Source organism: Dermacentor andersoni, chromosome 7, assembly GCF_023375885.2.
Source record: "Dermacentor andersoni chromosome 7, qqDerAnde1_hic_scaffold, whole genome shotgun sequence".
NCBI classification, from domain to species: Eukaryota; Metazoa; Arthropoda; class Arachnida; order Ixodida; family Ixodidae; genus Dermacentor; species Dermacentor andersoni.
The window spans coordinates 149,258,566-149,363,714 of record NC_092820.1 but is presented as its reverse complement, the minus strand read 5'-3'; the positions used below and the strand labels follow the sequence as shown (position 1 = coordinate 149,363,714).

Genomic DNA, 105,149 nt, shown 5'->3' with positions numbered 1-105,149 from the left:
AGTGTCATTTGGTGATGTGGTTGGCCCACATAATTGTCACTATGCACTATTAAGACATTAGAAATTTCTGTTTCATGGCAATATGCCAGGCAAAATATATGGATTGTACATGTCAACTTAAGCGGGTATCAGCACCAGATTTGCCAGATATGACTACGTTTTGCCATACTAGCAAATTTTTGGTGCTCTTGTGGATGGCTATTTGTTGGCCAACGTTTCGAACCAACCTCAGATAATGTAGAGGACACTTCTGCGAAAGACTTTATTCTATTTCCCACAACCTCCAAAGAGGCCTTCATGGTTCATATTCCTTGTCCTTTAATTGTATCCAGATTTTAACTTGCAGCCGAGTTACCCGTGATGACGAATGGGCCATGGCTCTCGAATTTCGCCCGTAACTATATATGCTGGTACGATAAGATTCTGGTAATTTGATTTTGCATTCACAGTCGTGTTTTGAACTATAAACAATATCATGCACACTTTGCATTTCTACCTTTGGCTTTGCTAAAGTGTGTCATCAATGAAAAGTATTTCAGATTCATATTGTATAATGTGAATTGGAGTCCCTTTGGTTACAGCTTGGCTATCTTTGGAACTTGGCAGTTACATTTTCTGTGTTGAGACCTAGCAACCCTAGTACTAATAAACACTAGTGCACTTGTACAACCATGTAGACATCTTGAAATAGGCCACAGGCGTTTTTATTTCAAATAAAAACTTTCTGCCACGATCACAGTGGCAATAAATGGCTAACTAAGCATCTGGCACCACTTGGCCTTTTCAAGGCTGTATGCTGGAAGTTCTTGCAAGGAACGAGACCTTCTGAGCCATGTGTGAGGGTGAAGCACAGTCCAACCACGTTTATGATGGTGCGAAGTGGCGGCGGCCTGCTGCAGCTTTCTAGGAACCAGATCGTCGTCTTCGTGTAGTGTTCGCATCGGCTGTGGTGCAGGCAGGGTGCTCTAGTTGTGTCTTGCATCACCCAACAGGTGAACATTCAGTGGGCCTTCATCTGGGCTCCCTTGTTCGAGCTGGGATGCTAGTGCGCTTGTATAACCACGTAGGCATTTTGAAAGAGGCCACAGGCGTTTTTATTTCAAATAACACTTATTGCCAGAATGACAGTCCATCTGCAGGTCTCGAAAGTCACCAGGAACATTCACGTCACAGAAGATCGAGATTGTTGGTGCAATGTGCATGAACACAGTCTCTACAGTACACATTAACCGAGCATCTGGCACCACACGGCCATTTCAAGGCTGCATGCAGGAAGTTCTTGCAAGGAGCCAGACCTTCTGAAGCATGCATGATGCCGAAGCACAGTCCAACCACGTTTATGATGGCCGTGAAGCAGCGGCAGCCTGCTGCAGCTTTCTTAGCACCAGATCCTCGTAGTCGTCGTCGTCGTGCAGCGTTCGCATCGGCTGTGGTGGTGGTGCAGGTGGCGTGCTCTCGCCGCCGCTTGCATCGCCCAACAGGCGAACAGTCAGTGGGCCTTCATCTGGGCTCCCTTGTTCGAGCTGGGATGCCAGGCGCTGCAGTCCGTAAAGAACAGGAAGACAGTTAAGTGGTGAGCATTGGGCCCCCTAGAGCTTTCCAGTGCACTGTGGCTTGGAGCGAGTGGCAAAGCATGATCTCCATGACCATTGGTGCAGTTAACTCTGCTGACAATTTACAATGCCATGTGCAGGCACAACATACACACTGCGAGGATGACAAATATCTAAGAAGAAAAATAACTTAAGAAAAACTTAAGAAGAAAAATATGGGATTTGTATGTGCCAAAACCACGATCTGATTATGAGGCATGCCATAGTAAGGAACTCTGGAATAACTTGGACCACCTGGGGTTCTTTTTTGTGCACCGACATTAAGTACACAGGTGTTTTTCTCATTTCACCCCCATCAAAATGTGGACAAATTGATTTGACCCCTCACACACACAATCTCGACACTAAGTTTAATCATGGCAAACACAAGTGATTCCGAACACAAGAAATAGCTCTTGTGCAGTTGCTGCTATTCAATGAGGAAGGCAGCAAATGGTAGTGCATCAATGACACATGTAAGTAGTTTTACACTTGCATCTGGAAGGAGTAGGAAGTGGCTCACTTACGGCTGCGGATGGTTGCTCGAATTCGACAAGAGCCGATCCATTGCGAAACACCAAGCAGCAAATAGTTCCATACTGGGAAAGCCGCTGTCGCAGGCTTGTCTCGGTGAAGCCCCTAAACCCAGGTTGCTGCTTCCAACGAACCTGCAGTAGTTGTGAGCACAGTTAGTTCCAGACAACTGGTATTACTGTCTCAAGCCCAAGTGCTGATCTCAATGAATCTGTACTGATTAGTGTGTAAAGGTTGTCCACAAAGTCTATGCACAATTACTGAACATTGGGCATCCAGACTTCTAAAGGGCAATTTAAGATTGCAGATTGGACTAGTTGGTTTGGATTCATGGTTCGTAAAAAAACACAGCACTAAGACAAGGGACGAAGAAACAAGGGCACGACATGTGCACTGTCTTGTACGAGTCCGTTATCTTAATGCTGAGTTTTGTTTGTAACTGCGATTCTAAAGGGCTTTTAACCACGCCTTGCTAAATACAGTTAGAAAAGGGGTCTACAACTTACCTTTACCCTTGTCAAATCGGCCTGCTGTTGCTCCCTTTGCTGCGTCTGTTGCTTTTCCATTTGGCGTTGCAGCAGCTCCCGTTCTTCAGCCAGCTGCCGAGATCCCTCGCGACGTAGCCTCTCCACTTCTTTCTTGAGTCGTTGCTGGGCTGTTAACGCTGCCGCCGCTTCCTGCCCTGGCCCTTCGCGGGCCTCCAGCTCTTCCTTGAGCTTGCGACGCTTGGCATCCAGCCCCTGGTGCCGGATCTTGGCCGCTTCGCGAGCCTTGAGCACAGCATCGTATGCACTCTGCAAGCAAGTTGATCATGTAGAATATCGTGGCCCTGCTCTTTAGCCTTGACTTAGGTTCGGCGGCTTAGGTTTGCAACACTGTGACTTCGAGTCATGCTTCTTGCACACATATGTAGCTGTTGAACGGAGATCCTAGCATGCGTGGTTCTTCGTAGCATGTAAAGGTGATCTTACAAATACAGTTGTATTCTAATGTTACAGCCTAACCCTATAGGGCGTCCGGCATTCCGGTTGCATCAGAGCTCTACAACTGCTTTACAGCATGCAATGGAAGAGGCTTTGTGTGATTCGATTCAATGCAAGTTATCTACCAGATACTTCTGGACGGCTACCTTGGCTAAAAGCTGTATAAACAGCTTGACGGGGAACCAGGTAGCCGCTACAAGGCAGGTACAGCAAAACAAAGGTAATGTGACGCCGTCTGCATCTTCATAACGACGACTAAACGGTGCATTAACAGTCTGGCAGACGTACGTGTACGGTAACTCTGGCATGGCCTAGGCCTTGGGACAATAATGAAATCGTGAACTGTTATGTCTACGTAAAGATGGTATAATGTTGAAATAAGGGTAAAGCTAGCAAATGAACCGGTACTTACCCGCGCCGCCGGATCGGTGAGCACCTCCAAGGCACGGGACAACTGCTGAAAGAGTTCGGCTAAAGTGGCGCCGTCGACGCTGCCGCATTTTATATTCCGCCTTACCTGCTCGTGGGTTGTCGGGATTCTTGTCCGGGTGGCATGTCAGTGCCTTCTTTCGGTACGCACTCTTGATCTGCGAGACGCAAAAATCAGACCATGAATACACTAGTCGAGATGCACTAACGCTTATGTGCTAAAGTTCGGGGGGGGGGGGGGAACTGACGTTGCATAACACATGCAAAGAGGCACCAAAGACACACTTTGATGAGCTGATGTTCGCTGTGCACTGTGTGAAGGAAACATCAAACAAGGAGGCGCAAATCATTCATATTTAAAACAGCGCCAAAAAACACGGACAAGGGAGGACACAGGACGAGCGCTCCCTCCCTTGTCCGTGTTTTTTGGCGCTGTTCTAAATATGAATGATTCGTACCAACTAGCTCGCACCCAAACCTATCTGAGAGGCGCAAATGTATGAGCAACTGGCGTTTACGCACAACCTTGATCGTATCTTCTCATGGACGGTCACTATTGCTTAAAAAGAAAGTGTAGGAGAACTAGTGAGCCAAGTCTAACTTACCTCTTTCTCGTCAGCACCGACTGCGATCTGCAAGAGTTCGTAGAGGTTTGTTTGCATCAGAGAATCCATGGTAGCGGTCCAGCCTCAGCTACACCTCCGTTGAGAGCTTAACGGCTACTCGCACCGCCCGATGTCCACAAGTTCTGTGAACTGCTGTAATGGCTAACTCTTTAAGGGGGTAAAAAACTATTTCGTAATCGGGCGCACAGAAACTCATAAAAGGTCTCATCCACGCAACGCAAGGCTAGCAAAGCGCTGCCATGGAGCTGCAGATGCTTCGTAGACCGGTGACTTTGACTTGAATTGGCCGGAAAACTTACTCGAGCCTTGACTTGGCTTGCTTTGACTTGCGTGTGACTTATGGCAACATTTGGCACGAGAGCAAGCGAGAGTGTGCGTGGTCATCGCGTGGTCATCGTCTCATTGTGTGGTCGATCCGCTTGGTCCCGATATCGCATCAAATATCATATTTACGTTTCAAAACTTCATCTGAATTGCTGGGCGCATAAAGATACAAACACACTGGAACGACTACAGCCACCAAACGTGGTTATATCCGCTATTGCTGCATGTAGCTCGCAGATAAAGCGTTGCGCTATCTGAACTCGTTTCCCGAGGTTATATTTCATGTGTTCTGGGCGAAAATCAATGTGGTTACTGCCAGTGTTGCCTAGACCTGTACACTTAACCCCTTTGCTAAATAACAGCTGACGGCTGCAGTCAGAACATTTGGTATCGTTCAATGAAGGAGCACCTATTGGAGCACCTTTAAAACGAAAAGTAAACACTGGTGGAAGCACGTCCAGTGCTACCCTCCCTACATCGTGCTGTGCACTGTGGTACTAACTGTGGTATGGCAAAACTGGCCATGTAGAAACATTTTATTGCGATAGAAATTATTTGGACACTCTAGGCATATTTGCGCCGTTGGCGTCGCCGTGATGTTCCGCATAAAGTACAACTGCGACAATACCGTGGCCGCGCACCGCATGCTGTAGGTGCGAGTGAAAACGCGCGAGGGTGAGCTGAGGATGGTGGCTTGATCTTGCGCGTGCATTGTTCGAAGCGCACAAGGAACCGAGAGGCGTTCTGCTCCGGCGGCAGCCGTGCGGGCCCTATCTTGAAAGCGATCTGCGATGAACACAGAGTCTAGGAGCACTGGGGGCTGATAGCTTCGATCGTGTGGACTATGTTCTCGCCGCTTAGTTCACGTTGAAGCGAGTGGCAGCACGAAGGTCAATTCGCTCGCTGCTGCTGCCGCCTGTTCCTCATGCCAGCATTTTGACAGCGATGAGCGAGATGTATTTGCCTGCCTGTGCACGTGTGATGCCATGGTTGTTAATATATTTATTAAGCGAATGCCTAAGAGTCTATATAACCCTTGTAACCACTATCCTAACTGCATATAGATGTTTACTAATTTGCTATCACAGTTGATGCTTCGCCGTTCGGGTGAGACTGCAACTTCTTTTGTAGAGGTGCGAGACATATCAAATGCTAAAAATTAATAGTCCTTGCTATTCAGTTCGAGAATGCACTATTCCAACTTGTTGGACATTCGGTTCTGTACGAACATAAGGTGTATCCACTTATTGTAGTCTTCATGGAGGTAGACAGATGCAAGTGGCGACAGTTCCAAACACATGGGGCAGCTAAATCCTGCTCAATAATTGCCACAATAAGGATGCCTCGCCTTTAGGCAGCTTACTTATTTTTATTACGGCAATTATTTGGATAATTTTAACCTATTTGCATCGCTTTAAAATGATGTGCGGCGCCATAGAATCACACTTTGTTCCTTCAACAAATACGGCATTCTGCATCTATCTGGTGACAAGTACATGTCACGTTTCATTACTGTTATTGTGATGGTGTGCATCGAGATGTGATTACCTTTCAGTTGCTTCTCATCTACAAGCTGCTAAGTTGACCTGGCAACTAGTTCTCAATGTTTTAACATGTATCAAACTATTCAAATAAGCCTTCTATAAATGAGATATCGCACAACTTTTATACTACGCTTTTCTTATATGTGAGGAAACATTCTGTGTCCAATTGATATTCAGCAGTACTTTTTCTTAAAGATTCTTGGTCAATTCGATTTTAAAAATTTACTACTTGAACACGTCTAAATTTTTGTACTTCTGTTAAGTATGAATGCCTGGTAGCTCCTGGTCACCTTACATCTGGATGAGCTGTAAATACAGGGAAAGAAAACCTGAAGCCATAGTGCCAAGGAACATCTACAGGTAGAAACTAAGATCAATGCAGACAAGATAGCAAACCGCCTACACATGAGAGCTAATTAGTATCCTACTCTTCGCAAATACAGGCCCAGAGAGCACCGCAATAGTGCATTGGAGGCTTGGCTTATTCCCTAGTTTTGGTAAGTTACCGCAAGCAAAATACGAGACTTGCGGAAAGGGACAACACAAAACAGTTCACTGCTTCGTGTTCCTTTCTTCAAGTCTCGTGTTTTGTTTTCAGTAACTTCTAAAAATCATGAATTACAAAGTGGCCTGCATCCACACACTGCTATGTTATTCCCTGCCTTCATACTGCATCAATGGGTATGGTGTCCAAACGGAGACCTTTAGGATAAACGAACATGAGATGTCGTTCATCAAAAGTCATAATGAATCAACAAGGGTCACAAGTAAAGGGTGTTCCCATTATTTTATTTCCGTAAAATGAGCAAATTCAATGACGACCTGGTTACACTTTCTCTACTGCAACCTTAGCAAAATATAAGACACACTCACAGCAATCTCACAAGTGCAGTGACTTAAGAACCGAACTCAATTTCAGAAGATCACTATTTCGTAAGCAGCTTCATCGCATCTTCATTGTATGAAGACTTATATCATACAGTCGGCCAAAAGTGTGGCTTTAACAGCGTGATTTATTTCTCAAAATGTGTGTCCCAAAGCTACATGAGAGCCAACAGACTATTCTGTGGAGTGCTCCAGCTTTATTTTGAGTGCTCGGGGTATTCACCTAAATCTCAGCACACAGTTATTCTTATACATTTGGACCCCACAGGAATGCAGCCATCGCATAAAGAAACAGTGCAATGGCAAATTTTATTCGCTGTTGCACTATTATCAAAATTAGTGTCAACGAAAGTTTGTTTTCCTCCAATTCACTCTCTGAACCCAGGGGATGTCCTCGCACTGGCTTTTCAGTTCTTTATGCAGAAAGTGATTAAATAATTGGCAAATGCCACTCAGGATGTTGAACGAACAAGCACCACAAGCACAAAAAGCCCTCACTGCTTCTCATGCTACAAGAATGGCTGTAACGTGTTAGCTATGGCACGTCCTTCACTGCCACCAATTTGCTCTGCCGTTTCCGGTGCTGACTCCGCTAGATCATGTGACCTCTGACATCACACCTCTCCTCCCCATCACTGGCAACTCTTCATTCTTGACATGCCAAATACTGAACTGGTTGCGTGAGCACATTAATTGCGAAGAATTAAACCAGTTGTGCCGATTGTAAGAAAGCCAGATGGCAACCCTACCTAGAATGGACTACACAAGAGTTAATGTCAACGGTTTTGACAGCACTTCATTTTTGGCTGGCCGTACATTTTAGCAGTTTATGAAATTCATGAGCACACAAGGATACTACTGTCACTCATAGCACAAGCCCACCCCAATTTTCTATGTGTATTCCACCTTAGTGTCACCGGGAATGTAAAGAAATTATCAGGTCACAGGCATTAGGAAAGGCAAGTTGGGCAATATTACGCTACAGTTGCTTTGTTCATGTTTCAGAGAAGCAAGACAGCTGGCACTGCTTGATGTTGACTGCAGCAGTTTTGCTCTTTTTTTTTTAGGTTTGTTGAAACATTTCTCTACATCATTACTGAGGCAGAATCTGTTTCAATACAGTAAGCAGATGATAACAAGCTGGAGCGTTAACCTTGAGATGCAGTCACAACATTATACTGATAACCCAAGTGAGCTGCACATTTAGGCATGATATATCAAAGAGACGCTTATGCTCAAATGTACACAACGTGTCCCATATAGCTGACTACATGTAATCAATTGCACATCTTCATAATTTTGCAATTGACAAAATTTTATGCTTTTTAGACTTTATGCTAGAAGTATGTTGATAATAATTCATTACGATAGTCGATTAAAACTAGCTTCATCACACCCAACAAAACCAGACATTTAGTGATACAATATCAAAGAGCTGCTTATGCAGACACTCAGCATTGTACATAATGTTCTACATGTAGTTGATTACATGCAATCGCAAATTGTCGCAATTTTGTAATGGGCGGATTTGATACTTTCTCCAAGCAGCATTCTGACAATAATTCTATCACATGGTACTCGTCTTGATAGTCGATCGGTAGTTACATTGAAAGCAACGCTATTCTGAACACATGGCAGCACACAATGCTGACAAAAAAGGGACATGTCTTTTGCTACATCTCATGGTACAGCCGCGGAGGAGAAGTGCTACAGGTGAGCATATGTGGATGTGCTGGCAACAAACATTCAGCACTACTTCCAATAAGTTTTGAAAGTGCAATACAGAGAACAAAACTGAATTCAACCACACCATTCCCGTGCAACGTCATGACAAAATTTGAGATGCAGAACATAAAATCAGTGTGTGCATCTATGTACCCTTCACAGTGCTGTACCATGTCCTTAGAAGGAAACCTTGAAAAATGACCACTGGGAACTTTTGAAAGTAACACAGCTAAACATTTGAGCATTAACGATAATGCAAGAAAGCACCTCAGTCACACCTGTGCAATTCTCACAAGGACGGTGACATTAACTAATTTATTAATTATGGAGCTTTACGTGCCAAAACCATGATCTGATTATGAGGCACGCCATAGTAAGGGACTCCAGATTAAATAAAATTGAAGTAAGATTAAATTAAAATTAAATTTTATAAACTGTGACAAGCAACATAAACGTCATGAAGACCTGCATGTTTCTGCAGCTGCTCCATTACTATTTGTGAGGCTATAATTGTAATTGATTACGATTCCATTAGCAGGTACATGCTACAGTAAGTGATTTCAACTTTTGTTGAACTAAAGTAATTCTATTAGCATAATGTAGTGTGTGAAAACTCATTTCAAGGGCGTAATCAAATGTTCACATTTAGCAAAGAAAAAAAAAAGTTCTTGCGACAATGACAGAAGAACGAAAAACGCAAAGTGAACCAGCACCTAGGTTACTTCAAAAGTTTTCACCACATTCTTGTCCAGCAATTGTGGTCAATACTGCAATACGTGGTGTAACAATGGGCTCTCCTCTTTTCGTTGTAAGGAGAGTCGACATCCAGAGCGTATAAATATAAGCCTAGATAGAGTATAACACGGTAGCTTCGGTGTGACACAAGATGAATACGTAAAGAAGATCACAGCAGAAAGTGCTACATTCAGCTGTTTGTGTGGAACAGTTAAAGGCAGTGTCTTGCGTTTCTGCTCTGGACGTATTCATCCATGTTGTGCTGAAGCTAGAACGTCAAGCGATATGCACCAACTCGCCGAAGTCCATGCATCAATGAACATTGTGGGCACACTACTTCTGTGGAAATTTGCTGCTCTTTACGCCTCAGGTGGCACAAGAATTTCAGAATGTGCCCAGCAAAGCGACATGCACTTGGCAAAACGCAATAACACATTCTCAAACAATCACAGAATGTAAGCTACAAGTCGTTTAAGAAATATAATCCCATATAAACAGCCAGAAATATAATCCCATACCTCAGCTAAGCAACAGATATTAATATATATATATATATATATACATATATATCGTTGACTTTCCCAACACCATGGGTCCAAGCCGGTGGTCACGTAGGGACAAAACTCGCATCCCACAACAAAACCAGATGTAAGATGTGCCGCCATGCAGATGTCGAGGTTCATCTCTGCTAGCTGTCTTAGCTCCTACACACATGGCGCAGACCTCAATAGGGCTGCAATGTTCTTGGTGCGACCACCGGACTTGTGAAGGGTAGTAAATAGCGAGCAAGTAGTTTTACATAAAAACTCTCCAGGTGCGGCGCGTAAGTTATAATACGCCAATCATACCCTTCCTCAGCTACTCCCAAAAGTTAACTCATGATTGCATATCAACAACAGGATGTATCGCTCCGCAGAACGGCTAACAGGATCAATGCCTCTTCTCGCTGGAGACTTTCGCTTTCAGTGTGTGGAGGCAACCACGTCTGCGGTTGAACACGGGGGGCCACTCCTGAACAAGGCATACGTTCCCTAATGAGCCTCGTTCACGGCCGGTATCGTTGGTACTGCTGCTGCAGGTTTTCGACTTCCTTTTGCACGGTGTCATCCTGCACGAAATTCAAGTTCACTTTCGGTCAATCGAAAGGTGTTTAAGACTTGACACTCCCAGAGTGACATTTGTCATCATGCACCACGCAATGGCAATGTACACACTATGAAAGAGTCAACAGGGGGGCGCAGGTCATTCTCGAAAGCCACGGTCAAGATTTCCTCCCAGCCTAACTACAATAGCTTCTGCCATAATCAAACAAGTCATTTTGCAAACCTAAACAAGTAGACACGCTGCGTGCTCACCATGGTATCCATTGTAGCTGTATACGCTTTTCCTTTTCCGAGAAGTATTGGTACTGATATTGTCATCAATGGTACTGTATATTAGTATTACATATAGCTTTGTTTTATTTTACTACTCTCTTAACTGTACTACTACTACTGCACCACTCTGATTTTTGTTCTGGAATATTATTTTTTTTTCCAGAGAACTGCAGGTATTGATGTTAGACGACAAATTAGTTATTATACTAAAATGAAGGAACTTTGCCAATGTACTTACCGTAATTCTATAGTACGTAATATATTCCTTGCTTCTACTACCTCCTTACCCTACAGGCCTCGTGGGAGGCATTGCATATTCTTAGATAGATAAATAAATAAATATATAAATGGGTCATCACATAGAGTGAGCAAGGAAAAAAAAAACAGAAAGGCAACATACAGGAAACATCCGTTAACTTGAACAACCTAATTACTTTTACGTATTATTTATCAGTGCTTGTAATAAATTCCTGTGTAATTGTCATAAATAATGAAGCAGGTGATAAAGCATGACCTCACTCATCATGAAACTAATCATTAAACTGTATCGATGGCAGACTTAATGGCAGCAGCCAGCACACTAATGCTGAAGGCTCTAAGGTGCATCGATTTGGCTTGTGAGGAAACAATGCAGAAAAATGTGACTAATTAATAATGAGAAAATGAGACATCCAACCAATCGTAGCAATTGCTACAAAGGAAACCCTTTGTAGACCTTCAGAGACCCTAAATATGATCTCTGAACTCGGCTACTTGCCATGCATTGTTGTAGGCATCATGCAGTACAATCTTGAAGATCACGTGTCAGGCCACCAACACTTGAACCCACCAATAACAACATACAAGTGCAAAAAAAAAAAAAAAAAGATGTAACTGGGTTGCACGAAAAAAGCACGGAGACAAATGGAAACAAGTACAGTTGTACCCACTTCTATCATTACTGCTTCAAACAATACCTCGTGTGTGTTCCAAGGTAAAATAAACCGTTGACTACAATGACCCCATGCCACATTGCTGGCTATAGCAATTAAACCCGTATCCCCCCCACCCCTCCGATGTTGGCACTTTTAACTGTTTTCCGGAGGGGTGGAGGGGAGACGAGCGAGAGGTGTGCGAGGCTGGGGAAATTTTGTGTTATTTTGCGCCTATCAGCTCCCAGATGCCCAGCAGCAAGATTTAATTATTATAACCAATGCCGCAGCATGAGAGCATCCCAGCGAGTGGATTATTTTACCACAGAAAGCAAACAAAAGTTCGCGGTCCAGGGCCTGCTCATTGTTATATCTGGCAAAGAAAGACGTACACTGACCGAATAAAACTTTAAAAGGAAAGACATTTTGGCTTCACACGGAAGCCAAAACGTCTTGCTTTGAAAGTTTTGTTTGGTTGGTGTACATCTTTCTTTTTCATGTTTCATCCCGACCAGATGGGTTTCTATTGAACTCTCGATTACATTGTTAGATTTGATATGTTGTTAAAACTGGTATTGTTATAAGTGGGTTGGACTTTACAGTGATTCAGTGGTGGCTGTGAGATGTATGAAAATTCTCTCAGCTGTCTAACTGAAACAACGGCCTTACAAGTGCACCACGTTGACTCTATTCAGATGCGCTAGGGTGGACTCACCGAATGCTTTCTTTTGTATGTGGCTAGACAAATGGCATTCTTAGTGTGCAAAAATAAAAATGTGCAAATGGTGAAAATATGTTCATCGTATGCAGACTTGGCAAGGTATGTGCTTACTGTGAGCCTATTTTCACAACTAGCGCTTTCCAATAACGGCCACAACCAGTTTTCGGGGATTTCGAGTCGCATCCGTGCCATAGAGAGAAATGGATGAAACTTCTGGAGTCTCTCAGAAAAATTGGGAGAGTTGGCAGGTATGCTTACGCCGGGATCCACGCAAGGAAGTGCTGCAGCACGGTCAATCCATGCCATGGCAGGTCCATAATGCCCTTCGCAGATGTACGTCTGCAAGATAACAGCAATGACACTTAAAAAAAAAAAAAATTTTTTTCTTAACAGAACATTTTGCAGACACAAATGCAACAGGTTTTTCGATTGTTTCAATTCACCTCCACAACAGTGTTGGTATCAAACATAAACCAAACAGATTAACAAACACAGTGCAACTAAATTCTTGGGTTTTACGTGCCAAAACCACGATCTCATTATAGGGCATGCCGTAGTGGAGGCACTCTGGATTACTTTTCCACCACCAGGGTTTTTTTAACAAGTGTTTTTGCCATTACATTCCCACTGGAAGGCAGCCAGGATCGAAGTCATGACCTTGAGCTTAGCAGCTCAATGCTACAGCCACCGAGCTACCACGGCTGATAAACAAGTGCGGTTAAACAATTATATGCAGATTAAGACGCAAGACATTGGGCATCAAATTTCGCTTGCAGCACATATTTTGCAATCTCGTATCTTCCCGTGATCTGTGCGCTACTTGGCTCGCACCAATGCCGAGTGATACCGGTCTCACCAGGTGCAGGAAAAACCCAAGAATGTGCGACAAACATTTAACAGGGTATTTGCCGTTAACTATCAACAAGAAAGGCTAACAGAACAGAGTTAGCGAGTGTTTGCGATGCCAAAGCACGAAAGTAGTGACCAGAAAAATTTCGCTAGTGTCGTGACGGGCCCATGATGCTTTCTTCTGTCACATTCTGTGGCCACTCGTTAGGCTTTTTTGTCTCTAAGACGAATAAAACAGTTTCTGCAGGCAACACTGCAGCAGCTGTGCACGCAGCGTGGTCACGCAAGTCTTGCTCCACGCGTTTTGCAATGCAGTTGTGTTTCACTTGTAAGGTGTTTCTAACGAATGACTACTTTGTATGTCAGAACTACAACTTGTGGACGTAAGGCATCGTGAAATCACGCAGTATTTGGGTAATGCTACGCTGCCTGAGTGCGACGCACTATGTTTTAGTTGTGAATGAAAGCGGTGCGTCGTGACCACTGGTCGCTAGAGCGTGTCACTCCGATGGTTCAGGTCTGCGACGCCTTCCATGTTATTACGTCATATTTCGCGACATACAAGTATGGAAGTTAATGTTACATCGAATTAAATGGTGCATATCACCTATGCTTCCTCTTTAATATGTAGCACACTAATATTTGTTCGCTGGATGAAGTCAGTGAGATAGGTCTCTCTAGGCCTCGTAGCGTCGTCTGCTACGTACGAAACTAAGTGTAGTAGGGAGCTTACCTTGGCAATGTAGAGCAGGTTTTCCTTCCACTCGGGCCTCAGCTTGTCAGCCTGCACACAGAAAGATTGGTTGTTTGATTTATTCTTTATTTATAAGCTAATGTCCCAGAACAATGTGGAGACTGCGAATTGAACTGAAACCACAACTTAATTGTGAGGCACGCCGTAGTGGGGGAATCCGGATTAATTGTGACCACTAGTGGATCTTTAATGCGCCCCCAATGCACATACACGGTTGCTTTTGACGTTTCGCCCCCATCGAAATGCGGCCGCTGCGGCCGGGATTTCATCCCACAACCCCGTGCTCAACAGCGCAACACCATAGCCGCTAAGCCACCATGGCAGGTCCGACTATGAAAGATGACAGTGGTGGAGGTGTCTAGATTAATTCTCTCAAATTTTCAGTAAACGAGCATTTTTACGGCTGCGAACCGAACCTGCCACCTCACACTTAGCAGCAGAATGCCACAGCCACTGTGCGACCATGACGGGTGGCCTGCAGAGAAACAAAAGATACCTCCCAACAGATGCAGTTTACAGAATAGCTGTGCGTGTGTTTTGCATACAGTTTGTGCACGAAATGCACAAAAGCGCACACATTTGTGCACTTTTGTGCATTTAAGTATTTTCAACAATCTCCAAGATATTAAGGCCTAAATAAGTGAACAAATCCTGCTTGTATCAGTTGTTAAAACTTCTTTCTGTACAGGCAATGCAGTTAATTGCAACAATAACTGCTGTTCCTGGTTGAAAGCGTTTCTGGCTTCACAGGTACTTGAATGGGGAAAATGGATCTTGGGCCCGAGCTAATACTGCCATTTAACTAAAACCGGTAACCCCCCTCGCTTGCTCAAGCTTTCCATACCACTCCAATTTCGTAGAATATTCCTGCGTGTCCATGCAAACACTGCAACTGGACTATTCCAGCAAGTGCTGGGGAAATTCACAAGCTGGCTGGAGTTTTACGAGCAGAATAAATTGGCATCCACCTGAATTGCAAAATGCTACCAGTGTGGCATCCTCAAAAAAGCAAATCCTGAAGCTGGTATGTCTGGCAGCAGCACTCTGCTATGGTCGTGTGGGTGGCGGCTTTCCTCTGAGTAATGTACTCGTATGACGCACGACTCACCGCCAGAAGGTGGGCCCGTGCTTCCTGCGAAGTCGAGTCCGGCGGCCTGCTGTATAGGGCTCCAGCCAGCTTCCGCTCTAGCCAAGACAGCGTTGCAACCTCGAGACTCCAGCGGCCCAGCATGTGATGCAGCGTTGGATCCTGGGGCTTGAGTCGCACCGCTATATCTACGTGTTCCTGCAAGCAAAGCGTGAGACTCTTCAATGTTATGTACAGTCATAAAAAAGAAGCTGCAGTTGTATGCACACATTATATGCATTTCCACATAAAGGTACTGACTGCAAGAGCAGTACACAACTAATCTAAGCGCCCATTACATGTTTTATAGTAATATATATATGACCACTGCATGCTCAGTACATTAATTTGAGTACCCATTATATGCCCAGTATGTTTATCTATATGCCCACTACATCCAGTGTGTTTACCTATGAATCCCATTGAACATCAAAAATTTGGAGGGCACTTAAGCTTCGCCTTTAAGGGTGTAACGCAATAGCATTCAAAGATTCCTGACTGCTTCTCATTTTTCCCAGTAAACGTTACCGGGAAATGGTGGCAGCGAACAGTATGCATGAAAGCACGCATTTCTGGTAGAAATGCGGCCTCTTGCATGGGCCGCGATGCGGCAGAGGCGAGCGCCATCTGGATCTGGAGCGCCATCGCCAGCTACTACTACTTCCGCCGACTGCCATAGGTGTTACGTGGCTTTGCGTCTGGTCTGGCCACAAGTGCTTTGGCTAGAGAACGTCTGCAACAGATAGAGCATGAAAAGTGCTAGCCTGATAGCAGGAGATCAAAGGTGTGCAAAAAAAAACAGTGGCTACCTTGAAGCGGTAGCCATTCTCAATCTTCTCCTGGGTGCCGACGTACTCGGACAGCGCGCCAAGCGTGATGGCGTACCATTTGTGCGCCTCGGGGCTGGACTCGTCTAGCCGCAGGGCCTGCTGGGCACGGGCAAATGCTGCCAACAGAGGGCGCCACGAACCACAATAAATCTCTCAACAATGAACAAGGCGACGAATCACGCTGAAAGGCACAACGTTGGCACACCAACAGTGCAATGATTATATAAAGCACAGGGTATGGAATATGCAAAAATGACTACCAATGGTATGTGGGGGGAGGGGGGGGGGAAGGAGAAAGAAGTAAAAAGAAAAGGGAGAACGGAAACAGAGTTAAAAAGGTTATGGCACAAATTAAAAAAAAAGGACGAACTAATAATAACTTAACTGCAGACAGACACAATTGTTGTTTCAAGCTATTGACTTTGCCTTGTCTTTTGTGCTGTTTTCCTTTAATCTTCCAGTATTGGAGCTGAAGTATATGTACCGAATATACAGGAAACAAAAAGTATGCATACAGTATAACTTATCAGATGGTTTAGCACAGAGTACCACAACACATGAGCAACCTTAATGGCATAAAAACTTTACACTGTTCATTAACGGTGTTCCAACAACTAACAGCAGCACAAAATGCATACTCGCATCCCCAATGCTTAAATTGACCAGTGAGCTTAAATGATTAAATGTGCTACAAGATACCCATGACTATTTTATAATTTATTAAAAGAAATACTTTTTTTTTGTCAGAAATTATCAGGGTTGTTATAGATACAAGCCTGAAATATTTAAAACATACACGCACTATCTTGATTCAACAAATTGTTTTGGATTCTTTTAACTAATTAGTTTAAACAAACAAGTGTTTTAACATTTAACCAATAAGTAATGTTTATTTTGGCAAATTGCAGTTATGAACTCATATGCAACATCAAATGCAAATATCACAATGATGTTTAATTCTATTCAATATATGTGACTGACCCCTAGACATTTAATGCCATTGACATTGCCCAGGTGACACTCGTAGAAGCCACCAGCGATGTCAATGCTGAATGCCAGCAAGACATAAAAGCTACCTGACAAGGAAAATACAGTACTAATTGTACTGTGCTACTAACAAGTATCTAACATATCTATCAAGTTGTTCATAGCATATCTAACAAGTTATTCTGCAAAGAGTCATACCCTGCCTACCCCTCAAGTATGCTCTTCACGATTGGCACAGGATGGCCCGAGTTGCCATTGTGCTACTAAACATCACACATACACACACACACACGCATGCACTCTTCACAATAGCCATTCTGCGCTGCCTGCCACGAGGTACCCTTTAGACAATGGGAGGAAAATATGGTCTAGCCTTTCTCCATAATTGCCTCAAACCTGCCTCCGGCGTGCTTATAAATGAAATGCGAGCCAAAAAAAAATTTCCATCTGAGCAAAGCTTTTCCATGACCAACCTTCGGAGTGGACAAGTTTCTGCAACACTGCAAGGCTACATCAAGCAGCAGAAAGTACCCGAAGGAAAAGAAGAAGAAAAAAAAAAAAAAAACCTTATTGCAGTCTTGTGCTTCACCTGTTCAGTCGCGTACGTTCGCGTTTGTCCTCGTTCAGGTTGCTTCCTCAAGCTCGTGCAAGAAAAGATGGAACTCCACTAACTAGCCTTTTATAGTCGGCGACACATAAAGAATGCAGCGGCAAGTGCCGCCAACAAAGAGAACACATATGCATGCATCAGCAAAATATGCACCTCGCCTGATTATACGCCTCCTTCGTTCTGCTTGCTATTCGTGTCCCCCCTCTCACACTATACAGGTGCTGCCATGTTGTGAAAACTCTGGTAGCAATGTTGCTTGTTGGATACAAACAATGCAAACGTCTGCAATCCATCTTTTCATGACGCACCACGCTGCATGCAAGGAGGTTCTCTGGATGCTAAGCAAGGTCAGATGTGCCTCCTCTAACCTCCTTTCGGAGATCCTCAAGTACCAGTCAAACTTTATTACAACAATCACAAATGCAACAAATTATTACAAATGTAACAAATTATTACACATAACGAAGCAAGTCTACAATTTGGTTGGCCATGCTTTACTTCAATGAGTATTCTACTGCCATAACGAAACCGAAAATACAAGATCCGAGACAATATCGGTAACAGCACAGTGAACATTGTTTGCTAACAGATCAAAATACGTATCCTGGTGCAAAGCTCATTTTGTAAATTACCAACTGTTCAAGCACCGAAGTTGCCAACAGGCCATCAAAGCTGACAGGAGACCCTTTGCTGGCCCATCAAAGCCATCACAATTGTGTTTGTTTCACACAGAGCCAATCGTCAATTTTTTGTTTTGCCAACATCGAAGTGTACAATGAATACGGGATACAGTCCAGCCCACTTATAACAGCCGCAGATCTTTGGATACAACGAACTTTGGATACAACGAACAAATGCCACGTGACGATCAAGTTCGTTATATGTGGGCTGGACTGTATATTTCTTGTTGGATGCGACAGTACTGTCTATGACCACAGTGTGTTTGTTGAACCAGTGGGTGCTTTCTGAAACATGTTTTTTTTCTTCATTTAATAGTGATACCTGATCGTTGTATGCTTAGTTGCTTTCTTCCCGAATCAAGAGAACTATCGCCTTCTTTGTGCCACTACAGTGTCTGATCCATTCTGTCATTGTGTATTTTTTCTGCATTACACACCAAATCTACTTAAGTAGGTTCCCAATCCAGGGGCCATATTCATCATCGTCGTAGTTCAAGTCCGCTGCAAGGAACGGGTGTTGCCCAAACGTCTACAATTACACGTTTTGAAACAACTGAATATACCTTGTGCCTGCTAACATCCCAATTTTGTCACCAGAGTGTTGGACCAGAACTGTTTTCATTTTCATTTTTGATTCAACTCAAGAGAAAAAAAAAATTATCTACATAGAATCTCTTATCTATACTCCCTTATCTCTTATCCATACTGCCCATCTTCCTATCTCATTTAGCGTTATGCATATAATTTTTAAGCAACAGTGGGGCTATAAGAGATGCTATAGCAGAAGACCTAAGATTAATTCCGATTACTTAGGGGTTCTTTGACATGCACCTAGATCTAAGTATGCAAGTGTCTTTTGAATTTCGCTGCCATGAATTGCATTGGCTGCGGCCGAGTCCGTACCGAACCCATGATCTTTGCTTAGTAGCAGAATATCATAGCCACTGTACCTGAGGGGCAGGTAGCCAAATCTCTTCTAACACATGCCCAACTTTTCAAACAGGCGAGGCATGGCAGGGGAAACTATACCTTGACGAGCGAGCTCCTCCTTAGCACGTCCGGGCTTCATCTGCAAACCGCACAGGTGCGATGCCTTGGCCAGCCGCCAGAAGAAAGCTGCCGAACGGGAATACTGCGACTCGCGAGCCAGCATGCTATCTAGAAGTGCTTGCTTGTCCCCAGGCCGGTCCAGTTCGGCATCGAGCGTATCGAGCCACCCAGTGTCTCCGGCCTCACGCAGCCCTGTCCACGAGGCATCCTCACTGCATGCGACAGGACGTCTCTGTTTAACACGATACTGACTGTTCATCGTGAGGTGTCGGAACATGAAATAGTAACAATTGTACAGTTGTGAGCAATGTGGGAAAGAATACCCAATTTATTCTTAAGCAACAATTATATGGAGATTAATAAAGCCTGACATGTTAATATGCAACAAGTAGCTTACTGCTTGAGCATTTAGCTGCTACAACCTCTTGAACGTAGTTTGCATGTTCCTTTTCACATTACTTGACAAACTACATAAAAAAGCAATATGCTAACGACATAGTAGTGCTAACAATACGCACTAGCTAACTTCAAGCTACGTTTGAGGAAGCTCTTGAAATGTCTTGCTGATGGGCATTGAGCAACTGCCGTTGTGAGACCTGTATACTATTTCTTTGAGTTTAATTACCAACCCAAGCAGCACCATGAGCAGGTTTATGGTAGGTCTACATTGGGCAAACATAGTCCAGTGTGGAGCTCACACTGACCCAGCTTTTCGCACTGCTAGGGAAGGTTTTTGGAATGTCATGTGTGGCTGAGACTCTTGCTGCATATCCACTGTACTTTAATGCCTGTCACGTGCCTCAAAGAAATTGCATTTATCAGTAAACATAACATCTATGCCTTAACAATGCCAATGCTGGCCACAGAGCAGACGTAAAATGAGCCTAAACAGTTTTGCTGAAGCTTTTTATAACTTTTAACAGCGCATGTCAAATAAAAAAAATACGTACATTTGTTTAGGAAGTAGATTTCATGCACTAACAACTGCTAGAAAGTGCAGGTGTCACGACTCCACCATTTTGCGCATGCACATGATTTTGCGTGGCTGTCACGCTACCATCCTTAAAATGGTTTCTGCTGCCGTCTATGAAAGATACTTGTGGTCACGAAAGTGCACGCAACCGCGCTTTGTTTTTCACATTCTTGAAGCTTGCGATTCCTTGCAGCTGACATTACCGCAAAGGTGCGGTTCAATCCAGCACAGCGCCGACCCACTTACTATATTTTCGTGTTAGATGGGCGACAATGTCGCCTTTTCAGGCGTGGCTTATTTGGGGCACCGACGAGGCAACAGCAAGAAAAAACAGGCTGACGTTGTTACGCGCCATTGTTGATAGCAGACAGTAAAATCTAGCAGCGGTTGCACGACACTGCCGGTTCGCGTGATCTGTCGTTGCCCGACGTCGTAGAACAGCAAAGCAGCAGGATACGTAATTGCGGCGGCTATGTATAATCGCTTTTCGTTGACAGCACCTACTTCCTTCATCGCGACGACAATTATCCACGCGAGAGGCCGGGCGTTACGCGCTGGCTACGCGTGTTATGCGCCCTGCACATCGACGCCAGACATGCCACAGCAAACGCGTGCAGCAGCCGCCGCCGCGGCTTCGTTCACTCACACGTCGGTGAAGTCGTAATACTCGTCGTCCTCTTCGTCTTCACGTAGGGAATGCTGCAGGGGCAGCGATTCGGACTCCACGGGCGTCTCGCCTCTCTCCGCGGTCCTCAGCTGCTCAATCTCACGTCGGAGGTCGGCGATGCTGCACGCCAGACTGCTCAGCTCGCGGCTGACGGTGCGGTTGAGCCGGTAGTAGAGGTAGATGCCACTGATGCCCACGACGACGCCCGTGCCCAGGGCGGCGAGCATGGTGAGGCGATCTCGCAGCAGACCGTCCATGTTGTTCTGTTCAGGACGCCGCGCCGCCTTTCCTCGGCAGCTCCGGATGACACACTTTTTTTCCTGCGCTTCTTTCCTCTTAGGCGGTACAACCCACTGGAGCAGTGGCCGCGCAGCTGACCGAGACCTCCAAAAGCTTCTCGCATTGTACGTGCGGCCTCGGATCGTCTTGGCCTGGCCCGACATTGGCCTAGAATCCAGTTGATGAACAGATCGAGCCTACTCGTTAGCCGGCTGCGGCCGGCAGCTGCACCACGTGGGTTTGTTTTGGTTGGTTTCGCAGAGCGCCCGGTTTCAGAGGCGCGCTTTGAGAGCGTCCTAAAAGCCTGCGTTTGCACGCCAACTCATAGAGAAATCTTGGCTAGACTTAAACTGCTTCAAGTGCACGTACGTGGAAATCGTTCAATCACAGCGTTTTTAAATACCCTGCGTACTTATGTGTTCATCAAAGCGGGTGACATGAAAGGTCTCGTGGCTAGCGCGTACGTAGTGCTTTGGCTGCTTTATGAACCCATATGCGGTCATGTCTCGTCAGTCTGCTCCGTACGTCGGCTTTCCTTCTGCATTTCGTCTGCCAGATTTTTAAACTATTTTCTTCTTCCCTTTCGTTGCAGTCAAATCGCCGTTATGGCATGCACGGCTGTCACTCTAGCGTGGAGGCGAAAGAAGAGGAAATCCGTGCGCGCTCCGTTTCGCTGTTTTGGTCAGTATCCCGGAGTGGGTACGTGCCGATATATCACGAGGATCTTCATCTACATCTGCGCCGTTACGCCATTTTGCTTGGCACCAACCGACCAGCCGTTGGTCCTGCTGAGCGATCGAGAGCTCTCCCTTCAAAAGGACAAGTTTGCTGAGTGGCTGCTGACGAAGTGTGCCCTAGGTAATTTACATATACTTGTTCTTCGTTATAATGTCAGACCTAGAAAAAAATATTTCCCGGTTACCTCGGACATGCGTCTGCTCGTTGGGTTGTTTGGGCCGTTCGTTCCATACGATCACAGTACTCGGCGCACGAAGTCTTTGGCCATAAACTAGTTGGCACTGCCTGGAAGCAATGAATATGCTAGCAAACCAGTCATTATTGCAGGGATTGAAAGGCTCATAGTAAACTATTATTCTCGCATTCTTTCGTTTCGTCTGCTAATACTTCAGTGACTACAATTCTACATTTTCTTTCTTTTTCAGTAGTACGATTATGCAGGTTTATTTCATATAAACAGACAGTTCCTATATAGTATAGATTGAGCTTTGAGATATGAGCTGTGTAGGCTATGTATCTTTTAGTTCGCAGTCTGCATGCAAAATTTATTGTAATCATAACCATTCTTTTATATTGTCTTCTGAAAACTGTGACCTATGGGGATCTTTAGTGGAGGGTTGATTTCTTTCGGGTCTTTTATGATCAGGCTAGGTTATCGGCTTAGCTGATTATGCACCTTGAATTTGGGAGTGAGACGTCTGCCGCATCTGCCTTTGGTTTCATGGTGACATATATTTTAAGTGTAAGTGTCACATTTAAAGTCAACTGCATACTGCCCATAATTGAAAAATAAGCATGCCATTTGTTCATGCGCCCTTGCCGCAGGCAGCTGAACCCCGACCATGACTGATGTTAATACCACCGTACCAACAGGAGCACCAGAAGAGCGTGCACCAGAAGAGCGCGCTGCCCCTCCTGAGCCGGAGACCAAGCGGTAAGGCATTCGATTTTGGCGTTAAAAATGCTATACAAATGTGTTCCGGAGAAATCTGCTGGAGGAAGCGCTGGAGGGCTTCCGCGAAAGAAAAGTTTGTCATCCATCTTAATGCATCAGGCTCTTGCAAAGAAAGACATTCATAGATATTTTGAAAATCCGTGAAAGTCCATGGAAAACTTGGAATGTTTCAGGTTGTAGGTTTCTCTTTGCAGCTGTCTGCTCCAGTAACATGGACAAGAGATTGCCTTTGTTGGGGATGTAGAAAAATGCAACTGGCACATACATTTTGGCGCTACTGTTTTAGCAGACTACTGGGAAGACCACCGAAGGCAATACTAATTGTGATGCTCTGCTCAATGAAATTGTGTGATGGCCTCTCTCCATCGTGTAAAAAGGTTGTCGCAGTGATGCAGACGTACATCTCCAAGAAATTTCACGCATCGGAGGGACATTACGTCGCATACTGATTTGAACATGCTGTCACCAGATATGTCACCCACCACATGCAGTGCCCACATTTGCATTTTTGTCCTGGTGTTGTGCCAAACATATTGGCAAAATTTTTGCACGGCGATTTGGCTTGTCATGGCTGCAAATGGCACCAGAGAACACGAAGGATAAGCAAAGAGAAAGTGCCTTGTCATCGTCACATTCTCTGGCGCCATTTGCAGCCATGTCGGCTAGAGCTTTCTGCTGGCGCAAGTGTGTTACTCTGCATTGCGCATTTGCCCAGCTCATGGTGGTGCACCACTTATGGTTAAAAATGAAATCAAAATGCTGCAGGCTGGGGCTTGTCTCTTGTACATGGTTTCGTTGCAGGAGCGATGTATATGTTTTCCATGTTGTAAGACAAGCAAACTGTACCGCACGTTCGTGGCAGAGGCACAAAACGTGGCTGCACCACCAATTCCGTCGCAAGCTGAATCATGGGAGCTTAACTTTAGCTTTACAGTTATGAAAAAGGTCTAGTCCTAGAGGATCAGGAGTGTCAAAGATGTTGATTTCAGCAGGGGCCCCAAACATGTACGAGGTTGTCCATTAAGGTAAGGTGAGAAACGATGCTGATGTGTGGCTTTTTCATGTGTGTGAGTGTGTGTGTATATAATTTCATTTGCACTAAAGCACTCCGGAAGCTCGGGTATTTGAGGCGCAATTTTAACAATTCTCCAAAGGAAACTAAGTTACTAATGTACAAAACTTTAATTCGCCCAATCCTAGATTATGCTTCTCCTGTCTGGAACCCTCATAAGCAGTGCAACATTAACTCCATTGAGAGCATACAACGAAAATCTATTCGGTTCATATATCGTCGCTGTGATCACTATTTTTCACCCTCTCGTGCCTTATCATCTTTGAACCTAACCCCTTTGTCCATACGCCGTCACATTGAGTCATTGAAGTTTCTGCATGGCATCGTCAATTTTTCTTATCGTGTCTCACATCCCATATATATTCCTTTAGACATTCCTCGGTCAAGTAGGAGTCACCATAACCTTAATATTAAGCCTTACTTTGCTCGATCTAATAAATTTAGATACAGCTTTTTCCCACGTACTATTGAATTCTGGAACTTAATTCCCAGAACAATTAGGTCACTGCCATTAAACGATTTCCTGTTGAAAGTTAACCACACCTGATTTTATGTATTTTCTTGTTGTTACAGTGTATTGACTTATTCTCGTTTTTGTACTGACTCTCAGTGTTGCTGTTATTTTGAGTTTCATTTGTATCATCTGCCTTATTCTTGTGAATTTTTAATATGTTATTGTTTACTTTTTTTGTATGACTTATTTTTGTCTAACCCACTCCTGCAATAGCCCCATAAAGGGGCTGCAGTATGTATAAATAAATATATATATACATATGTAAAATGCTTGTTGTCCAGAGTCATTCGATTCTTGCCAGTAGCAGCGGTCATCGGAGTGGTAGTCTTGGTGGCAGGCCTTGCCTTGTTGCTGCTGTCCACCCGTCAACCCCCAATGAGGCTGCGGACAATTGTCTCAGACGGTAGTGGCCCCACTGGCAGACACACCACCACCAGCAAGTTTTCCTCAAAGGCCCCCCACGCCAAGCCTGCACACAAGGTTTCACACAAGGTCATTGGGCCTGCAAGTGTCCTGGCGAAAGTCAGCAGGCGCTACTTGCGTCGTACGCTGAGGTCTGTCGTACTTCCTCTAAACCTTTCCAAATTTGTTTGGAATGATAGCCTTACTGGTGCCTATTGTCTCCCCTGCGAGCCATGCATTGGTGACCCCAGTGAAAGCGCTAGCTTATTTCCCTTCTTTATATCTTTAATGCCAGGAGAAGAAAAACCTAATGAAACAGTCATAGTGTACCATGGAACATTAGCTGTCCTGGTACCATGCCCTGGGAATGCTGTCAAGTTAGTGGGTGGACAAGATGAGTGGCTTTTGTTAGGGCTAGCGTATCCCAAGATGTACAATGTAACGCCCCTGATGGTGTGTGTCGGAAACTGGCAGCAACGTAGTGATGAAATAACCAACAGGGTGACGTGCGCTTCAGTGCATGATAGGGCCATTGTGCTTAAAGAGGAGGCTTGAGAGGCCAGGAATTTAGTAAGAGTCAGTAGTAGTTTCAATACCCAACTCTGCTCCCGTGTGTAAACTCATTTGTTACAATGGAGAACCAATAGCTGTGATAAAGCCAAAGAACTGCACACATAGTACATGATGTTGAATCTTTCTCTCATGAGTCAAGATAATTGTTCGTGCTGCTGGAGAATTGGTGCTCTTTTTCTTCATTCCATTATCATGCTTTCGTGCTGCTTTCTGTTCGTGCAGCATTCATGTTACTTGCTTTCATCCGCCAGTTGGCAAACGTCCAGTTGAGTGTTGGGTGACAGTGTTACTGGAAGTCATGAAGACTTGGCTGACTTAAATTTCAACATTTCAGGTTTCTCTCTGGAAAGCCCCACCTGTCCGGCACAAAGTACAGCGAAGAAAATATTGCCGACTTCATCGTTGATCAGTTCCGCAAGCATGGACTGGACACGGCTGAGAAAGTGCCCTACCGTATTCTGCACCAGTATCCCGACCTAAAGAATCCAAACAAGGTAGACCATCACATCTGTTCGTCGAGATATTTTGATGTGTTTCTTGGCGCCGATTATAGCTCTCGGATGCGACACACAGTAGTGCAGTCACACAAAAAGGGCATTCTCCGCACTTTGTATACGATAACGCCAGGTGGCGCTTGAGCAACATCTCTTGTCGTAAGCACACAACTACTACACCAACTCCTGCAATTTCTTGGGCATCATGTGGTGTGGGAAACTGAACGCTGGGAGATGCAAATGTTTTGCGGGAAAGACAAATATTAAGGGATGCGAGGGATGCCCCCAAAGTTTTCTTTCTTTTTTTTATTACAGTGGTGCGTATTCAGTAGGACATTGTGAACCACTCTGCAGGAGGCACGAGTGGAAGCTTTTTTCTTGCAGTGCGAGAATTTCTGTGTATCCCATGGCTCCGATTGTTACTAACATGTGGCCGAGTCTTGTTTCCGTTAAGTGCATTCCTTGCATGCATATCTTTGCAGAAAGCTTTTTCAGAGTAGTTCAACAGACAAATGTACCGATGAAATTAATCAGTGTAAGGCATTGTTATACTCTATTCAGGTGCAGTTGGTGGATGCAGAGGGAAAAGTGCTTGACGAGGCAAAGTTTCAAGAAGACCCTGTTCCAGGTGACCACACCCACACCGTGGTGCCTGGCTACCTTGCATATGCACGACCGGGCACAGTTGAGGTGGGTGCCTGCTGAAGTGTCTGATAGACCAGGCCTGAAACGCTATGTAGTCAAATTTCTTCAGTTTTGCGCATATAGGAGATGCAGAACTGGTTCTAATTATGCGGTGTCCCATTTACAAGAGCTTAATGTGTATGGGTGCCTTATTCTTTAAATTAATTGAGGTTGTGGCGTCATCTGCATTGCCAACTACAAGCCATCATCATCGTTTCTTCGATTGTGTGGCTTGGGTCGCACAACAAAGGACAATGTGGTCTTGTCACTGGCAACGATGGGACACTGTAGCTATTGCTCTTTTGACCCACCTGTTTCTTAAATAATTCTAGCTATGACACCGTGCTGCATCAGCCTCCATTGCTCCCTTCTGAAGTTAACTGTATCTCTTATTGCCATCATTTGGAAGTGGTACTGTCATTAACATTTGCTGGCATGAAATTTGTAAGCAACAGTGAATTAATAAACCTGATCATGCAGTAGGAGGCGTAGAAACAGGCTCTACTTTCAAGAAATGTGCCAGTCCTATGCAATCCACAGAAGATTCACAGTAATGACTGCGACTTTATTGGCTCGAACATTTCTTTTCCTTTTCTTTCATTTAATCTTTCTTGCACGCATTCTGCGTGAGAAGTTATTGTTCATTGTAAGCAGTCATAAGCACATTATAATCGAGGGCAGATACCGGCAACATTCACGTAAATAAAGCGTCATATGTGAGAAATGGTGTGCTGACCGCACTGTTTACTTGGTTTGTACATTTCACATTTTGCACACCAGGGGGCATAACGGGGCTCACGAATTCAGGTGACCCGTGTGGTTTTACATGGTGTATTTAGAGCACCTTCTTTAGCTCCACAGTTGAGCATTGAGTGCGGCTGATACCGGTTACATTCAGCATAGGAAATCAATCTGAGGCAGAAAAGAGCTCACAGCAGCTGCTATTGCAAATGCTGTGATCTTGGATCGTTCACATGTGCTTGAAAGTAATGGCGGATTGCCTGATACCCTGAGGGAGCACAAACGGGCCGATCTGGCCCATGTGCTTTGGGAATGCCAACGCCATAAGGAAGAAGGACCAGAAGGAAGAGGGAAGACAACAGCAGGACCTTCTGAAGCGGGGCGCCTCGCTGAGAGATGGCAAGGCGCCCTCCTCAGCGAGGCACCCGAAGACCAGGAGTGGGCCATCCAACGGGCCAGGGCCGTTGCCGAGGATCTCGGAAGATTTTCCTCGGGTGATGGACCCCTGGCAGCCTAGCCCCAGGCACCAACAGCAATAATCGTTGGACAAATAAAGTTTATTCCTATCCTATCCTATTCTATCCTGAGGCACGGAGTAGCTACTTTTGCCGGCCAACATAATGCACATGCAAAAAGGTGGGGATTCCCATGCCGACATGTTGAAGCCTTGCACACACAAAGTACATGCCTGAACGTCTCTCTTGCGAGCAAAGCATTGTTCATGCTCCACGAATAGGCACCCTTTTTCTTCGTTGCAGCCTGATGAATTTGTGGGAGGTGGACAAGGACGTCTAATATCTGTGTCGAATGCTAATAGCCGGTGACTTTTTGCAGGCAGATGTGGTGTACGTTGGCTCCGGCACGTACAAAGATCTGGACCTGCTGGAAGCCAACAATATATCCGTTAAAGGTCGCATCTGCCTGGCACGATACGGTGGTGGGCATCGTGGTGGAAAGGTATGTGCTTTTGCGTAAACCGCGAGGGAATGTTTCAACATGGAGTCCCCCATGCTACTTATTTTATTAAAGGTAATTTAAAACACAGTGCTTTCTTCACCACCTGTGCCATGTATTACTGCCCCTATAGAGGCCTGGCTTTCAGACTGATGGTTTGAAATCACATCAATTTTTTTCTCTTTCATTTCTTACACGATTTCATTACACGATTACATTCTGCTTAGTAAGCTGTACCTCAGTGTAATGAACGTGGATATAGCAAAGTAAATTTAAGATGTTTCTCGTTGATATCAGTGCGATGACAAATATATGCTTACAATGAGTGTAGGATATAACGAATATAGTTTCATGTTGAGGGTGACTTCGTCATCACAAGGTTTGACTTGCATGCTTTTATACATCAGTGGCACAGCATGGTAAAAAGCCCAGTGCGATTATGATGTCGCATACTTACCTGGTGCAAGAGCGTTATTCTCGGCTGTTAATTTTTGAGTACATTCCTTTCAGTGGATGCTGGTTGCCTGAGCCAGCAGGCGGAACAGCCATCGCTCTAGTGAGGCATTGCGCCTACCGACGTATCAGGCATAAGTGAAAGTATTCCCAAAAGCGATCTTTTGAGAATATGGCTCCTGGTCCCTCCTGTGACCATGAATGCCGTGTGTACACTCTTCACCAGTATGGAGAAGAATAGCTAGTGTTCAAACACCGATCCTGGCAAACTTGCAAGGCACAAGGTCACTCACTGCTGTTTGCTACGTTGCTAGTTCTCGTGTCGCAGAATCCTGCTTCTTTGTTTCTTTTTACTCCTAAGAGCATTGCTATGGCATTGCTGTGGACGTGCGGTGAACGTGTGTCGCCATGGTCACCGTGACAGATCACCGTGTGCCAAGAACGTGGCGGCGTTGGAACCATTCTCTTTCTGGAACCCTCCTTACCGAACACGACAAATTTCTACCCAAACTCGACTGTTGTGGACGGCTCGGCGCTGCAGCGAGGGGCCCTGTTCACATTTGCTGACCCCGAGACGCCTGGCTACCCGTCACTTGGTAAGCCTGCACTCGTCTCGGAGGCCTTGTGCAGGTGAAACGAAAATTGTAAAAGCGTTTGTTTGCCCACTGAACCCACTTCACGGAAGCTGGGCTTGTTGCCCCTATGCGATTCTAGGACCCCATAAGTGGTGGCACGTTGCAGTCTGATGCGCATGCATTGTGTGTTTTGGAGCAGTGACAATGCACAATGATGCTAGATGAAGTTGATGGTGACCTTGTGATGTAACTGTTGATGACAATGACAGCGACGCTCATGATGATGAGTCTTCTTTCAAACGCTCTTCACATTAACAGCCATTTCTAGATGGTTCTACTGAACATTTTTTGACGAAGTGGTTTCGCTATCCACGTATCGCAGAGAGCATAGCACGTACGGGGAGATTGAATTATGGATATATGCCTAGCAAGATACAGTGTGATACAGTGTGACCCAATAATAAAATAACTGAAAAAAAAACAGGATGTAGATGATGTGCATTTGTGTAAGATATATAGGGTGGTCAATTTTAACCTTTACGGCATTTTTAAACAACGCGTGTTCGGGATAACATGATTCTAGTCCCTGGGCTGGATTATTCAGAGAGGCGGGCATTACTAGCACGATAAATCGAAACATATATTCAACTAATTAACAAATATTTACTAATTACTCCATAATTAATTAATTCACTGCACATATGGAAATTTACGAATTGTAGCCGGTGTGCTTGCAAGGTGTATTCAGTTGGAATTAATTTCCAGAATGACACCAGTTTGGAGATTAGTGCCATCAAACGTGCCTTAAAAATGCACTGTTGTTCCACTTGCTTTTTTAACAAAGTGCATCAAAATGCATTTTGTTAAAGAAGTAAGCGGAACAAGCATGAAAGCAACTTGAACGCCAATGTATTTCGTCCCACTATTTGAGAAATAGTATCTCGAAACTGATGTCGTCCTAGAAATTCATTTCAAGTGGATACGTCTTGCAAACTCAGTGGCTACAATTCGTAAATTGCAACATGTGTGGTAAAGTAATTGAGAAGTTAATTAGTGAATTATTATTAATTAGTTGGAGACACGTTTCGATTCCTTGTGTTATTAATGACCGCCTCTTCAAGTAATCCAGCTCAAAGAGAAGAAATATTTCCTGTCATAGGCGACTTTTAAAAATTCTGTAAAACTTCAAAATTATCAGCCCATATATTTAAGAGTTCTTAAATTATCTTCGACTACTGTAAAAAAACAAAAAAACTTGCAAGTCTTTGGCTCCAACAGTTTGTAGAATGTATGTTTTTGAGTGCAATGCTACAAACTTCTTTCTGGTGGGCTCTCTGGTGGCCACATAAGAATCTTTGTATTTTGCATGCAGTTGAACTTTGCTATAACAAACGCAGATAAAACGAATTATCGGATATAATGAAGTGAATGTAAACTTTTCTGCTTACACTGGCATGCAATGAATATATGCTTACAGCGAATATCGGGTATAACAAAGGCATTTCCGTGCTGGATGCACCTTTGTTATACAGTCAAACCTGAATATAATGGACCCGGATAAAGCTAATTGTTCTCCGTATTTGATACGTGAAACTTATTGACTGATACTCATAATGAACTGGACATTAGATATACCAACTGGGTGTGCCCGCTGCCAACGCCATCAAGCCCTTGAATGTGAGGGACCGCCTCGCTTGATGCTTCAGGACACTCTGTCTGGACTGAACTATAGAAGGTATACACAATTTGGTTCATCGAGGGCACCATCCTTAGGGCATCCTTGAGAAACCGAACTGGTGTGCCCTGGTGCAAGGATGATTGGATAGAATGGTGCACCAGGGTGGTGCACCACCATGTGCGCACTGGTGCGGTTTGTTGAGGATGCCATTTAATGATGCTGAGAAGCAGTTCAAAACGCAGTTAAACATTACTACCTACTGTACATTGTTTCATATTCAATAAATGGATTCCTCTCTTGCTTCTTTTCTCCACTGGAAATAACAAGTCTGCATATACTGAATGCATCACAAGACTTCATTTAGGTTCATTACAGGCAAGTTTGGCTTTATCAAGTTACCTGGTATATTGAACTATCTTTAGCCCATAACTCTGTGTGTTATAACCAGCTTCGACTGTAATAAGGTTTGACTGTAGTCGGATAGGAAGCCAGAGAGCTGGCACTACCTGTCAAGACTTTCATGCTGTGTTAGGTCACATTCCCATTCGACACAATCTGCTTCCAGATGGAGTTTATCGTGACACCAATAGCAGCGAACTGCCTCAGATCCCGGCCCTTACTGTCAGCTACAACTTTGCGAGGAAACTGTTGGAGTGAGTACTAAACTGCCTGTTCAAGGTTTTTTTTTTTTTCGACATGGCATTTAAATGGGTTTGTCGGCGATTTTAAACCAGGACTAAAATGACTCGTTATGAAGGGTTGCTTTCAGTAATCCAGACTGACCAAAGCAGTGTGGAAAGAGCATATCATTTGATACAACTAATGGAAACATATGTGCATTTTTTAACATTCTGGTGTGCCTTTTGATCACTCGATGCTATTTCACAATTTGCACTGGATTTTTCTATTGCATTCTTGCATCATTTGATCAAAGTATAAGCCTCGTAACCCCTTAACTGCTGAAGACGAGTTGTTCTAGCATTGTAATCTTGACATATAAATAAATGTTACACAATGTCTTTTGCTAGTTTTTTTCAACAAGAGCATTCCTGGTATCACAGAAAGGCAGTGAAATGCTGGCTAGAAAAGAAAAAAAAAATCTGCACTTGTAAATTTTTATGCGATTTCTCATGGCAGTCAAGGGGTTAAACTAACCATGTAACATTATATTGTCAAGCAGCTTTCCATAGAAGCAACAGAAGCAATGAACAATCTATGATGTCATATTGTCTTAGTCAAGGAATACGGTGTAGAGTCTAGAATCTAAGGAAAAGGTGGTTCTTGCAGATAGCGTTGTAGTCTGTTGGTACTTGACTTGCTTATAACTTGTGTTAGCAATTTATGCAAGGAAAGCACTTAAGTCCATGTGAGGTAACGACAAAAGCTTGCACACCGTGTGACAACATTATTGTAAATGCTGGTTTGCTCATAACAAGACCTTGAGAACAAAAAAATTAGGCGTGAATTTGTAGCTTTAGGGCGAAGGTATCTATCAGATACGGTGCTGGTGCACTTGTATAATGTGTACCATACACATTTATAGCATGTACTGCTTCAGTTTATTGCTGTATGTCTGTAAAACCTGCTTCGGCAAGGATGAAAATTTTTTGGGACAGCACAGTCGAAGTATAAAGGCAGTCTTCTCTGAAGGTGTGGGTGCATTTTAACAATTGTATGATCTACACTAGTGAGCAAACTAATTTATTACAGTTTAAGTTCTATTTAACGAAGTGATGACCATGCTCGAATTACTTTGTTAAATCTGGAAGTTCGGAAAATCGAGAAAGGGATTGTTCGGTCCTTCGAAATCTAAAATTGTAACGTAGCGACACCCAAAAAGCTGCCACAGCATTGTATTTGCCGCTAACGCATGCCTGCGCATGTGAAAAGTAACGTGAAGCTATGACAGGCTGCCGATATGCAAAGAGGCAGAGAATGGAATAGTACAGTGATTGTACAAGCAGGCCGAGCGAGAAAGTTGCGAGGAGACAATCGGTACCGTCTGTCGCATAAACCCTGAAGTAACAAAAGCAATGACCGCCGCCCTTAGCGGCATCTGGTATGTAAGAATGCTGCCAACTGCTGAGTCCACTGTTCTATGCATGGGCTCGGCGGGCAGCCTCGTGAAAATAAAGCTAGGGCCCTGACTAGGGCACGTAGATGTTTTAACGCGATAGCATTAGAGCGCACACTCAAAGAAAAACCCACCTGTGTCAAAATTAGAAAGGAATCACCACTTTTTTTAACCATTTATTTCAGGAAAATCTTCATTAAATCGGGTTCGGTGGCCAACTTAGCTTTGTTAATTTGGGTTGATGACAACAATGAACTCTATGGGTACCTGACAGGGAAGGTACCCATAGAGTTAGATTGGGGACTTCGTAAAACCGAGTTTCGTTAGATCGAGATTTAACTGTGCTTAATGTATTTGACCTTATTGATGTAAATGTAAATGCAAATGTAAATATATGAAATTAAAATCAGCTATTGTTCAAGCCTTGTCTCATTGCCAGAAGCCCTCAGCAACAACCTCCAAATTTTGGTTCTCGCGTTTGCCAAGTTTAAGTTGAAGCATTTTAGAGCAGTAATGGGACATATTAGACAACATGTACAGTAAAGTTAAGGGCAAATCCGGTTATTTCAGACATCGACGATATCAGGGAACCATAGAACATGTCAAGGTCACTACTCAGAGTATGAATTGAGGCATGTTGGGCCTCCCACCCCTTTTTGTTTGCGCCGTGCAGCCAGATGGAGGGCGAAGTTCTCAACCTCAGTGGCGGTGCTCGGCGAACTGGACCCATCAAAGGTGGCAGGTGAATTGGTTGTTTATAATCTTACTTGCTGAGGAGGTGTTGCTGGGATAGTTGATCGGTTGCTATTGTTCTGAAGGCAGCATACTCGTTGGCTCATGGACGATCACAAAAAGCAGACAAACATGCATGTTGAACTGCAACTGCAAGCTCACTTACCATTTATTCTTTTTTTTTTCAGTGTGATGGCACTTAAACGGGAGCTCTCTGGAAGTTTCAGTGTCGTTTGTTGGCAGCGACCGCTGTTTATTCCTTTTGATGTGTGGTTGTATTAAATGGGAAAGCAAAGGTAGTGCGAAACAACAAGGACGGAGAGGAAGAATATTGGGCACCACAAACTTATTCGCAACTAACAGTTTATGCAAACAAACAAGGATTTAAAAGCAAGCAGAACCAACCGCACAGTTGCCACATTGTTATGGGTGAAAAATCAGAAAAAGAGACCAATACCAAAGGGAAATAAAAATGACACCACAGTGCAGGCGTCAAAATGCTAAAGGTGGTGACCACATCACTCATATTCTCATATAATTCATCACTTTCAGCATTTTGACCGTGGATTCATGACAGCTCGCTCAAATGTCAGCCTTGCTATTAAATGGGAGTTCTCCTTGCAGCCTTAGCGTCTCATTGCCAGCATTTGACTTGAGATTAGAAGCTTTGCAGGGGGAAGGCATTTGGAGACAGATTGTAGTGTGAGCTGCCAGAACTTGAAGTTGAATGAGAGTTTATTATACTAGGGTAGAAAGACAGTGATCGAGTGAATGACGAGAAGTGCCAAAGCACAGGTACTGGCTGCTTGCTAATTCTGTTGAATCTTTAACATGCATAAAACTTATCTCAAGCTTGCTGTGTTTGTCTAAATAGATGGCACCTTTTCGCACCTAACGTAGTGCCTATCGGCCACCCACGATTGCTACGTATTGCTGTGTCAACTATGACTAGATTTTCTGTTAGTACTTCGTATGGTTGTGGCTATGTGTACATCTGATTTTAGTATTTCTCGTAAACTAGTTGTGAAAATGGGTGCACTGGTCTGGGCTTTGTCGAGTGCTCTGTGACTTGTGTTGACCTCTCCTAGGAAACTGCGGATTGTCGTGAATAACAAATGGGCGAGGCCCATCGTCTACGATATCATCGGCACCATCAGAGGCCGCTTGGAACCTGGTGAGCATGCCAGAATTCTGGTACTCAGCGAAGCGTACAAAATGTTCATATTAAAAGAACTGCTTAATACGAGTTCCGTTATTGGACTCTTGTTGGACGCTGTCACCTTAAAGGACAGGTTGAATGAATTGGTGTCATTTCTAACAGAAGTTTATTGTATGACCAGCAGACATTACGTAGAAGTGTTCCTTTCAAGGCTCTTCTAATGAATTGGTGTTTTCCCTAATCCCTTCTGGTGCAAATGAATTCTGTCTAATCAAAATTTGGTTTCACCACATTAAATTCTTGCATCGTCAGAATCATGAAAGGTGCACCGCTGAAGAAGTGATTGGGCATTTTCAATTTTTCAGCGAGTTTTGTCAACTTTACAGAGTGCAGATTCCTTGCAAGAACTCTACAGTAAAGTCACATATGAGAACATCAACTATTTCATGTCTTGCGTACTTGGAAAGCACTTATCCAGCTGCCTGAAAAAATATGACTGATTTGAAACATCATGAAAAACAAGCAAAGTGAACCCACTACATGAGGACATAATGATGCCAAGAGCAAATACTTGGCCATCATCCTTTCAGCTTGTTTTACTAACAGACTTTACATATATATATTCAACCTTGCAGCACAGGTCCAATCAGAAATGTTTCTAGATGTATGCAACGCATTTTAAATATCATTATTTTTGTCTGTGCTTTCAGTTTTGGTGCACCATTTTGGCATCCACAATTGTTCTTGCAGCACCTGAGCAGCACCCAAGCCTACACCTAAGTGTTGCGCAAACATCCACAGAAAGACAGGGTTTATCAGGCATTTTTCAGTAGACATTTAGAATGTGTACAAGCACTTGTGGATTTTAGTCTAGTTGAGATTAAACAGAAGTACGATCAAATAATGCAGAGAATAGATAACCAGTTAGCAACAAGTAGAGTGCCAAGGGAAGGGAAACTCTGTCAAGTTTGGCAGAGAATTAGATGCAGTGATGATACCATGAAATTTGTTGGTTCAGTCAGACCTCGACATAACGAGCACAGATGTGTAACTAATTGTTGGATACACTTAAGAAAATATCAAGTTGTGTTCACCGGTATCATATAACGAATAGCATTTAAATCAAAAATATTTTCTGTGCAAGATGCAACTTTGTTTATAACGTTGTTTTGACTCATAGAATACACCAAACTCTTGCAGGACAGAGATAACAGAAGATAGTGGGCAGATGCTCTTTGGCTGTAGTGGAAGTCAGTTTGTAGCCATAGCCAGTAAACCTGTACGACACTGTTGTTGGTATGTAGCAGCACAGGATGTAAATCCAAATGCCAAGCTGTTTGTTGAGGCCGCGGAAATACTTTTCTTTTTCTTGGATCTCATGGTTCGTTAATTTCTGACGCCATCTGTGCAAATTTTTTCGCTTAAAGAAGCACCCTCATGAATCTGTAGAGCTCCGATTCGGTTGCTGCTGATGATCATGTCAGACAAGCACGTTAGCCAAGTCATTGTACAGTATGGAGCGGGCTTGCGCAGATCGGTACAGCATCACGGGTACCCATCACGACGCCTGGGGATTTGGCACCATCGACCCGTCGTCGTCGACCGCCAACATCCTCGAGCTCAGCCGGATGTTGGGTAAACAGCTGCAGCATGGCTGGCGACCACGGCGCACGGTTGTGTTGGCGATCTGGGCCGCGGAAGAGATTGCCATCGCGGGATCTGGCGAGTGGGTCGAGGTGTGCACTGGGAGCATTCTGTCAGCTGCACCAGATCCCTCTACACTCTTAAACTTGATATAAGCATCACTCAGTGCCACATTATGCAGTATACTTGTTGACCATCACGAAACTAAGTGAAAAAAAAAAAAAAAATTGTGCTTGCTGGCGGCTGCATGAAAGTGCATTTCTCACTCTGTATTAGGTTTGTTGAAGATATAGGTTTTTTTTTCATCAAAATTGTACAGGAACTCAAGTCATTAAGGGTACTGTTTCATTGTTGTAAAGTATCCAAAAAGTTTTTGCATTTCTGTAACTTAATTAGCTGTAACTGTAACATAATTAGGCTGTATTGTTAGTGTAATGGCCATGCGAAGTGTATCCTTGCTCCATTGTCGTTCTTGTAACTAGAATCTCGCAGTGGATTCCCTATGACTTGGGAGTTAAAAAGGAGCACGAAATTGCAGGGATGAGAAAGGACACAGGAGAGGTGCAGGAAAGACTGCTCAACAATGAAATTTGCTAAGACCCACTACTAGCCAAGTGCCTGTAGTTCTTAGGTTTAGACACATGTACGTGTAAGACAGACTTTGTGGCAACAATCAAAACAGGTGTTATGAGAGAGCAAAAATGCCTGTTTTGTTCGGAACGCCCATCAGGTGGCCAGGCTTCCATCTGCAAAAATGTCACTAAGTGGTACTGCAAGCTATTTTTATTCAAGTTTCCAAGCACTACAGGCGTCATTCTCTTCTTTTTGTTTTCTTTTCATCTTTAGGAGAAGCTGCTCCTTCTCAACCGAGGAGCCGTGGGCTACATCAACGTAGACAACTGTGTCTCCGGTCAGTGAATCGCTTACAATCGTGAGATTCTGCATTTTCAAGAAAATCTGAGATCTGTGAAACTCTCACACATAAATGGTTTGCAGATGTGCGTGATGCTGGGCCGGTTGGTTCAATATGGTCACGGTAATTTAGTGCAGGAAACGAAGGCTGACTTTTTTTTTTCCTTTTGTTAAACTTTATTGCTGCTTAGTTTTATCATGGGCGACAGGTGCTCACAAAAATCGGCTCTCACTGACACGTGTTTGGTTATGTTATCTTATTTGCTCTCATTGCAGTAAACCCTTCAGTAGTTAGTTGGCGCTTTGCGGTGTGCGTTCTTTTCTCTGTCACTCTTCCCTTCTTGTGCTGTTTTACTGTCAAAAGTTGCAGGCGTGCGCTTGCCCAAAATATGTGGAATTTTGGAAGCCCGATGTTTCGCATGCATGGCCTCGTCTGTCATCTTTTCCTCGCTTTACCTGGAGCTTTTAAGTAACTTCTGCCGACTGCGCAAAATAAAGGTTGGAATGTGTGCATGAAAGGAACAAGCAATGCATGCTGTGATGACTGGAAAATCACGCTTATCACTGAGATTTTGTTTGCATAGCAAAGAGTTCTTGTCCCCAATTGGGGTAATTGTTTTTTTTATTATTACTTTTTTAAAGCCTGAAACAGCGACATTTAAGAGTTTGAAAGCTCTCGGTCTATGTGTAGCTTTATTTTTTTTTTTTTCAGAACGTAAAATCTCTCCCACCCTCAGAAAAAAAAAGTAACTTCACAAAAAGAGAGAGAGAGAGATGTTGAAAGTGTTGGATCTAATCTACAGTCCAACGTGTAAGCTGCTAATACCATGTGCTTTCACATTCTCCAGGGATCATGTTCTTCGCCTACGCCTCGCCTGTGCTGAGAAGCTTCCTCGTGGAAACAACCAAACAGGTGCATATTCCTTGTGCCCGAATTTAGCACCAATAATTTCAGCGGGAAGCATGCCTGTGAGGACTCGTCAGGAACGTGCAGTGGCTCATACGGAAGAGAGAAGATGGATCACGCAAATGAGGTGACAGCTCAAGCGCTGTGCCGATCCGTACCAGCATTTGACCAATGCAGTTTGCATGCTGCTTAGTGTCCAGGCCTGCCCCCTGCCAGCATCCTCTTGCCATCCTTGCATTGTTAATCAAAAGCATTTGCCTCCATATTCAGATTCAGTTCCCATAAATTTAGACTGCATGGGTCTTTCTGCAAACGACTTGGGTCTTGCAGGTTTTTGTTGATGCCACTGTTGTGATAGATAATTAATAGATAATGCACCTCTTAATTTGACAGTAATATTTGATCTTTGGTGATGACTGAAGCATCTGCATGCAGGTCCCATTCAACGGTACCCAAACGTTGCACGACTACTGGTACGACTACGAGCATAGCATCTCGAAAACAACCAAACCCCAGTGAGTACTTATGTGGGGACCGGAACTGGCAGTCTCTGAACATTGACAACCTATGGCTCGCACAAGGCAAAATTATGGGAGCTCTGGTAGTGGCAACAAAATTGTTACTACCACAGAGTGATTTATTATTGCGTGGAACAGTCTGGCATGGAAATGAAAATTTATTTATTTATTTATTTATTTATTTATTTATTTATTTATTTATTTATCAAGTGTGCCAGTACTGTAGTGGTTATAACTGATACAAGCAAAATTTCGTGCTTGTTAATCTTTGTAGCTTTTCTGTGCTGTAGCTGTAAACTATATTTGAAATCGTGAATGCAACAGTTGAAGGCTAGTCTCAAATATTTTTGAAAGCAGCAATAGCAGCCAATGCACTTAAAACACTGTTTTACCCACCAACGTGTCTAGGGTGTACCTGACCCATGGAGGGATGGACAACTCTGCCTTCAACTTCCTCGCTGGCGTTCCTTCAGCTATCTTCACCTTCCGAGCCGACAAGGTGAGTCGTCTTAAACCATAAGGCCCTGCTGCTACAGTGTTCATTGAATGATTCCCCGATGACGTGCTTGCAAGAAAGAAGCGGGTTGCAAAGTATATTGACTTGAGCAACGTCGTTGATTGGCCCAGTAGGCAATTTATCTAGCACACAGCATCGTGAAAAAGGCAAAGGGCATGCCGAACGCTCTGTCAAGAGTAAAAGTATGAATTTATTGTAAGCCTTTAGTAGCATCTACCAAACCTATGCAGAAATTTTTTCAGGAAACGTTTCATGGTTCCATTTGTCTTGCTAATCTGCGCCCACTAATGGACCCACTAGTCCACCTTTTATTTATCCCATGAAATGCACACTTTTAATCAAACACTATCAAAATGTCAGACACCATCATTCGCTTAGACAAGTGCAATGGCCCTCCTGCATGGAGTCTAAAGTCCTGTAGGAAAAAAATGCAGTTTGCTAGGTAAATAAATAACTGCTCACCGTAAATGCGTTCCCTTATAGCCATTAACTGGGTGCTGCCATTTGACTCTTGCCACCACTTGACTAGCTGCCTCCACCGCTACCAGAATCCCATAACATATTTTATTATTGTAATGCCACATGTTGGAGACATTTTACAACACTGTCTTGAATAGTGGCTGTGCTGTGAATTATGCGAGCCGACCAACATCACTTCTTAAGCATAACTTCAACTAAAATAAAATCTACAACCACTTGTAGATTTTCTAGAACATTAGCAAAATATTCCTGACAATGTTTGCTTTCCCCTGTGACCGATAAAAATGGTCATATTTGTGTCCATTGAATGGCGACAGCCTCTGACCAAGAAGAAGCGGTTATAATTAGTTAACGAAAATTTTTCTATTCTTCGACCTTGTAAATAGGTGGGGACAATCAGATTCGAGGAACTGTAGTAAATTAACCAAGTTTTTGCCAGGTCAGCAGCTCTCTAATGGCAGTGATCGTAAATGTAGAAAAAAAAAGCTCATGTACTTATTTTATTAATACAGTGCCCCTCTGCAGAGAGTGTTCAAACTAGGCTCCTATTCGTCCTAACATACTGCCTTCGAGACGATTCGCCTGTTTGAGACCTGGATCGATCCAATGCAATTGCGATTGTCCAATTGCAATGCATGCTCACCGACCTGGAGAGGCAAAGCAGAAGGGTGGGTCTAAAAATTAATCTGCAGAAAACTAAAGTAATGTTTAACAGTCTCGGAAGAGAACAGCAGTTTACGATAGGTAGCGAGGCACTGGAAGTGGTAAGGGAATACATCTACTTAGGGCAGGTAGTGACCGTGGATCCAGATCATGAGACTGAAATAATCAGAAGCATAAGAATGTGCTGGGGTGCGTTTGGCAGGCATTCTGACCAAGAAGAAGCGGTTATAATTAGTTAATGAACATTTTTCTATGCTTCCACCTTGAGAATCAGATTCAAGAAACTGTACTAAATTAACCAAATTTTTGCCAGATCAGCAGCTCTCGAATGGCAGTGATTGTAAATGTAGAAGAACAAAAAGCTCATCTACTTATTAATACAGTGCCCCTCTGCAGAGAGTGTTCAAACTGGGCTCCTATTCGTCCTACCACACCGCCTTCGAGACGATTCGCTTGTTTGAGACCTGGGTCGATCCGACCTACCACTTTATGGAGGCGTGCACTCGATTCAATGGGATGCTGACGCTGATGCTCGCCGAGGCAGAGTTCCTGCCCTACGACTTCCGCACCGTCGCCGAGGAGATGCAGAGTGGCATCTCCAAGCTGTCCAAGTTCCGCGAGCAGCTCGACGCTCACGGGGTGCCCCTCGGTGAGCCAGCAGTGGGGTCTGGTGCGCCGACGTTGAGGCCGTGTCATTTGCCTCTTTAAATTACGGTGGAGTTTGCCTCATTGCCACGCATGTGCATGCCAGATGAAAAAAGTTTTATGCATCCTTTGAAGTCGTGTGGCCATAAAACCGTGGCGCAATTTTATGAACGAGAGCTGGTAATGCACTGGTGGCAGAACAGGCGTTGAACACCGCTAGTGTAATGTGAAATGACCCCGATTGTGCTATCGTGTCATCCGGAGGCATCGTAATAATAAACAAAAAGACACTACAAGTTGTTTAAGATGGATATAAGGAGACTTTGGAGAGCTCGACAATGGCTGGCCATCTGTGCACATCATAGAATTCATCTTGGCAGAGAGAAAACTGACCAGCTGTAAATGTAATGGCCAAGTGTAAGCTTGTGTTTTACCTTATCTATGTGCTTCTTCTTTAGAAGATTCACTTCTCCATTATTGGTTCTTCATGCTGGTTCTTAAGATGTGCAGTATGGTCTACTGTTAAAGAGAAAATCTCATTAGTATTCAACCAACGTTAACTTGAACGTATCATCAATTTCACCAGAAAGAAAGTTGGTGTGATGCGTTTCGTAGACCTCCATTGGCAAAAAGTATTGCCGATACCCTTGCGTCAGAGCCGAACTATAATCTATGCTGAAATATTAATTTGGTGTTCCATTTAAGAATTGCTTATCATTTTTGGTTTCATTCATACATGCTGCATGCAATGTAATGTGTACTTCCACAGCCTACCACATGACCTTCAAGGGCAATTCATTTAACCTTGACTGATTAATCCTCTCAGTTTACTGAGATACGCACTTGCTTCGATGGTATGCTAAACCGATGGTCACCTAAACTGACTAGTTATCTTTCTGTTGCCATGCCTCTGTACTGAAAATTTTCAGAAAGCTTCCTTAAACCTCTTTCCTGTTTTTTTAGTGATCTTTCTCATATTCTTTCATACATTTTTCTTTCTCTCTCATGCACTGTGCAACTCTGCTTCTGTGCTGAAATGACATTGTTCTGCCATGTTATTTTGTTTTGCAATCAATTTGAACCTTAATGTAGCACATAGATATAGTTGAACCTCCTTATAGCAAAATCACATATCTAATATATTTTTTACACATACTCGCCGATAGTGTTAAAAAAAATGCAAATCTTCTATTCATTAAATTAGATAATTCGTTATATCAGTGTTAATGATGTCGAAGTTCAACTGTATAGCAAAATATTCTACACAACCAAGCAAATCTAAAATGTTTGTCACTGACATCACCAGCAGGTAACAAACATATGCTTGTAACTAATATTGGGTACAGCTAAGGTATTTTCATGTTTGCCTGTTTACATCGCCTTCCTGTGATACATTAGTGCTGCAGGGCAAGTCTGTTACTCACTCCATTTAAGTTGCACTAACTATCAGTCCGGTTTATTTCCGATCCAGACTGGCTGATCGAGGAGAGCTCTCTGTACAGCAAGGCAGCTCAGCAGTGGCACAACTGGCTGGAAAAAGCGAAACTAGGGTGAGCGCCCTGTCGTCAGCTGAGCTGTGTCAAGTACTGTCTCGGAACTGATTTCTTGTTTGCAGTCGTTGGTTTTACATCTGCAATGAGCTAGTCTTGCGCAATGAGCTTGAGCTAGTCCTGAATCCCAAGACTAGCTCGAGATTTCTGTCCCCTCGAAATTTGCTACAAAACAGACTGGCATTGCAGTTCCCTAAATGTTCCCAGAAGATAGTGTGGAATGAAATTGAGCGATGTGCCAATTTATTTCATAGCAGGTTTTAGGTATGGATGTCTGTGGACTGGTTTCTGCAAAGTCCTATTCGGGAATCCCTGTTTTGGGTTTCCTAGAACCTTGTGCCTTTTAAATCTCAATGTACTCAACCCTTTCTCTGCCATAGACGAGTATGGCTGTCACTGGAATTTGTACGAATACTACAAATAGCCAACATGAGTACAGTCGTTATAAGGACGAATACCTTGCAGTGTGAACAGCTGACGAGTGTGCCCGTCGACTTGTTTCTAGTTACAGTTTTCGAAACTAGATGGTGGTGCTCGTCAGTGTAGGTTAGAGTTACTGTATATATATACTACCAAAGATACCTTTGGTAGCACATACAGTAATTCTGATGTCGATGGCATTGTGTGTAGCCTTTCTTTTTATTAACAGGCTGCTTGAGCACTTGCACTGAAAACGTGGCAGGCCTGCATGCCATAGTTCTGGGAAATTTGGTACACTTTCGTCACATTTCGTATGGTACGAAAAAGGTTAAAGGAATACTGACGCGCGTTTTAGAAGTTGTAAAAATTCCACCACACGATTTTTGCACATAAAAAAAAAAACGACACTTGGCAAGTAGGAAGTTTGGAAGACATTTCTAATTTGATACAGTTGACTTCCGTTAATTTGACCCTGACGGGACCGACAAAATTGATTGAACTATCCGGTGGGTCGAACTAAACAGGATGCAGAAAAAAAACACGCAGCAGAACCGACGTAACCTGTTGGAATCTACATACAGCGAAGCTTACGAGGCAGCGATCACGCGCGCCTTCTCTGGCTCAAGGATGCCCCGGAAGAGGATCTCTGCAATGCGGTGCACGTTTGAATGTTACCAGCATTATAAGGGTTGAAAGAGGCAAGCTGGCTAGTGGTGCCATTTTTTTTGGGGTACCCGACCTCCCATGTTGATTTAGTATTGTGTCCGATTGCACTGCGCAAGAAATTTTTGGCCCAGTTTTCCTGAAAGAAAAAGAAGCACCTTAGAATCGGGTAAATAGCACAATCAGACACTATGAGCTACAGTTGTTGCTTGAAAAATCCTCCAAGGGCAGGCCAAAAACAGCCATTTTTGACAGGAGATGGCGTGCATTCAATGCAGTCATTGTCCACTAAGCTCCACCGAGACACACGCTGCCACTAAAGGTCACCGAGGTCACTGAAAGGTTACTGAGGTCACCGAGTGGTTCGGGCACAGGCCTGCGCTGACTGGTTAAGTTCAAATTATTCGGCAAAGGCCAATTTTAGGATAGAAATAACAAAATGTTTGGGCCCATAGAAATACATGGGCGCCGGCCGAGATCGTGTTAACGAAAGTCTACTGTACTAAAGTTGGTATCAAAATGTCGGACCTGGCATCATCAACATTATCATGACATCGTGACACGGAGTGAAATTTGCCGACATTGTACAGCAATAAAGTTGTGAAGATGTTGCTTGTATGAAAATAGAGTGCTGCACGTGTTTCTTCTGGAGCCAGAGTGACGACGAGAATGGAGCGACCCATTGTGTCACGAGATCGTCCACGACCTTGGTGCCACAACAAACTGGTTCATAGTCAACTATAACAGTAAAGTATTTAGAATGTTCTAATGCTTGCCAGCATTCTCTGTAACGTTTAGACTGTTTGTCCTTCATACAATGCAACAAAAAAGGAGCCAGGCTGAGAACATGATTTCATATAATGGTGTAGAAGATGCAAAATGATAGGACACATTTCAAATATAAGCCAACAAGCCCAACTAGGTGTAGTTAAAATGACACGTTAGGTACTGCCAGATGACCTTTCAAGATTTTCAGGCCATCTGTTTAAAGAGGGCGTGATGCCCTATTTGCGGCAGGGAGGACGACCGCCGGCGGGTCAACGACCGCATGATGCTGGTGGAGCGTGCCCTGCTGAGCCAGGCACCCCTGAAGGGCCGGCCGACATTCCGGCACCTGATCTTCTCGCCCCAGCTGGCCAACGCGTACGCGGGCACGGGCTTTCCCGTGGTCCACGACCTTGCTTACCAGGCCGGACGCCTGCCCGTCGCAGAGCAGGAGCCAATCTGGGGCCGCGTGCGGTCCTACATCAACAGGGCCTGCATCGCCGTGCGAACTGCCCGCATCCTGCTCAACCCCGACATGGCAATACCCACCGGAACTCATTTGAACAATACTCATTTGAATGAAACGTAAACAAAAAGGGAAAAAATTTTTTTGGTTTGAGCTCACTGTAATTTTCTCGACATTCATTCTTTCAACTGGCTTTTCACAAGAGGTATTATTGTTCAGAACACCCGTACCATATGCTTCCAGGTGTGTGAATGTTTAAATCTCGAATTGCTTGTAAGGTACTTTAAGAAAAGAAAAAAAGGGAATAGGTTGAGCTGCGTTAGTGAACTACCGTTCTACAATACCAAGAAAAGCCACATTACTGCAAGAGGAGGTTCGGCAACCAAGAAGGGACGAAAAAAACAAAATCAAATATGGATGGCAACATTCCCTTGAAGGTCTCGCACCACCTTATCATACCTCATGAATCATGACATGAATTTTCATGGTGGCTGCTAGGGCTTAGATAACGTCAAATGCTATTTGCATTTTTTTGGGAACTTCCCCAGTCTGCAGCATGACCCTATGCAGCATGGCTGCGCCTAACCTCTCTCCTGCCAACTTGGATCACTAGGTACGTGCTACTGGGTAGGTATGGCTGCTCTTCAGTGACCCTCTATCACGTCGCCTTCGGTCAGTGGGTATGTGCTGCTCTTCACTAAACCTCTCCGACGCCAAGTTGGGTCACTGGGTATGGCCGCTCTCTCTTCAATGACTCTTTCGTGCTAGCTTGGGTTAGTCGGTATGTGCCACTGTGCATGTGGCATGGATCAACCTACAACCTATAAACTACAACCTTTGTCCGTAAGGTTTTGAGACTGAGTCCATGTGTTTAACATTAAAATCATTTGTGCAGCACCGCTTCAAAATAGCCTCCCTTGCAGTCTATACACAGCTTCCAACGCTTCTTGAGGTCTTGAAAACAGTTGGAAAACGCTTTTTTTGGCAGGGCTGTCAGCTCCTTTGTCGTGGCATCTTGAATGGCCTCCAAGCTCCCCATCCAGCGACCTTTTAGGGCTCTCTTCACACGAGGAAACAGGAAAAAATTGCATGGGGAGAGGTCAGGAGAGTATGGCAGATGGGGAAGTGCAGTAATGCTGTGCTTGGCAGGAAATTTTGTCACGCTGAGAGCAGTGTGCGGCCTTGCGTTATCGTGGAGAAGGCTCCATTGTCCAGATGCCCATAAGTCAGGGCGACGGCGTCGTTGTGCATCACGCATGTGTCGGAGCATGCAGATATAAAACTCCTGATTCACCGTCTGCCCTTGTGGGATGAACTTGTGGTGTACGACACCTCTGGAATCGAAAAAAACTATCAGCATCATCTTTGTTTTGGCCTTCTGTTGCCGCACCTTTCTCGACACCGGAGAGCTTGTGGACCGCCGTTCGGTGCTCTGCCTCTTTGTTTGAGGATGATATTAAAAACACCATGTTTTGTCTTCAGCAATGATGCTGTCGATGAATGCAGCATCCTTCTCTACCTCAGAGAACAAATCGGCGCTCACTGATGCCCGCGTGTCCTTCTGGTCCTGTGTGACGGAGTGCGGCACATGTCTGGCATTCAGCTTTCGTTTCCTCAAGTTCTCACGCAAAATTTGCTGGCATGTTGTCTTACTAATGTCGAGAGCATCTGATAGCATGCGGAGTGTAATGGTGCGGTCTTGCTGTACGATCTCCCTGATCAGAGCCACATTGTTTTCATTCCGTGAGGTTGCAGGGCGCCCCTGCCTTGTGTCGTCTTCCACCAATGTTCTTTCTGAAACAAACCTCTTGTGCCACTCGAAAACTCGCGCCCGTGATAATGTCTCGTTGCGGTAAGCGTCACGAAGAAGCTCATACGTCTGTGTGGCTGTCTTGTCAAGTTTCACACAGAATTTTATGTTTACACGCTGTTCGAGGTGGACGTCCATCTCTCCACATTCACTCACAGTAGAATGCGCAGACTACTAGTGACAATGTATTTTTCTACATGTAGCGCCATCTAGCGGCTGCAATGGCAATTAACATAAATAGTTCAGGTTGGCGCTACACATACGCACCAACATTTGTTTTGGGGAATCATTTCTAGAGAAGAAAATAAATCAATCTCGAAGCTTTACGGACAAAGGTTGTATATCCTGGCCATGGACATCCTATGTGGTGATATGTGCTACAAAAATATTAGAACAGTACCCATTTGAATCAGGAGGGCACTTTTACTGATTTTGCTTTTAATTTGTTGAATACAAAACATGAACCTTTTATTTCATCTCCCCACGCACTTGGGCAATCTAAACAAAACTCCAGCAGCCATCTTTGCACTTAATGGCCTTGAAGTAGTTACACACATCAAAGCTCGTTAGACAACTGTTATTTAATTGATACAAATAATAAAGGCACTTTTATACTGAGCTTAGTTCGGGCTTCTCTGGACAGAATACAAAAGCACATTCATTCTTTAAAGAAGTCTTTGTCAACAATCTTGTTGTTGAAAATCTCGATCCAGTAGCCGTCCGGGTCTTGAATGAAAGCAATGTTCTTCATTTTTCCTGAAATTAAAATAAGTGTACATTAGAGTTTTCACCATAACATACGGTGGCTGCATTCAACCCTACGTACAGTGCTGCTTTTAAAATGCTAATCAAACGGCTCGGCTAAACTAAATACGTGATGAAACTTGCAACAAAATAGCTAATTGAGCTGGTCGCCAAATTACTTCGTTCACTCTCTGTTAAGTCAACTGCAGCAAGACTGCGCAAAATAACCAAATTAATTTTGCTTTGAATGACTATAAAGACCAGCACTTTGATAGCTTTAAGCTGAAATATATTTAATGTGATGCTTAGAATGACAGAAATCTCAGCATGTTGGTATACTAGAAGAACAAGGCAGACAACACACATGCTGGTACTTGTGTTGTCCTTGTTCTTGTGTCCATGTTTTGCACACCTGCCTTTGTACCACCTTGTAAACAATGCTGACGTACCAATAACCTTGAGTTGGTAATCTTTGTTTTAGGTGAATTCGAAGTTGTAAGTTCTGAAAATGTCAAATTTTAATTTCGTCAGTAGCTAACAAAGCAGCTTATGCCAGTGCAGAAACCTTGTCTGTATTAGCGAAATCCTGCAATCGCAGACCATTGGTGCTGAGGTATACAGGGGCTTCCACTGTGAATGGGAGAAGCTTACTAGCCTTAGAAACCTGACTTGTCCAATAGATGCTAAGATGGCTCTTCAGTTAAGAAATACATAGTGTGATGTTATTCTTAGTGCAAAAGCAAGGGCAATCAGGCATTTCCTTTCACATTTGTCCACCCTATACTTTGAGTGCCCCGCACGGCAACTTGCATATAAATAATCTGGAACTGCAATTGTTCAGGCACCATAAGAAATGATTGGTAGTACAAGGATATGCCTATCTTTTTGCTTGTGGCTTTAGACATTCTTGTGGCTGTATATATTACACTTTATAGACCAGATTTTTTTATAGCCTATTTGCCTAACTTGATTTCTTTTCCTCCTTTCATGCAATATGTGTGGGTGCTTTAACTGCCACAATTGTGCGACGCTTACACTCAGCCAAATGAGAAGAATGTTCAGCCATTCTTAACACAGCTGGTGCCCCCTTCAGTGATGTCCTACAAGAATATGCAAATTATTGTGTACTCTCTATTGACTGTGAGGGAGAAAATAAGCAAGCACCTTTAACTGGCAGCACATGCGATATAACATGTAATGCTTTTGTCTCGTGTACAATGCACTGGCCCACTAATTGGTTATGTTGCTAAGCGTCAGTGTGAAATTCTGCTTGTACTTGCTTCATGCAGAAGTCTTGCGTAAACATGTTGGAGCTACAGCTTTCCCTGTTACTGCGTACAGCTTGCATAACATAGAAAATAACTATTGTACTCATCCATCGTCGTATGATGAAACCACATGGTGATTGAGATGACAAAGCAGGGTAAAAAACACAGCACAATTTATTGCGATAGTGCACCACACAAACATGATACTCATCTTTAAAATTACAAGGTATAGCTTACTAGATGTCATCTAGTATATTTCATACAGTGCCTCAAGCCCTTTGACACGTGAATAGTTGGGCAGATTTCGCAGAAAAAGTTTGGCCATGTGTAAAATGTTGCAACTGCAGTGAAGCAGACGACGCTACAGCTCCGTTGAAGCAAATGGGTGCTCTCACTAAATTATCTCTGTGGTATAGTTTTTGTGATATAAAATGTGATTGCATTAAAGAAGACACTTACTGGCATTCAGAGATTACAAGACCGTGGCAGCGCTTCAGGAAGCAGCCACCACAGGCGACTGACAACCGCAAACGCACCGTTCCCGCAGTCTCCCTCACCATCATCATCACAAAAACATGGTGGCTGCCTACGGAAGCTAGATATTCTGATCTAGAAATTTGCAAGCAATCATATCTTCGTGAACACACGAAGAAGGCAAATATCTTCCACGCATGCATAATGGCAGATTAGTGCGTTTATAACACGATATCTTGCTTAAAATGATACATTTGCAAATGTGCTGGAAGTCGGAAGGATAAAGTTCAGGCATATCCATGTTATTAACCATCATTCTTATGCTGGCTGAATTGCAGCTCCCGTTGACAAGCGCCAGATTCTAGGAAACAATATCGCAATGACCACTCACCTTCATGGAGCTTCTTGACAAACTTGACACCAAGCTTCTCGAACCGGGCACACGCTTCTGCAACATTGGGCACCATGATGCCGATGTGGCCTGCATACCCAATCAACAGACAGGTTAATAGTGTCCTTGATCACGGTGCCCTGTAACTGCCCAGACACTAGCATGGCGCACAGTGTCCCATTGCAGCAAAGCCCCAAGTGGGGGCAACGCTGAGGACAAATTGCTTCATGTCGATACTTACAAGACCAGTTTTCATCGTCACTGTCAGAAGAACTTGGCGAAAATTACCTACAGCTATGGTAAGCGCCATGTGCAAACTGCCAATAATTTGCACAGTTTCGCATTTCAGATGCAGTGCCTTCTGGGATTGCACTTTGGCACACTGCCTATTTTCTCTGTGCACGAAGAGGCAAGCGAAAAGTGCCTGGCGAGGGCATGCCTCATTTATCGAGGACTGCTGGTGGCCACCAGTGCAATTTGTCGAGGATGAGGAAGTGCGCCAGTGCTAACTGCTACACACTGGTGTAGCTTATCGAAGCTTTAAGAAGTTGGTTATCAGGAGTGAGTTACATGAAACATTTCAATTTGTTCACAAGCCTCACAGGCTCTGGTATACTATGAGAGGTGGGGGAGGGAAGGCTGTAAATTGTATTGATTGGGGCAAGTTATGGACCATGGCCACTGATCCACCGTGGCAGGTCAGTTTCTTGAGTACTGATCAAGTTTATAGCTAATTCTGGGTACTGTAGGAGCAAAGAAATCATCTGCTTTTAAAGCATATTTCGCTTTAAATGAAAATTTAAAGAAAAAACTCACGAGATGGTTACGAGTGTGCAACGCAAATGTTTAATCGTTAGCTGTGGTGTGGGCCCGCTGCTTCTGCGATGTTTCTGTGTAAAAGACTTTTTATAGTGTTCTTGTTCAAAACTACTATGCTCCTCTCCAGTGCTCAAACACAGGCCAGCTATCCAAGCATACACTGGTACAGCCAAAGGCACCATGATGACAATGGGATGACAGTTTCTAGGATGAAGGTACTATAACAACAGTGCGATGACAACAGCATCAAGATGTAGTGATAACGACGAGTGCACGCTTATGATGGCATGACAAAGAGTGCATGACGACGGTATGACAAGAACACGACAACTGTGCGATGATAATGGCATGACAATGTCATCATAATCACAACCTAATGATGACAGCATGCTTACAATGTAATGACAAAGGTGGTGCAATGACAATGGCATGACGAGTGTATGATGATGACGACTGCATGACGACCGTACGATGACAAAGGTACGATGGAATGCATGACGACTGTATGAGAACAATATCACAACAACGGCATCATAATCATGACCTACTGATGACTGCATGTTTACGATGGAATGATAAAGGCAGCATGACAACGATGGCATGATTAACACGATGGCGACATACCAAGCGGCACATACTGAGCAGCATATATCTATGGAAACTTTGCATTAAACTATCTTCGGGGGCAGTCCACCACTGCGGATGGTGCAAGACTGAGCAACAAGCTAGGAAAAGCTGATGCTTGAATAATGTAAGTGATTACAGGAGCCCTGTCAGTTACATTATTGTATATGTAAATATGTAGAAGCATACAAGAAATTTCGCTTATCCATGGCAGGCACTGACACTAAAACAGGACTGTCAGACATGCGTCAGAAATCTTGGAACCTTCGTTCAATGTAGTTTGAACACATGGAATCTTCTAACAGCACTTTATTTTAAAGTGCAGAGCCAAGTTCAGAACTAGTTCTGAAATAGTGTCATTAGGAAAGTGTCCCCAATTTTAATGATGTCTTTCAAAGATGTCGCGCAGCGATCATGCAACGGTGGACGGGGACGCACTTACCAAATCCTCTAGGTGCGGTGTTTCCGTTGTGGTAGCCGCCCTCTGGATGATCCTCCCAGTTGCTGTGGACAGAGTGAAGACATAACATATCAGAGTAAACTCTAAATGTATTTTAATAGCCCCAGTGGTTCAACAGACTTAACAGTGGTTTAATGGCATTTTCTTTGTGCATCAAACTAAAGAAGTTCACCAAATGTTTTTTTCTTCTTTGAAATGCCACTTTTCTGGTGGTGAAACTATACAAAATTTTATTCTAAAATCTTTGGCAGTGGTACAAACACTGCGGAAATGATATTTGTTGGCTTAAAAAGTTAAAGGTACGGTATACTTAATGATCAGGTGCTCTCTTTTTCTTTATTTAAAGAGGGAGTCAGGTGCCTAATTTCCAAGCAAGTTGATGCTGAAGTGTACGAGCAGCTTCTACAACTCGTAATCTGAACACAATATCTCCAAGTAACTCTTGTCATAATAAAACTACCGTATGATTCCTTTGTTGGATGACAGAAACATAAGCACAATGACATTGTTTTTAAGCACAGACAACAGTGCTACTGCTGCATGTCAATTAGTCTATTCAAAGGGCTTCAGTCAACTGCTAGATTCTAAATGTTTCTGCTCTACACAGTAAGGAATGAAATTTGAGCATTCTTATAATGACAAAGAGCATCACAACCGGCAGGTGATAAACTTTTCCGCTTCTCGGCTGCTGCTTTGCTCACAGCTCATGTGATTGAGCTCACATTTTTCTGAGTGAGCAACAATCGCAGAGAGAAGTATGGGAGGGCTAGATCGTCTGCCAATACAAATGGCTGAAAGTCGGATGTCTTATCAAAGTGACCAGCCAAACCTACGACTAGTTACTGGTCCACAAATAATGCCGAAAATTCTGCAAATGGAAGCGAGATGGCTATCTAGGACCACCCTTGGCCTCAACGTCTTTAACTCAGACAAACGCACTTTAGGACGAGACAAGTTAGGGAATCAGCCCGGCACCACCAAAACCTTGCTGGCGTGCACGAAAGGTAATCTTACGTAAGAGCATTTCCTCAATGGCCAGCATTCCACCACCCAGCACTTATAGCAGTAGGCGTGAAAAGACCATCACCATGGTAATGGTCAGTTTCAGACAACACTTATATGAGATAAGTTTTGGGAACACAGGTCCTGACGGTGACGAGTATCACACAGTTGGGCAAAATGATTATTACATGAAGCATTAGATGTGTGGCACACACTGACTGAACACATAGCAATAACATGCTCGTAACGCTGACGTTTGTGCCTGTCTGACAGCAGTATTAGAAATGTGCGGACAGGCACTAGCAAGTGATTTCAAACTGCACGAAAAAAAATTACACTAAATGCTTATTTTATCTTTGCAGAGCACAATAGCTTCTCTCATAATGTTGTGCAATTTACGCAAACCGGTACAGAAAGGTACGTGTAAGCATAAATAATTGTTTCAAGCATCACATTCAAAATAAGTTCCCGGCCTTGTGTGCACATGTGCACAGAAACATAGTCCCGTGTGTTATCTGTTGTAAAGTCTTGCGGACCTGTGCACAGTGACCAGTTTTGGCATACACCGTGATGTAGCTATATTGAAAAATTCGCTATAAGGAGGCTGAGGCGCTAAGCTAGTGTCGATTGTAAGCACTATTGTAAACATATCGGTTTCGTAACCGGTTTTCGTGGCACTCGTAGACCGTACGTGGCAAAGACAGTTTACGGTCGGGTTGCGTACGATATCTTTATAGCCCACATTCCACAGCTAGGACATAGCCACTGTTTCAAATAACAGTGTCCTTGGGTTTCATAACTATGTCCTTAGAAATTGTTATCGCCACGCGCACTATACGTGGTGCATTCCGTGGCCGGACTGCGTATATCTTCATGGCCCACATTTTTGCGGCATTTGTAAGCACACGCGCGCTGCAGCTATAGCCTGTCGTCAGCACCGTCGGCAAACTTTGCACAACTCCCACTCAAAGGGCGCGATATCGAAACGAGCGCTCCGGCCCGACAACTCGGCTCTCCGTCAACAGTGCCTGACGTAACAGAAGCGGTAGTTTTCCGCACCTCCGAGTGCTCCCAAACTTTGGCCGCGGCGGCAGGACGAAAGAGGGTGGGTGTGTCTATACCGCAGGACACACAAACTCACTGCGTCAACTCAATCGTAGCCTTGCGGCTGAAGGCCCATTCGGCGCGCTCTTGACGGGAGCTAGTCTTCGGCACCGACTCCTCGAAGCCCATAAAGTAGAGCGAAAACTTCATCTCGGGAAAGTCTAGCTTCTGCAACAGCCGCATGCCGAGAACGCGAGTGTAAAAATCGAGCGACGCCTTGGGATCCTTGATCCGGTACATGGTCTGCTGCATGATGAAGTCTCGCGTCGCCGGGTCCGGCTCGGAGCAGCATTTCTCCGCCTCCTGATCGCTCAGGCAGCCCGACATTTTCTTTTTTTGCGGAGAGGCAAAGGGAGCAGGTATCAACACCTTGGAAGGAAGCAGCAGAATCAGGTGTAGCGACAAGACCCGGCAACAAGTTCACCGCGGGCAGAGCGGAGGGAAGTGCGCCGACCGCAGCCCCCTCGACCGGAGTTCTGCAACAGCATCAGTTGAGAAACTCCGTTTCAAATTCAAACTGTGTAATGAAACCGGTTATTGAAAACTTACAGAGCTTAGCGCCCTCTAGATGTAACCTAAATGAATATTTTTGCCAAATAGTCGATAAATTGGGCAGCCTTTAAATTAATTTTCCGCAGTAGGTGCCGCGACAAATTTTTAAGAAACCAATTGGAAGTTATTTTGTCGGTTGCTAAAACAGGGATTTCATGAACGCTTTCGCGACTAGCAGGGCGCTGGCTCCGACGGCTTCCTGCGCGAGTCCGGCCTTCGCTGCAGGCAGCGGATGGATGTGCGCGCAGTGGGGCATTATGGCCCTGCTCGCTGCCTTTGCCGCCGCGCTCGCCCTCGCTACAGCTGCGGACCCGACGCTGGCTCTCCAGGTGAGACGCGGGTAGCGACACCTGGCACTCTTCGTGCACGCGATCGCAAAACGCGCGCACGTGCTGATCCAGCGCGCTGACGAGACTGCGTGCCGCCTGTGCGTGTGTTGGTGCGTGTGTGTATACGTACTTACTTACCTGCTGCTGCGAGCGCGCTTCGTATGGTACGTGGGGCTCGGGCCTCATCACGACAGTTGTCATTTCCTCTCGGCGTCGCTTGACACGTGACATCGGGTGTGCGGTAGGCAGCTGATTAAGAGCGTAACCGCAGCCCGAAGTGGTGTTTCCGACTGGCAGGTGGTTGAGCGCGGTTTTCCAGCTCGGCTCGCTTGCTCTGCGTACGCGAGCATCGGCCGTGAGCGGTCATCAGCGGTAGAAAACAAACAAAACAAGAAAAGTTGTTTCTTCTGTAAAGCCACTCGCGGCGAGCGGGTTCGCGGTTTCGTAGCTCGTATCTGTGCGCCCTCCGCACAGGTACTTACAATCGAAACAAGTGGGGATCCTTTCGTCGGCCACGGGCTGTTCTTATTTCTTTTTTCTACGTTCGGGCTCCTCTACATGTAAACAGTTAGCGACGGCTCTTCGGGGAACGAGGGATGTCGGTGCCCGGCTGGAAGTAATTAAGGCGATCTGCGTCGTGGCCGCCGTACTCTGAATGGGTTCATATTGTGAGCACGCGGTATCTAACCTTGAGCCTAGCAAGCGCGGAAACCGAGATATGTTTTGAGGTTGACACATTGCCAGCGATGCATACCGGAACGAATTGACAAGTGCCCGGCGCGCCTTATGAAGTTAGCGCTTGCTTGTTATCTATCGCAGTTTTCGTGATTGTCGGCTGTTACAGATTCTTGAAGTGTTATTTGTACACTTGTATTTATCGCTCATTAAGGCTAAAAGTACTTCAGATATCAGTTACAATGTCATGTTTAAACTGGCTTCTTGCATTGTGCTACTTACTAATGCTAGCTGATTTAATTTACACTCAACTGAATAAACGCGTGCTGTACATTACAGATCTTTCTCTTTGTGCTTCAAATCATTTAGCTGTTTCTTAAGAGGCAAGCATGTGAGGGATGCAGCCATGTTAGCTGTGAATATATATATATATATATATATATATATATATATATATATATATACACATAATGGCAGGCTATTAACAACACGCATTGCAACATGATGTTGGTCTTAAGGGTTCGTGAATACTAATTTTAGGGATCGAATCGAATATTGAATACCTTTTGAATAATGAACAGCCATGTCCTAGTATATCAACAGCATTAGCAAGTTTCTCTTGTTATGCATCATGAAGTGTTGTTTATTAAGAGAACAAATGGATTATTAGAAGTAAACAAGCACTTTATTTGCACACTCTGGACTCATTGGTGAATGACAGCGGTTTAGTTAAAGTCGGGCTCCATGAGTGCTGTTACATACTCCACTGCATAACTCCTCATGCTTTATGTTTGCTATGCTGCCTGGATGGAATTTAGCACACATTTGGGGATTCAAAGTATTCTAAGACTACTAGAAAAATATTGGTGTTTACGAATAGTGAGTATTAAATTCAAAGACCAAAGTGAAAAGGGCATGCAATATACTTAATATGTTATTTGAAAGTTCCAGATACTTGCACAGCCCTAGTTGGTCTTGTTGGTTTGCTTGACAAAGTGTTATGGTGAATTTGCGAAACGAGGGGAGATGGAGAGTTGGAAAAGACTCTGTTGAATATATCTAGCTTCTCCTGCAGACGCATGCTGTTTGACAGCAAACATATGGTGTTCAGCTCCTGCTGCAGACAAAACTTGGATGTTTAATTATGAGACAATGTTAGCTTTGACAAGTCTGCTATGTTTGTTGTCTCTGGATCATCATCATCATCATCACTGTTATTATTATTATTATTATTATTATTATTATTATTATTATTATTATTATTATTATTATTTGGTTTGAAAACATGTATCCAATTAAGAGAGAAAGATAAAGAGAAGTCTGGCTCAATAAAACCTTGAAATCACTATCACACTGTTCGACAAGAATATTGCCTGCAAAATTGTGTCAGTCGTTTTATTGCAGCTTGATAAAGTTTATCCCACTTACAATGGCCTCACTTAAAATTACTTAGCGTGAACAGTTTTCCATGATCTGAAACATATTACAGAAAGCCTGTGGAATGTGCTGACTTACAGCTACCTCATTTTACCTCGCTAGATCAGCTAGTAATAACGAGACAAACTACGGCACAGCAGTCGCAACTAACTGACCTCCAAACGAAGATGCAGAAAGGAAGCCTTGCCAGCTCATGCACCTTGAAAGTTAACAGAAGAGCATGTGTGGTGCACAGGGGAGCACAAACTATGATCTTGCCGGAAATTTTAACTTTCAAAGACACACATCTCATGCACCGTACATTCCCTTGTCAAGAGCACACTGAAGGAATGGGCAGCATCGTTCATCAAGCTGTTGAACGCAGCCTATACTGTAAGCATGCTATAATCTAACCCTTGAGAACAGTTCTGCAACAAAATTTACGCAGCAAGAATGGAGCACTATGGGCAACCACACATTCACAGTGCTAGGTTACGTACAGCAAGCTTGTGTATAGCCTGTCAAAAGTTGAGTCTGCACTTGCTGGATACGTGCCAGCAAAGCAAACCTCGACACGTTTTCTGGCACGACAACAAAGGTGTCTGTACTAGGTATTACTTTTGTAGGTGGGAGTTCGACGGAATACTGTCTGGTCATGGAAAATTTTTCAAGCGTGTTTAACTACAGCAGCTCCATATGGGGGGATCTCAAAAGCATCATTTTGTTTAAGAAGCACAATGGACAGATCATCTGGCACCCTTAATCAACTGTGCTCCCGAACTTTGCATTGTGTGCTCAAGGTTACTTAACACACTTTTGTGTAGCAGGCTTCCTATTGTAAAGAAGAGATTTATACAGATCTTACAACACCATGGTGTTTTGACTATGGACAGTGACCTGCTTCTTCTCCTTCAGAGATTGTTTTGAGGGCAAGTACAGTAAGAACTAAATTGTCTTACAACAGAGGCTTTTTACACCTCAGAACAGTTCCTTGTAAGTGGGCTGAGGTGTAGTTAACTTTAGTGATTGTTAATAAAGGTTTTTGTCAAGCAGTTACATACAGCTTATTGTAGTTTCAGGTAACTCGAAAACTTACATCAGGAACCTCTTTTTTTTTTCTTTTTTTTTTTAACGAAAGCTCTGTTCTCAATTGAGGTGGCCCTGATGTTTTGTGGCATCAAAGGGAAACTGCAACAAAGATTTACTTTTTTTTTATTTTGTTAATTTTATTGTTTTGCTTCACTCAGGTGTTTCTTCTCAAATACCTGCCACACCTTGTATACTGCTACGTATGTGTTTTGCTTTTCGCTGTTGACCCCATTCCCCTAGTTATCATTGTTATCACTGCTTTGTTTCAGTGACAGATGCACTCTCTGTATCAGATTACATCACCTGTGTTATGTCGTGAGCACTGCAGCTAGATGGGACAAGTCTAATCAGATTGTACTCCTTTAGGCAAAAGTGTACGGACCAGTCATTCTGTGATAAAGCTGATTTTCTTCTTCATCAATGAATATAACTTGAAATTGAGTATGGTAGTTCCAACTTGGCATTGCAAACTTTCCAGTGCACTTGTCAATGTCGGTTTGTGCCTCTGGATTACAAATAAATTCAGCTTTTTTGGCGCGGCTCTTGTCAGTATACTTTTGCTGACGGGTGCACTTACATGTGCTGTAAATGCTTTTGTACAATCTAAACAATTGACACATAAATAATGTCGTAACAGCTGCACATGTTCAAGCTGGTGTTCATGTGCTGGCACAGCTGTGGCACAGCTGTATCCGGACGATGTCAGGATAGGTTTTCCCTGTGCGAATGTTGGCAACATTATGTAGGCTACTTTATGTATAGGTTGCACTTTACATTATGTTGTGCGTCTAAACTAGGTAACATTACTGTTCTCATTTATGCTGCATAATGTGTCTCACGTAAATTGTAATAATGTATTTCGGATGCACATCCCTCACTGTGACTTCATCATTATATACTTGTTGTGTCTGTCGTATCTACATGGCTTTCTACTGCACAGGTAGCAGAGACATTGTCATGCAGTTTATCGTTCTGATTCCCACGTCCATTGTTAATAGTAAATGCATTGATAGAAAATAATAACAACAATTATTATTATTATCGTTGTTGTTGTTGTTGTCGTCGTTGTCGTCATCATCATCATCATCATTTTCTGTTCTAAGCTTACAATAATTTCTGTCTCCTCTGCAGACAGCAGGATGCCCACCTCCTACGCAGAACTGCACTGGGGAGCCTCTTTGTGGCTCAGATGGGCGCACGTACACCACACGTTGCGACTTTGAGCGTTCCCGATGCGAGGGGAATTTTGTAGAAATAAGACATGCCGGCCCCTGCACCGAGCCAACACAAGCCGCAGGGGTGGCACGGTGCCTGCTCCAGCGCAAGCAGCAGAAGCAGCAGCCAGGCTCGTTCGTTCCAGAGTGCGCGCCGGACGGCGCATTCCAGCTCGTCCAGTGCCACCAGCTGACGGGATACTGTTGGTGCGTGGACGCCCAGGGCAGGCCCCTGGTGGGAACCTCGGTTCACCTGCAGAAGCCCAACTGCACAACCCGGCGACAGGGGTCGTTCCAGCGCAGGGCGTCTCACCAGGCAGAGGCCAAGACAGGTGAGGAACATTGTGTTGGCTGCATTGTTCTTGACGTTGATTTCTTTTCAACGTGGCAGCACACTCACGAGAATGGTATGTTAGTGTCCAAATCACACCTCAAGGGAGGTCTTCCTCTGGGTAACAGAAGCCACGGAAGCCAATCTCGGATGCCATGAGCTTGTGCTCCACAGGAGCTGGAAGCGCGTCCTGGCGCCAATTTTCTGGATGCTACCTGTTGACCTCCACTAAATCCGTATCTATTAGCAACAAAATTTTAAAAAAGGTAAGGAAAGAAGCTTATTTGATTAGGAAATGTGGTGAAATTGAAGAAATAGTTATTCAAGAAACATGTGAAAAATACGGGGGCGAATCAAAAAGTCTTTGCCCCTATCTTTTATTGGCCAAAATAAGGGACATACAGGTAATTACAAATATACATACTATTCTACATACTTTACACTATTTTTCCACGTAGTTGCCACATGCCCCTGTGGCAGGATTCGTCGCGCATCCTCCCCGAATGCTCATTTTCGTGGAAGTCTTCACAGCCTTTTACGAGCTCACAAAACCACCACTTTGCACTTCTCAAAGTGAGACACCTTTCCTCATACGTAGGCTGCATTTCCCTGTAAATTTCAATGGCCGTTCGTCCCTTGCTCCGTAGAAAACGAATGGCACTTCGCTGCTTGTGCGCTGTGGATGCATGAAGCACAACCGCCGTCTTCAACTGACAGCAGCACCGTGCCATGGAGATACTGGCAGCTAAGGCCAGGCCAGTCCAAGAAAGGTCCACTGCTGGGAATGGATACATTGACTTTGCATTTACAGCCGTAATCTGGCTAAAAAAAAAAAAAGGCGGAGGACAAGACTTTCCGATTCGCCCTTGTATTTCAGCTGGGGGATAGAACCCTTAGTGACATAACTGACTAGAGGTGTTGTATAAACTTATGAAGTGCATTGCTACTTTCCCTGTTGCTGCGTTGAAACTTCACAGCTTCAAATGATAATAAATTTGGAACAGTCATCGAAAGGACCAGACGACACCGCAAGAGAGGAAGTTCGAGAATTTTGTATTTGTCGTGGCTGTTGTTATTGTCATTGCTGTTGTAATGACGCAAAGAAGAAAAATAATTTGTTCCATGTTAGTAAATTACCCTTCTGCAGCACCAAAAAAAAATCCACTCATATATCATGGGGAGAGGCTTGTTAAGATAGAAAAAAAATGTGAAAACGAAAGAACCATTGATGACACCTTCTTGAAGTACCTGCGCTAGCTTGGCTTGACGTCACAGATTCTGATCGCTTTTTATTAGCAAATGTAGACTACATTGCAAGCTTTTGCCTTCATTTTTGTATTCTGATAATGAATTTATTACTGTGAAATTGATGACGATAGAATTTCAAAAGGACACTTTGTTAACCTGAACTGATTTTGTGTTCCTGTTTAGTACACAATAAAGAGATGGAATCGTATAGATGGGTCATGGGTTTCATAATTGCCTTGCCTGTCAGTTCACTCCAGAACTGTTCTGTGGCAAGTTTTACACCCACACTAGTTTTACACCCACACTGTGGCGAGTTTTACACCTATTGCACTACCCACAGTGCCGACTCATGTGGCTGTGGCTTTGTGCTGTGGAGCACAATGATGCAGTTTATATTTTTTGGTGCAGCCGGCTGCATTCCAATAGGGGCAGAATGCAAAAACATCCATGGCACTGAGTTTTGTCTGCACATTAAAGAACCCCCTGACGGTCTAAACTAATTTGAGGACCTCGATCTCCCATGGCATCTCCCATGGGCCCTGTGCTGCTTTTGTGCATTTAACATTATTTATTTATTTATTTATCTTTATATCAATCAATCAATCAATGAGTCAATTGACTAATCAGTAATCACGACTCCAAACATTTTGTAAAGCTGCAGTTTGTTTGTTTTTTTACATCCATCACATTGCAAGTAGCCATGAAAAAAAAATTGTTCTCAGCATGTTGACATATTTCTGAATGCTGTTGCTTGTCTTGCTTTTATTCCTACATGGTTGTTATGAAACCGTTGAGGAATTAGTGCCTCTTTCTCTCTCGCAATAAACTAAATGTGCCATGCGCGTCCTGGGTAAGAAATTATGCTTGAGACTTTGGACAAGGCTCGCTAAAGCTATGGGGCTTACTAAAGTTGTTTCACAACTATATTGAGCTCTAACACCATGAGATGCTGGCACTCTTTTGTTGGCGGCTGTAGCTGGGGACCAACTCCGATTTTCCTATTCAAGTACATGTGAGATGCAGAAATGCTCTCCTGAGAAGACCACTCGACCAATTTGAATGAAATTTGTTGTCTTTAAGAGAGAAAGCTTAGTTTTACTGGCTCTAGGAAGATGAGTTTTGGTAAAGGGCCTGTGATTTTTAATGCAGCCTTCTGAAAATTGGTTATGTTTCAGTAAAATCGAAGCCCGAACTTCGCAAATTCATAACTCCCTGCCAAAAGGATGTATTGCAGTTCTGTATACTACATCTTTCAGGGCATCTAAGGCGAGCAAATTTGAGGTATGAGTGTACAGCTTATGTAAACTGTCACAGTTTAGCAGTTTATGAGGCTTTTGCAAAAGTCTTATTGACGAATTAGTGATATAAATTTCAGAGCGGCGCATAACACATCAATTTGGTTCACTTCAAGTGTGTGACGAGGTGAAGTTCACAGGATTGTGATATAATTTTTCATTGCTGAGTTACAGGTTTGTAAACTTGATAATTTTTTTTTTTTTCAATTTTGCAGTTCTCAACAAAATTTTTAAAAAGAAATTGACAGGCCAAATAAATAAATCTGCTTCCTGCAGTAACTAGATTATAACTTTTTCTGTTAAGTGCAACAAACTTCGTCAAACTCCATGCCGGTGACATATCAAACCCAGAATATCGCTATTTCTATTTGATTCATGCAGGCTGAGCCCGATTTATTGAACAGCGCGCTGTAAGGTGTCAGTCAGTCAATTTCAGTCATCCTTATTTAACAAGTCTATCTATGGACAGTGGTGATGCCGCGAAGCAGTCTGAGTAATCAAATGCGTCCAAATAATTTGTTGACGACTGTACATCCATGTTGTTCACTTTAGGCGTCACAATAGCAACAGCTTACAGAATTGCAATTTGCTTTTTATTGCTGAGCTAACTTGATGCCTCAGTCATTCAAAATTTGTGCATTCCTAAGCAATTCTTGTTTAAAATTTACAGCCTAAATAGAAAACCTACTTGTTACTGTTGTCTTTCTGTTAACCGGAACAAATCTCATCAAATCAGGTGCAATGGAAGCTGTCCAAAATGATTTCTTTGTTCCCGTGTACTTATGACGAGAGCTTCTGAGGTAAAATTTTCTTGTGACATACTTAGCGCCCTTTGTTTTCTTTTCACAGGTTGTTCAAGTGTTGATCGCAGTCGGTTCAACCTGAACTTGGTGGGCATATTCCAGAAGGAGTTTGACAGGCTCCCCAAGCCTCCCACTGCCAATGCCACAGGTACACCGCTGTTGTGCACCCATATCTGTGGCACCCCTATTTATGCACCTCAGTGACACCCTTAGTACATTCCTAGTACACCCTCAGTTGCGAGCACAGTTCCAGGTTGTCCCCCTACACAGGCAGTAAATGTCCTAAGCGTTAAAAAAGAAGTTGTTTTTCAACACCTTTCATATTTTTCTTAACACTATCACATTATGAGGATCATTTAAGGGCTCTTTGCTTTGTGAGTTATCACTGAAAGCATCTGGGTAGAATGAGATTACTGTTGAGTCAATTTTGCATGGTGGGAATTTACTTGCAATTTCGCACTTGGGAATCCGCAGGTGCAAAATGATTTTTTGTGTGTATTTTTAGCAAGTTAGCACAAATATTCAGCTCGTTCTCTGGGATTTTACATACCATTCTGGCACAATAACTAGTTGTGCGAATAATCAAACTACTACAAAACTTATGGGTTGTTTTGTTTGTTCTGCACTTTTCCTGATTAGCTTTTTTTGTTTTGGGGAGGGTGGTGCAGCAATCTTGCTTTTGTGATGCCACCATTACACAATGCCCTGAATGGCGTCTGCAAGGTATCATCAAACAATAAAATGTTTGCAAGTTAAAAAAAAAATGGCAGCACTGCTACCATGGCACAACTGTGTGCAATAGTGAGGCGATTCCATCAGCAGCACAGCACCTTCGAGACGGCGGCATCCATCGAGGGAAGCTAAGGCAGCTTTTATGGCGGCACAACAATGCAGGTCGTGTGCCGGCGGTGCTCAGGTGGAAGTTCTCCGAGCTGGACGTGGACAATGATGGACACCTGCAGCTGCACGAGGTTCGGGACCTGCGACGTCTGGCACGTCGCATCGTGGAGCCTCAGGCGTGTGCCCGGGGCCTCGCCCGGTACTGCGACGCCAATCGGGATCGGCTTCTGTCGCTCTCCGAGTGGCTGCACTGTCTTCAGGGGAGCCCCGTTCGCGTGGACAGTAAGCACCTTCTCTCTGCATGTTTGCGGGGCCGGATTAAGTGACTTTGTACAGTGACCTGCGCTTTTTCCTTTAAAAAATTTTAAAAAGAGGATTTCGCTCTTGCTGTTGCTTTGGCTTTTGCTCAAATTTTGCAGTAAGATTTCATTTTATAAGAAGTTATGGTAGAATCTATCTCACGATTGCTGTTGACATTAAAGCAACTAGTGTTAATGCATTGTAGCGACGCTCCCTGCTCTGCTTCACAGCCATTCGAGAAGCACATTCACATGGAACTTCAATCCACTGCAGTGAAGTCGACCCACATGTTTTGCGCCGCATGTCAAATTGCACTCCAACATGATTCTCATTGAGCTCATGTCAAATATATAATGACATATATGTCGTGTCCTGCATATCCTGTATATCCGGTGAAAGAAAATTGTGAGTGCAGAAACAAGCAAACCGCATTGTTTCCACGGCCCCGTTAAACTATCAATGGAAAGAAGGACAGCCCCACCGGCGCCAGCACAACGTGCTAGAGCAGGACTGTTCAGATTGTGCAGGCAGTGAGTCACGTAACATTGGGGCTGGGGAGTGGGGTCCCTCCAGTTGAAGAAATATGTCGTTGTGCACAGAAGACAGTTAGAGACACACACAGAGGAAAGTGACGGGGTATGCTAAGAATGCTAATTGAATTAATAAAGTCTGAATAATGCAATGTCGCTCTTGGTGCTATTATTCGCATGGTTTGGTGGTAACCTCTGCCTGCGCCCCTTGCAATACTGCAACATGATTTTGCGTTTACTGCTGCTTTGTTTTCACTCAAATTTAGCAGCAAGCTTGCATATTACAGTCCAAATCGTTCAGTGTAGTACTTAGCACTTATTTCCTAGTTTCGTAAGAAAAAAATGCAAATTCGCCTTAGTCTGCATCTCCAGTGATGTCCACAATGCACTCCCCAGTTATTAACAGAAGCCAATCTTGAAGGCCCGGCTTTGCCACGCAGCAGATTATGAAAGCAACCAGGTGACATTATATGACAGCCATATTCTAGACACCACTTGTGGCAAGAAGCTTAGACAAAGGCGAATTTGCATTATTTTCCTGACAATCCAGGCATGTAGCACTGCTACGTATTATGTTGTATAATCTGGACTATTAAATTCTATCTTTCTGCTAAATTCAAGTGGCAGTAAGCTTTGCAAATGCAAATTGCTTTTTTTAAATTCTCATGGCAAAATCACAGGTCACTGTACGTATGTGTCTGCAGTTGCTGTACTCTGCCAATACTAACCTGTGGCACTGATTCTTGAAGGATAGCAAAAAAAAAACTTGAAAGAAAGGTGAAGAGTGTGCAATGAGTGATATGAGAAAATGGTATTTGCAGCTTTAACGGTGTTATTTACACTCTCCCTCACCATCTTTGTGCAGTCTAAAGCGACAGATGTGGCTTGCGTCAGCCAATCAGTAACGAGAGCTGCTTGCGTGTTCCAAAGGGGGAAGGTCCAGCCCACTCTGCACTACTAACTGTTCTATAAAGCTTGCATTCAGTTGGCATCGCTCAGGGGCAGTCGGAGCTGGACATTAGAGGAACCCTTCTCCTGGTTAGTATCTTTTCTGGTTGTCTGATGGCCCGAGCCATATCTTCTGCTACACTGCGCAGAATTGGTGAGGTAGAGTATGGTGATCAAGCACAAGTCGTCATCATCTTTAAGTTGAACAGTGCAGTTGAGATGGTAGATAGAAACAAAGACAACATGCCCGTGCCGCTCTCAACTGAAGTTGCTTGAGTGACAGATGAGTCATTACAAACTGTACTCGCAGACAACTGTCTGTGGCAACGAAAGGAAAGATACGTAGTCATAGCGTGCACAAGATTGCTCCTGAAAGTAAGTCACACATTCATATCGATCCTAGTTTCAGCTGGGGAAGAAAACGTAAACATCTCATTTACAATAAAAGTAAGAGAAAATGTGCCGCTGAGTGTTAAATTTGACATTCTTTTGTTTTTGTCTTCCGCATTTGGGCAAATTCATGTTTCACATGGAAGATATGCTGGTTCAGTATCTGTTTACAAAAAGGTTCTCAAATCTGTTCATACCTATTGAGGGAGATGGAAGAAATTAAACTGTCTTGTTTCTGTGCCACCAGGAGACGAGCTTCACTGCAAATGTAGACACTCTTTCCCTTTGCCTAGACTAGCGTCTGCAAGCGGTTTTCCTTCTATGCCTTCTTTTATACCCGAACTGAGGGACCGCGTAACATTCACACGACGAGCCGCACCTTCTTTTTTTTCTCTCTTCTCTTTCTTTTTTGCTGCACAACACATTTCCTGCGGTGGCATTGTGCATTCGGCAATTGGATGATTAACCAAAGTCACGGACTATAGTTGGTAACATTGCAAGCAGTGCATCTTGCATAGAGGCATTTGTGCCGTGTGACCTTGACTCTCAAGAGGAAGGGTGCACGGCCTTCTGTTTGAAAACGTCAACCGTTTTCATACCACGCAGCTGTTTCATACTTTGCAGACACGATCACCACCGCACAACCTACGCGCCACGCTTGTATTTTTTTTAATGAGGGGACCTTTTATGTGATGCATATTATTTCCAGTTCCATTAATTGTTGCACAATCCAAAGCTTCCTTTCAAGTTTCTTTGTCGTGCTCCATGAACATGGCTGTGGTGGCAACAACCTTCCTTCAACACCTGTCACTGCTGCTTGCATGCAGTACCAGCAAGCACACGCTAAACATTGTCCATGCTCTGGCACTCTTCCTCTCACCTCTTTCATTTTCATAACGACCACAAGAACCCAGAGAGACTAAACTATAAAACTGAACAGCGGTGCAGGATTATTTAGTGCTGAGACAGCAGAAGCCACAGGATATCTCGATTTCCCTTCTTGGGTACACTTACGCTTCGCCAGGGATCATATAACCATGCAGTACCATATCAAAATGTACCTCACAAAATTTCAATAGCAAACGGTAACTGCATGAACATGTAATACTTTGCGTCTGTTGAGCGCTGTGATCCTTGGTGTCTAATTGTGAACATAAACTTCTAAAAAACTATCTCAATTCTGTATGTCTAAGTGGATATCCTAACCGTAAACAGAACTTCGCATATATTTCAATACCTGCCCAGCCATGCCACATTGTGTATAGAGTGAATGCTCCCGATCACTGGCACTACAGTCCCAGATGTTTAGCCCGTCATGCAGCCAGATGTTAACAGCCATCCAGCGCACGAAAGCTGTCGTCACGCTACAGCACTGTGAAGTACTATAATTCACGTGCGGCAAATGCACATTTCTTCAGGACTAGCTTTATCCACGATGTCCGGGAGTCTCATTTCACTTTTTTTTTATTAACTTGATGATTACGGTACCACTCTGCAAGTTCTTCAATTGCACAGAAAGGTGCGTAAGAATGCCTGACCATTGCCACCTTATTTTTTTTGTACCATTCTACGCTTTTTTTGTTCTGATCTTTGTATATTTCTGCCATCTTCCGGGGTCACGTGGGAACAGAAAAAAAAAAAAGAGAGAGGACTTCCTTGGGAAGTGTTGCACGTCAGCTGATCATGCAGTGGCATCCCCGGGGGTGGTTACAACCCTCTTAATCCGGCCCTGCATGGCAGCCTGGGGTGCATGTGCGCGCACGCACGGCATGTGAGGGGAACGCAGTGGTTTCCCTGCGCGTGTTCATGTCGTTGAACTCAGAGGGGGGAAACCCGGATGCGGCGGCCGTCCTGGCCGGAGCCCTGCGACCAGAGAACCGGCCCACAGAGGACGAGGACAAGGACAGCCAGGAGACACAAGAACCAGGTGAGTGCACGCCACCCTTGGTTGTCCTGAAATGCGGTGCGGTTGTCCTGAAATCGCGGAGCATGGTACGGCTAAACCTCAATATATACGGTCAGAACACCCACTTCTAGCAATGTTCGAGTGATAAGAAAATACCATTGTTGTAACCGATAATCGTTATAACCGGGTTGCACAAAAACACAGAAGGAGACAAACACCTAAATGCGTTCATTTGACTTGAAGAAGTAGGGTCGAACCTGCTTTATAGCATTAATCGTTGCGAGATCCAGGGGGAAAAATGACACTCCGCCACACCCGCCTTTGCGCAGCGCATCCCGCACAGCATGCCTTCATCGCTCCTTTAAACCCTGCAGCGTCGGAGAGAGGGTGGAAGAGAGATGGGAGAGATGGTGCGACGCGACAAGGTGGTGCGAACCGAAGATGAGTGTGTCAGAGCGGCTGCATTCTTTCTTGACATTCTTTCTGTTTCCTTTTTTAAACAATTCGATGAAGGCATGCCGACGAAGGCATGTACAAAGGCGGGTATGGTGAAGCAGTTCGCATCTAAAGAACATACACTCTAGAGGATTATGCATTCTTTTTTCTTTTCAGCACGCACACCCAGTAGCTAGATTTAATTGTTATAACCGATAATGCAGCATGGGAGTGTTGCAGTAAGCAGTTTATTTTACCATAGAACATGCACGAAAGTTGGCACCGCAGTGGCTGCTCATCGTTATATCTGATACGTTGTTAAAACAGGTATGGTTATAAGTGAATTCGACTGTAACGAACTTCAATATAACAAGGTATTTAACTTTTCATAACCTCTTGTCCATAGAACAGCATGTATTTTTAACCTCAGTATAACAAAGTGTGTTTGTAGACTATTTCAATATAACGACGTTTCACTGTTACCATAAAGGAATACTAAGACAGTAAATGGAAATTTGTGTTCACGCAGGTGGTCCAGTGGTTGAATTACATGCAGCTGCTTGCGAATACACCTCTCAAATTGCACGCCAGGGGACTGAGAGCGACCATCGAAGTGGAGTAGTGTCATGTTTCGTATAAAGTCCAAGTGTAATAAGATCCTATTGTGCCCCACATGCTGTGGTGTGAGTGAAAGCGTGTGAGGGTGAGCCAAGAAAGGATGAGCTCAGTCTTCCCATGCGAAGAAGGGGAAAGGGGGGGAGGGGAGCGAGCTCGCAGTAACGCCATCAAGTACATATGAGGGCGGGAGGTGTCGGAAGGAAGGGTGGGGGGGCAGGTTGGTGCGCATTTCCATTTCTAGCACGGTCATGGCTTCGCATGGCTAGCCGTGAGGGTGGCTGAGCAGCTCGCATGCCCTGTTTTAGAGGTAATCTGCTGCTCCAGGCCGACCTCTCCTTTTTTTTTAATTATGATCTCCCTCCTCCTCCTCCTGCTGCACCACATACAAAGTCTGGATGAGCTGAGACGGAGTGGCAGCTGCGCGCTGTCTGCCCGCACGTTTAATGCTGGAGGTTGCGTAATCTCTAGTTTCAGAGATGCATTGAAGCGAGAGGTAGATGAAGCATTTGCTCCCAGCTGCCGGCACTTTTCATGATAGCATCATCCCACTGTTGGCCACACTAGTGGCCCTTGGGGCAGAGTGGACGCTAAAACATGGCTGGCTTCGCTTTGTACCACCGATGTGAAGATATCGTCAACGTGGCACAAAACGTGCATCTTCCTCGCCATAATGTTGTTTTTCTCATTGAAGTTTTCTTTTTCCGATTGCCCCATAATTCCGCAAATATTGTTGCCCCTTCCATATAAGAAAAACCCATTGGCAATCGTGTATCAAAAATTGAATATTAATATAATGAAATTTCAATATAACGAAGCTGATTGCTGATGTTGCCAACTTTGTTTTATCAAGGTGTAACATTAGTAGTAATTGGTGGCTTATTTAGTGAAGACATAAATCATAAAAACTACATAAAAAAGAAGGTGATGAAAGTAAATTTTCTGCCGGCCGTGCGGTAACTGTCTAGTGCAGATGGCTGGCACCTGAATGATGGTCAGCAGTGGAGGTTGGAGTAAGGGGTGTAAAGAACAGGGAGAGGATAACAACAGAGAGGAGAGAATATATAAGGGAACTATTTACATACCTACAACATAGCAACTTGGTCAAAGTTACCAATAGTTCACTTGTGGAGTGACTTCCTCGAGGGAGTTTGTCGACCAGCCCCGCACACCAGTACCGTCGGGTCACGTAGAGCAGCCAGGTGGCAAGGCCGAACTGCTCGAGGAAGTCGCACGGTGGGTTGCGAGACACCTCCGGCGTGCGAGAGGGATCATGAGGGATCAGCCCACGCACGTGGTAGCAGCTGGAGAGTTCCTCCTGGAGTGCCTGGAAAGCACTACACCCCAGAAGCAAGTGATCTAGAGTCTCCACTTTGCCACAGTTATAGCAGTTTTCCGCGGCGACTAGACTGAGGCGTTGCTTGCGCGCTTGCATCCACAAGCACCCGGCACGAATCATAGCAATGCCGCCCTTTAATGACGTGAAATATCTGAGCAGGCAATTGTATGGACTGCTTTCGTGGACATTGAATTGAGCTCGCTACACCTAGCGTGTTCAGCCGGCTTGATGACTTCCTGCGCAGTACAAATTAAAGAACAAAAGGTGACTGGTCACAGTGCTGTGAGAAGCCTCGGCATGTATAGCTGAAGTATTATAAAAAAAAAGATTTATTCCAAGAAATAATGATAAGACTTTTTCGAGTAACAGTGGTGACACAACACCACTAGAATTATACATATACAGCAAATGTGGACTTGCTTACATGGCTGGCACTCTCAAATGTTAGAGCCCATGTGCGCATATACGTTGCTGCTTAGACAAACAACAGGGAATGTGAAATCACTTACACATAATGAAATGTCATGATACATGCATTATGTTGAATTCGCATAAACATAAACACTAATGGTTATCAGAGAGTTGAATCTGAGTTAAGTATGCGTAACTGTAAGTCTTTCTTTCGCACTGCCTTGAGTGGCACTCCCTAGCGCTCCCAGAACTAGATTTAGGTTTATATATATATATATATATATATATATACACAGATACCCAAGAAAGTGCACTTTAGTTGTCCTTTTGTCGCGTTTCACTTTCATATTCCCTAATATTTCTGCATTTTAATTTAAAGCAACAGTTACCATATTTCGCGCACACACATCCCACGCCAAAAATGCAAAAAAAAATGTAACAGCAAAGTCCACGTGCAGTTTATATGTGAATTAAAAAGTTATCCGCCATCCAAAGTTCGTTTATCTCCAAGGCAACCCTACCCTCTCTACATCCCCGCACCTTGAAGCTCCCTTCCCTCATTTATGGTCGCCCATTCTCTTCGTCTTTTTGGATCGCCATTCTGCACTTTTGGCTGTGTTAGTAGTTAGCAAATAGTGTACATAGTGCCGGTCAACCAGAACTTAGCTGTGCCGCTCAACAGCATTCCTTTGCAGCAAAACAGAAGCTGAAGTTTATCAGCATCGCAGTCGAGGTGGCAAACAGAGCTGCTGGCCAAAGATACGATGTGGATGAGTCGTGCACCCGCAAATGAAGACTGTTTCTATGTGAAAGATTTGAGCGTTGTTGTGTGCAGTTATTTCCATGTGTTATACACACAGATTCCTTTTTTCTTTTTCTTTCTTTCTTTCTTTCTTTTTAGTGGTGTATTATGCAGTATCTTCCCTTATGCTTTCCTTGGCTTCATTGTCTGTTGGCTTCATGTGGTTGTAACCGACAAAAACATTTATTGTCTCGATTCCCTTCACTTAGGGTACTTTATTCCTTTTCTTTTTGTTTCCTCTTCACGTGGCAATCGTCTCTGTTCCATGTGTCGCAGGTGGACCCTGGCCTGTAGGGGCTGGGGAGGACTGCGGTGTTTCGCGGCGACAAGCACAGGAGGCGCAGCGGGATGCACCGCGGATCTACGTGCCCGAGTGCCAACCAGATGGCCGTACATACATGCCGGCGCAGTGCCATGGAGGCCTGTGCTGGTGCGTGAGCGTGCGGACTGGGCGACCGCTACGCGGAACAACGTCCACGTCTCGGCCCGACTGTGCCACTTTACTCGGCGACACATTCAAAGGCAAGTGGTCTGCATTCTAGACTGTTTGCGCATTGTTATTTTACTGTACCTTGCAAGGTTCCTAATGTATCAACTGGACAATCAATAGGTAAAATGATGATGGACCTAAACCTCTGCCAGCCACGTAGGTTGGTCAAGTAGGAAATGCGATCTTCTTACTTTAATTTGTTAGGTTATTGGGATGCAGCTTTTATTTGGAATTCAAGGAACCATTCTTTAGAAGAAGCCAGTGGAGGGATAAAGAGGAAACATTCAACAGATGGTAAAGTTGATAACAGATATTATTTTAACGAAAACGTATTGTGCCAGCAAACAGCACAGTGCATACAAATGCATGTAGCACAATGCATAGTCATTATAAATGACTCGATGAAGCCACTCATCAAGTGTCTCTCTAAATAAGTATTCTCACCACCCGACTGTTCGGGATTGCTTTGTTTGATCACTGACTCCTTTTGTAAAAGAACTGATGATTTTTGAAGTGCTCCAAGTGATTTGAGCATTGTCAGGCCCAGTTTCATTCAGGTGCAATTTATGACCATCCCTGCGAAGCTTGAATTAATGAGCTTTTTACTTCACAATATGCCTTAGTCCTTTGTCTATTGCCAGTTGTACGTACGTTTGCATCAAGTGTACTGACCCCATCCCCATTCAAAGTGCCTTCGGTACTTTGAAGTAACTATGTGAACGAATTGGATAAGAAGGGGAGTACAACGGGACTTTGCTTGTGCAGGTTGCCCCTTCAGGAAGAAGCAGCTGTTTTTAGCTGCACTTCTGCACAGCTTCGAGAGGGAGCGGGAGCAAGCTGGTACCAGGTAGGACCTACCTTCGCTGTGTTCCCGAAAAACATTGTGTTCACTGTGTTCCCAAAAGGTAGGCGTTGAGTGAAGTTGGAGTGAGCAGTGAAAAAACAATTGGAGGTTCATCCGGACGTAAAAAAATAAGAAAAAAGTATGAAATACGAAAAAAAAAGTAAATTGAAAACATTATGTCAGTACTCCTCTAAAGGAATACTGACATAACGTTTTCAATTTCTCTCTCTCTTTTTTCGTTCAATGAACTTTCAAACCCTCTGAATCTTAGAAAAAAATAGTGGGGCAAGCGTCAGTGTGCCGTAAATACTATGAGAGTCAGTTTTACGAGCCAGATTTTTTTTTTCTTTTCATCATCTAGAAAGTGGACGCATCCATGACAATGCGGAACGTTAGCTCACCTCGTTGCTACGATAGCTGTGATTGCTTCACACGAGTGCAGCCAGGCGAAAGGCGTCCTTGCTTATATTTTTATTAGTGGCGTCGTTGCATCCTACCTTTATTGCTGCACTAGTTTAAGACTTCAACTGTAACGACATCTACAGGTTCCGAACTGGCCGCTCGCTGCGCTGCTGTCGAATACGTTGAAAAAGAACCGCCTAACAAATGGGCAGTATTTTGTGATTCGAAAGCAGCCCTCCAGAGCTTGCGAGGTTTACGGCGTGGCAATTATGAACAGCTGAGGTCTAAAATCAACGAAACTTGCCATTGCACTTCTGAACAAGGACATATCATCTTTCAATTGCTGCCGGGATATTGTGGCATCGTTGGTAATCGCCTCGTCGATGACGCTGCTCGACGTGCCCAGGCTGGCTCACCGACGCTCCTTATATGTACCTTTATCGAGAGTAGACGCTGCAAGATAGCTCCACAGTATCGCTAGTACCATCGCGTTAACTTACTGGCATGCACCACAGAACTCGAAGTGGCGTTTATACAGCCTTGACCCATCACCGAAGCTTAAATTACCAGTAAACCTTTCACAACATGACGCAACACTGCTGTGTCGGCTGTGGGTAGGAGTAGCATTCACTAACTCCTACAGCTATCGTATTGAATGGTGGACTCGCCAATGTGCGCTAAGTGCAAGTGTGAAGAGACCATCAATCATCTTCGGTGCCACCATTCTCGCTTTGATAACCAACGTCGCACTCTCCAGTGTGCCTTGAATAGACTGGACGACAGGCCATTTACAGAAGCAAAGATCTTGGGAGCCTGGCCTCACAGTTCATTAGCCCAGAAAGCAGTTCGAGCGCTTCTTCACTACCTGAAGGCAACAGACTTGAGTGCCCGACCATAGACATCCTGCACCTAACTTAGCACATGTGAAAGTGTGGTATAGACTCACGTTTTCTCTCTCTCTCTTTCACTCCCCATTCCCCTCTTCACATGTAGGGTAGCAAACTGGACTCAGTCTGGTTTACTCCCTCTCTCTCTCTCTCTCTCTCTCTCTCTCGCAAAACCCCTTATAAGCATTTCCCAGATTTTATACTGGCCAAGCGTGATGCTTTTATATACGAAGAGCATGTAGTAGAGTTTTTACAACTTTGAATACATTAGAAGCTCGTTGATATGTTCCTGTTTGTTGCGCCTACTTGGCTCTCACGCTCTAAGGCACCGGTCGTAGTTGTTGCACCCAAAAGCTGTGACGGCACACCACCAGTGCGGCATCATTCCGGCGGCTGCCACATGTTGCCACTGAAAACAGTCACCTCATAGAACCTGCCCTGTGACACTGAAAGATTGCCACTGCGATGTTCAGATCTTTGGTAGTCTCCAATCTCAACACGGTTCACCAAATCAAAAGTCAAGAAAAGCTGGATGAAGATGCAAGGAGTTGCATCACACTCATCTTTGTGGATGCTATTTCATGATCTTGGGCAGTTACTTCGACATACAAGGCTGCCAAGAAACTGGGAAAGGGCTGTGAGTGCTCGAAAATAGGCTGTTCTTATTGAAGGTATGACCCAAGCACTGGATGGAAATTACAAGCTTTATTAAGTCTGATTTATGGCTACAACCACTGCAAAAGAGCACTTAAAGTTCAGTCAAACCATCATGCAGCGATATCAAGCTTTACTGAGCAGGTTTTCAATAGTTTGCAGGCTTCGTATTCAACTTAAATAAGATTTTTTTGTGAGAGTAGCTTTCTTTCTCTTCTCAGTGGTGCTATTGTAAGCGTTATCAGGTGTTGCAGTTTCGTGGGTCGCATTCTTTTTTCGTGGTCCCCTAAAAACATATAAGAAAGGTTGCACTGTACATTTGTGAGTGCTCTTTCATGTTTTCCACCTATGCATAAGTGCTTTGGCCCTAGCCAGTTGCAGTAGCTATAACATGAATCAGGCAGTCAAGCCAAACAAATTCAGTGGAAACCTACAAGGTGTGGCTTTCGTGTACCATAAACTTTCTCTCCCTTTCCGTGAAGATGATGAGTCAGCAACTAGCTTAAATACCAATTCAATTTGGCTGCAATAGCAGTTAATTTTTTTGTGTGTACTAGAAATTTTATAGGTACAGCCAACCACACATGTTTACAGGACAAGAGTTCTGCAACAAATGTGAATGTCTGCTGTGTTAAGGCTTTATGCTTCTAATTTAATGGGTCATCTTATGTTGGTCACTAGAGCTGCTTCAGAGTAAAACTTTTAGTTTGAAGCTGTGTGCCCACACTTATTGGTAAATCAGCTTCTTTTTTTTTTCTTTTTGCAAATTTCGTGTCCTGTACACTTCTTTGATTGACTGTTCACAAGGGAATGCGTTACCTAGTCTGGCACGAAGAAATTTTTTGCTGTACGAATATAGCATGTTCCCATCATGTTTTGCCGAGTGGCTCGAAACACAGAATACCAAGTGAGATGACTAGCCCACAGTGTGGCTGACAAGAACACCATTTCTTGCAGCCCTTCAGGGTCAAAGACCATGGGAGATGACGTGCTGCGATGGAAGTTCTCCGCACTCGACGTCAACCACAATCAGGTACTACTGGCCCACATTCCTCAGTGCAGAGCTTTAAAAGTGTGCGTTGGGTCATCAAGTCCCCAAATTTTAGGTATGACCTCCGATCCCCTCATCTTCTCTTTGTAATAGCTAGAGAGTGAGGCTAGAGAGACGTGAATAACTGCCAATGCTAGTTCTCCCAAGTTTTGCATAAAGTATGTGAATTGGGGCTCTTTCTACAATTCTGTGAGTGCTACATCAAGATTTACAAAAAAAGTTTCCCTCCAAGCGTACCTTTAGAAGTCTTCTGGTGGGGAAAGGACACCTGATGGGTACTTGCTTTGAGCAAGATTAAAAAGACCAATTCCTGTAGCATGGAAAATTGGCAACATCAGGGTCGTTGAAAAAATCACTGTGAGCTAAAAACAATGTGTTGCTGGTCAGTCTCTGTTGTTCCAAGTCTTTTGTCACTTGTATGCGAGTTGTAAAAGTAAAAGTGCAGTTGTGTACCGCAAAGGTCTCATGCGCAGAGAAAGTTTTTGTAAGCATACAAGGTTCACCAGTGAGTATTATTGAAGTGCAACAACTCCTTCACTTGAGGTGCGGTGTGGCCCTTCTTGGCAGAGAAGCCAAGGAGACACACTGATTGAAGGCATGTTTTTGTATGTTGCAGTGAACATTGGGACGTTGATGTGTGCAGGTGTTGGAGCGAAAAGAGTGGAAGCAGTTCCGGCGTGGCTGGGCAAGCTTCCTCAAGAACGGTGGCAGGAAAAAGTTACGCAAGTGCTGGCGCAACTTTCTTCGCTTCTGCGATGAGAATGATGACAGCCGAATTAGCCAGGACGAGTGGTTGAAGTGTGGCAAGCCAGTGGCAGGTACGGTTTTTCTTGGACCATTGTTCCACGCTCCGCATTACAGGGGCTTTGAAATCCTGCTGTAACGGACTCTCGACATCAGAGTTTGAGTGACCGTTTTGTTCTTAACAGTAGAAATGCCATGGGTTAGTAAAGGGTGACATATAGGATTAAGAAATCTGTATTTTGTTGAATGTTTTTGGTTTTACTTCCTCAAAGCAAGCCACTCACCATGAAAACATGCATTCAGTCCTGAGTGCTGGAGTGCAGAACTTGTCTTGCCATAGCTACACACACACACACACACACAAACACACACACACACACACACCTAAACACAAGAACATGTTGCTGCACACGTGATGGCTCGCTGTACTTCAGGGTCTCCCACTCCATTTATGAGCAAAGCCAAAGCTGCTCATAACGGATTGTAGCCTACCCATGCAGCATGATAGGCCAATGATCCCAAATGTTAGCTGTTGCATGTCCATTTTATCATACGGCTTTGCACGGCCGCAGTTTGTGCAATACAGCCAACTTCCGTTAATTGGACTCTGACGGGACCGACGAAACTCATCGAATTATCCGGCGGGTGGAATTAAACAAGATGCAGGGAAAACGCCGATGCGCACCACTAATTCATTTGACAGTATTTGCACGATTCCAGCACGCCCCGGAATCAAACACACGCCCGCTTTCTATGTGTACAAAGTGGAAAACTAACGTAGAAATGACATTAAAGCTCTTGAACAAAGAAGTATAACTAGCACCCGACTTTTTAGCAATAAAATTGGGCAAGGGTCTAATATGTATTTCACAACAGTGGCCGGTTTCTAAAAGTCAGCTTCACCACAGGATTTTAGTCAGCTTCGCCTCAATACATATCTGTTATGCGGTAAAGCACACAAACATCCCAAATGTGGTTTTGGTATCGTGTCCAATTGCACCGTGCAGGCAATTTTCGGCCCATTCGTCTTTAAAGAAAAGAAAGAAAGAAAGGCGCGTGTTAGAATCGGGTAAATACCGTGTGGGTTTATTAACCAGTTGCCTTCATCCAAAAAAGATCACGTACACGTGACGCATGCGACAAGAAAGGATATTCCATATCTGCCATCAAGACCGTGAGGTGTGGCACTGGCTAACACTCCCAGGTTTAGTTCTATTAGATAAACATAAACACCCCACCAAGTGGGGTGTTTATGGATAACGGCGCCGCGGTAGCTCAATTGGTAAGAGCGTCATGCGAAGACGTGGGTTCATGCTCCACCTGTGGCCAGTTGTTTTTTGATTCCCCTTCATTTCCATTAATTTATCATTTCTTTAATTCAGTTAATAAGTACATGTAGTTTCCCCCATGCTGCCCTTGGTGTCATTGTTTGTTGGCTTCTTATGGTACAATCGGACATCGTGAGCTACGGTTATTGCTTTAAAATCTTTCAAGAACAGGTTGAAAAAAGCTGTTTTAGAGAGGCAAAGACTTTCTGATTCACCTTTGTATTGTAGCCACTAATACTTTTTCAATAATGTAATATTATATGTTGCTTGTTATTTTCGTTGTTCTTTTTTTCTGAGACGCACTATTCTTGCCTGGTATTCACTACTGTGTTGTTTTTATTGCTTGGTGAGCCCATCTGCATGACACCCGCATATATTTTCTTTGTTTTTTTCATTGGTTACTCGCATTTTCTGTTCTTAAGCTTAAATGTGACACATTATTTTATGATATCAGTTTATGTATGTTGTGAATTACTTGTTTTTTTCTTTTTTAATTTTACATACGTGTCGAATTATTGCTGCTACCGAGTAATCTTAATTTTTTGTATATTAGTAGCATGACGTTTGCTGCACATCCTTCCCTGATGAAATGCCAATAGGAGCCTGTAAGGTATTTTTAAAGGATTACATTGCTTTCAGGTTTGAGCACTGATATCGTTTTGCACTTATATATTTAATAGTCTCGAGAAGGTTTAAGATAAAAGGCAACGTGCTTTGAATCTTATGTTTCGTGGCACTTGTCAATGAGGTATAATCTGAGGAATAATTTGGTTAAGAACTTAAGGCCTGGTATGAGCTACTTTAGTGATTGAATAGCATAGCAGTATATAACCTGCATATGCAACATGGACAAGCATATTACATGCATATACCTAACCCGCCGTGGTTGCTCAGTGGCTATGGTGTTGGGCTGCTGAGCACGAGGTCGCGGGATCGAATCCCGGCCACGGCGGCCGCATTTCGATGGGGACGAAATGCGAAAACACCCGTGTGCTTAGATTTAGTGCACATTAAAGAACCCCAGGTGGTCGAACTTTCCGGAGTCCTCCACTACGGCGTGCCTCATAATCAGAAAGTGGTTTTGGCACGTAAAACTCCATAATTCAATTCATATACCTAAACATAGGCAGAGCCTCATGGCAACGCTGACAGGGGAAATTTGTCTGGAGTGTCTGTATAAATTCTGTCACAAAAATTATTCAAATATTAATGCCATGGTTCTTGCTATGGTGTCGGATCTTGCCTTCCGGTCATTGTTCTGTGACCTCTGTTTCAGATTCTGCACGGCCCAGCAGTGGGACACGAAAAGGGCCCAATCCTTTTTCGACCATCCTCATAAGCAGATGAGGCTAACGAAGTGAAGGATGCCCTTTGAGCTTGCCCTCAGCTCACGGTGGGGTTGCCCAGCTGAGACGTAATGGCCACGTGCGCTGAACTGCGTGATGTTTCTGCTCGTCAGTCCTTCGATCGACAGCCCTCGTACTAGACGGGGGTCGCACATTAATTGGGAGTTGTCGTAAGGCTACCGGAATTGAAAGTTCCCAGCATTTGTTGTTTTCTGTGCTTGCGTAGTGACAGATGTGCCATTGCTGAGCGTGGAGCACTTTGTGGAATTTGCTGAAGTGTTTCGGGGTCCTGGCTCGCGTAGTGATTATTCTCCAATTTCATTCTTTATGCTTTGCATGCTATCCTGCGCTGTAGTTATTGTCCTGGCGAAGTATTTGGCCCAACAGGTCATAAAGAAGGAATGGGAATGAAGGACGAGAATCATTTGATAATTTTTTTCCTCTTCTTTTTAGAGTTTTTTCCAGCTAAGTGGGTTCGATTTTGCTTTCTTGAAGGCTGGTGCCTGCGTGATGTCACATTCCCTGAGCCCAGAACAATGTGCGTGCAAAAGTTTGTGCACTCCTTTTTAGTTCATTCTAAAAAGCCATCTGCCTTTTCTAAAAGCAGATGTTTCCATTCATATTTCCTGGTGCCATCGAAGTTTTCGCATGTGCACAATGGCTGCACGCTTGTTCATGTTATGCAGCTTTTAGTAATGTTTGAGCCCCATTGTAAATCCTGACCTAGTTATTGCTTGTTGTGTGCACATTCTTGCTATACAACTCATAATGAGTAGTCATTGTTTTAAAGAAAAATATTGAATCAAAGTTTTAGTACCTGCACACATTATCCATTCGACATCATTATCATTTGTGCCATTGTATTAACCAAAACAAGCGAACCAATTCCATTATGCAAATTCTTTGTTGTACTAACTGTCAACATGGTAATGCTGTTATGATGTTTCTCATGTACTTACTCAGTGGTAGAGAGCATGTCATCTTTGCCACCATTTCAGCACAATCACTGTTTTGTTACTGCATACATGTTTATCGCAGGCCTTTTAACGTGTCCATCTATTGACATTGACCCAAGTCAGAGCTTGCAGTGGGTGCTGAAGAGAGATGTATCAATGAAAGCGAGTATTTTAGGCTCGTTTGGCGTTTGGAACGCATTAGTGCATTGTTTGACTAGACCAATGTCTCTCAAATTGCAGGTTTGAGTCCTGGTAAAGAGATTCAACATGCCATCATGCTGCGTGTCATGTCTGTTGCAAACTGTGCTCCACAATATCGCATTGCAAATGTTCAGCCATAAACGTTTGAGCCATTAGGCGATCTGAAACGGGAGTGAATAGTGTATCTGTCTGCATTCTTAAATCTTGGATGAAGAAGGCATCCAAATTTTGGCCTCATTCACAAAAAGTTTGATTTTGTAAAAAGGCTGATTTTAGCTGTGAAACTAGGCATAGAATTTTTAAATTTTTTTTTCTTAAGGTGGCTTTGAACCCATTCCATTCGTAGTGACTATAAGTTGTAAAGTTAAATTAAACCAACGATCATCTTTGCTTACTTGTTTGTGGACTCAAACTTATGTAACTGTGAAAGCTTGGGGAAGGAAGAACTGGGGTTGTTGACGCAATGCAGTGAAGCCATTCGTCTGCTAGTGGGTTCATTGTAGGCAGCATGCAAAAGGATGTGGACGACTAACGAAGAACACAGGATAAGTGCTGACCTGCGCTCGCCTTGCCTCAGGACTTGTCCTGTGTTCTTCCTTAGCAGTGAAGTGATGCTTTGCATTGCTGATTATTCACCCAACATGCATTACAATCAAGATGTTTTTTTAGATTGCTCCACAGATGCAAAGTGTCTTGCTTTTATTTTGTCTAGTGATGTTCAGTGGCAAACATTTTATTTCCTTTCAAGCAGCTTTACCGTTTCTCAGATCTCTTATACAAATGTTGAGCACTTGGATAGGGGAGAACAGCACTTTTGCCTCCATGTTTGAAATTGAACAGGAAACCTGAACAGGAAAAATTCAGCTGATGTTGGCAGAATCTGAAACTTGTTTTCAACCTCGAGAACTGTGGAATGCAATTGACTTGAACGTTGATGTACCCTATGACTTGCTTTATAATTGTAGCCCTGGCAAAATGAATTGCAGCATTTTTATACAGTGTTTCAATGAAGCTGCCATATTTATTCATACAAGACTCGCCTTCACATTAAACTCACACCCTGTATTTGGAGCTCAGAAATTCTGAAAAACAAACAAAAATGTTTTGCCAAAGGGTAGTTACACTAATGCCTGCATCAGAACAGATTGTGTGTCATGATGGTGGTTACAAAAATAGTACGTCAGCATTGATTGTAACATGCGCCCCCACTGGTTTTGTATAACCACATGGCTTTCAATGGGCGCTGGGAGATAGACGTAGGCCTGACCCATGTAAGACCCTGTCAAGACTTCTGATGTGTGTGTCTTGCATGAGTGAATATGGTCTGCGTGTGTTTAAACTGTCCTGTCCACAGTTCATTTGTCCATGATAGTACATTTTTTGCTCCACACTGACTTTTTTTTTTTCAAAGGTCCCACGGCCGACCTTTCATACACCCTCTCCGACCAATGCGCATCTTGTGAGCTCATCAGTGGAAGAACGTATACTCAGCTTTGTCAACTCTTGTTTTGCCATGGTTGGTTATAGCATTGTAAAAATGAGCGCTGGCTGCCTCAGGCTCATGGTTCGCACGACATTGTGTACTGTGATTTCATTCATAAAGGAGCAGTTAGATGCGAGACATCAGACGTAAGGTCACCAGTAACACTTTGTTCAGCCACTCTCTAATGTGATGTATGGCTGAAAAGGTTGTAATAAAGGTATTCACTGAGAGTCGATTCATTTCTGCCATTTGTTCCCTACAACGAGGAGGGAGCGCAGATGATTGTCAGATCAGCCCTGCTGTCCTTCCTCCAGCCTTGCCAAAATTTGCTGTGAATATTAAAGCAGCGGCATTTGCCGTGTTGCTGTCACCGTAATCGAGACTTCTCGAGAGTGTGTGTTCTGGGAACACTAACATTGCTTTCTTCTCTGTACTCCAACTGTAAGAACACTGAAAATATTTTGGTTTTGTGGATGTCAAAAAAATGCCCTCAATAAGTTTTCTCTGTGTTTGTTACTTTTTAATTTTTTTCCTCCGTGCATCACAACAACTGCTTAACCAAAATACTTGAAACTTGGCAGAGTTAAACTCGTCAGCATAACTGAAGTTGGTTTTATTTCATCTCGGTAGAAGAGGAAATGGCATTTGAGGAACTCTACGTGACACAAAGGTGAGGCAGGCATCAAGAAATGTAAGTGCAGTCTGCATCAAGTGTGTCAGTGTGACAGAAAATGTAATGTAGTTCACACCAATCGTCCCAAAGACACGGATGAAGCAGCCACGTGATAACTGAAAGTCGTGCACGTATACTGGCACGGCCAGAGAGCGGATACAAAAGCAGAGGAAGTCTATACATAAATGCTACGACATCAAGAAAAAAAACAACTCCTGATATTTTGTGCATGCACGTCTGACGACGTTCTGACATTATATGGAAATCACGAAGTTCATTTTGACGTAAAATCGAAAATAATCGGTGAACACGCACGGCCCCCGCGACGCGCACACGTGCGTCCGATCTCCAAGATCACATTTAAGGAACTTAGACGCCGTGCAGCCGTTAAGCTACGCCAGCGCTACTGTCAACGAGCCTGTTGCTATGCTGCATACGACGTAGCCAGTTAACTAGCAACGCAACGTAGCAGCTAACTGAAACTGCTCAAATGAAGGCGGGGGCGTGGTTGTCCGGCAGAGGCAGTTTCGGTCGAAGGCCGCAGACGCTCTGGCAACAATGCCGCGTGGTACGAAACGTCTACAGTCTGGCAACGCTAATCGGCAGTTGCCAACGGAAGAAAGCAGTCGGCGTAGTGGGGGTTGACCGTGCATAGTAGTGATTCGCATGACTGAGCCAAGGGTCTGAGAAAAGAAGCCAGCGATCGGTGGGAAGGACTCGACAGTGTAGCTTGGCGTACTGTCGCCGACCCAAGGGAGCGACCGGGATACCACTGGACTGGTTTCGATGGCCGCAGCTGGCGTGGTGCGTAACACTGTTTCTTTTTTGGCTCTCCCGCGTGCATGTATGGTGTAGGGCCGGTCGCGGGTAAATCCGGCCGCGAGAGAACGGTCTCGCTTACCGCGCAAATTAACCGCACTAGACGATAAACAGGGAGTCCAGCTTCTGTTCTCAGCACGTGCCAGTGCATAGTGGGTCTTACTGGATAACTGGATGTTTCAAGGAGCTTGCCTCTGCAAACGTCCGAATGTTTTTGTGCCGCCTCTGGCCTAGCAAGCTCTCACTGACCGCAAGTTCTGGAGAAAACTTTTTCTTCTGAGGTCCACGCTTTCCTTAGGGTCAGTTTGATCAAAGCACTTGGGAAAGTGGCTTTCGCTTCCCTTTTTTTTTTTTTTTTTTTTGCTTGAAGCTTGGCTTCTTGTGTAACATCGCGTGCGGCGCAGTTCTTGCTGCCTATTAAAAGTGAGTTCGATGAACAGTCCGTAAGGAGTCGTTTTGTGTGGTCCCTGTTCTCGCTAGACTACGGCGTGCACTGAACGTTTGCCGCTTCTTTTTGCGTGGATATTTTCGAATCGTTTGCTGTGAACCTTGCGTTGAAGTGGTGGATGTATAGTTCTGGCAGCTCTGCTTCTCCTCACTTCAATCTGTCGCAGCTCAACCCACAAAACACAGACACTAAAGGAATGTGACTGGTTTAAGCCAGTAACCATATGTAATTTGACAACAGTCGACATAAATCAATGAGTGTGCAGATGGGATGAATTGTTTGCACATATATTCAGCCTCGTCGTATTGCACCGCTGGCGCCACTTGTGGAGGGCCTGACCGTCGAGCACGATTCGGTCGTTATAGCCGAGCGTTTGCAGTAAGCGAACCCGACCAATAAACAACGAAATTGGTGCGTTTTACCCAAGCGTTCACAATAAGTCCACCTCCCACACTAAGGTGAATAGTGTGGCAAGATTCATTTTTGACAGCACCGATCATTGATGCAAGTCTATTATAACATCGACATAGGAAATGTGCTTTCGAGATTGTTTAGAGCATATGTGTTCATCTGTGACAAATGTCGGGGACTGGAAACTTCAGTTGCAACAAGCAAGTGATCATCGTTTACACTTTTGCAGTCGACAACAGCATTTCAAATTTCAGCAAAGCATGTCTTTTTCTTTCTTGTGCTTAGTGGAAAATGTCGGAGTCTGCTAAGCTCTCTGCCAGCTTCTTTTCAAAGGCAGCAATAAAGGACTTCATTTATATCCTACGTACTGCCACCCTTAATGTCATGCCTTGGACAGGAGTGGGTATTCATAGAATCATGTGCAGCGATAGCGCTAAACAAAGCTATAGGGAAGAGAGAACAAGAAAGACGTCTGCAAAATGCCATATTCAGTATCTTAGCACTCGCTGTACGTGACAATAATTAGCAGTGTGCATAAAAAAAATTTAGAGGCATTCAACTTGGGCACAAATGTCAGCTTCGAAAGAATAATTATGATGACGAGAGATGATCCATACAAAGTTTGGAACTGCTAACTAGTTCGATTTACAATAAGCTCCTGTTATAATAGGAATGCCATCTATGCACTTCTTTGACATGCATAGTGTGCTTAGCATGTGGATGGGCTAAATATTAAAATCCAATGAGAAGTGAGAGAAAAACTAGTTTTGTGGAGTAAAGGTTATAAACAACGATAAGATGCTCCAAAAAGGCTGCCAACTTTTCGATAGGAGGACCTATCTTTGTCAAAGGCCTTTAACGAAGATTTGGTAGTGATAGGTCCTCCTATTGAAACATTGGCCAGCCTTTCTGAGGCTCCTTATCCCCGTTTTCAACCTTTATATCGCGTGTGCTACTCCGCCTGTCAGCTGCCTTTTTGATCTTAGTTTTGTGGAGGAGAAATCATTGTATTGCACAAGTGACAGGTTAATGCATTCCCTGTAACACATTTGTCAGCCCCCATGCATATGTAATAGCTCATGTGGTGTCAGCACATAAAGGTGAATCCTTTTTTCTTTTTTATTAGTAGCCGAGTGTTTGTGATGAGATGGATAAATTGTTCAAAAGTCCATGATGTGTGTGCTAAAAGAAAAAATTTGAAGTTGGGTCATGTTCATCTTCCATGCAAAACTCAAAATGCGCCTTTGCTTAGTGTGCAGTCGCCCTTTATTACAATTTTTGTTTTGATTTTTATTTCGCTGTCCTTCAAATGTTGCAAAGGAAAAGTATTACTGATGTTGAGGCCTGGTCTCAGGTTTTGTAAGGCAAGTCATCTATAATTCATGCTTTTGCTCTTGGTGGCGCTCTATTCTTCCGACAAAAGGACAAAATTTCGAAAATGGCACGCCGTCAGGGCATTGAGGTTTATGCAGATGACTCCAGCCCCACACCTACTTTAAATACACAGAAAAGAGCCTAGAGGGCTAAAAATATGTTGCAATAAAATCTTTTATGTGTCTCTTCTTTGGCAAATCAGTTCTATGAAAGTCCACAAGTTGAAGGAAAGTTTATAAAAGGGGAAAAGGTGGTCATCTACCTGACTAGCACGATGCTAGTCATGTTTCAATAACCCTTACAAGTTTCTTGAAAAGAAAGCTTTTGCAGTTGAAGAAAGATTCATGTACAATAAAAAGCTCCCTGACCAGGATGAATTTTTCCCGCAAAGCTTTGTTTCCAAGAAAAATGTATGGGGTCCTTTGTTGCTTTGTGCTGCGTTTGGGTGGATGATCATATTTCCCTTTTATGTGCTGTCTTTTCTTCACATTTCTTGCACGGTGCCCTGCCTGTACTTCCAGGAGGATCTTTTCTTTCTTTTTTTTTTTTTTAATTCTTTTAAGGAGCTATCAAATATTTTTCATTCAATGGAAGGTGTCTCACGTTCACTATGAAAAAATTGTGTTGGGCTTTTCATCCCGTTCCTTCTGCGGAACTGGCTCCAAACAGCTTTTCTTGTCATAACCTCTTTCCAACTGCAGTGGTGCAAGGAACTTTTGTGAACCAGTTGCATTGTGTGCAGTAATGTTGTAGAAGTACCAGGGATGCTTGTGTGCTTAGGCTTATGTGGACATTAGCGTCGATATGTGAAAATGATGGCTTATTGTGATGGAGAACAGTGCCTTAGGCGCAGCAAAAATTTATTTGGGTTCCATGGGATTGGTTTCCATAGGTGCCTGGCACTCTTTATAGACCATCCCAGGTGCATGACTTTGGGTTGGCCATCGTTAATTCCAGCTCCAAGTAAGCGATCTCACGTAAAGGGCAAGGTAACTTCATGAAAACGATGACGGTGAAAAGGAAGCCTAGCTTCTGTTGTTCATGCATAGTGGTACACCTTGAGTGTCCTGGAGACCTGGAAGTTTTAGTGAGCTTGCTTGCGAATGTTTCTGGGAATAGCGTGCTGAATGTACGTAGCAGCTTCTTTCTCTCTCACCCGTATGAAGTGCATTATGTACATATGTAAATTGAATGGTTGCCTTTGAACATCCTGCACGGTGCCCCAGCATCGCAAGGTATGCAGTTGAGAGAGTGGCGGAGAGGAGTAAACGGAACAATGATTTTGGGAAATTTGCAGGCGTAGGATGGAATCGGCCGATATGGGACAAGAATAACCAGAGATCCTTGGGAAATGCCTTGAGCCCGCCGTGCTGTTGACTTAAATTAGACTGACGACAACAAATCGAATAGAACGCTCAGAAGTATCGAGTAAGGTATTGGGTGCTGCGTGCAAGACTAGAACCTGACAGTTGAGCAGCATTTATTTACAATGCTTGAGTAGCACTACCGAAACAGCTCGTGCTGCGCACAGAGCATAAGAAGGCAGGCTTAAGGTTGTGAACATCGATACGGTTGTTCCAAGTCACTGACACAACTGTCTTTAAGACATTGCAGGAATGAATATATGAAAATCAGTTTTTTACTAATTTTTTTTCATCAGGTTTGTGTAAGCAAATAATGCATTTACGCACATATCCATTATGGTCTAATGGTACTGATAGTGTGGTGACAATGGCGATGAACAGCAGCCATAATGACAATGAGTGAATCATTAGGCTCTTATTTTATTAATTTGAGATTCTGACATGTCTTGTGTCGCAAAGTGAGTGGAAAAATAAAGCATACTCCAGTATAACAATATCAGTTTCTAGGCCGGTAATTTAAAACCTTGATGGTTGTTTTGTAGATTGTGTCCAACATAACCCGGTTTTTGTAACTCATCTGTGGATACTTGGCTAGAGTGTATGTGTTGCGGTCGTAGAGGTAAACTGCAAGAGCATTTCACTATCGCTTAATTGGTTAAAAATGAACAGTATATGCTACTGAATCAATTTTTCCGAAGATGCAGTACTGGTAACTGCCTAATTTTCTTATTAGCAGCCTCTTAGCAGCACAGAAGCAGATGATGCATGCATCTGCATCTGACGATTGGTGGCTGTGACGCAAGTCTCAGCATGTTGCCTCTGAGATTTGTCAGTGCAATGCAGGCAGCCGCAGGTGGTGCGCTAATCTCTGGGCTCACGTTGAGCTGAGTAGCCGTGCTTCCTTTGTCATGATTCACTTCTTGCGGGCGAAAATGGCAGCGGCATTCTTTTTTTTTTTTTTTTTTACAGTTTCGGCGTCAGAAACGTCTGCTTTTGTGAGCCCTTCGTGACGCATCCGCTCGTATTTCTAACGTAATATATTGCACGGAGTCTGTTCTACGTGTACAATACCTGAAGCTAGGCTTCCTATGTGGCCCGAAATTTCGTTGCAGCTGACCTTGAAGTTGTGTGGCTTTGAGTGCGACGTATCTGAACTTGGCAAGCCTTTATTTGTTCTTTATTCTTTCTGCAGCCCAAGCTGTACAGGAGTGTCATCGAAGATGTCATCAATGGAGTGAAAGACGTCTTCCTGGATGAAGGCGTCGATGAACAAGCTCTTCAGGAGCTGCGTCAGGTGAGGAACATGAGCATGGCTGTCAGCCACTGTGATATTAGCCACTTTCAATGCTAGTTATTAAATTTTTATGCATACTTTTTTTGGGGGGGAGGGGGAGGGCTACGAAGTGAGGTCACATAGCATGTTACATGGTACAAACCATGCATATGTCATACATCATGCATTTCGCATTGCGTGGTATGTGATGAGAAGCTTTAAAAGAATGCAAATCACGTCAGCAGTGTGCCCTAGTGTGAGCTCTTACACATGGGTATTGGATTTGTAAATATTTGTGGGCATTTCTGAGATCATAGGGAACATTATGGTTTGATGTTATGTGCTATGATGCTAAAGGGCACTTTGGGATGTTATGGTGACTGGCAGGAATCAAGGGACACCTCGTATGTGCTGGCCATTCAATTTCCTAGCCATGATAATCTAACAGAGATACCAAGTAATGTAACATTCCATGCAGTAAGATTTTACATTGCTCCATTCAGTATTGGTTGCAGAAAACATTTGCACCAGCATGTGAGCAATATGCTTTGGGAAATGTAGCTTTGTTTTTTCTTTCTTTGTTTTCTGTTTCATATCTTGTCTTTAACGTATTTCCAGCTGCTTTGTTTCTATCTTGTGCACAATAATCAGGGTCTTGTGAGGCGGGGCTTCTTTTAGTGCTGACACTTTGTCCTCATGGTACATGCAGTTGGCGCATCAGTTTTGGTAGTTACGGTTCCATGTTCACTGGCTTAGTGGAATATCTTCTTGGCTGCATTTGTATATCTTACTTAGAACTGAGGTTGAACAGTGCAAATAAAACAAGGACACGAAGAAACAAGTACCACAGACAGCGCTTGTCTGTGGTATTTGTTTCTTTGTGTCCTTGTTCTACTTGCGCTATTCAACCTCAATTCTAAATATGAACCAACTAGCCCTCATCAAGATCTTACTAATGCATATATCTTACTCTTCTGTTGGCTTGACCTTGGAATTTTGATTGTTATGCATCACCCTGACAATGTCATGGTCACCCTTGTAAGGTCATCAGATCATAGCTGCATGTGGTGATGGCATGCTCTACGAATGTGGCCGGACATTTCCTGTACTATCTATTGCTGTAAAGGCTAGTTACGGAGAGCCTGCATGAGTGAGTTGCGGAGTGGTTGCACCAACATGGAGTGTCTCGTTGCTGACATACTGTCTGCTGACGCAGATCTGGGAGAAGAAGCTCCTTGAGTCAAAGGCCATCGACCCACCTGACCACCCAGTGCCTGCCCCGGCCAGTCGGCCACAGGCTACAGCGGCTACATTGCAGCCTACCCCACAGGGTAAACTGTCTTGCCCTGCTAGAGGTATTATGAGGAGTGAGGAGGCGGGAGGGGGGTTAGTGCCAGGGAATGGAACAGCACAGACACGCATAATAAAGGTGATCAAGCTTTGATACCAGCGAGGCGCTGATATTCTTGCAGCTGGTACGGGAGTAATTGGTTGTGATGCATGCATGGGCTTTGATTTTCTTGGCATTGTACCACATTCGGGTTGATTTCCATGCATTGAAGTAATGTCTTTCCATCTACTCTTTTCATGATAAACAGCTGCCAGTAAGTGCTAGCGTCTGCTGACTTTCTTTTTTGTTTTTTTGTAAGGCAGGTTAATGTATTGATTCTTTGCCTATAGAATAGCATGTCTATCATTGGCACTGATGTCTGTGCGATCTTAATTTTTTGTTCTTTGTAATAGGTTTCACAGAGACATTTACTGATTGGCTCATGCATTTGTAGCATTTCCGCATGCATCTTGGATGGAGCAGGGTCAGCTTTCCAGTAGCGCTTCAAAGATGGCCGACTTTTACCCACCTCAGCTGGTAGGTTTTGCCATACAACTGAAAGCTGGGCAGTTCGTAAAAATTAGTTGTTTTGAGCAGTGAAACAAAAGGCTCATTATGTCGCTGCCTTATGAGACAAACAGCCCCGAAAAACGAGATGGACAGATACACCAAGTGCTGTGCACGTCCACAGTGAGGAAAGGGCTTGCTGAAGAAAAGAGCAACGTGGCCAAGCACTTCATGTGCGTGCATCTCATCATCCACCTTTATCGTCAGCAGTGGTAGTTACTCAACAATGTGACGAAGCCAAGCCTTACTGAAGGCACTCAGCAGCTACGGTATAACGTACTGTAATAAAAATATCACCCTGCACCTTGCTCACGATTGGCTGTTATTCATCGGGAGTACAAGGTCTACAAATGGACGTTGCTCAATCATAATTTTTCTAGGAAGACACATATAAATGAACGTAAGTGCCATGAAACATGGTGTAGACGATAAAAGAAATATTAAATTGTGTTTATAGTGATCCCTTTTTCAAAAAAAAAAGGAAATGCCGGGTACTTGTTGGATGCACTTCACTTGTTGCTTCTTTTTCCTTTCTTTTAGCCTTATTGGAAAAGATACCGAGACGCAACCCTGCTTTTGCAGCCACCGCCCAACCGCTGACGATAGGACCCAATGGCCTGGTGCAGCCCACCCTGGTACAATACCACACACCAATTCGGGCCTCGGGTCTGGTGGACCAAAAGCTGATCATCACTCAGCCTGGCCAGACGGTCATGGTTAGTGGCCCACTTTTTTGTCCAGGCACACACACTCGCGTTTGGGCTACGCCCCTTGTAATCTGCACCTCTTGCTTCCCTTTGATGCTATAAAGCTCAACTACATGCACATGATTTTCGAACGACGCCGACAAGTGACAGGTTTTGCTGTCGCCAAGGGTGATCTGTTGGCATCGCTTGTCGTTTACTAGTTGGTTTTGGGCAGCCAGAAAATTTTGCTTGTCGCCTGGAAGCCTGCGTGGTGGCTTATGCTGGTTACTGCATGGTTGCGTAACAACATGACATCAGCCAGTATGCCTGCTTATGTCCCAATTCGCTCTCTCTACTTCCTCACTGCTGTTACATACCCGCTGTGGTTGCTCAGTGGCTATGGTGTTGGGCTGCTGAGCACAAGGTCGCGGGATCGAATCCCGGCCACGACGGCCGCATTTCAATGGGGACGATATGCAAAAACACCCGTGTACTTAGATTTAGGTGCACGTTAAAGAACCCCAGGTGGTCGAAAGTTCCGGAGTCCCTCACTACAGCGTGCCTCATAATCAGAAAGTGGTTTTGGCACATAAAACCCATAATTAAAAAAAAAAACATCACTGCTGTTACATCAAGACATAAATGGTAAAATTAGCCTTCACTTCGTCTCCTCTCATGCCGAGGACACAGTTTTGGTGATGTACTGTCCACGGTGGAAAATTATGAGGTGTATGAACATCGCGATGGCTCCGTAGAGAGAGCACCTCCGCAACTCGCTATACTTTCTGGTGTGCAGCCGGTTGATGGCGCGATTAGTTCAGGGCCCATGAGGGGCAGTTCTTTACACTGAGCTAATGGAAAAATGAGAGCATGTGGTCGTTCTGCACGCACTTTCCCACCAATGTGTTGAGCTTTTTAGTGCACGATGGGGGAAAATGCTTTGTCCCGCATTGTAAATGGGGTGCAAGTCATGCAAGGAGAAGTTTTTGTTTTTTGCACCAGACTGTAATTGTCTGAACAGTGCGCGCAATCCCACGTGGCTCCTTCAGCCGACAGACTGTCTGCAAAAAACATTTCGATAACCAAGTAGTGTGCAATGAATGGACAGCGCAGCACAATCTAATGTACTGATACATTGTGTACAGGTATTTTCATGTGTTTTGCCGCACCAATAAAATGTTCTTGTACTTGTTCTGCAGCTCTCTCTCTGTAGTGTCCGCACGCTGGGTATCTGCAAGCATTCATATTATCTCTGTTCAGTAAATGCCTATACTCTCGTAGGTACTCCCGAAACAACCATGAGATCTAGTGGTTTTAGTTCGTCGGATCAAATCACGAACATAAGTTCAATTCGAACACTATTGATACTAGTTCCGTTCTTGTGAGTACACTCTTTGCCATGGATGAGTAAAATTCCTGAACGGGCTAATTTCACTGCTATGTTCTCAACCTCCTAAAAGCTGCAAGAGTAACCATGCATGATTTTTTAAAATCCGAGGACTCTTAAGCACTTCTTCCGAGTTGTGAATGTCAAAGCATTAATGTCCACTTGAAGGCTGCTGAGTGGTCCTTTGAATTTTGTGCTTCGAGTAATGTATCATAACGGAATGTGATGCCCAAGCTAGCAAGCAGCCGCCTGGAGTGCCACCGACGTCCTACGTGACGAGAGATCGAGGAAGCCGCAGCAGCCACTAAGGCTGGCTGGCGTGTGCAGCAGCTAAGTCCAGTTGGGGTGAGAGAGAGAGATACGGACCACGCACCGGCTTTCGAGAGCAAGGGTGATGTGGCATCATGGCAACAACCTCTTTCACCTACTCTGCTCTGTCAAGGTTCGCACATGACGTGGCGTTGCAGCGAATGCGAATTTAGGTGTCGTTTCAGTGCTACAGACAGACGACGCCATTTTCACCTAATGTGCTATTTGATGCTTTTGCATGAAAATTTAGACACAAAAGTGGCTAGCAAAAACGAAAATTCACAATTCAGTTGATGACAGGGAATATTTATTCACAACTAAATACATTTGAGCCAATGCCATGTAGAATAGCGAATGTGGCTTTCCCAGCATTCAGGTTGTCTCGTCACGGCGACACTACGGTATAGACTAAGGGTATGACTGAAAATCAATAAATGCCGACCAGTCTCCTTCTAAGTATTTAACTCTTTTAGTACTGGGCCCATTGGACATAGTTAGCCCGCTAACGATAGAGTGAAACACCGCTTTCGAGACCTTGCATTCCGCTCACAGACACATTGCGCTATTGTATGTGAAGGAGAACTATATTTTTGTTTTCTAAGCAGTTAGATTTTTTCACACGAGGTGGTAATTTTTCAATGCACTCTGAAGTTTCGCGATCGTCAAAGTAGTAAGCAAAGATGGCCACCTCCGGCAGCGGTGCACGCGCTTCGAAAGGTCACAGATGTCGCGGTTCCCATGGGTTTGCGGCTGATTTTATCGATAGTTCGAGCAGCAGCGAGTCTCAGGACGCTGCCTATTCGTCAGACTTTGACTCTGAGAGCAACGACGACGCAAACCAGCCTGGAGCATCTGTGGCTGCAGCCCAGTATGCTCTGCTGTAGTGCTTGCAGTTAAATTTTTGTAGTGGAATACCTGTTCAATGAAAAATTTCGATTTTTTTGGAGATAGTGCCTATAAGACGGTAATACATTTTGTATATCTCATAATTTTTGTTATATATTTTTCTTAGTAGATACAAGCGTGTCTTTACAAACTTTGCTCAATTTTATCCCGCAATCTTGATTCTGGCTCTTTGTCTTTATGACATACATCTCGTTAATAAATCTTCTATGCATGAAAAGTGCATTCATTCTGCTTTTTGTTTATGTATTACAGAAAATATTTGGTGCAGTGTTTCCTTCAGAAAAAAACAAATCTGGCGTAACCTACAAAAAACGCCTATTTTCCCCATAAGCTACGGGAACCGCTATATAATCCAAAAATGTAAAGGTTCCATGAAATTGGCTGTTGCATTCCCTTAAGAAAAAAAAAAGAAGCCTTCACAAACAACTGCACAAAGAGCCCTCTACTTCTTCTTGCATTAGCACATGATCATGCCAGAGACAACATAGGTGTGGCATCTGTGTGTTACACAATGTGTAAGAATATGTCTCTCTGTATTTCCTCGGCACTGTCATGTGACTAAGGGTCTAGCATAGGCGTTAGACTGCTTCAAATTTGTTTTGCAGCTGTCATTTGCTTCATTTTGCAGTTGTCATTATGACATCAGTAGATACTTTAACGCATTACAAACCTCTAAGTGTAGCAGCCGCCTTGATACATATTTTCTTTTGATGCCCATTTATGTGTGCCTACATTTGCCTCAACGTTTTTCTGGGGAACTGTTCATTACCGGCCCTCGGGAAGAAAGACAATGAACGAAAATAAGCTTCTCAACGCATTATATTACTTAATATACTTGGGAGTGCTTGCCTAATGCACATACGCCAAGCCGGCTGGGCCCCTGCAGATGGTCCCCGCTTTACCGTGCCATCTGTCGCAGAAAGCGTGCTGCATTAGCGACTGTTCTCTCTCGCTTGGAGGCCTGTTCATGCACCTCTCATTCTTCCACCATGGTGTTGTCGTTATTTCTGAGATCACTCTTTGTTTTTTGACACTGTTGTGTCTAAGACCCCACTGAGCTACAAAAGTGTTTTCATTTTTACCCACCAGATAGTGCTGCAGCATTTAACCTGGTAATGGGGAACAAATTTTTACTGGTGATGACGGCATATTAGAACTAGACCTAGTATTTTCTGGTTATAATGTTGGCCTCGCAGAACATTTGCGAATTTTTTACGGATGTACAATGTTTTTTTGGACAATAATGAAAATTCAATACCTTTTTTTCCCCCCATGATTTCACGTCTATGTGGTTGTCTCCACACTTGCAAGCAACTTGCAGGGGGTGAAAGCAGGCATTCCGCCAACCAATTTTTGGTGTTACTGCTACTGTACTAGTTGTCACAGCTTGCTACCACATTCGAACCCGAATATATAGAATCTGAATGGCATTACAAAAAATGCTCGGAACCCTAGCCATAAACAGCCTCACTGTAAAATTTTCAAGGGGATTTTACGGCTGGTCATCCTACACGATAATTTGTTGTATTTGGGTTAGATATATCCGGGTTCGACTGTGTATACAGAAAGATTAAGTGAAGCCTTTTGTACAGATGAATGCAACCGTAAATCGCTAGCAACCTCCTGGAGAACACTCTAAAATTATTGCTCTAATTAACACTTTGGCATTGGGGCCGCAGTGTCAGTAAAAGATTTAGTTTCAATTGTCTGCGATACACTACCTTTTCTGTAGTTCTATTCTTTTTCTTCCTTAATTGAGAAGGAAGCCCAGTGAACCTTTAAACTTTCGTTTTCAGTAGTGTTTTCAAATATGGTCTACAAACCTTGCATGGAAACTGTGGCCATAAATTCATAACAAGCCTGTTATTTAATAAGCACTAATTACACTATAAATAAGACAAATTATAATAGGGGCTTCTCCAAAAAGTTGCCAGCAACTTCTGTTTCATGAGCACAGAAGGGGTCCCTCCCTTTTTAAAACTTGTTCTGTGTTAGCTGGGACACCCTGTATTCTGTAGCTGCTAATGGAATCAAACTACCCTGGTATAGTAAAAACAGATGTAACAAATGATCATATGTAACTAAGTAACTCAAAAATTTGCTTTTATTTATTTTTATTTTTTCGTACATCGGCGTCCATTCTTATAACTAATATTGGATATAACAAAGGTATGCTTGTGTCGAATGCGGCATTGTTATAACATTCAAGTTCTGTAATTGTCTTGTGTTAGCATTCTGCAGTGGCCAACTTCATTACGACGAAGTTGACTGTAGCATGGTAATAATTTTAACGAACATATTTCAAATCAGTTTTAAGGAAGTAGAAGAGTGAGTGCGGTACTTTTTGCTGTTTCTTTGCTCTTCATAAAACCTCACTCTCGCCTCGCTTGTTGCCTGCGCTGCAGTCTTCTTCAGCCGCAGCTGCCGCCCTGGCCCTCCACCCCGACGTTGCTGCCAGCCTGATCCAGGGGGGCGTCCTCAACATGGCTGAGCGCCAGACGGGTAACCCCGGGGCCCCACTCCAGTTTCATCCCGTAGTCACCCTAGCGGGCGAGCCCTACACCACCACCACTGCTGCAGGACAGGTGCGTCCCAACAGGCTAATTTCGACACCCGTTGCAGTGCATTTGTGTTGTGCGTCTTCATTTTGTCGTGACAGCCCTCGACTGCCCGGCATGCCGCGTACGCTAATGCTCATTGGCTGAATTCAGTGCCTAAGGCAGTCCTGGGTAGTATTACAAATTGAAGAGACCTATTGTTTCTGCTTGGGTCACAATGCCAGCATTTAAGGCAACGTTGCCTCTATGCTAAAGTACAGGCAATTCGGGATTGAAGTCTGAAGTTCGCCTCGGCGGATTTCGCCAGTCAGCTTTCGTAGTGTCGGTGTACACCACTGCGTTAGAGCGCCTTGGTGGTTGAACCTCATGCGCTTGGTAATGTTTGTCTGTAGTTCTCGATGGGTACTGCATAAGCGTCATAATGGGCGTGATAAGATGGCACAAGTTTACGAACAGTCTGGCGCACTCCTACTTGGAACAAATAAGTGGTAGTACGATCAAACCCCACGATAACGAACGCCAGAGATGACAAAATCCTCAAAACAATGAAACATTTTCGTATCCTTAGTGAACACCGATAGGATTCAGTGCATTTTGTATCTCTCAACATCAAAGCGTACATTAATAAAATCTGTGTGAACATTATACTTCATATTATGCCCCCCCACCCCCTCCAAAAAATAAAAGAATAAAAGCTTGTGCTTTTGTGCAGTATTATGCAACTTGTCGGTTGTTTTCAAACAGCTTGTAACTTTATCAGGAGCCTGCAATCGCACGTGATCCAGTCTTGCCTCATCAGCAAGGTTGGCGGTATTCGCTTTCATGGGTAGCCTTATCTTTGTATTCCACGCCTTCCATTGTCATCAGTGCTCTATGACCATTTGGAACTTTTCTACCTTTGCACCCGTCAGATCGCACAATACCCACCCACTAGCTTTGCCACCGCACAGGAAAGTAAACAGATTCCCATATGTTATGAAAATCAGGTCCTTATCACCATCAGGTAACAGCTAGGAGGCAGCAACAAAAAAAAAAAATCGATATAACCAGGCAGTTCTTGATATGTTGCCTTGGGACACGCAAAGTGTGCAGCTCGCTGCTGCGAAAATGTGTGCGAAACAAGCGTGCCAGTGATTCAAATTCACGTTAGCCAATAGCAGCCCTGCCTGCGTGCCACATGACCGCAGTAACGAATCACGATGCTTGTTTTCCCTTGTTTTTCTCCTTCTCACTCTCATTTTTGTTGATTTTATATCTACATGGAGAAATAGAGTGCTGTATCTATCTGAATCTCTCATCTCGTGCTTACAGCTATACAAAGATGGCGGCGCTACGTCAACGGAAAGCCGTGCTCGCATGATCAGCACTGCCTCCCGATTTTTTTTTCTCAATTTTGGAGACAACAAACTAAAGAAAGGCAATTTTCTAAAAAATATTTTGTCTATTTTTCCAAATATTTCGCCATTAGATAAAGGAAGGTCTTAGGATTGCGGAAAAACAATAAATTGAAAAATTGGAAACTCAGCGAGACGGCCATTTCGTTGTTTCCGTTTAATTTCTGTTTTCTTTTCTTTTTCTTTCCTTTCTTTATATAAGTATATATAGTTGCGTGATTTTTGCTCCATCCCAATAGATTTGTATCGAGATTCAACTGACACTTAGGCGGCCGAGCACATTCACGCGTGTTTGGCAGAACAAGTGCACATGCCGCATTTCCATACGGGCTGGTTTGCTTCCACGCTGAGTCCATTTCTGCCTTGTGCTAGATAAAAATACAGAAGAAGCATTTTGATGCAACTGGGGAGCACCAGTTTCAAGGCCAGACGACGTGGGCTTTTCGGGTTAGTGTTTCAATCAGTATATTGAAGACCACTCCGCAGTGCGGGCAACTTCCAACATTCCTGTGCAAGAAATAACTTAACTTTTGTGTGTTCAACGCGACCGCGAAGAAGGAAATCGGTAAATTCTCGCTTTTCGCTGTCTTGGCAAAACTGGTTCATACGGAGGTTTGAGATAATCTTCAGATAGGCATGTTTAGTATTGAGAATTATCAATATGTCGAAATATATCACTATCCCCTTTGGATTCTAAGTATCCAGGATTGACTGTTGTCTTTTTGCAAAATTCAGCATGCTACTACTCTGTTTATTAGTTCTTTCAACAGGTACTCAACATCCTTAACTAAAATGCCTTTGAGTATTCTGTACAATTTTGTTAATGATATGTACATTCTCAGGTGCCTACGCAGGTGGTGACGGCCGCATCTGCGCAACCTGGCGTCGGCAACGTTGTCCAGCTGGACGGGGCACGAGACACGAGTGATGAGGATGACGATGAAGACGAGTTCAACGAAGACGAGGAGGAGGGCAACGAGGACGGCCCTCCGGAGGACGAAAATGAGGACGGTCCCCAGGAGGAGGTAGAGCCACTCAACTCGGATGACGACGTCTCGGACGAGGAGGCCACTGAGAACTTTGAGATTGACAATGTGGTCGTCTGCCAGTACGACAAGGTGAGGGATCAGTCTTGAACTGCGTAACCTAATGGCAAATTCCAACGACAGAATTGGAGCTCTCTTCTCCTTCTTTTCTCTGCCACACTCCTTTTTTTTTTCCTTTTTTTTCTTTTTATTATTATTGTGCGGCTTCTGTCATCCCTCCTGCGGAATATATAGAATGTTCTGTTTGCGGCAAAATTTAAAGATATGCGAATGCCACGTAGCTGGACAGAACCAAGGTAATACTGTTTTCCATTGCTTGGAGCAAGTCAGACTATCTTCAGAACACTGAAGAAGAAAACCCTAAATCAGTTTACACTGATTTAGGGTTTTCTTCTTCATTGTTTATTTAAATAAATGCATGAAGGCCCTCCATGTGTAGAAATTGCAGCAGTGGCTTTAGAGTTGCTGACCAGAACCAGAACTGGTGGTGAATGTCCACTGTGTCGGATCTGGAGCAGCAGCACACTTTTGGACAGTTCCTTGGGTCTTCAGGTGTTGGTCCCCAGGCCCATGTGACCCAATGCTTAAGGGCTGCCCTGTCCCGTGTTACCCAAAAAAGGGACTTCCTCCACTCGAGGAAGATTGCATTACCCCCTGTGCAGTTTCTGGGCATTAAATCCCACAGTTACATTTTGAAATCTTTGTCGCCAGTTGCTTCTGGTGCATGCTGTCTATTGTCGATGCCAAGGTAAACTGATACTAATTCATGTTTTACAGTTAGCTGCTGACTGGCTACACATGTCACTTTCTAAAATTCTCTTCAGTAGAACGAACTCTGCTCTTTCTTGCATTTGAATTCATGTCCCGCACATTCGGCTGGTCTGAGGATGAGTGGCAATTAGTATACGGCGCGTTGAAAGCACGGCCTTTGAAATTATTAATGCGTGCCGTAATACTGCAACAGTGGAATGCTGAAACCTGTGAGGCTGCGCAAAATTTAATTCACAAGCAGAACTTTAACCTCATCTTGGAATACTAGCATAGCAGAAACAAGACAAGGACAGTGGAAGGGCATATGAACTGTGTGTTGACCTCTTCTTTGCACTACAGTAGTGTTCCAAGGTCGCGTACCAACAAGCCTGGATTGCAACACCAAGTTAAAACCCCATATGTTCGAATTTTTCTTGGCCCTGTGCAGATATCACGGAGTCGCAATCGATGGAAGTTTCACTTCAAAGATGGAATAATGAACCTCCAAGGGAAGGACTACGTCTTCCAGAAGGCAGTTGGAGACGCTGAGTGGTGAAGCCTGCCTTCATCCGAGGCACTGGAGGCCTTGGTGAGGGCAAAGCGAAAGAAAGACGGGAGAGGGGGGACAATAAACTGCCAAGGGGGATCTGTGGCTGTTTCTTTAGTGTTATTATTATTATTTTTTTTGTCATTACATTTGCTGAAAAGTACGTACATGAAGGTACCCTTCTGGGCTGGTTGGTAACACGTTGTAAATATTTAACTAAAGGCTATAAGACAGAATGAAATAGATTGTGAAACCTCTCCCGTATCTTTTCGATCTGTCTGTTGATGGACCAGTGAAACAAAGAATAAAGCCTACTGCTGACTCCATTGTCCCTTTGCATTTGCGGTGCGTTGTTGCTGTACTCAGTCATCTGCCTGATGGAGTATGTATTGTCGTCGTAAAATTAAGGGGGTGTGGGTTCTTCAAAAAAGGTAGGGGTGTGTAAATATTCTATAGTTTCATATAACGAATCAAGTATGGTTTAATTCAATTCGGTCCTCAAATCGAATACTCAATATTGCCATGTGCTCCACAACACACAACAACACAGTTGGCTGTGTTGTGGATTTGCTGCTTCTGCAGTAGCTGAAGACAACGAAGCAAACTGGGTGTTGACGGCGAAGACTCTCTCTCAGTGAAGGTGTCCGACGGAAACTGCGCGATTCTGTTAAACCCAATAGTTCTTGACATGCTGTACAGTGACGTCGCTATACATTTGATTAGGTCCTAGAGTAGAATAGTCACTATTTAAAAGTCCGAATATTTTTTAAATAGCTTTAGAATACTTCATGTCATCGATTGTACTCGATCAGACAAGAACTTGAGACAAAATACTTTTATCTTATCAGCTAACCGCAGTGAACATATCATACTAGCACACACTGTGTTGCTATTACAGCCAGACTTTCAAGCTAAACAGGATCACTGTCAATAAGATGCTGTGTAGATACGATGTTCGGCACTCGGCATAGATGCAGCATCTGTGTCTTCTTACCGGATAAAATATGACTAAGTTTCGCCGCAATATACGTACTTTGTACAGTGGTGGGCCACGAGCATTCAAATGAGGGAAAAGGCGCTTTTTTTCACTCTGCGTTGCCACAGGTGGCATGCATTTGTAATTTGGTCGCAAATTTGTGTACAGATATCAGTTGGCTAACAAAGCTGCCTTTAGAAACTTCATATAACAATGCATAACCGCGTACGCTCTGAAGAGCCCCGAGTTTGCGAACAAACTGCTTAGTTGTTCCTAATGCTCCCTTTGTCCTTTTAATAATTGAAAGCACTCTTTGTAACGTGCAGTGTAATGACAAAGTTCGTAGCGTTGTGAATACCAGGATGTGAAAATTGTTATCAGCAAACTATTGGAAAAATATTCGGAATTGGATCATTTCTGACAATGTTCGATTTGTATTTGATTTGGTCCCAAACGCTACTGTATTTGCACACCCCTAAATTCGGGCATGCAGAGTCTAAATCACCGTAACGCTGCGATACTAGTTGCACATACTGGTGACCAGTACAGTGTCTGATCTCCGGACTATGTGCTGGAGCCCCTAAGCTTCACAGAGGCTCAACTTTGTACATCATGCAGCTCGTGCACTTTTATTCGAGGGTAGAACTTAGTTACACTGCTTTGACTTGCATTCCCTGGGCCTGCGACATTTTGCTAGATTTGAAGTGCGTGTTTGCACTTACATCAACTATTTCTGCAACCAGGGATTCCAATAATTTGTAAGGAATTATTCGGTGGTATTATTAAACGGTGTTGCCAATGTAGCGATTTTGTTGCTAGATTTAACAACTTGTCTGTTTAGCAACAAACTTTTCCGTTTAGTGACCAGTGACTTGTGACATAACAAATCAACTGGTGACATTTTAGTGACTTTGAAGTTTGGAAAGTTGCTTATAAAAGGGCTTTCTGGGATTCGCCTTATTTGAAAACTACAAGTGAATGACCCAAATTGTCTGTTGTGCCTGTTGTGCATGTGGGCTTTGTGACCATGACGAAGCAACAGTCGCTTTCAGATCAGTGATGTTCACATCGTACTTGTGCTTCACAGCACAGTGGTCTTGACAGGCTTGACATTATGCTTACAAAATACATGCTTCTGAGATTTTTTTCTTAGCTGATTTGAACGGATCTTTGTGCTGCAGGTTCTACAGTTTCACTAAATGTGATGAATTAGTGTACATTTTGAACTGTAGTCTTAAATTAATTTACAAAAATTAATTACAATAATATCTGTGGTGAGATAGCGAATGGAGCAAGTGCATAATTAGACAGATGGACTGTAGAAAGGCGTACATATCAAAGCGACTGGACCTGTTCACGTGAATCTGAATGCATCATCATCAGGTACTGCATGAAGCTCTCGTGTGGATAAAGAGGCAGAAGTGCCTTGATCACCTTGAACACGCAAAAGCCATCGCCGTGTCAGTGTGCGAACAGGCGCATTCAAAGGATTCTGTTCTGCTTTCACAAGCGCTGACAAATAAAATAATCTGCAGGGATAACATGGTCTTGGTGCCTAAATTTTCATGCTTAGAGAATTGGTCTACCTGTGCTCTTTTAAACGTCCTGGATTTGTAACCATACAATCTGAAGATAAATGAAATATTTCAGCTTGCATCACTCATTAAGTAGATATAGTAAATTAAAAGCCCTGTGCACCCTGCCGGTAACCTTACTGTTTATTCCTCACCTGGACAGACACTAGACAAACACGAAACACTTTGGTTGATGATTTTGCACCCCGTTAGCTTATGTTATAGTGCTCCAAGATGCCTACGTTATTTAAGGTTCACTTGACAGCTTTAGTGACCTTGAAGCAAAATTGTGAAATTTGGTGACTTCTTTGTCTCGGTTACAAATGTGTGCCAATGCTGTTCTTAAAACATGAAGGAAGGTAGCTTTTGGTAGACCTAGAGCAGCCCATTTAGTGTTGCTGAAATAAGTTTCTTAATGTCCCAAGGTGATAGTGCCTCATGAAGATGATGTCCCTCAGTTCATCAGTGTCTCGCATCTCGAGCTGAGCTTTCCTCACATTTCTGCATTCTTTTGCATGCACAAGTCTATCTTTGACTGTGTAGCACGTGTATTTTTTTCTAGTATCTGCCTTTAACTGTGCGTGAGCCAACACGAACAAAGTTTATTGAGATGCCCTTGTTGTATGGCTAGTAAAGGGGCAAAGGACGATCATGGGGGCGGCAATGAGAAACTTTTAACGCAATAGCTTTCTTCGGCTAGGTCGCCCACTCTGGATGGTTGGATGGCGATCTGACCCAGCACATTGGATCCGCTTTAAAGAACTAGAGAGGGTAATGAGCTATGAGAAGAAGCAGAGAGAGAGAAAGTGCTGGTGCGGAGAAAGAAGAGAGCAAGGGGTGGGGAGGATGCACGCCAGCTGCAAGCACTCGATCTGCAACCAACATTGCTGCAGTCGAACGCTGCTGCTTGACGGACGGCCATTGCAACAAAGTTGCAGCCAGGACACTACAGATACTGGGGGTTACTATGGAGATTCAAATAGAGTGCTGTGATTACGCAAAGATATGCTGTGTTGCGGTATCGTTGGGCATTATAGTTGCCAACTAGCTTTCCACTTCGTGTATATGCTGACGTGCCCGCAAGGTTTCACAATTCGTGGATGGCACAGGGAAATAATAATGCTATCCGCTGGCTCTGACAGTCATGTTCCATAGTTTCTGCCGCAATGTTTGTTTATTATCAGAGTGATTAAATGTGGGTGGCGTAGGTACCTCTGCAATGAGAGTGCCCTAGAACGAGCATATGACCTGTAATGTATTGTCAACGAAATTGTATGGTGTCGACATTTGTATACCTTAGTGAGGACGGCGATATCATCTATGATCCTTTTAAACTGAAGTACGATAATAGTAGATGCTTGCTTCAATGTTTTGTGATGTGCTGAAGTACTGCATGGGAAGTAAAATTTTAGCTGCCGTGTGCTAGCAGCATTACTGCACTTATTATTTAGTGAACTGCATGCTTGGCAGCTAGCTCTGCTATTACAAGGAGGTGCAGCAGTGGCTAGGCAACTTTCTTGTCAATGTGCAGTCCTTCAGTGAATGCTCACCAAAAGCTGCAAAACCTGCTGGTGAGGCTGCTGATAGTTGCTTTGGATTTAACTCACCTGCAAGCACAACAGTAGCCATTCCAATACATTACAAACTTATTTAGCTTCCTTCAAGATTGGTTACTGTGCATTGGATGAGTATATCATGTTTAGAAGTTCTACACATAGAAGAAAGCAGATGTATGCAATGTATTGAACGTGCAATAATGCAAAACATGCCTGGTCCTGTGAAATGTCTTGCAACCTTTCCTTTCTATCTCTATTGCTTTTCTGTGCATGTGATCCCACATTAGCAAATACGCTGGGAAACAGACTGCCACTGACTGCTTCCTAATTATTAATAGTTCAGTTGAGTAAGCTTATTATTATTTTTAACTTCTTGTATTTCTTATTACCATTATTAAATTACTATAAACCTGCAATATGTAAATTTGGGGCAGCAGTCAAGTTCCTCTGGAGAGGACACAACATATGCATTGATTTGTGACATATGTTGTGGCCAAACTGCACTCTGCAGGCTAGAACTATGGAATAAGCCTCATTGACAGTACTTTTCTTTCTCTTGGATGAAGTGGAGGGAAGTGACTACGAAACAGTGATGGTTGTTCACTATTTGCAAAATTTTTACATATGTATATACTAATGCAGAATTAAATTTGGTATTGTCGTAGCATATCTTCAATATAACCATTCCAAGTTAAGCCACGTGTAGGTGCAGGCAGGCATAGCGCTCAGCTGCCTCAAAGGACTAAGTGTGTGCATATGTAGTGTCATCCCTTTCAAAAAAGCTGCCCTCCACGTGCAATCTTTGTGACAGCCAGCAACAGTTCAGAACCTGTGCTCTGGATGCGGCATCAGCCTGTGGATTCAGGAGCTGCAGTACATTCCTGCTTCTTTCCTGCAGTGGGTGCCTGAGGTCGAGATCATTTGGCAAGAGTCATGCTGGTCAGCGCAGCTCACTTTTAGGATCCTTGCTAAAGGACAAAGTCACACAGCATTTATGCAGTATGATCCGCGAAATGCATGTACAGCCCGGCCCATTGTTAAAGGGAACACACCACAGTGTAGAGCATGTGCAAAGTGCCTCATTTTGCAAGTGTACAACCGCCCGGCTTTGCAATGCGTAACTTAACGGGGCTGGTGACCACAGCCAAATTTCTACTTGTCTGCAGTTGATGAACTTCAGCCGACACTTGTAGCTAAAGAGGGCCAGAAATGTAGAAGCGGCAGATTGGTGTCCTTTTTTAACAGTGGACCGCACTGCACCCCCACGTATGACATTGCAGCGAAAATAAGGCTGAGTGTATTTTGAAAGAAAGAAAAAAGAAGCTCAATTGCCTCTTTCCAATAAGTTTTCTGTAAGGATTCTTTTCGTCCGATTCTTTGTGCATTAATTCAGTTCAGCCGCTCAGCGGGACGGATGATTAGACTACCTAGTCTAATCTAATCATCCGTCCCGCTGAGCTGCTGAATTTGAGGATAGCGGAGCTTCGTGTGGGAGAACAAGAACAAAGCGAAT

At 43.8% G+C, this 105,149-nt stretch overlaps 7 protein-coding genes across 11 annotated transcripts; 3 read left to right on the top strand and 4 right to left on the bottom strand.

Moving 5' to 3' along the window:
* Window positions 1-688: 688 nt before the first annotated feature.
* LOC126533629 (dnaJ homolog subfamily C member 17) lies at window positions 689-4,441 on the bottom strand. The gene is made up of 6 exons (XM_050180791.3): window positions 4,144-4,441; window positions 3,627-3,696; window positions 3,522-3,580; window positions 2,633-2,920; window positions 2,120-2,260; window positions 689-1,538 (listed from the first exon to the last, which is right to left on the bottom strand). The coding sequence occupies exons 1-6, from the start codon at window positions 4,210-4,212 to the stop codon at window positions 1,338-1,340; spliced, it is 828 nt and encodes a 275-aa protein (XP_050036748.1). The 5' UTR covers window positions 4,213-4,441; the 3' UTR covers window positions 689-1,337.
* Window positions 4,442-6,800: 2,359 nt separating this feature from the next.
* On the bottom strand, window positions 6,801-21,369 carry LOC126533627 (regulator of microtubule dynamics protein 1-like). Its single transcript, XM_050180789.2, has 7 exons — window positions 20,891-21,369; window positions 19,251-19,483; window positions 15,924-16,060; window positions 15,097-15,273; window positions 13,968-14,018; window positions 12,644-12,724; window positions 6,801-10,485 (listed from the first exon to the last, which is right to left on the bottom strand). Exons 1-7 carry the CDS (start codon window positions 21,352-21,354, stop codon window positions 10,423-10,425), a joined length of 1,206 nt encoding a protein of 401 aa, XP_050036746.1. The 5' UTR covers window positions 21,355-21,369; the 3' UTR covers window positions 6,801-10,422.
* A 25-nt stretch (window positions 21,370-21,394) lies between these two features.
* Window positions 21,395-46,004, top strand: LOC126533626 (N-acetylated-alpha-linked acidic dipeptidase 2-like). Of its 2 annotated transcripts, none has more exons than XM_050180788.3 (19): window positions 21,395-21,555; window positions 21,783-22,048; window positions 22,754-22,862; window positions 24,751-25,023; window positions 25,779-25,938; window positions 26,500-26,628; window positions 28,198-28,320; window positions 29,195-29,366; window positions 31,589-31,676; window positions 33,771-33,839; window positions 34,918-35,003; window positions 36,522-36,724; window positions 37,479-37,542; window positions 38,393-38,457; window positions 38,887-38,966; window positions 39,378-39,468; window positions 41,026-41,278; window positions 42,746-42,824; window positions 44,925-46,004. In XM_050180788.3, the coding sequence occupies exons 3-19, from the start codon at window positions 22,771-22,773 to the stop codon at window positions 45,259-45,261; spliced, it is 2,364 nt and encodes a 787-aa protein (XP_050036745.2). In that variant the 5' UTR covers window positions 21,395-21,555; window positions 21,783-22,048; window positions 22,754-22,770; the 3' UTR covers window positions 45,262-46,004. The 2 variants fall into 2 exon arrangements, with proteins under 2 accessions (XP_050036745.2, XP_054928202.1); XM_055072227.2 differs by having other exon boundaries at window positions 21,395-21,650.
* Window positions 46,005-46,594: 590 nt separating this feature from the next.
* On the bottom strand, window positions 46,595-47,086 carry LOC129385520 (protein GVQW3-like). The gene has a single exon (XM_055072152.1). The coding sequence runs from the start codon at window positions 47,084-47,086 to the stop codon at window positions 46,595-46,597; it is 492 nt and encodes a 163-aa protein (XP_054928127.1).
* Window positions 47,087-47,510: 424 nt separating this feature from the next.
* On the bottom strand, window positions 47,511-54,294 carry Glo1 (Glyoxalase 1). Its single transcript, XM_050180798.3, has 4 exons — window positions 53,872-54,294; window positions 51,711-51,772; window positions 49,826-49,915; window positions 47,511-47,704 (listed from the first exon to the last, which is right to left on the bottom strand). The coding sequence occupies exons 1-4, from the start codon at window positions 54,159-54,161 to the stop codon at window positions 47,607-47,609; spliced, it is 540 nt and encodes a 179-aa protein (XP_050036755.1). The 5' UTR covers window positions 54,162-54,294; the 3' UTR covers window positions 47,511-47,606.
* Window positions 54,295-54,413: 119 nt separating this feature from the next.
* Window positions 54,414-81,921, top strand: magu (SPARC related modular calcium binding-like protein magu). Of its 2 annotated transcripts, none has more exons than XM_055072230.1 (10): window positions 54,414-54,715; window positions 59,027-59,441; window positions 62,833-62,934; window positions 63,681-63,908; window positions 67,617-67,721; window positions 71,579-71,824; window positions 72,558-72,639; window positions 75,537-75,612; window positions 76,274-76,448; window positions 78,979-81,921. In XM_055072230.1, exons 1-10 carry the CDS (start codon window positions 54,542-54,544, stop codon window positions 79,047-79,049), a joined length of 1,674 nt encoding a protein of 557 aa, XP_054928205.1. In that variant the 5' UTR covers window positions 54,414-54,541; the 3' UTR covers window positions 79,050-81,921. The 2 variants fall into 2 exon arrangements, with proteins under 2 accessions (XP_054928205.1, XP_054928204.1); XM_055072229.1 differs by having other exon boundaries at window positions 67,581-67,721.
* Window positions 81,922-82,959: 1,038 nt separating this feature from the next.
* Window positions 82,960-99,856, top strand: TfIIA-L (transcription factor IIA L). 3 transcript variants are annotated; one of them, XM_050180796.2, is made up of 7 exons: window positions 82,960-83,165; window positions 87,970-88,071; window positions 89,267-89,381; window positions 90,488-90,663; window positions 95,641-95,820; window positions 98,042-98,305; window positions 99,432-99,856. In XM_050180796.2, exons 1-7 carry the CDS (start codon window positions 83,148-83,150, stop codon window positions 99,537-99,539), a joined length of 963 nt encoding a protein of 320 aa, XP_050036753.1. In that variant the 5' UTR covers window positions 82,960-83,147; the 3' UTR covers window positions 99,540-99,856. The 3 variants fall into 3 exon arrangements, with proteins under 3 accessions (XP_050036753.1, XP_050036754.1, XP_050036752.1); XM_050180797.2 differs by having other exon boundaries at window positions 82,961-83,165; window positions 90,530-90,663; window positions 98,030-98,305; XM_050180795.2 differs by having other exon boundaries at window positions 82,961-83,165; window positions 98,030-98,305.
* Window positions 99,857-105,149: the final 5,293 nt, after the last annotated feature.

Bases quoted from the DNA above. Each gene is read 5' to 3' on its own strand.
- LOC126533629 (XM_050180791.3), bottom strand. From the start codon at position 4,212: ATGGATTCTCTGATGCAAACAAACCTCTACGAACTCTTGCAGATCGCA. The intron at 3,581-3,626 runs GTAAGGCGGAAT...GCGCCACTTTAG, and splicing joins TCCCGACAACCCACGAGCAG to CCGAACTCTTTCAGCAGTTG. The intron at 2,921-3,521 runs GTAAGTACCGGT...ACTTGCTTGCAG, and splicing joins TCACCGATCCGGCGGCGCGG to AGTGCATACGATGCTGTGCT.
- LOC126533627 (XM_050180789.2), bottom strand. From the start codon at position 21,354: ATGTCGGGCCAGGCCAAGACGATCCGAGGCCGCACGTACAATGCGAGA. The intron at 16,061-19,250 runs GTATAGTTTCCC...CTCTGTTGGCAG, and splicing joins GGAGGAGCTCGCTCGTCAAG to CATTTGCCCGTGCCCAGCAG. The intron at 12,725-13,967 runs GTAAGCTCCCTA...GTTATCTTGCAG, and splicing joins ACCTGCTCTACATTGCCAAG to ACGTACATCTGCGAAGGGCA.
- LOC126533626 (XM_050180788.3), top strand. From the start codon at position 22,771: ATGACTGATGTTAATACCACCGTACCAACAGGAGCACCAGAAGAGCGT. The intron at 29,367-31,588 runs GTAAGCCTGCAC...ATCTGCTTCCAG, and splicing joins GCCTGGCTACCCGTCACTTG to ATGGAGTTTATCGTGACACC. The intron at 36,725-37,478 runs GTGTGCACTGGG...TTTCATCTTTAG, and splicing joins GATCTGGCGAGTGGGTCGAG to GAGAAGCTGCTCCTTCTCAA.
- LOC129385520 (XM_055072152.1), bottom strand. From the start codon at position 47,086: ATGGACGTCCACCTCGAACAGCGTGTAAACATAAAATTCTGTGTGAAA.
- Glo1 (XM_050180798.3), bottom strand. From the start codon at position 54,161: ATGTCGGGCTGCCTGAGCGATCAGGAGGCGGAGAAATGCTGCTCCGAG. The intron at 49,916-51,710 runs GTAAGTGCGTCC...TTGGGTATGCAG, and splicing joins CACCGCACCTAGAGGATTTG to GCCACATCGGCATCATGGTG. The intron at 47,705-49,825 runs GTGAGTGGTCAT...TTTTAATTTCAG, and splicing joins TGTCAAGAAGCTCCATGAAG to GAAAAATGAAGAACATTGCT.
- magu (XM_055072229.1), top strand. From the start codon at position 54,542: ATGAACGCTTTCGCGACTAGCAGGGCGCTGGCTCCGACGGCTTCCTGC. The intron at 54,716-59,026 runs GTGAGACGCGGG...TCTCCTCTGCAG, and splicing joins ACCCGACGCTGGCTCTCCAG to ACAGCAGGATGCCCACCTCC. The intron at 59,442-62,832 runs GTGAGGAACATT...TTCTTTTCACAG, and splicing joins CCAGGCAGAGGCCAAGACAG to GTTGTTCAAGTGTTGATCGC.
- TfIIA-L (XM_050180795.2), top strand. The intron at 88,072-89,266 runs GTGAGGAACATG...CTGCTGACGCAG, and splicing joins CTCTTCAGGAGCTGCGTCAG to ATCTGGGAGAAGAAGCTCCT. The intron at 89,382-90,487 runs GTAAACTGTCTT...CCTTTCTTTTAG, and splicing joins ATTGCAGCCTACCCCACAGG to CCTTATTGGAAAAGATACCG.